The sequence below is a fragment of the Petromyzon marinus genome, chromosome 26 (genome assembly GCF_048934315.1).
Source record: "Petromyzon marinus isolate PM22_M1 ecotype Great Lakes invasive population chromosome 26, UKy_Petmar_22M1.pri1.0, whole genome shotgun sequence".
In the NCBI taxonomy this organism is placed as follows: Eukaryota; Metazoa; Chordata; class Hyperoartia; order Petromyzontiformes; family Petromyzontidae; genus Petromyzon; species Petromyzon marinus.
Window position 1 is genome coordinate 2020688 of NC_133692.1, and position 144179 is coordinate 2164866.

Genomic DNA, 144179 nt, shown 5'->3' on the forward strand with positions numbered 1-144179 from the left:
GGAGGTGTCCATTGTATTGTGAGAGATTAGCATGTCACTGTAAGACGAAGCTGCGGAGATGGCCATTGTATTGTGAGAGATTAGCATGTCAATGTAAGACGAAGCTGCGGAGATGGCCATTGTATTGTGAGAGATTAGCATGTCACTGTAAGACGAAGCTGCGGAGGTGTCCATTGTATTGTGAGAGATTAGCTAGTCAATGTAAGACGAAGCTACAGAGGTGTCCATTGTATTGTGAGAGATTAGCATGTCAATATAAGACGAAGCTACAGAGGTGTCCATTGTATTGTGAGAGATTAGCATGTCAATGTAAGACAAAGCAACGGAGATGGCCATTGTATTGTGAGAGATTAGCATGTCAATGTAAGACGAAGCTGTGGAGGTGGCCATTGTATTGTGAGAGATTAGCATGTCACTGTAAGACGAAACTGCGGAGGTGTCCATTGTATTGTGAGAGATTAGCATGTCAATGTAAGATCGCAGAGCCACCCCCACATCGAGGAAAACGAGCAACATTTAACCTGTTAATGTAAGGGCATTTAACCTGTTAATGTAAAACCGGAGAGTCGAAAATAACTACTAACTACACATCCACTCGAGTCCCCGCTGAACCAGTTTCTCCATCGATATCATCTCAAGGGATTGGTGGGGGAGTGGGGGGGGGTACCCTCCTGGCTGCATGTGAGATGTGGACTGCACTCTGAAAGTGCAGTACAACACCGCATATGCGCCCGACGAGTTCGCCATCAACACCCAGTGCTCGGTGTCGATTTCATGTTCTGCAGATGTTCGCAAATGGAACCTTTTCACGGAGCGACGTCGTTTTATTTTTTAAATCTCGAGTCCTTTCGCCTCGATTCGGAAGCACAGTCAAGCATTTGACCCATATTTTAAGCAGTTTCTACTCGAGTTGTGTGCCCAACAATCTATTTGTGGTGGCAAAACTGTATTTTTTCCTAAATGATTTGATATCAAACTTTGTTACGTATCCGCCTAGACCTCACTTTCCAGGGAGTCGGGAATGCGACTTAATACTGTATTACACTTAATAAACATTAGGTGACACAATGAAGATAAAATGTCATGTGATCATAGCTGTCAACCCATACGGTTTACCCGTATTCTTGTACAGGGAAATTTAGTTTTCAGGTCCATACGGCGTACAGTCGTTTAAATATGGGCAAAACAATGTTGTCTATTTGTTTGTGTTTCTCCCTTGTGGTGGGACTTTGTAGGATGAACGTTGAGATGTATAAGGGGCAAGGGGGGTGACCAATAAGGTCTGAATTGGTCTGTAATAAGGCAGGGCACTGGCAAGGGGTTGGCAGGTTTGGGTGACACACACGAAAACTCGGTCTCAGTTTTCATTTTCATGATTTTCCTCGTTTTTATTACAAACTTTAAAACTGAGAGGGGTGAATCGCATTGTACATCGTTGCAATGGTTTGTGCTCAACTGCATGACGATGATGCTTTTTTTTGTTACTACATTGTGTTTATCGTGTGTAAACACTGATAAAATATTCCGCTTCTATAACTTTATCTTCAATCTGCAACCATTTGTAAGGACCCTGGGGAGAGAAGTGAATTGATCTTAAACCAGAGAACAAGAAAAATAAACAGAACACGTGACAAAAAGTGTCGATCCAAAGGCATGAATGTAATTGTTTCATCGATTAATCAAGACAAAAACAAATCTGTCTACTTCACAGTGAACAGTACTTTAAGAAAGAACTATTGCAAACCAAATGTGATCACACTCATATGAAATGTGCCAATAATAGCCGGCATAGTATAAAATAAACTACGTTTATCTATGATCCCCTTATGAAGAAAAAAATTGTACAACAATTAAATGGACATTTGCTTAACAGCTACATTATAAATTCCAGTTTTGACCGTAAGTTGTATAGCTTTATACAATACTGATTACAAAAAGCCACACTAATTCCATAGCATCAAAAATAAAACAGGTTTTAAAATTGCCTTTTACATGCACGGCTGGCTGCCTGTAGCCCAAGCACTTCGGAGCCATTTCTATTTACGAGTTTGCGTAATTCGGGATCAAACGATAAGGTTAGTTGCACCGATCGGGTTTGTCTACGCACAAATAGATTTTCCACCCAAGGCACAATGCCTTTTCCGTCTTGGTCACTCACAGATTCGTTGTTGTTGTTGTTGTTTTCGTTCGTCGTACTTTTATCAATTTAACATTCCTAAAAGGGAAATTGTCTTTGGAAATTAAACGACGAAAAAAAGCGTGCCATACAAGTCGGACCTTTCGTCCATCAACACACAAACAGCAGGGGGTTTTCTCCTGTTGGTGATATTCGACACATTGCCAGGCCTTGCTTACTTTTGAATTGTTTTCTCAGTCCGGCACTCCGTGGTGCATCACTTGCGTAGCAATGGGCCCAGGGAATCAGCAATGGTGACACGTGTTAGGAGGTTAATTTATTGACGTCACCATGCACAAAAGAGAGAATATTTCTGAATGCTCCACTGAGACATGTCCTTAGCACCCATGAAGCCCCGCGTTATTTCGGAGCACCCTCGATGCTGCAGAAATGAAGAAATCCTTGGGCAGAATCAATACGGCTTATATTCCCCGTCTTGTCAAGGAAATCTGGGTGTGGGGGTCTTTAGGACCATGATTAATTGCTGTAATCTCCCTCCTTTGGATCCACACCTGTGCTCAGTGACGCACGCTTATTGTTTGGCATTCAGCAGGGGTCAGGCTAACGGGGCTGACTTAATGAGGCAGGCCGCACCGGGGAGGGAAAAATCTCCGATCGAAACGAAGGCACAACCTAAACTGATGCTTCACTGCGAAGGGGACAGGCGAGTGCTCAGTATTCAGTCTGCACCGGAGCGAGGCACATCGACGCCCAACTTGGTGATTTCAAACAAACGTGACGCGCCCCAACTTGTGGAGTCGTCCGTGCTGCTTTCTTTGCAAAAGCTGCCACCCGGGAACACATCCTCTCGTCTGTGCCAAGAGCCCAAGAGAGCGCACGCGCGCGCGCAATGCATCCCGTCCAAGAAGAACGGCGCGGTCTTCAGCACTGCTCCTCCTGCATGACCTCGGGCACTCTGTTGAGGTCGATGAAGGCAGTCGGAGCGGATATCCTGCGGCTTTGGGGGTTGGCAGCAGAGGAGGTTGGCAAGGAGATGCCGCAAGCGCCGCCCTCCACAGCGTCCGACAGGGAGATGACCGAGGGCGCCTCCTCCTGCAGCAGGCTCTGCTGCGTCTCGGGGTCACGCACCAACAGCAGCCGCCTCCGGCAGCGGAACTCCAGCACCGTCTTGGTGTACGAGTTGAGGGTGGTCACCGAGGCCGCCATGCAGCACGTGAAGGAGCCCCACGCCAAGCTGTCGAAAGAACGTGAAGGAACGACGCGAATTAGGCTCGCGATGATGATGATGGCGGTGATAATAAGGCAGGCTGGATTATTGTGTGGCGGGATCGTTGGGAGAGGTGCTGACGACTTGGGGGAAGCGTTCGGCCAAGAGTGGATTGACTGTGGCTGATGATGATGATGATACTAAGGCTGTGATTGTTTAGAAAGCTTCTGTTATGTGCTGTTGAAGATCGCTCAACAATTTTGGGTAAAAAGCCGGAATTACTCCACCGTACAAAAGGGTTGTTGTCAAAGTTTTAACCACGCAATTCAAAATAATGTTTATAATTCTTGAATGAAGGATTCTATCCTAAAGTAAACGCTGTTTTTTATGTGGAGAGATAAAAGGAGGTCTGTTTACATGCTGATTTAGAAATACCCTAGAAGTTCACATTGTGGGTACGAACACCACAATTAATCCACGACTGGCCAAATGCTTTCCATACTGCCTTGCCAGTCGTGGGGTTCGATTGCCTGCTTGTCCTTCGCCTTCGCTAAATACAATAGTGACATTTTGCCTTAAAAAGTCATCATATGGTGCTCTACCTTTCTTGGGAAAAAATATATTTTCTACTTATAAAATAACTCCAAATATTATTTCTTGAATGAGATTGAAATTCGTTGCCTTTTTATTTTTTCTTTCATGTCGTCTGCATCATGTCAGATGTGGTGACGACATTGAAACGTACAGCAAACAGTATACCATCGTGTTAAAAAAAATGTCCCAAGAGAAGACAGTGTTACAGAGTTATTTCTTAAAAGTGTATAATAATATAGACCTCACATTAAACACAAAACAATGTAATCACTCACGTTATTTTGGCGAAAATCAGTAACAAAATAAATAAGCAATCTATATGTCCTTCATATGACTATCTCTCCATATATTAAAAAATAAATGACACTTTTCATCAAACACAATGCCTTCTGGGAGTGCCGGACTCTCCTGATGAGACAGTTTACTTGTGTCGAACCAATGCTGTTGAAATTATGCAACTCCCATTTATGAACGTGACCTGACCCACAACCGACCCAAAAACCACATCTCCGGCCCGAGCTGAGACCAACCTGACCCAGTTTAGGACTCTACCCTGAAGCAGTTTGGAACAAACGCGTATTGCCTTGTTAACTGTATTACAGAAACACACTCCCGTAAGATTCAGTGAAACAATCGAAAATATCAAGTGCAGTTACGGATATTTATTGCATTAAACTTTTACCGTTTGCATGATTAAGATTAATCAATTGTTAGTGCAGGTGTAATATGCAGCATAGCATGTCTACTCGAGCTCTGCGATGTATACGCTTGTCATGCAGTTGCCGTAAAGCAGTCACTTAATTTTAAGTTTCCCTTGGAAAGCGCCTTTTCTTACCAGATGGTTGTTACAACAATGAAAGATAGTTGTTACAATAAGTAAAGATGGTTGTTACAATAAGTAAAAGTGACACTGAGTACGTCTGGTGAACGTTGATCCAACACCAATGTCATGGGGGCCTCAAGGGTCAACCCAATCGGCCTTTCCCCACACAGATCTGCCACTGATGTCAGTGTGATACAAGTAAACATGGAAACTTGGTGAATGGGGCATTGCCGTGTTTACATATATGCAGTACTTTTTCCTCTCCAGATTTTTGCCACTAAGTGGCGAGATGTATCATCTGATCCAACTACACATTAGATGAGCCACGGGATGGTTTGTTTTCTTCCTCTGTGGGCATAAAAACAAGAGAAATGTGTCAAAGGAAGGAAGAACAAATTTGACCTCAGGTCTTCGCTCATTTACCAGCTTCACATTCCCTATTGCCGTTCAAAAACTGGAGGAAGAGCCTTTGCTATTGATGCCCCCAGAGTCTGGAATGCTATTGCCAATAAACTGCAACTTGAATCGCTACCAATGAGATCTTCTCTCAAAACTGCTCTAGAGGAGTTGTACACCCCTAGCTGCCACTGCTATTCATTGGCGTAAAATAAAATAAAATGTTTCGCTCCGGATGACGCTGCAAAGTATTATCTGTATTTTGATTTAGCTTGCTGATCTTAAAAGTGCATTGAAAAATGTGATACTCCGACTGATGCCTCTGTTGTTGTGGAGTAACTCATGCAGCCAGCTATGGCTCTAGGATTTGGTGTTACATGTTATTTATGTAGTTTATTGTAAAAATTCGGTCACAGTCCCTGTGATCACTGTTACGTTGCAATTACGGCTTTATTTTTTGGTGATTTGGAAAACGTTTTTTTGGTTTGGACATGTTTGTTTTGTTGTAGTACGGAGTTAGACTGATGGCTTTAATCTAAGTTTTCTTGTGGTTGCTGTTGTTGTTTGTCTTGCATCCCACTGGGATTTTTTCAGGAATATTTTGCTTTTTTTCTTGGATTTTCTATTTGCACAGTCACATAGTCACTTTAAGATGTTTTTCTTGTTCATGTTTTTGTTTTTTTGTTTGTTGTGCTTGCACCCAATTCAAGAGCCGAATAGCTCACAGGGCTATACCCAAATAAATAAACTGAAACTGAAAACTGTACTTTGGCGACAACTCTTACGGATCGTGGCAATGTTTACAAATGATGGGTCAATCTGCTGGAATTAGGAGGTGAGTCATGTTTTTGGTGACTCGAGATAGTTGTAGGCCAGTTGACACTTCAACTTCAGCCCATGTCACCTGTGTTAGAGAGGCTGATTTTGGGTGACAGGTCTGAAGGAATTACATATTTCAAGGTCATTGTGGTATCTACAGTATGTGTGTAGAACTTCTTTCACACCGCACATAGCCAACCGTGCTAATCGGAGGTGCGGTGGAAGGATAACAAACTATGGATCTGTGTGTGAGTCTATGGGTCTCTGTATTAGTCTGTGTATGTATCGTCTTTGGTTCTTTCGGTAAAGTCACGAAGAATGAGAGTCAAATAATAAAATAAAACAATAAAATTCTCACTATGTATGTATGTTGAACTTATTTCGCACCGTATGTAGCCAACTGTGCTAAATCGGAAGTGAGGGACCCGTGTAAGAACGTATTGTATGATAATCCACGGCGAGTTGAATTGCGAAAAGCACGTGACGATTGGGTGCCAGTGCATATGAAGGGAAGACCGGAACGCAAACGGCTATCGACCTTCTTCGTCTTGCTGCTCCATACAGACAATGGTGAGCAGCGTTTGTCAACAAAGAGTAACGCAGGAAGAGTTGAGCCGCTGCATTTAAATTGATAATTTAATCTTCATGGACAACAACAGATTGCATGTATCCCAAAGTAGAGTGCATTGTATCAAAGAAATGAAAACCTGTGAGTTTGTCCATGTAGGTGATGGCCTCTAAGATGATGTGAATGTGACCACAGGTTGGGACTGCCGGTGAGACCAAGCTGGGGATTTAAATACAAAAAGAGCAGGAAAAGAGTTCAACACCCATAGTCGATGAGAGTAAAATGTCAGAATATTATTACGATTCTCGACAATCGGTGAACATCAGCGACCTTTGTTGAAGATAAACTGAGGATGGGGATTAGTTACCATCTCTCATTCACCCATTGGGGTTGCGAATTTCATGTTTTCTGCGACGTTTGAGATCAGAGACCCACCTTTTACCCGTCTGTAGGACCTTTTTGCCAGTGTCAAGATATAACTGCTCTACCCGAGCTATAAGTCTTCTGATGCTTGCATTGTCTTTGTGCTATTGACATTGCCAAAATATCATCGTCGCTCAATCACTTCAAATAAAGACTACGGGTCAGCCTGATGAGCCAAATCACCCAGTAGTCTCTTCCATGTAGCCTAACTCTCACACACACTCACATACACATACGCGCACATGTGCACACAAAAACAAACATGGTTTGTTGTAATATTCTTGGTTCTTTCGGTAAAGTCACATAGAAGGGAAACAATAAAATAATAGAAATATAAAACAATATTATTTTATTGTTTCCCTTCTACGTGACTTTACCGAAAGAACCACGAATATGAATCCCTGCAGTCACGAAAGCTTTAAATCAAAATGTATGGTTTGTTGAACTTTTGAATTTAACACTGGTGGTGAGACAAGGCCATAAAGAACGCTGTCTCTGGCGTAGGCCAATCAGTTGCAAGGACAATGCCATATATTATCAAATCATGTTTGTTTGCATGTTTTGCCACATAAAGTGGTTAATGCACACTTGATGCCTTGCAAAAGGGCATCTATTTTGGTGTTTGAACATCTTGACACCTCCTGTTTATTGCCAGAAATTGTCAAACCTATTCTTATGTTTTCCCTTTGCTTTTCCTGGTATTTAATTTGTATTGGTATAGCTGGTACATCTTATACGTGTTAGGTTTCTGTCCTCTCTATTTATCAAGCAACAAGCACTTCGAAACACTTTGTGAATTGCACTTTTTAGAAATGAATACTGATTGATTCATAGGTTAAGAGGATACTTCGATATTGTGCTGGCAAATTATTCAGTTTTATTTCCACGAGACCAGGTGCATATAAGATTGAGTGCCACTCGGGTGTTATTGGGTGCCTGTTGGTGTGCGTCTTGTGGCATTATCTATGAGAAAAAAATGTTTGCCAGTATCAAGATGATAATGGCATAGTTTACCAAAACTAGAGTTGGAGGCACTTTAACCCTGCTGATGGGGTTCCTTTTTGGGAAGCCAATGGTCTGTTAATATGAGAGGGAATATCGACCGATTGTTTTTATGTACGTTCAACTTCTTTAGCACCGTACGTAGCCTAGTTGGAGGTGTGGGGGAAGGACAACAAACAAAACACAAAGCAGTTCTAATAAAATAGTTTTCATTCTAGATTTCAAAGTGCACAAGTCCAGTGGCTTCCTTATATCAGAAGGAAGAGCGTTCCCGACGGCCGCGGAAGTGCACCTGAAAGCGCGCGATGCAGTGACCGTCTTCGTTCGATGGCTACAGCCAAAAGCACATTAACTGTTGATTTGTTTCATTCGTAATAACTGTTAGTGAGCAGATAAGATGCGCTCAGTGTCACACATAGTGCCACAAACCTGTGGGTTGCAAGCTCCGTGAGCATGAGATAACGTCAATGAGTTTACTCAGCGATTTGCATTTACTATAGAGAGAAATTAGGAGTTGTTCACGTGTGAACTCGAGTTAAAAGCAATTATAACAGGCCATCTTCCTCGCGCCCAACGTACGTGGCGGTCACACACTCGCGAACATCAAGTCGGCATTCATTTCTTGTGAATTATAATTTTTTCTCTCTAAAATGTTACCGTATTTTTAAATAATGTATGCTCTACTGATTTGTACGTACTTTTATTCGTATGAAAAAAAAATACAATTGCAAAACAAATAGTTCCATGAGAGATGGCAGGAGGTATTTCGACTGAGTATGGAGCGACTTGTGTCGGTTTTCACAGCTGTGCTGGATGCAAGATAGCAGCAGCTGGCAACTCAATATCATCTGTGTTCGAGGGGGGGGGGGGGTGGGGGGGGTTGGAGGGGGGTGAAACGTGAGCTCCATCCAGTTACTGCAGAAGCTCCCTGCACGTCGGTCGAAACGTCAGACATCGTGCCTGACAACACGTGGTACAACCCAGAAAGACAGAGAAGAGCTCATTGATATGATACTCTCTACTTTCACTCGTTGGCGTCTACTTTCGAATAAAGGCGCTTGACACGAAGCCTGGAAAGATAGTTGGCACAATCAAGTAAACCAATTTTGGCCACGATTTTTTTATTTTTGTCGTAGAGAATTGGGAAACGTTCCACGATGTGGAATCACACGATCCGCTGATTTCTCCGATGCGAGAACGTACCCAGTCCCACGTCCTGTTTTCGTGGCCCATCGTCCGCACGGTCATGGCGGGCTCGGGGGTCGAGGCGTGGGGCTTGAGTGGGGAGCGCTGAGAGGGGGTGCCGTGCCCCCCGCTGCACGCAAACTCATTTGCATGCTGCCACCCCCTGAATGGTAATTTGGTAGTTTGGCGAAGAAAGTCCTGAGGGTGGAATTTTACGTTTCTGAAGCACCCAAAAAGCACAAATTTATCATAAATGCCGAGGCTGTGTCTGCATTTATTTTCTCAGCCATTGTTTTACATGAACATTGGGAGCAGAGTATGTATCTGCCCGTCTCTTTGGTTACACGCCATGACGCTGAATAAACAGCCATTGTGAGTCTTGGAGAATATGCCATAGGATGGCTTCTACTTAGCTATGTCGGCCTGCATGTAAGACCACAGTATCATATAATGTATAGATACTAATTTTGTTTTAATATTTGCTTTTTGATAAAAATGTGACCAGTTTGGCCAGAATGACTGTCGACATTGTTTGTGAATTAAAGACAAACATAGGTTTTTTTTTTTTTTTACAAATGATAATTACCAGCATAAAGGCAGTTTTCAATTTAATGGTTTAAACAGTAAGATACATTAGGTGACATGAATACGTGGAAAAAGTTCACGGAAGGTTAAATTAAGAAACCCGTGAAGTCAGCCTTTGACCAAAATAAGTGGCACCTCATTATCTGGAGGAAGCTAATCTATACGTGGCAGTGTCTGGTTTTCTTTTTGACATGCATAGAAAATAAAATGGCTATATGGAAAAAGAAAACCCTATCAAAATTCAGACTATGTATTCCATAGAATGCACAGAACACAAATAGTTCTCATTTTACAGATTCCATTCAGGCACCTCAAGTGATCTTAGCCGTGGGCTCGTATCCTGCAGAGCTAGTTCATGGAAGTTGTGAAGATGTGGTCGCCTTTAATGAAAAATAAATTGCACGGGTGGATTCTGTCTAAACAGAATAATGATATGTACAATAAGCAAACAAAAATCTGCTCCCTTGCCAGCTTTTCACAAAGTATTTTTTTTTTATATCCCAGCTAACAGAGCCCCCATTTAAAGTGCTCTGTGGTACTGATGAGAGGTTTTTTTCGTTCTTGAGGTCATGGCAGGGATGCTGTTCTGTCTGCCTCCGTGCATCGACAGAATGCCCCCCACCCCCCCCCCCCCCCCACGTGACTCCTGAGAGTACCTCTGTTGTGTTGATGGAATTGGAGCGCATTTAACGCAACAACAAAAACATCGTGAGATGGCGGCATTTTTGTCACGCTACGATGGGGCATGGTAAAGTTACAGACGAGCTGTGCGCCGTTTAATTAACGTTATGGCGCACGAGCGTGTGTTGTGAGCTGCGCTCGACAGTCTTTGTATCCCCAGCGCTGATGTGTACACATTGCACCGCGTACTTGTTACAGTTGAGTTGAAATGGCCTAGGGGGGCCCAGGTCCGGTTAAGACATCACTCGCCACTGATGCTAGCCGTGGTGGTCTTTACGATAACCTAGACCCTAACCCAGACTAAACGTAACCCAGACGCTAAGCCTCACCCAGACCACAACCCAAACCCCAACGCAAACTACACGTAACCCACGCAATAACCATAACCCACCTCCGAACTCCGATAACTCTGAACCAGACCATTGAAGCTCTGTCGTCCCGACAGTTCTGTTCCTTCACCTGAAGAAGGCTACTTGTGTTGTGGCAGAAACGTCGTGATTTTTGTTGTTTTATTTTTTTTACCTATGACCTACGTGACTTTACCGAATAGAACCAAAGAGTAATTAACGTTCCGTATGTAAATATATATTTTTAAGAAAATCCACATTTTAACAAGTAGTTTTGATAAAATTAATAGTTTTTGTGAAACATTTCCCCATGGAAGAGATTCATATATCTGTGCATAACAATCTACGTAAACTAAAATATCAGAACATACACCAGTTAACGTAACCTCGAGAAGAATATGCTAGTAAATAAAATGTGCAAATACAGTAGAAACCTACTGTTTTTAATCATAACGGGGGAAGTTACCAACATTATGTTGTCAACTGCAGATGTGTTTGTATTGTGTGTGATGTCATGTATGTATGTAGAACTTCTTTCACACCGTACATAGCTAACCGTACTAAACGGAGGTGTGGGGGAAGGACAACAAACTAAACACAAAAAGCAGTTCTGAGGATTTAAAAGTGCATAGCTCTGGTGGCTGCCTAATATCGGAAGGAAGAGCGTTCCAGACGACCGCGTTGATGAATGTGCAGTTTGCCATTTCAGAATATGGTGAGGGCCAGGATTGCTGATAGCCACTGTAAGTGAATTTACGTTAAAGTGGTTTGGTTCGTACCAACAGAATCACCTTCTGAAGAAGGAAGAGGATAGATTTAGCGTGAAATGCAGCGCAACCAGCAAGACGTCTCAAGACGAGAACTTGCTCATGGTGATGGTTTGTTTCGGTGCAAAAGTAGAATCGGATTGGGATTTTACTGGCGTGGAGCAATAGGCAGATTCGGCGAGGAAAATGAAAGAGGAGAAATATTGTTCAACCTTTGCTTGAGCAATAACCCAGTGACAAGAAGCACACTGGCCCAGCAATGAAAAACCTCAGAGGAAATGAACGTGGCCATCACCGGATGGGAAAACAAGATGAGGATGACAACGAGATGGAAATCAAGTGTACCGTCATGTAGATCATTTGCAGCTGATATTGGAGCAGACCATGAACTAGTTTGAGCATCAATGGGACCAACGCTGAGAGCAAATGTAAAAAGCTCCAATATGCAAAGTCCATTATGTGGACCAGATAAAAGAATAAGAAAGCAGGTGGAAGTACAAAGAAAACCGAGATATAAAAAAACAAACATATCACGATAATGTTGCAAAAAGGCAAGGACGTTGAAGAGACATAGAGTGGTCTAAAAGCTGGGATGACAAAGGCAGCTCCACAAATATCGGCATATAAAGAGAAGGTGAAACGATACTGTGTGGATGGATTTAAGATTAATTCCTGAAATTGTGCGACGCCATTGGGAGACATTACTAAAGAAGATGAAACATTTAAAAGCCAAGTAGAAGACAACTGAGCACAACAATTAAGCAAATGGTAAAAGGGAAGAGACGGACATTTCTGATTTATAAAACAGTGCAGAGAAGTGGAAGAGTGTGCAACACACATCTACCCAGAAATCCGATGGCGAAGCGGAAAGTTCCTTTTGAAGACAGTGTCGACGAAGCAATAACACGGAAAAATGCTTGAGGAAAAAGCAGCACAAGATGAAAGGTACAGTGAGGGAAAAAAAGTATTTGATCCCCTGCTCATTTCGTACGGTTGCCCACTGACAAAGAAATTATCAGTCTATAATTTTAACGGTAGGTTTATTTGAACAGTGAGAGACAGAATAACAACAACAAAATCCAGAAAAACGCATGTCAAAAATGTTATAAACTGATTTGCATTTTTATGAGGGAAATAAGTATTTGACTCCCTCTCAATCAGAAAGATTTCTGGCTCCCAGGTGTCTTTTATACAGGTAACGAGCTGAGATTAGGAGCACACTCTTAAAGGGAGTGTTCCTAATTTCAGCTTGTTACCTGTATAAAAGACACCTGTCCACAGAAGCAATCAATCAATCAAATTCCAAACTCTCCACCATGGCCAAGACCAAAGAGCTCTCCAAGGATGTCAGGGACAAGATTTTAGACCTACACAAGGCTGGAATGAGCTACAAGACCATTGCCAAGCAGCTTGGTGAGAAGGTGACAACAGTCGGTGCGATTATTCGCAAATGGAAGAAACACAAAAGAACTGTCAATCTCCCTCGGCCCGGGGCTCCATGCAAGATTTCACCTCGTGGAGTTGCAATGATCATGAGAACAGTGAGGAATCAGCCCAGAACTACACGGGAGGATCTTGTCAATGTTCTCAAGGCAGCTGGGACCATAGTCGCCAAGAAAACAATTGGTAACATACTACGCCGTGAAGGACTGAAATCCTGCAGCGCCCGCAAGGTCCCCCTGCTCAAGAAAGCACATATACATGCCCGTCTGAAGTTTGCCAATGAACATCTGAATGATTCAGAGGATAACTGGATTAAAGTGTTGTGGTCAGATGAGACCAAAATGGAGCTCTTTGCCATCAACTCATCTCGCCGTGTTTGGGGGAGGAGGAATGCTGCCTATGACCCCAAGAACACCATCCCCACCGTCAAACATGGAGGTGGAAACATTATGCTTTGGGGGTGTTTTTCTGCTAAGGGGACAGGACAACTTCACCGCATCAAAGGGACAATAGACGGGGCCATGTACCGTCAAATCTTGGGTGAGAGCCTCCTTCCCTCAGCCAGGGCATTGAAAATGGGTCGTGGATGGGTATTCCAGCATGACAATGACCCAAAACACACGGCCAAGGCAACAAAGGAGTGGCTCAAGAAGAAGCACATTAAGGTCCTGGAGTTGCCTAGCCAGTCTCCAGACCTTAATCCCATAGAAAATCTGTGGAGGGAGCTGAAGGTTCGAGTTGCCAAACGTCAGCCTCGAAACCTTAATGACTTGGAGAAGATCTGCAAAGAGGAGTGGGACAAAATCCCTCCTGAGATGTGTGCAAACCTGGTGGCCAAATACCAGAAACGTCTGACCTCTGTGATTGCCAACAAGGGTTTTTGCCACCAAGTGATAAGTCATGTTTTGCAGAGGGGTCAAATACTTATTTCCCTCATTAAAATGCAAATCAATTTATAACATTTTTGACATGCGTTTTTCTGGATTTTTTTGTTGTTATTCTGTCTCTCACTGTTCAAATAAACCTACCATTAAAATTATAGACTGATCATTTTTTGTCAGTGGGCAAACGTACAAAATCAGTAGGGGATCAAATACTTGTTTCCCTCACTGTATATACAAGACTTTGAAGAGATATCCGGTGCGCAGAACCAAGGAGATGATAGAGTCTGAGAGGAAATTCCCAGAGAGAGAGAGAGAGCACTTTTCCCTATCATGCAAGAAACATAAAAAATGTCTCAAATGAGGGCCTGAAAATAATAAATACGAGTTACAGTATTTACGTTCCAACAAATATCTTAAAAGTATGCAACCTTTTAACTGGATGACTTCATAGGCTTCAAACAGACCTTTTGACAGCATCTGGCAGAAAGGGCTATGGCAGGTTCGGAGAATGAAGGGCAAAGCGGAGAAGTTGATCAGGTTGCGAGGAAGCGTCTCCAGGCGGTCGGTGAGCGCAGTAAGAGTTGACAAAGGAATGAACAGAATAGCTCAGGACAACTGTAGGGGTAGAACCAGTGCCGGATGAAGCTAGTGCGTGGCCTGTAGCATACGTTATAAAGGACCCCTAAATATACAAAAATACAGAATTATTAAAAGACAAATGTTTAACTTGCATAGTAAAGTAATTGTATTTTTTCCTTTGCTATACAGCCAGATAATACGACAAATCGCTAACATTAAACACCCAGTCGTTCATAAAAGTTGAAGGCAATATAGTACTATAGTAATCGAGCAAGTGCAGAATCACCGAACCGGAATTGATAGCTTGAAAGCATTTAGCGTGGAGCCCTTGAAAGTGCGGGGCCCATAGCTACATATGTAGCTACTTTTGCTGTTTAGGATAATCCGGCACTGGGTAGGACAGGGATGCACACGGTCACTGATCTAGATCAACGTCTTGTCAGAAGCTGCAATGACGCTAGCATGGAAACAAGGACGGCCCAGTCATGGTGCGTAGCGAAACGATCGATAACGTTAGATTCGCTGAAGATATTGATGTTTGTAGCTGAGGCAACAGAGGACCTGCAGAGACTAACTGATAAAGAAGCTCAGAGAAAGTAATAGATTTGGATTGTGCATCAACAATGGAAAGACAAAAGTCACGGCGATTGGAAGACAAGAGGCCCAATAAAAAATAAAGGTGGAAGAAAACAAGTTGGAACAAGTGGACAAATACGTGTGCCTCGGAGGCTCAGTGACACCAAACGGAAGCTGTGCAGAAGACATCAAGAGGAGGATTGCATTAGTTGCGACATCCTTTTGAAAGCTCGGCAAAATACGATCACTTTGAGATGTTATTTACACACGAGGAAAAGCCAAGGCGTGTGAAACTACAGTCGTTGCTTCAATACAGACGTATGGCTCTGAATGCTGGAGAATGGGAAACTCCCAAATACCAAAATCAACAACTGCAGAAATGCGCTGGGCAGAGAAGAACAGCGAGGAGTGTCTCGGCTAGAGACACAAAGACGTGAAGCCATGAGAGAACGGCTGGGACAGGATCTGGCACTGGTCAAGAAGATCCAAGAGAGGCGACTCTGGTGGTTTTGGACACGTGGTCGAGAATGGATCCACAAAGAATACCAATCGTGGAATTACACACAAAGACAAAGATCCCCCACATAGCCTGAGCAGACTAGTGGAGCAAGTGCTGTTGGCGAGCAGCACCTATGAAGGCCGGGACGGAATACGAGGGGGTGGGTGGCCAGCACCACGCTTGGCCGCCTTTGTCTCCCCTGCGGAGATGTTTACACACTGTACTAGGTACTCGTTTGAGGCTGAGTCGACCTAGGGGAGGTCCAGAACCGGTTCAGATAATCGTCACTGATGTTGGCTTTGAGCGGGAATCGAACTCGTGTCGCACACAGGCACACGCAACAGGGAATACAGGAACAGCACAGTTCCACTGACTAGTCTGACACAGTGAAACTTTATCCCGAAATTTAAAAAAAAGGCGGCAGTTAAAGTAAGCCGTGAGGCTCCCGCGACACAGGAACAAGGTGGAAAGTTGTCAATCGGCCCCATCGTCTCGGCAAGAAGACAGAAGGGAACTGAAGAGAAAAGAGAGTTTGGTACAAATTGGCATCACATTTTATGAGGCACATATGTTTTGGTGAAAATATTTTTTTTTGGTCTTCTAATATAGTGATTGCCAGTTTCACATTAATAAGGACACGCAAGAGCAAAATTCGAAATCAAATGGACAATGTCAGATTCTGCCGTGGATTTTTGGCAAAATTTCAGCACTGAAACATCACCATGAGGATAAATTAGTGGTTATTTTCTCATATAAATTATATTTATATCCACATAAAAGTATGAGCAACCATTTCTTTGCACAAAATGTATACTTAAGAGTCTGGAACTGAGGCCTGCATATAATTGAGCAGCAATAAACTGACTGTCATCACAAAAAGCGCAGGATTTCAAAATTGCCATTATATTGCACCAAAATAATGTAACAAAAACAAAAAAAAACAAAAAAAAGTTTGTCCCTGGGAAGTAAGTGTTATTTTCTAATTGCTTATGCCTCAAAAGTACAGAAAATTGCTATTATTCCCCATAAATTGTGCTTTCGTGACCAGGACACAAAAGCAAAGTTAATAATCCACATCATTAATAACAGTGTAACAAATGTATTTATTTTGTGTTCCTGGGTAGTGTTATTTCCTAATTGCTTACGCCTCAAAAGTACAAAAAGTGGCTATTATTCCCCACAAACTTTGCTTTTGTGACCAGGACAGTGATATTTTGAAATGTACCTATTTTCAATGAGAAAACGTGGTGCGCATTTGTGTCGTTCCTTCACATAGAGTCCTGGTCACAAAAGCAAAGTTTGTGGGGAATAATATAAATTTTCTGTACTTTTGAGGCGTAAGCAATTAGAAAATAACACTTACTACCCAGGAACAAAAATCGTGTTACATAATTCAGCTATACCAATTATTGCAGTCATTGCGTTCCCATTGAATTCACAAGGAGACGTTTTTGCACACATTTTTTTCTTGTAACTGTTTACCACCGACCAAATATATCCTGCCTATTGAAATAAATGTACAATTTTAATCAAATATTATTGACATATCAAAAAAGGGATATCAAATGACAAACGGGCCTTGTGGATGTTTGCTGATGCAGAATTGACCAGTTGTCTATGAATATTGGCTCCTGGACTTTGCAGTGTCTGTCACGAGGTGGTAAGAGCTTTTGTGTTTAGGCTAATATGTAATATTTCGTTGCAAATACTAACTCTCGGACAGACATTGCCGTAAGTACACGCCGTCGTGAATGCCGGCAAGACAACGCTTTCGCACACTGCAACCTGTGCATATGATCTACTATTGGTATCTGATTAAGTGACAGTTAAGTGGAAACATGTGTGAGGCTCATTATTTTAAGGATAGCAAATCAGATCTTATTAGGCTCACTTTGAGCCCAATGAGGTATCACAATAATTGCTTCGTAAATTATAATACTTTGGCAGAGAACAATACAGCAGACATCTCTCTGTCATGCCGAGTAAATATCCTAGGACGAGACGATTATTAACTCGTTTTCTCCATGCATGATGCAATGTAATGGTACAACTTGAAGCAATGTGTCTCACCAGGAGCCTGCACCCGAACCAATGAATGGCTTCAATTCCTGATGGCTCAGACTGGCCCTGACCAGCAATATCTCCCAACGCCGTGCAGAAAAAAACATATTGATTTCTGTGGCATTGCATAGACTATTTTTAATTTAATATCTACCGCCACTCGAGCAAAATGAATTGTTTGCAGGATAAGAAAACTTAAATTATATGTCTGCCCAGGGAAGGGGAGGAATAATGTGTGTGTGTGTGCATCAGTCTCAGTGGAATTTAATTAGTTTAATGACAGTGGCAATAACACTGGGTTTTAATGTATTCATAGCAAATGCCAAAAAAATCTATTTATCACTAAACACACTCAGAAAAGTGGATCGGCCACTACACGTATGATAATTTTATTTGTGATTGCTTTATTTAAAGGTCTGACAAGGCGATTTTCAATGAAACGTGTCCTGACAAAAGAATAAATGTTCCTCTTTTAATTAAGACGACTTAAATTTGCGAAACCGTCATTTGTACGAACGTGTCATTGTTATAATTAATTGGCGATGCCACACTACCAATAACGTGTAAATATACAACACCTCAAACCACATACACTAATTGCCGCCTAAGATGTTGAAGCACAAGTGTGTTTAATGTGGCTTGCGGTTGAGAAATGTTCAACGGAGATTAGTAGTTCGTGTTGTCCAATTTTGGCCGTGTAAATATCGCTCGAGACGGTTGACAGTAATTCAATCTGATGTCTAATACTCCTCGTGTCCATTACGCAGCAAGACCTCGCCATTTCACTATTTGGCAGTCACTGAATCTACACCGTATCTTTAAAATAAATGGAGTAGATGGTGTACATATTCCAAAGACAAAACAAATGCAATGTAATTCACGTTTAATTACACGGTTTTTTTTTGCAAGGAAATTGCCAAGAATTTATTAAACATGCACCAGACAATCTGTGTTTTGGATCTTCCACCATTAAACAATAATTACGGCAAATATTTGCAGAAATACAAAAGTGAGGTTTTCCTTTTTCACATTTGTTTTTTTTACAAGCGTGTGTTTTAATTAAAGCAGTCAAGAGCCAACAGTCACATTAATTATTCTGGAGACTACTTGTTAAGCTATTGCCAATCCCCTTAGAAGACATGGACTGCGATGACAATGAATACACAGGGATATCATGGCCATTAATTCGATTTTATTTGTACGCTTTTGCTGTGTCCATGGATCTCATCATTTCATAAAGGGCAAAAAACTGACTTTGCTCTTTTATAATTGACTTCCTTTTTTGGGAAATGCACTTGTTATGATATATGTAGCAATGAAACACAAATTAAAAGTATCATAAATGAGAGGCAAATGAATATTCACTAGACAGTTTATGTCAGGCCTGCGCATGAATTGCACACTTTGATAAATGCATTTATAGAACATTAACGGGTTGAGTTGTAATTTAAAACTCAACTTTCACCAGTCAGTAAAATATGACCAAATTATATATATGTCACATCCATAAATGTCGGATGCTGCCACAGTGGTGTAATGGTCAGCAGACTGGAGCTGCAAACCAGAGGTCGCGAGTTTGATCTCCCAGCGGTGCAGTTTAACATACGTTCAGAGAAACATGTAATATTATTGTGTTATTTTATTTTATCAATTTATTATTTTATTCTCATTCTACGTGACTTTACCGAAAGAACCAAAGAAGATGTATTCCATTTCAATACTAAAACACGTTTCATTGAAACCAGCTTCATAAACCTCTTACGTTAATGTGTGTATGTATGCAAAGTGTTCTGTCGTCAAAGATAAAACTGCGTACGAGAAACATTCATTGGTGTACCACTATAAGTTATGAGAGATGTTCGATTTGACACTTTTTTAAAAGTCGCATTCCTATGTATAAATAGTGCATTTGATGCTCAAAAAGGTCAAACAGTGTCCCTACTTGAATGAGCTGTTATAGTTACAGGCATCTCCACTCTTTGGATAACTCTCAGCTATCAACAGAAGAAATTGCCCATCAGATTACCACAGCTGGCCTACCCACAAAGCGGTGCTTACTGCATCAACTTTTGAGAGATGATGTCTCTAAATTGATCCCTGGTCACGATTGTAATTTGGGATTAAGAGCCACGCGCGATAACCCTGGCACCTGGCACCACCGCCTGGGCCAGACAAGAAGACGCACGGCACTGACGTGGCCCTCTGAAGCTGGGACGTGACCGCTCGGCATCACACAACTCGCATCGCAGCACGGCGCGATGCGACGCAAGAGGTGCGCGTTCATGCAAAGCACTTACCAAAACGACCAGCCGTAATCCCAGTGGTGTGGCCTCCAGTCCTCGGGACCCAAACTGGCTGTCACCTGGAACACTGTGGTATACATCATGTGGGCCACCATCCCCAGCAGACCTGAGCAACAACAAAACATTTGTTTTTTTTTAAACGCACAAGCACACGCAATGCCCGCTTGGCAAGTTGCACTACGCCAAAATCCAACTCTGTAATGGAAGAGGTGTGTTTGAATCTTTACTTAAGTGTATTTGAATCTTGACATACGTCTATTTGGTCAATGAATTACAGTAAATCAATGGGTGTTTTTTTTGTCATTGCATGAGTCAAAAATCTGCTGAATTTCCTCGGAGAGTGTTGCTGTTCGTGAAACCCCAATATGACACCAGGATTTACATGTTTGTTTTCATACATTTTGCAACAGCGCAACCGGACTCCGCGAGGTGAGGTCATTGTCTCAAGGGGACTTCCAAGGAGGGCGGAGCAGTGTCAACAGCTCGCGGCCCAGAGGATACACGCGTGATTCATGCCCTGGCGATAGTACAGTGGAAGCAGGCCAAAGGGTTTTCAACAAAGTAAAGGCAACAAAAAAAATTCACCCTACAATGTCTGCAACAATAAATTACTGTTACATGCATGTCATAAAACATTCTGTTAGTTCAGCAGCTGTGTACTTGTGAGTAGCGTATCGCTCTGCTGCACTGCCCTCGTCCTTAACACCTTCACCATCCTTCCCCTTCCTAACCTCGTCAGCCCTCCCTCTCCCTATCATCAACCCTTCCTCAACATCATCCGCCTTCCCCTTCCGAACGTCGCCCTCCCTCTCCCCACCATCACCCTTCCATGCCATCCCTTCCCAACACTCAAACCCCATCCATTTTTACCCATCCACCAATAACTAATGTACAATTTATCATTCTTGTTAAGCACTTTGACAAAAGCGCTCTATAAAACCCTAGATAAGATACGGATATAGATATTTATCATTTACATTCACACCGACACTATCACAAGCGTCTAGTTCCCAAGTATAGGTTTTCATCTACAGACATGCTTCCTGATTTGGCACTTCCTTGTTTAATGCCCAAGAGGCATTCCTTAAAGACTAATTAGAGATGATGCCCAACGCCTTGGCTACTTTACCGGCACGTGATGGCCAATGTTTGTGAACTCGTATGAAACAGAATACTCTTGTGCATGCACATGTACGGCCCTTGCGTCAACCCACTACTGGAGGAGAGCATCCCCATACCATGTGGTGGTGGTGGTGGGGGATATTTAATCAAACTTCACCACGCTGGTCATTGTGGGTAAGGCGAAGGTGGATAGCACAGATATAGTACAAAAGAAAGACGTGGTAAAAAATGTCAAAATGTGTGGCTTGCCCTCTGCTGACAACGTAGCCCCGCGGCAGCCCGTAGCACCTGTTATGCATGGTGGGCACCCATCCAGGTAAGGCCTACTAAGCTACGTAGCTCTTTTTCAGAAGCTACCTGGCTATCACACGATAGCTCAACGAAGTGGCTCATCACGTGCAAATTTATAGCAGCCAAATACCCTAAACGCGTGACGTTGATTCTAAATATGTAGGGAAAAACCCGAGGACCCGGAGAAAAATCCACGCGACCGCGGGGAGAACGTGCAACTCCAAATACGCAGGCGTCAGGGTCGGGATTGAACCCATGATGACCTCCTGTATACCAGGTGAGATAGTTAGCATCTAGCCAACAGGCCCCATCCCGATTCATGCTCGTGCAGCGAGGAACGCCTCGGTGAGTCGCACGATACTTTGAGGAGGGTCCTGCTACGTTTTGTCATGTTTATTTTCGTAATTTCTGTTGAGGAATTTTCAGCTCTGGCCAATGTCAGGAATCAAACCCAGGCCCTTTTTTGCTGTGAGCCACAAGTGTATTATGTTACCACTATACCACCCTGCTTACAAAACAGGGTGATGTGGTCATAGGCTAGGATCAGTTTCCCCGTACAAATGATCAGACTGCTTGCTCGTTTGATATCATCACAACACATAACTAAGGTTAGATTGCAAGCAGTGCACCCTAAAGCCCGAGACAAGCATAGTAATGACGAGGTTACACACAGGGCTTCCATCTGGCAGGGTTGGTTTCGAAATCGCTGGGAATTGTCATCTGTGTGCGGGTGTCAGGAATTGATTTATACTAAAATATGGTACCAGCATCAGTGTTGGACTTCGTTACAGGATACTCCATAGTATGACTGAGAAATAAATGCGGGTTTTGGCTTACAGTGGAAAAGGTGGCAACCCCCATTTACATAGCGCTCCATAATTAAATCATAACATTCAACAATTTTATTAATAATGTGAGTGCGGTGTATATCTTATATGAGAATTGCATATAATATACCAAGCGGAGTACTGACTTTTTAAATCGATGATTTTTTTTTATCTCTTCAACCAATTCAAAAAATAGATTGGATTCACCATGGCTCAAGTATAACGATGTTGATACCTTGTCTGCCGATGGCAGCTGAACAAAGGCGCGATGCTGATATCATCTCAAAGGGCCTCCTCCTGCCTGAAGGAAGGCGGTAAAATGTGAGCAGGAGCGCTAATTAATTAATTGCGCCGGCTCACGGATCGTGTCCAGATGTGACCTTGCCTGGCCCGGGTTAGCAGCACGGAAAGAGAAATGTTGCTTGGGGTTGAAGAAAATCCAATAGGGCTTCGTCTTCAGAGGAGCGTGGAAACTATTGACTGTGTGTGGCGAGCCGCAGAACATTTTCCGGCTTCCTCTCCTTCCCGAAAGCTGTACAGAACATGACGTGTGCGGTGCAAGCTCTGTGCAGAGACTTTTAGACTCGAATTTTACAGTACAAATGACATTTCTGCACACGCCAATTCGTCACTAGTACAGCACACCGGTTGTGTTGGAGAGCCAAGCCACAACATTGTGGCTTGGCTCTGTTTACGTGACAACCCTTACTAGTTGGCTGTGTCGGGTGGTGGTGGGGTTTTAACGACACATTCATATATTTATGCGATCTGACTCAAATAACCTCGATTATGGATGATATTGGTCACGAAAGCTTACGTGTTAAACTATATATTGTACTCTAAACTGCTTTAGGTACCTGTGAAAAAAACAATCTTACCTCAATCAAGGAATAAGAAAAAACACACACGTAACAAACGCGTTTTAAAATGAAGAACATGATCATATTTAACAAGGTCACTAATTTCATTGTCGGCCCAATATAAGGAAATGAGCAATTTTCCTCCCTCCCCATTGCTGTTGGCAATTTATTTATTTTAATGTTTATACCTCTCAAAAGCACGCTTTGCGCAGGATAAGATGGCCCTGCACTGCGAGGAGGAGGAGGAGCCAGTTGATTATTTCTCAAGAATTAAAATCGTCTTTTGGACCCTGGAATAAGAGGAAAGTCCCTCCACCCATTCCCAGCACCCCCCCGCGGACATCCATCACTGTCACAGGCATGCAGAGTCAATACTCGTATTTGCTATGGTTCACTGTGATGAATGGGCCTCCGAGACCTTGGTGGAGACATTCCACTCCTCACTCTGCTCCGTGCAACAGCTTCTATTTGAACTGAAAATTGCATGCCAACTGATTTGTGTTTTGTGACTAAGTGTTGTTCCCCCCCCCCTCCAAACTTTTGGTAGTAAGATTCAACCTACATTGTACAACTGGACAGCATTTGCCTGTTGATCAGTGTTAGTTAATGAACAAAAAAAGGATTTTTGGCACGGAAGGGGTATTTTTTTATCAGCTTCAGCATAATTTTGTTTGACCCTTTTGTGAAATTCGCATCTGCGAAGAATACTATGCCAAAACACAAACGTGTGCTGTGCCAAAAATGCGTTGTATTCGCAGTCTATTTGCATGCAACTATTTATTAAATTGATTAAATAAGCATTTTTAAGAAACAAATATTCATAAAATTAGCCAATCACATTTATAACCAACAAGCGTGGCACGCAATGATGTAGGGGATAGCTGTTGGCATGGTGATCAATGTGACGCTATTATAATGTTCACTCATTGCTGAATCTATTCCTTCTCAACCGCCATTTATATTCAAATGTTTCGTGTAATTTTAAGCATTCAGATGCACTTGAATGAGCTTGTTACTATAAGATTAAAGTTATTCGTAGGTCCATACATATACAATGAGTAGGTGAGTACCACAGAGCACAATATTGCGATCTATCACTATGAACTGGCAAACATTTTTTTAAATTACCGTAATAAGTTACACATTGCACATCTTTAATTTTAATTTAATGAAATGGTCAACACTGAAAGTATAATTTATACAAAAAATATACAAGTTTTTATTAAACGTCTGCATGTTACTCTCCAAGTGCAACATTTGACTTCACATACAATTGCCTACAAAATAGCGCTGTCACCGAATCTATATGAATTTAATGGCATGGTAAGAACCACATCTCGCAATAACGAGCAATATGTTAACTATACGTCGTGAGATAGAATCCAGACTTGGTATAGCTGTGTGCAAAAGCAGGCAGGAGTGCACACCACACATCCGTCTGTTCACAAGTTCAGTTTAATCGTGAGAATTGGTGACATTTGGTATTCGCACCATTCTTATAAAGTGCGAGGATATCATGACGGCACTGTGTTCACCGACAGCCTGCGGTAGTTTCACAGTAGGGGGCGATGCTGTCACGTGTAATCCACGATTGAGTAATTGTGGGTAAATGTTCAAATTTGGAAAATTAGCACCGTGACGCGGGGGAGTCTGTAACGTCCACCGTGAAGCTGACGGCGCGTGGTATTTTATGGTTATTGCACCCAGCAGTGATCTGCAACAAGCGGCGAGGGCGCCACCGCTGGGGCCGTCAATGCCCCAATTTTACTTCAGACATTAGTTACGCACTATCGCTACCAAGTTACTCTTGTGGTGCTTCTAAATCTGTGATGGGTGAAAGAAATGCTTTCGTGTACGATTGGCTGTCAAGAGGTCAGCTGGGTGAGGTCAGAGGTCGGAGCGCTAAGGCCGACACTGTTGACCTTCTGGGTTCAATCCCGGGTTTCAGCCATCCATAATTCACTATGTAACACAATTTTTGTTCCTGGGTACTACGTGTCCTTTTTTAATTGCGTACGCCTAAAAAGTATAGAAAATGGCTATGCCCCACAAGCTTTGTTTTTGTGACCAGGACTTTGCGTGAACGAAAGACACAAGACCACACGTTTTCTCATTGAAAATAGGTAAATTTCAAAATACTAGGAAATACCACTTAATACCCAAGAACAAAAACGTTGTGTACACAGTGAATAAAATTGGTTTCTCACGTGTAAGCGATTTTAAATCAGCATCCCAGTCACCAATGACTGCACACAATAGAATAAAATTGACATGAAATGATTTGTCTTGCAAAATCTGGCCAAATTCCACTAACACAATGCTATATAAACAACGCAACAGTTTTGTTGGGAAAACTGTTACGTTGTTTATATAGCATTGCTTTGGTAAGTTTTAGAGGGGCTTGGTTTGGCCCCGATATTTTTTTATTTAGTACAGATTTATACTTACATTCTTTTATCTGTATTGTATTATGATTGTTATTGGGAGCAAACATCGAAATGGAATTTTTTGCACTTTTTGTACGCAGCATGGACGGGTGGTGCTTTTTCTGTAGGATTGTATTGTTTATGTATGTGATGTTTGGACTTGTGTACAATGAATTTTAGGTGTATCTTGTAATTTTATTGTTTGTTGCGGTTGCACCCAAATCAAGAGCCGAATGGCTCACAGGGTAAATCCTAATAAATGAAACTGAAAACTGAGTTGAACTGTCATGCAACAAACAATATCCCAGTAAGTGGAGAAGTGTGATCCCTACTGTGTCATTTTTTTGTAAGATAATTATTGTGAAAGATGTCTTCTGCAGCCATGACATCGATAGCACGGTTTCAACAAATTGTACAAAAAGAGAATAAATAACACGAAAGAATGATTAGCATTGTTGTGGAGAATATAACATAATAGATAAGCAGGAAATACTTGTCGATCACATATCTGTCTCTCCATGTCCCATCGACCTCATGGCCTCCTGGGAGTGCATCATCTCAGCGGTATAAAATAATTCAAGCAAGCCTGGCGCTGCTGATGAGACGCTATACGTCGAATCCGATCCTGAATTTTATTATATTTTATTTCATTTTTTGGAAAATAATGCACTCCCAGAAGGTTGTGCGGTCGATAGTTTGTGTAAAAAAATACGTTTTTAGGATGGAGAGACAGGTATATGAAGGAGGCAAGTCACCTGCTTATCTTTAACATAATCAAAGCATTGGTATTCAAGGGGCTTGTTAGTGTAAACGTCTCCGTGTCTTTAATGTCCACTTTACAGATAATGGCTCAGTTTGGAAGGAAATCTTGGATGACTATGATGATGAGCTAAAAATCATTGACCCCACGCAAACTGACCGAACGGCGGTGAGCATGCTAACCACGAAGCTATGCAGCCCCCCAAATATATGCAGGCAGATAAAACGCACTCATCCGTGGGCCCAGACTGATTAACCATTCCATTAAGATGCGCAGAGCTTGCTTACAAGCAGGCCCAAGAAGGCGAGCAGTATTTCTTTCCTGTGTGTGGGGGGAGCGTGAGTGTGCATGCACGTGCTCTTGCCCGTGCATGGTGATGTGAATGCTTATCGTGGCGTTTATTTATACAATGGATTGTGTGTGCACGTGCACAATCGCTATGCTGTGTCCCGCACACAGCCTGAATATCACGCGCTTGGATGGTCGCAAAGGCCATAGGGCACATATTAAGAAAGCTCTGATATAAACATGATGTGACGATAAATAGCTGTGTTGCTTCAATCGCTCCTCGACATTTGTTCAGATGCTCTGGTTGTAATACATTTTTACATGAACACAAATTCGATATTACCCAGATGGACTGTGCGGTGAACCTAGGAGTAAAGGACAAACTAAGATTATGCCAACTCGATGTGTTTGTTGTGCGTGTGTCGTTAAGTTATATATCATTGAGGTTGACCCGATGTCGTTACGCAATAATAAATGCCATTTTAATTTAAGGAGAATGCATTTCTCACTTTCACTAATTGAGGTGTCCTGCACCTCATGTTATATTTAGATAAAACCCACATTACAGTAAAATCGCTCTTTGCAGTAAAACGCAATCCAAAAGCCCTTGTCACAAGTTACACTTAAATTAACAGTAGCACAATAGACGTTTCCCGTGATGGTACAGTGAAGTCGACGCACAGGGGGTGCTGAAAATCACAAGTGTAGCCTCTTATCTAGCGCGCATGTCGCCTTGTATAAATAACTCTTGTCGTAAGCTTGTTGAATACACGTCGATTTTTGTATGGGTACAGCTGTAATAGCCTAACATTATCTCAGCCACATGTTAATTTGCCTTAATTCGCCATCTGGAGCTTCTCATTAAATAATTGATTTAAAATTTGTTCAGTCAAAAAAAAACGTCACCATGCAGCAACTCTGAATGAATGACAGGTACTTTGTTGGCAGACATAAACTATCACAATTTGCCATGGATTGGCAATGCATGTATGTTGAACTTCTTTTGCACCGTACGTAGCCAACCATGCTAATCGGAGGTGCAGCAATGAATGTTACCACATTGTCAGTAATTTTAAGAATACTTTAAAATGTCGTAAGAAGCCTTGTAAGTTTGTGGTGCTCGAAGAGGGAGGCAGGGCACATTGTGATCTGATTTTAAGAATTAACACATTACATACATATTTAATATATATATTATATTATTGCGTATTGCAATATATTCCGGTAGCTGAATGCCAATACAGTATATATGGATTCCAGCACAGCTTCAAGGACATAATCATAATTCTTACCGAGTGCTCTGAGAACAGATGCGCTGGCCAAAGAAGGTGGCCGGGCATTGTAGGATAGTTATAAAGCAAGCTTCGCATTAGTCTGATCAGTGCCAATGTATAAACAAGTATTTTGTACAGCAAGAAAGTAACTTGACGATATCTGGTCATTGGTGAGTTGTTTGCTGTATCTTTTCTCCCCCAAGTTAATCCTAATTGTGTCATCAATTTCATGTAACGAGACGAATAATCCGTTCATAAATTTCCGTCAAGCAGTGCTTCACCCTGTGTTCGAAAATGTCCTGTGGAAGGAGATATTACAGAACTACGTTTAACATGTGATCTACTATCGACATGAGAGGGCAACAGTTCTCCACCACGGAGAGTACCACGGTTGTTGCAGGATGATGAAACGGATATATTTAACGACAAGACCTGGAATTTAGCTCGGACACAATTTCACGTGTTTTATTTTTTTCTGTGCAGTCATCGGTGACTCGGCTGAGAGTCACGACACTTGAGAAGCTGATTTAATCGCAAAGTGGCTGCTTGGGATTCGAACCCGGGATGTGTCAGCGATGCCAGCTCAGAGCTGTGTGTCCTCCGAGTCACCGGCCACCTGAGCGGCAATCACTTTATAAGGGAAAGTCATTGCGCAAAAACCCAACAGCAATTATTTATTCATATCCAATGATTAAACATGCGTTTGTTTATTATGCAACAAAATATAGGGCATTATTACAATTATCATTACTATTATTTGTTATTATAAAAAAAAACAATAAATGCAGACACTTTTTATTAATAGCAAGGTTTGGTCCCAAAGTGATATTCCATATTCAATATAGACATATAGACATATTGAATAGGGAATGCGCATGGATATGTCCGTTGGACTAGCTTTGAGGGCTTAAGAGTAATCTTCACCAGCCGGTCCATTAGTTTGTGGAAAAATCTCGTGGGTTTACGTAAATTATAGGGTGTCCATAAATAAATAACTTTAATCACAAACAATGTTGAAGCAGTGCGTTTAAAACGTTGGCAACAATCCCTTACATGCTTAACAAGTTTAGCAGAGAAGTTTGAGTGATCTTCAGCGGCACGTGACAGAAGAAGGATGAGATAAATAGGCTATCATTTCCATACGACTGCGCTTGTATTCGTAAGGCTTTGCCGACCTGATTCTCGATTTGAAGCTTTCGTGACTCTTTGGCTATTTCGGTAAAGTCATGTAGGTAGAAATGTTTATGTTTAGAAATGTATTTATTTATTTATACCTACGTGACTTTACCGAAAGAACCAAAGAGGGTGTATTATACATTCATGGTCACAACGAATATATCTACGGCTAAGTACTGAGCCTGTGATATTCTGAGTATGATTTGAATGGTGCATTCAAGGGATCTGGTTTCGATTATAATGGCGGTGAAAACGACAATGATGATGACAACGAAACAATAAACGCCTCAGATTAATCAAATGATGACACTCATATTTGTGGACATTTTCAGAGGACATTCCAAAACTTCCCAGCCCAAGTGCAATAATTTTTGCTCTGCGCATTTCCCTGTAGCATAATTTGCAAAATATATATATTCACAGTTTAAGAGATGCTGCTCTTATGGAATGGTTCCCGCATTGGACTTAATATCCAGAGTCACCGGTTCTATCTTCTAACTATGGTGAACCCAGCAGCATAGATGGGTCCACCACAGTTAGTCGGCCAGCAGTTTGTGTGTCGTGGGGCAAAGTGTGGGTACACCCACAAACCACCCTCTCAAGGGGCTCTGTGGAGCTCCTTCTAGCGGAGCGCCTTCCACCAGTTGCAGCGTGAGCCATTGCAGCGCTCCACCTTTAACCGTTTTATCTTCCCGGTTTATTGTTTCTCGAGCTTTGCTGTTCCTTAGTTCATTGTTGTAATTTAGTTTTCCCGTAAAACACCCATTGTCTGCGGTGTGTTGTTGTTGTTGCTGTCGTCGGAATACTAAGGAGGACAACAATACGGGAGCCCTAAGATGTCTTGCCATCTTTGCCGTTGACCTTCAGGTTGAACTGTGCCCAGAGGGCTTTATAAAAACTCCCCATGCGCTGGGAAACTACTTTGTAAGAGTGGTGCTCACGCATGTGCCCTGTTTAAATGAGCAAAAACTTCCCCGAGGACCCAGATATCCAATAGTCGTGCGAAATGATTTAAAATGAATAAAAAATTCTACAAATTATATTTTTTTCCCCGTAGCACACGGCTTAAATTTTGAGCTTTAATGCAGTACTCTTGATAACATTATTCTGATTATGATGTATTTTATTTGACAAAGAAAATGCCATCAAGAATCGAAAAAGGAACGTGGTGTTTCGGAAAGGTTGCTGCTTTACGAGATGGCGAGAGATTACGGAAACCTAAAATTACTCAGCGGCATGATGACAAAACTGGCAGGATTTTTATTTTTTTTAGAGCGAGCACCCAAAATCACGGTGAGATTTTGTGCGGTCAACATTTACTTTTACAAATGGGAAAAAAAAATAATTGTGTTTACATGCGTTAAACCTTACATGCGTATGAGCCACATGAGAATACTGGAAATGGTAAGGTGGCATTTCTTCATAGCATATCTTTAATTCTGTTCTGCATTCCTCGATTTTCATGACTATGTTTACGTGAAAAATACTTATTTGTCAACAAATAAACCGACTAAATCCACGCACTTTATAAAGCACTTAGGTGCATTTAGAGTCAATTTACTACTTGTGTTAAATCGTGCACATAATCATTACCGGCATGCTAATTTGTCACAGGAAATGTTTGTGGGGGAACATGAAATAAATGACACACATAAATATTCGACTGCAAAAGCAAAAACAAAGTGGGAGACAAACCGAACGGCAATTGCTTTCCCTTGAGTCGGTCGAGAGAACAGCATTTACCGTGTACGTATTTCACTAAAATTCTTTGAAAAAGCAGTGGCATATATATGTACTATATCTATTTTTAAGAGTTGAAAACAAGTTCTTTTGTGATTAAAATCTCTACTTTTCACATCGTATAGGAATGCGACCTTGCACTGAGTCAAAAGTATAATTTGTAACATTAAGTTTGGTTGCAAAAGAAAAACGTGAAACATGGATTTGCAACAACAACAAAAAAAGTAAGTTCTCCAATCTATTCATTCCGGTGCCATTTTGCAGGCGGAGAGATATTTTTTTTCATAAACTTACCGCCAGTAAAATGTGAGAATTTTCACGCTGTGCCCCGACATACGTGAAAGAATGTAACTACGCACAATGTGACATTGCAGCGGTGCCCTCATTAAATTCATAGCCCAATTCACAGATAAAGTAGTGGGAGTGAGTGTGCGCGTGCCACCATAATAACATGGTTTAATGATATTGCCTACTTTTGTGAGCTGCCCAGGGAAAGATTAGGCGTACGCATTGTACAATGTTCACACATATGATGAAATATATCGGGAAATAATCCTACATTTAACATTGTAATGGCAGTGCTAACACGCCATGTAAATAGCCTAAATTGTTAACATTAAATCAATCCGTTTGTGTTTTAACGCCCAAGGTGTTAATACATTTGCTCTGTCCATTTTCCTGTTTGTCGTTTAAGGGTCACAATAACTTTCGTCAAGATGATCCAATAAAAAATTACTTTTAGCATAAAGTTGACTTATTACCAGGGACTTATTCGACAGATTAAACAGCCAGATTTACCAAAAAAAAAGGTTTCCCAAACGTTTGCAATAAAAACGTTGCACTTAAACAAATAAGGCTTCTCAGCCAAGGCGATTACATCACACGCAATGTGTGCTCCTTGCTTCTCCACGATGACATTGCATGTGACGTCATGTCACGACATCACACGTGATTCAACTTGTGACGTCGTTTCATTGTGCTGCTCGTAACATTTACTCGTAGTCGTCGTCATTATTTATTACTTGATAGCGTGCCTTGTACAAGTTTGAGATAATTATCACTGATGATACGCTTACGAAGACGAGCGCATATTGGGAATGGTTCCAGAGCCGCATGGGTATGCGGCGATTTTTCATTCCTTGTTGAATCTACATTTGTTTTCTAGATTTTGTTGAGCTCCAATGCTTTTCTTTTGCAATGCTATGCCTCAGTATTTATGCAGTTCAGTCTGGGGTCATTTTCAAATGGGCGATTTCGGCAGCGAACAAATACCAAGCGATGCATGGCATCGCTTTTATAATTGTAGCACTCTGGTGAGAAATGCCACGGGGTCATCGGTGTCTACTCTAACCGCGTTTTTGTTGTTGTTGTTGCAACCATTACACGGTGGTGCCAACAGTGGCACGGTGAAATCCGTAGACACAAGCCGAGTGAGAAATGTGTTAAAGACTAAAGCCATATCGGATCACCCGACAGCGACATTACTCAGAAGTAATGTGAGAAATGCGGTTACCGACAATCGGTGTCACGGTGTGATGAATAACGTGCAAATGTTTTTTTTTACAGCAATTTAATTAAAGGTTTGTGTGGTTTGTTGATTTTACAACAACGTTATGACACTGCATTAGCTAAAACACGCTTTCAGATGTCATGTTTCAATTTAACCAAACTATATGTGCTTTTTTTAAACGGTGACAACATATAATCACATTTGAAGCCAACTATCCTGAAAAATGAATCGTGTTTCCAGAGTTTTTAGCTTCGAAATTTTGAGAAGAAAATGCTAAAAAATGTGCATCAGTTTTTTTTTTATCGGACGAAACGTATTATTGTATGAGTGTGTATCACTAAACTAAAGGACAAAATACAAATACAGTGAAACCTTGGATTGCGAGCATAATTCGTTCCAAAGCACTCGTATATCAAAGCGAATTTCCCCATAAGAAATAATGGAAACTCAAGATGATTCGATCCACAACCCAAAAATACTGTAATCATATAAAAAATATTAATACAAAATACCTTTTTATGTTTTTATTATTTAAATTTAATATAAAGTAATCAAATTTATTAATTACATTTAATCGTGGCTGGTGTGAGGGAGACGAGAGAGGAGAGGAGGGTTATTGTCTAGGACGACTTTCACTTGCAGTACAGTTACTGAAGAACAGTCACTACACTTGGACACAAAATAAAACAAATTATTTACGCACACACACGTGGTCACAACACTGTAGTAAACAGTATACACGTGGTCACAACACTATAGTACTGTAGTAACCAGTATACACGTGGTCACAACACTATAGTACTATAGTAAACAGTATACGATCCCACGTGTGTTGACTATACGAGTGAGGCACGCCGACTGAGACCGAGCATGGGAGACGATTACCCACAATCCCGCAGCGAGAGAGAGAGAGAAGAACCATTGTCTCAGTTGTGATCACGTGACGCTCGGCAGACAAAGCGTATTACTGCACGTACTGCTCGTATTTCAAGACATCGCTCGTTGATCAAATTATTATTTATTTTAAAAAATTTGCTCGTCTTGCAAAACACTCGCAGACGAAGTTACTCGCAATCCAAGGTTTCATTGTACATGAAATGAACGTGTTTTATACCAAGAGGTGCCACACGCTGCAATACGGCTCTGAGGCCCACGTAGGTTTGTAGCAGGCAACTGTGTGAGCACCTTGACTGTCCGCCCGTCTACAAACAGAGTGCCCCGGCATTTAAAGGCGTTGACATTGTTGAGCAGTCAGCCCGTTTACCACTTCTTGCAGACGTTCACGGTTCGCGCCCAGCGGACGACCCGGTTAACACCGCGGGTGATTGAATCCAACATACGCAGGCTCGTACTCCACAGTAGCCTTTGCTACTCCTCAACCACCTCTGTGTTTACAATTATAGTTGTTGCCCTACATCGACGGTGATAACAAACGAAGAAGAATCCCGTGATGTTATTCGTTAAAGAGTAGGCCACGTGTGCCATCGTCATGACCCAAATTTGAAAAATTACCAGAAAATGACATTATTGTCAAATATTTAGTGCCTCCACGGAAGAAATGACACGGATACCAAAATGTAAAACATTTACATTCATAGCGTGGCACCCAAGCTATGGAACGCCTTGTCACTTGAAATCAGGCAATCGGAATCGGTAGATATATTGAAAACTGGTTTGCAAGTCCATTTCTTTAAAGTGGCCTTCCCTCTTTAGTTTGGTAGCTTGCCCTGGTTCTGGCTTTGTTTCCTGCGTTTCATGAATTGCGCATTGGGATCCTCGGATGGAATTCGCATTATAAATGAGATGTATGATTTGTAATTGTAGTCAACTATTACTTTCCCGGTTGATTTCAATCCATGCATTAAGATAGTTCTGGGTATTGAAAGCAGTGTGACACCTGGGAGATGCGGATGGCAGGATATGCGTGGACTACTGGACCTCACATTCACCACTCAACCAGTCTGCACTTTGAGGTACACAGCTCATCCGTAATGTATAGGTTGCGTTAAGAAGAGTGGCTTTTAGAACCCTCCTGTGTGACGAGCGTCCCCTCTTTGTGCTGTTGCCATGGTTTAAAAACAGGGGTCGAAATAAACCAAATGGAACTAATGTATCCCACCATTTATACACGCTCAGCTTTATAATGGAAGATAAACATTGTGACAAAAAAAAATAGGGACATTCAATACCATAGAAACTGGATATGAAAATAGATTTTTATAAGCAGAGGTCTTGTATTTATGTCCTGTGATATTTACACTTGCAAACTCCCTTGAGATCAATATCTGGTGTCATTAGACACACAGCAACCTAATTAAGTTAGAAACATTTTCATGGGAGTTTTGAACCTACATCACCGGCGTCAGAGTTCCGATATAAACAAAGCATCCCCACTCTGCAGCGGTGGAAGGAAGGCAAAGGGTAACTTCTGATGCAAGCACGCATGGCGTTATTCCAAGTGGGGCGTGCTTATATGCAGCTTATACTTTGTAGAAAATCGTAAAACTTCGTAAACAAATATACAATGAACTTAAGTTGGAGCGGTGTACCTGACAGGACCGTGAAGACCGCTGCGAAGGCGTTGAGCTTAAGCCCCTCGATGATGTTGGTAGATCGACAGCGTTCCAGGCACATGAGAGCAAATCCCACAGTGAGCAGGATCAGGTACAGCGATTCTGACACCATCGACAGAAGGAGGACTCCTGCAAGACAGATCCCACACGAGTGCAATGCCTCAACCGCCAAGCGTGCAACGCGTGCACGGGGCATGAGGCTCACGCAGTACACTTTGACGTGCCATTCAATTGACAGGAGAATATTAAGCGTATCAATGTCGTGCCCAATAACGGCGTCGTTTTGTTGTGCTCTACATTTGGATCAGATCTCAGGGCGCACGGTCAATTGGCAGAATATGACGGTGCGGACACCTGTGAACACACGCCACGCGGCATACACTCGACAGCACCGCGTAACGTAAAACATCCCATCACAATCGCGTCGCAAGCACAACCTCGAACGGACAAAGGTGCATTTGGTTCCCTGCTGCGTGTTTCGGGTTGTTCCCCGCTCTGGGAGCTGAGCAAGCTGACCGAAGCTCCCCAGCACGTGGAGGGAGGGCTACGTCGGGCGTCGTAGAGGAGGACAGCTCGCGTTGCTACTCGCAATCGCGTCGGAGGGAGAGTGAATAATTAATCAAGATTTTGTTCCAGTGACCTGGCCACTTCGTAGCTGATGCGGTACGCGCACAGTGAGATTTGTTTTGCAAATAATTTGCCGCCAATTTTATGATGATGTCTCAATTGCCACATCAGGAGCTTACGCAAGTGTGTGTGTGTTTTTTTTTTGTTCAAGGATGTAAGCACTTTTTAAAGGGTTGCAGTTTTATGAGAGCACTTGTGTGCAGCAGTCTTGTGCTCGTGGCCGAACACGAATGCCCTGCTGCTAAAAGCTGTGAAGCTATCTCTGAATATGGCGTTTCATTTAATGCTGCAGGCCATTACAAAGCTCTGTACGAGCACAGTTACTGCCAGTTCACATCACAGTCCAGCAAAGCTCGTGCCAAGAAAACAATCCGTAATTTAAAGATGCGGCGACAAGCGCTAAAAACTGTGAATGCACTATAACGGGAACCTTACGTAGCAAGATTCCCAGCGTGAAATCACTTAGGGCGCCCGTGGAATACACATACAGTGTGCTTTAGCTGATGTTTCACGTGACAGCAGTCACAGGGCACAGCACACAAATCCTGTGTTCACGTGCCCCGGCCACATGCACACTCAAGAGGCTTGTTAAACGTATCATAGCAGCGCATGGTCGTCTTTGAAATGCCGTATAATAAAAAAAATACCCACACGCATTAGTACACGAGATTAAAACATTGTTTTCGCCATCATCATCATGATACATAAGCCGTAGTCAATACACCGCTGGATGAAGGACCGCACAAGCTGTCGCCACCTCGCGTGATCCCGCGAGGTGGTGGAATGATCCACCCAGCACTTCCACGCAGACTGATTTCATACATTCCTACTCGATTTTAAATTAGCGCTATGTTACAAAAAGGCGTACGACAATGTTTATCATATATAATTAATGAATGCCGCGGTAATAGTCATAACACATAAATCACACTGCATTTTAAAATTACTCGACAAGATATCGTGGTCTGGTTGATATAAGCTATTTCACCGTATTATAATTTATCACCATTTTCTTTCCTTGCTGCAAATAAATTACAGGTCTCGCTCAAGGCCCTCCGGCTGAAACTATTCATAAATCTCGCCGCATTCAACCTAAAAAGAGACACGTACAGATTTGGTAGGGGGAGCTAAATAATTGCAAAAGACAATATTGAAGTTGATCTGTTAAAGCAAGTTCCGTCTCGCCCTAGGGATGGTTTTTACAACGCAGAACGCGTTGGGGCTGATTTGCCACTGCAGGAGGTTATGTTTTATTTGCTTTGTCTTTCTCAAAAATTAAAACGCTAGGGTAGCAAGTGGACGGATTAGAGGTGTCATGCAGTCGGTGTCGGCAGGTGGGCAAAGTGTTATGATTTTGATGACATACTTTGCACTCGTACGATTTTGGGCCCCTGTTGTTTCTGTGAATTTTAAAATACATTTCACTCATCCGATTTAGCTCTCGTGAGTCTAATTGATTTCATGCGAACGTTGTTGGCTGTCCATTGGCAAAGTTCCGGTCATTACTTTTCATATTTATGGGGGGGGGGGGTGGGGGGCGGGGAGATCCCTTAAAGAAATGTATTTACGTATAAAAAAATATATATAAACAAAGTATATTGACCTGGTGGACTAATGCTGTTTGAGCCTTCCGCATGACAAATGACGTATTATAGTGGTGAGCGCAGCAGGTACACAGTGGGAGGATTAATAACCTCTGTTCCGCTTGGCAAGGTGCGTAATGCTATTCCCTGCAAGGCAAGGGCTGCCATTGCAAGTCTGTTTTTGGTAAAACTGCTGAATGGAGGTCTCCTTTGTCGAAAAAAAATGACCTCTACAAGATTATCACTTCATATTAATGCATTAGAATGCACTTGATCACCTATGTTGTTTATACTCTTTGGTTCTATTGGGTAAAGTCACGTAGGTGAAAATAAAATAGCAAAAAATCACGACGTTTCGGCCACAACACAAGCGGCCTTCATCAGGTGAAGGGACGAGACTATCTGGAGGACAGCGCTGTCCTTCACCTGATGAAGGCCGCTTGTGTTGTGGCCGAAACGTCGTGATTTTTTGTTATTTTATTTTCACCTACGTGACTTTACCCAATAGAACCAAAGAGCATGGATCCTAGCAGTCACGAAAGCTTTAAATCTATGTTGTTTATATTAGGTTTTGCTGTTAAGTTTGCTTATGATTGTATTTGGGTGGTGAAAAATATCATGATAACAGTGAAACTTGGCGTCTGCGTGTCAAATCAAAGGTTAATTAATGAGCAGAAGAATCTATCTTCCACTTGGATGTGGGAAATACCTTAATTTAAAAAGTTATATATTTTACCTTGCAGCATGATCCCGTATGATATACTGTTACTTCTTATGCTGAATCAATAATCTTGCTGCAAAACTAAAAACCGACTGAATGAATGCCACTCTCTGGATCACATCGTTTGCTGTCGGTGTTTATCCTTGGCTATGAGTGGGTGCGTGGACCTTTATAACTGGGCATTGTTGAATTGTGCCAAGATGCCTGTTTTTGCAATTGATGTTTTGGGGTTGTTATTGGTGACTTGGCCCAGGCTGCCACGCTGCTACGTAAAACAACATTTTATTCATCGCTAAAACTTAGTAGGCATTAACACGTGTCAAAGTCCACAATATCAGCCAGAAGTTGTAAAAATCCATTTAGTTTTTGAGGGCGCCTATCATTTATTCTCGCAGACAATCCAAGCCATATAATTTCTTCGGTATGAAAAAAAACGAATGCCTTCAATCGCCAAAATGTTGGAACATGCTTCTGTGAAAGATAGTTTTTAAAAATGTTTATACGGATTGCAGGGATATGTCACACAGAGAGACTGAATTTAAATCGGTTAATACTTCAATGCGCTTTGTAGTGTATATTAAAGGGTCAGTCGAGTCAACCACTAGTCTACAATGGCTGCTTCACATCGTCTGTTCAGTTCAGACTGAGCCCATTTTGCCACAACATCCTGCATGTGAAGATTAATGGTAACTCTGAAAAAACCTTTGGAGATGTTACACAATTAGCTATTCAGTAACCTGCATAAAAAAATGTCGCTCGTTTTCTTGAATTTTTAAATAACTTTAAAGCTATTTTGTGTTAATAAAACAATTGTTAATACCATTCACACGTCAAAGCAAAGAATAATTTAAACGGTGGAAGCGTTAAGGGAAATAATTAAGCCTACCTTTCTCTGATGCTGGAGCCAAATCTATAAAGCTCCGACACTTTTCGCCTGCGGAAGAGAAAATAAAACGTATTTATCAGGAGTCGGGAAGGACAGAGCATCAGGCCAAGTCCATTTCCAATGGAAAAGCTGTCATCACCATCCAGCTGAGAAATCAATCACGAATCGATAAGGTGTAACACCTGCAGCAGCGACTGCAGTGCGGTCAACTGACAAGGCCCACTCTTAGACTCTGACAAAGCGTATACGCAAAGTGAGGTGCATTTGAAAACAAAGTGAGGTGCATTTAAAAACAAAGTGCTTACTTAAAAATCCTGTGCACGCACACATACACGCACACACTTCACATTTACATGGCACAGTCGCATGAAATTGCTTTTTTTAATGATAATATTCACTATTTATAAATAGTCTTATTATTACACCAAAATAAGCCATGGTTAAATTGGTCACCATAGGGAACATTTTCAAGCTGCGCAGAGGTGACGTTGAATATATAAATCGTCGGTTCATAAAATATTTTCCCGAAATTATAACAATACACAGTTGTTAATTTTTGTTTACAAACATCTTGTAAAAGAAAGTTAAATATATTGTATCCGGCGACAATGCTCTTAATGTCCTTTCTTAGCCAAAAGCAACATTCATTCTGTGGATACACAATATGTGACTCTACCACTGTATTTCGTCAAACATGTTTTATGGATAATGCCTTTATTTCTATGCTTGACCTTATTCCCAAAATAGCAATGCATAAATCCATTTCCTACCAATGCTGAGAAATGAATTTGTTTTTCACTTCATTCATCTTTGAAACCCATCATACTGCACCTGACAACATCTTGAGTGATAGTTCATTATACAAGGCAATTACCACACTGAATATGGAAACAGTCACTGCAACTCTGTTATCTGTGTCTTTTTATGTTATAATAAGTCGGTGATAATAAGTACATAGATAATTTACGAAACGGCCTCTCTTTAAAAGGAGAGCCCAAATAATAGATTGTTAAAAAAATATAAATATAGATTTTATTTAATCGTGGACTCCCTTCACTCTGTTGATGAATGACTGCGATGGCATCTTTTTCCGTTTCTATTTCCTGTCGCTTTAATTGAAATCCGCTCTGATGTTGGCGTCAGCCAAATGAGCAGCAGTGTCCCTTCCCACTTTAAAACATGCAAAGGAAATGGCAAAAAGACTGCAGAGCGTTGGAAAGTACAATAACACGCAGTCGGAGACGCGAACACATTCTGATCGTTTTTGTTGTTGATGATCATTATGATTCAGAGCCCTCGGAAATGCTATCTTGCCAAATGCCAATTTCATTGCATTGGAAAGTGTGCAGCAATACCTTTTTGGTTTTCAGGGATATAAGCGGATGGTAATAGGTAGCTTTAACTACCCAACAAGTAGATAGAAGCGTGATAGCGAGAAAAAATGGATTAAAGCTATTCATCAAACTCACTATCATTTTATGAAAAAAGAAACAAGATCACATATCTTTTTAGTTTGAACAATGTTCTGCAGACTTTATCAAAATGGAAATTTCGAAGCAAACTAAATGCATATATTAAAACATCCCACATTAATCATTAAATTATAGAAATATGAGGTGTGCAATGGTGTGTTGTTGTTCATGTCAACAAATCAACTCTTGTATGCACAGAAAGTGAAACACCTGGATTAGCATATCCGCTGAGCGCGGTTGGCTACGTATGGTGCGAAAGAAGTTCAACATACATGTGTAGTGGGTTCACTTAAGAGATACACACATTCAGGAGGCAACACGTTTATTCTACGCCCACAACAGGATAGCTACATAACCGGTAACCACCACGGGATAACTACATAACCGGTAACCACCACGGGGTAACTACATAACCGGTAACCACCACGGGGTAACTATGTAAACGAGTCAGGTCAGTCGGCACACTGCCTGACCCACGATGCCGAGCATGAAGACCGGAGGCCGAGAAGAAGACGCATCAGGGCGGGTTCCATTCCAGCAGACAGCCCCGATGGGACCTCCCTTTATTGCCCCCAAGCGTGGCCTGGCTCTGCCCTCGGACATGCCCCCTTCTGGAACTCCCCAGAAGATTCTGGGCCATACACCACATGTCTCTTCTGTTACCTTTGACCCACATTCTTACCCTGTCCTGTCACGTGCCCTTGCCAGCCAATCGGGCTACTACGTCCTCAAATGCCCCCTACTCTGCCCGCCCCCAGAACCATGCTCCCATATAGACCTCTTTCATGACACCGTGTACTCTGCTGGCAGAGGGCTACAACACACGCAATTCCTCTCTCTGTCAGTAGATGGCGCTAGGCGCCGTACTGACCCAGTATATGTCACTACACGTGCATGGAGAACATATGCGAGACAGCATATTCACTGTTAGGAAAATTAAGTGTGCTTGGGACGAGATGTGTGTCACTTAAAAAGGATGATGGCTGTGGTGATGGAGTGGCAGCCCAGGGAAGGAACATGTGCCCCAACAGGATATCCACTGTGTAGATTGAGTGACGAGATCACCTCGTTTCAGGAGGTAGATGGAGCGTTGCATCACGGGATCTTGAGAGGATTGGCGATGGCTTTGGAAGGCCTTTATCCAACAATGGCCGATGTTGACAATTACATATTACCAAGTGTAAATGTGTTTGTTTCAAGTAATTTAACAGGTCGCATGCAGTAAATACATTACTTTAAAATCCTAGTAATGTTATTGTCTCAAATGTTTTTTAATCACTCTGTGTAGCATCTCATTAGTTTGTGAGACACTGCTATTCTCAGCATGCCTAATGTTCACTCAATGGATCTTGGATATAAACAGACTTGAACCCATTTGCTGAAGTATATATATTTAATGTGATTCCCATTATCTGTAACAGAATCTTCAGCATTCTGTGAATTTCGTTAATAGGCACAATTAAGAATTTTAGCCTACTCTAACTTTCTTACTAATTACCCCATTCCATTAGTGTAGTTGTGTTTCAAGCGATTAATGGGTGTGAACTATTAATGTATGGGTTAGGGGATGATTGAGATTGTTAAACAATAGGCAAATGATTAAATGTTTTAATGTTGAGAAAAATATTTGTCAAATCTCTTGCAATTCTTAATGAAATTAATAGGACTTGTAAAATTACTCCTTTCGGCGAATGCAAAGCAACCGTTGCCAATTGAACAAAATAGTAACTAAGGATTTAAGGCATTCAAATGCAAATCAGAGCAGTTGCAGTGATGTTTTGTTTTTGGTAATTGCAGAGTTAAGGAAGCTGCTGCCATGGTGTGATGAAAAGCGACAGTGGATTTGCAAACCACAGCAAACGACGGTGCACGTTTCTTAACCCCCCCCCAACCCCCACATTTCCCAACAGCCCCTGACCCATGTCTAGCCAGGAGTATGCGTGGGTACACCAGCTTGCTCGGTCGACAGGTCGCGTGTCGCAGGATCAAGTGTCGTTATTCACAGATATTCGAAGAATGTCTGTCCGGCGTGGTGGAAGAGTAGGCCAAAATACCCTCCTTGGGGGGAGGGGGGGGGGGCGCTCTCTGGAACTCCCTCGAGTGGAGGCCCTTCCGCCAACAGTGGCGCGAGTAATTGCAGGGTCGCACCGTTATCGTCGCCGACACTCAAGGTATCTGCACTCCAATTCCCGGCCGTCAACATTTTCTCGTGCTGCCAACAATGACTCTGCCCGGGCTACTTTGTGAAGAGCAAGGTGACATATTTGACATTTTTTTTTTAATAACTAAAAACTCTATTAATGATAAAGAACACCGCCTTCATTATAAGTAGGACAAATACATGTGCATCTAAGCCAGCTTGAATCTGATAATATTTTTAACGCAGTACAATGAATACAAAGTAATTTGGTCGTTGACTAATGACAAATGTTGGATGCTGGTGGCGCTCATATGAAGTGCTTTTTATTGGAGAAAACATTTTGTTCTTTGTACCTAATGATGAATCAACGTTTCTGGAACAACATTTCTACCCACGTGGCACATACTTTTCCGTGCGCAATAATGATGGAGGATTATCAAGACAACGTTTAATGCATTCTGAATAATACATTCGGTCACACACACTCGCCAAACAGCCTTTTCATTTTAATTATTGATGCCGGTGAAAAGTTAACTAAATATTTACACATTTTCAGTAGTTTCCGTGTGAATAAAAGTACACTCCTGTTCACATCCTATACCCTAACAACAACAAAAATTGATGCTCTTCCCAAACTAGAAGCTAGTATAAATGGCAATACCTTGAAACGTTAATCAATGATATCGCAGAAAATCAAGAATGTAACTGATCTCATCAGATCTCAGAAGCTAAGCAGGATGGCACCTACATAGTTCCTGTTGTAGGTGGTCTCCACGCGCATAAGACAAACGTGATTGGTGCTGTGGGCAGTACAGGTCAGTACAGCAACATCCATATTGGTTCTGCACTCGCTGGCCTGTCCCCCCTCAAACCCACACTGACCAGCGTGGTAAAGTCTGATCAAATATTTATCACGGCCAGCAAAGCATCAGGAGGTCCTCAACCCAGCAGTCGAGCGACAACGTGGGCTGACGCACACAAACGTGTGAACATTCAGAATATTACTTGAGTTCAGGTTTTCCTTTTTTTTGCCTCCCTTGTTATCGTGCTTACAAGGCAAACACCATATTACTTGTATCGACAAGCAGACATTGGCCTTTAAAACTAATAATCGTGGAATAACTATAAATGGGGTTGACGAGTAATTTTAGTGTGCACGTCAGCTGAAAGGATATTTTTCAATAATTATTATCAGATTGCTTCATGCTTCTTTATTAAATTAACATTGATTTTGCCAATATTTATTGTACATGGTCTAATTATAGGGGAGTGAAATGATCCTTTAAGACCTCTTAAAGTCCATTATACTTTATGTAATTACAATTGAAGTGGAGATTAATTTTGAAACAACAAAAAATCACTTTCCTCTCTGCCTGAGCAGCAACGCAGGATGCAATTTATTTTGCATGACTTTTCCTTCCATACCTACGGTGGACTAACAGGCCCAAATCCAAGCATGCCCTTGGCTTTCGAGTCGATCAACTCCTCCACAAGATTAACTCCCGCAATGATAAATTAACCCTCGGCTTCCGCCGCGCTCACCAGAATGTAATAAACGAGGGTACAGCACGAAAGCCCGAAGCCATACAAGGCAAGGTTATATGTTTCTGCCGGGGTGTAGACCTCACTCGCAATTCTCAATCAACGTTGTTCACGGACACTGTATGTCATCGCTATGAAATCCATTTTAAAAAATATAAAGAAGGAATTTACAAGGTTTAGTGTATTTTATTTTATGTTTGTTCAGCTATAGGTGTATCTTACACCGATGTACTGGCTATCCTAACAGATGGGAGGGCGGATAACACACATTTCCTGTGCATTTGCAGTATTTTAAAGTAAAAATGTACACTTCAAAGGAAAGTGAATATATGTTTTCACTAACATAGCAATTAGTATTCTACTGAAGCGTTATGAATTTTTTTTCTGAATGTCTTCTCAAAATTTATATTCAGGCTGTGCAGTGTCTATAATCAAATTATAAAAAAAGTACACAAGGGAGGACAGGTTTGTCCCAAGAGAGCATTGCATAGCATGCAGAGACACGTGCTGGAGCTGGCAGCTTTCAATTGAACAATTAGTTTTGCAAATATGTGGGAAGAATTAACTATCCTAGACGCATTCGTGTGGGTATTCAACTGGAAAGAGGAACAATAAGGTACACGTGTCGGTTATCTGAGGAATATATGGTTTTGCTTTGTTACTACAGTGAGGGAAAAAAGTATGTGATCCCCTACTGATTTTGTACGTTTGCCCACTGACAAATAAATGATCAGTCTATAATTTTAATGGTAGGTTTATTTGAACAGTGAGAGACAGAATAACAACAAAATCCAGAAAAACGCATGTCAAAAATGTTATAAATTGATTTGCATTTTAATGAGGGAAATAAGTATTTGACCCATCTGCAAAACATGACTTAGTACTTGGTGGCAAAACCCTTGTTGGCAATCACAGAGGTCAGACGTTTCTTGTAGTTGGCCACCAGGTTTGCACACATCTCAGGAGGGATTTTGTCCCACTCCTCTTTGCAGATCTTCTACAAGTCATTAAGGTTTCGAAGCTGACGTTTGACAACTCGAACCTTCAGCTCCCTCCACAGATTTTCTATGGGATTAAAGTCTGGAGACTGGCTAGGCCACTCCAGGACCTTAATGTGCTTCTTCTTTGTTGCCTTGGCCATGTGTTTTGGGTCATTGTCATGCTGGAATACCCATCCACGACTCATTTTCAATGCTCTGGCTGAGGGAAGGAGGTTCTCACCAAAGATTTGACGGTACATGGCCCCATCCATCGTCCCTTTGATGCGGTGAAGTTGTCCTGTCCCCCTAGCAGAAAAACACCCCCAAAGCATAATGTTTCCTCCTCCATGTTTCACGGTGGGGGTGGTGTTCTTGGGGTCATAGGCAGCATTCCTCCTCCTCCAAACACGGCGAGTTGAGTTGATGCCAAAGAGCTCCATTTTGGTCTCATCTGACCACAACACTTTCACCCAGTTGTCCTCTGAATCATTCAGATGTTCATTGGCAAACTTCAGACGGGCATGTATATGTGCTTTCTTGAGCAGGGGGACCTTGCGGGCCCTGCAGGATTTCAGTCCTTCACGGCATAGTGTGTTACCAATTGTTTTATTGGTGACTATGGTCCCAGCTGCCTTGAGATCATTGACAAGATCCTCCCGTGTAGTTCTGGGCTGATTCTTCACCGTTCTCATGATCATTGCAACTCCACGAGGTGAGATTTTGCATGGAGCCCCAGGCCGAGGGAGATTGACAGTTATTTTGTGTACTCTTTGGTTCTATTGGGTAAAGTCACGTAGGTGAAAATAAAATAACAAAAAATCACGACGTTTCGGCCACAACACAAGCGGCCTTCATCAGGTGAAGGGACGAGACTGTCTGGAGGATAGCGCTGGAGTGGGAGATGAAGGCCGCTTGTGTTGTGGCCGAAACGTCGTGATTTTTTGTTATGTTATTTTCACCTACGTGACTTTACCCAATAGAACCAAAGAGTATGGATCCTAGCAGTCACGAAAGCTTTAAATCTAGAAAAGTTATTTTGTGTTTCTTCCATTTGCGAATAATCGCACCAACTTTTGTCACCTTCTCACCAAGCTGCTTGGCAATGGTTTTGTAGCCCATTCCAGCCTTATGTAGGTCTACAATCTTGTCCCTGACATCCTTGGAGAGCTCTTTGGTCTTGGCCATGGTGGAGAGTTTGGAATCTGATTGATTGATTGCTTCTGTGGACAGGTGTCTTTAATACAGGTAACAAGCTGAGATTAGGAGCACTCCCTTTAAGAATGTGCTCCTAATCTCAGCTCGTTACCTGTATAAAAGACACCTGGGAGCCAGAAATCTTTCTGATTGAGAGGGGGTCAAATACTTATTTCCCTCATAAAAATGCAAATCAATTTATAACGTTTTTGACATGTGTTTTTCTGGATTTTGTTGTTGTTATTCTCTCTCACTGTTCAAATAAACCTACCATTAAAATTATAGCCTGATCATTTCTTTGTCAGTGGGCAAATGTACAAAATCAGCAGGGGATCAAAGACTTTTTTCCCTCACTGTTCATGTCAGAGCACACAGTATGCATTGATTTAAAATGGTCTTCTTTAAACACATCAGTGTATTGTTTCACGATAATGATACTAATCCTTTCATTTATATTAAATGCCTCAGTAATTCAAAGTGCCTTAAATCACGTCTCAAGCAATCACAGGGCACCCGCAGTGGCAGCTGTTTCTGTGTGGCACAAGGTCACTCAGTACCAGCCTACCAGTCGGCATTAGTCTGCTGGTAGGGGTGATAGGCAGATATTTTTTTTACAATTTGGCAAACCTTGAAGGTGATGACGGCACACAATGGCTTATTCGTTTTTAACCCTTTCCTGTTCCATGGTGTCTGCAAGTTGCAGGGTGGGGGTCCCATTCACCACTGAATCTCGGTACACGCAAGCATCTCAGCATTCATTTTATTTAGGTAGGCAAAGCGCCACTGTTTTTATAGACATGGTACTCACCGCAGAGAACTGTAGCGACATGACTGCACTCTGTGATAGATGGTGCCAAACTGGCGTTTTGCACGTTCGCCATCGGAACAGAGTCAGAAGATGACGTCCACGTACGTCCACGTACGTCATCAGAACGGGAAAGGGTTAATGGATTCACCAGGATGTTGAATGTCCATAGTGAAGTACGTGGCGCCTCGTATCCTACGGTTAATACAGCCCCAGGCGTAATCGGGGCAGGCTGCTTGTCAACTTCAGTCTTCCAAAGAGTGTTGAAGCACTCTCTCTCTCTCCTCTATTCCATAGGTACACACCTTCAGGAACACGCTTGGCAGCACTTTTCACAGTAAAACTAATAGCGACACCGAGGCTGTTAAACATCATTACACGGATACAATAAGATGACACGATTAACCTCGTTATTAACCACTCCCCCGTGTGTTGCTACACTGCCAAGGTGACTCTTTGTGCTGTGGTTATTAATCATCATGGTTTATAGAAACACTCAATCCTGTCGGTGTAACTTTCCATACTATTCAATACAATACAGTATTATGAAACCATGCATTAGACCACGATCCATACATCTGGCTATGCTGTATACAAAGGCCATATACAGACCCACACTTTACCCTAGGCTATGTAGCCACGCTTTACCCTACCACGTGCAACCTACCAATGGACTAACTGCTGTGCACCCAGTTGTTTCGCTGGGTGGACAGAGGTAGGGGTATTTGTAGCGCCGGAGATGGGCCACACTTAACTGCAGTGGTCGACAGGGCCCATCATATTTAAGAAACCAGCTAATTGTTTCAACTACGGTGCTGGGAGATAGAATCAAACCAGTAATTTCTGGAATCCAAGTCCAGTGAGGCTCAATCTTTTTTGTAAGCACATAATTTAATAATATTTATGATGTCATCATCACCAATGCCATTGACGAGGTGATCAACGTCACTCATTGTCACCCCTTCCAGCTGGGTGGACACTGAGTCAGAATCTTTATTTCGAGTGGACCAATCCGATGAGCTATGAAGCTATTTTTCACAGATGTCCGGTATGGGCGGGTTAGCAAGTTACAGCAGCAAACAATACAAAAACACTATAGGGGTGCAAAATAGAGAAAAGGGGAAGCAAGTTACGAAATGAAATAACAAGTAACATTTACTACTATAATTAGCCAAGAATGTCTGTGTGTCCCGCGCGTGACGTCACTCCACGTCGACCATCCCCCCTCATTAATAATCATGAGCGGGTGACGTCACTTCACATGGGGTGAGGGGGGCAAGGCGCCTCCTCCCCCATCCTCGGCGTCAACTTACAACTCTCAGTACAAAAGCAGAACCCTGACATCACGCGATCTCCGTAACGCTATTGAGACATAAAAGTAAGAAGGACGTCATGATGAACAAGGGATTATAACCTTTAACAAATTGCACACGAATTAATGCAATGAATATCACGTCGCGGTCTGCTTTTCGCTTGCAAGTTTCAGATTTACTGCAACACACCCGTCCTTGGACGGGCAAAAGGCTAGTCATATATAAGTCTGATTGATCAACTTTGGGCAAGGCAGCAAAAACGACAAGAACAAAACAAAAGATAACACCGCACAACAGTGGTCCCTCAATCATATGGCATATTCACATTGAGCATTTGGTGGCCCGATGCCCCCATTCTGCCCTCTGGCTGTCCGTGAACGAGCAGTGACGCGGCCGAGCTGGAACGAGTCCGGCGTTTGCCACGTAACGATGCTGCGCGTCGTCTGCTTCCAAGTGGACTCGAGAAGATCCCCGTGACATCAGTCACCAGAGGAGAGGGTGGCCGTTGTGTGCAGGCGTCGTGGTCCAAAATGTAGGACATTTCTTTTTTTAAAATTTCCCCGCAAATTACCCCATCGGAATCTACACTGCAATCATCATCCCTCTACTACAAAACACTCGGAAGGGTCCTCCCGATAAAGAGTCATGAAACTCGGTAAGGCTTTTCCTGGGTATACAAGCGTTGTAGTAAGAATATAAATAACCGTGGTTGTAGCAATGGACGAGTTAACTGATCGCTGGTGAGCGAGTGACTGTGGAGGGATTCCGTGAGTGCTGGTTTATTAATCAGCTTCATGCTGAATTATATAAATTGCAGTGACATAGGAGCTGGGTGCGAAAAGGTCCAATTTGTGACCATCTATAGAAGATGACAGTTACAAACACTGCGCTGGCTGTGGGTGGTTAATTGGTCTGGGCAGATATGTTAGGTTCTGATATGCGACATTGTACCGTAATAGAATTCCTTAACCTGAACAGTGGCCAGTCAAGCATGCACCGTGCGTTTTGACATGCCTCACACATCTGGTGTCTACACTGGGAGGATACAATAGCCAGCATTGTGTCTGATGGACAAAGGAAAATGACGCACATGCAGCCAATTGAAGTAATTGTAGCCTGCGTTTGAAATGTTAATTCCAAAAACAATGGTAAATAGTAACCCGTGGAAGTGCCCGTTGCATTGAAAACATATTGTACTTTCTGAAGTTTAGATGCAGAAACATACTTACATTTTTTAAAATATCAGATTTTAACTTTGAAATGTAAACTATGGTGTACGTGTTGTGTATTTATGTTACATGTACATTTGTACTCCACTGCTGAATGAACCCCCCTGAATCGGTAAGTCATAACAATAATAATAATGACTTCAGAGTTTTCAAGGATAAATAAATAATCCTTGAAAACTCTGCTGAATTTGAAGACTTTTTCATGAGGTTCCTGCATTTGCATGTTTGGCCAGCGCCAGTAAAATCGCATGTCGTGAGCTACAGGAGGAAACCAGATAACCTGGAAGAACCCATGTAGAGCAGGGGGGGGGGGTGGTTGAACTTTTGGTGGAATTTACTGCACAAATGACAAATGCACTTGTAAACATGATGTACAATTATATTAAGTCCCTCGGTTAACAGTGACATCGGTTAACGGCTTTTCTGTGAACGGTTCGCCTCCAATAAGACCCCCATGGGTTTCGACAAGCGTTAACATGTTGATGTGACGGTCACGTGTTCGCTTTATGCACGCGGGCGCCAATTTCAGCCAATCCGAGCGCTCGTTAAGCGGAAGGCTGAGCCATGCCCTCAGCCAATCAGCAATGACCATTAATCAGACGTTGAGACCTCGGCTGCCTTTGTTATTAATTATTTTAACATGTAATTCCTATATTCAGTTAACAGTTATTTCGGTTAACAATAGTTGTCGTTGAACGGATTAAAAACGTTACCCGAGGGACTACTGTGTATATATGACTTTAGAGAATAACATTATTCAAATTACTTACACATGGCATATATTTCTAAGTCTCATAAATACATATGTTGAGAAAGCACTGATAGGTGTTACTGTACTGAGTTGATTTAATACGTGTTAGTTTGGCATACTTTTTACATCACATTCCAATGAATGAGGGAAAAGGGTTGATTTACATACATTATGTAAAACGGCAGTTTGAGTTAAGCAATGCGAATCTAATTGGTACATTTCTGAAATCGCAGTTTGGTTTATTAATTTGGTCAACATGGCATTTTCCCATTTGGTAAAATTTAAGATCCCTCTTAAATCTACTGAACCTCAGAATCGTTGTGCTTATTAAAAACAAATGTTGTTCTTCCCCTCCAATTAGCACGGTTGGCTATGTACGGTGCTAAATAAGTTAAACATACACACAAAAATATTAATTAAAAAAAAATCAAACAATAGCTGTCATCAGGAATTAAATTTAAATGTGTCATGTCTCCAAGTGTTCATGCTTCTCTTGGTTCTGATGACATCCTTATTGTGCTGGGGTATCATTTAACCAGTCTTGCACAACATGTTCCATTAATCTCTCTCCCATATTTGCACTGCTCACGCTGTTCATTCACAGTGTGAATTTGAAAAAAAAACATAATCACGCACGTACCATAAAATAACCAATTTACACTCGAAATCACATGAACGATTAAGAAACTGCGATTTTAGAAATATGAAAATAACGTTAATGCCAATGCGTCTGTTTCACTGAATACATCCAGCAAGCTCTTAAACTGGAGAGAACATATCGGCCGTGACTTGAACACAGCCATAAAATAAAAAAGTCATACCGCTGTAGTTTGCACATCTCGTCCCAAGACGAGATGTGCAAACTCTCAAGAATGCCAGTACAAAATTAGCCAATTATAACGTGACCGTCCCAGGCAATGCAATTGAGAGTGCGTGCAGATAATTATGGGCGTCCCTTGTTGGGCTGATGCTGCCAATTTTACTGATTTTCACATAACGGTCAGCTGATCTACGAAGTGGTTGCTCCATAGGCAGGTAAGCCAGTCAGCCACGGCACAGTAAAATCCACGTGACACTTGCAATAATTGTCTTTTTTTGGGCCATTTGGACAATGCTATTTTTTTAAACCAAGGCAGCCTGTTTTGTGCAAAAAAAGTATTAAAATGTTCCAGCCACTTTTAATCTTCTTTTTCTTGCCCCATACATTTTGATTGGACCTTCTTAAAATGTGACGTTGTAAGAAGATTACATTTTCACAAGTTTTGTTTTATATAATGGTATCTACCTTTTTTCTCGCTGTCCAATTTTCACATTGTATAGCGTGTTCAGCCTTCAATCTCATACAGGCCCATTACAATACTTGAGTTGTCCGCTCTTCATATATTTAGCATGGCTCTTTATATTCCTCCATATAGAAATCATGAGAAAAGTTACAGTCAGCAGCAGGGAATGATAGCTCTGATATGATTGCATAATGTTAACAGCTGAAGTTACTCAGGCATGCGGCAGGTCTGACAAAAGCACACCAACAGCCATGAGGTGGAGGTTTTCAGATGCAGCAAAGTTCATCCACAAGCCTAGATTGTGCTATTCCCTCATTCTTGAGCCTCAAATGTTTTAAATGTCTTCGCTTGGTTCATGTTGATGTGAAGAAACAACTATAGTTTTTATATTCTTGGTTCTTTCGGTAAAGTCACGTAGAAGGGAAACAATAAAATAATAAAAATATAAAACAATACAATTCTCACGACGTTTCGACTGCAACACAAGAAGCAATCATCATCAGGTGTGAAAACCACAGCAAGAAAATTTGAAAAAAGTGGCTTTCTTGCTGTGATTTTCACACCTGATGATGATTGCTCGTGTTGCAGTCGAAACGTCGTGAGAATCTATTTTTTATATTTTTATTATGTTATTGTTTCCCTTCTACGTGACTTTACCGAAAGAACAAAGAATATGAATCCCTGCAGTCACGAAAGCTTTAAATGAAAAACTATAGTTTAACAATGAGGTGGTTGGGCCATGTAATTTGTCGAGTCTGTCGCTGCGATGCCCTCCTTCGTATTTTGTGAATCGGGTGCTGATGCGTGACGTGTTCCGTAGCTTCTGTTCTGAGTGACCACAAGTTTCACGCTGGAGAGTTCGTTTACCGTTTGTGCATCAAGTCTCTGCACCTGCTGCTATGGCGTGTGCGGTGAATGCGGTTCAGGGTTGCCCGTAAAGACTTACAGGTGGTTGAAGGTAGGAATCTTCTGAGTGTGGTTTTCACCCACCATAAAACGTTGAGATAACTTAAAAATGATCCCTTCCTCCTGCAGCATAAGTTTGATGTGCTCCCATCTGGTTCTAACCGTTGATGTTTATCAAAGGCTCACACGGTATATCAAGTCTCACATTATAATTGTCTGTACCTTGTGTTTTCAGATGAGTTCATGTCACACAGTATAAGGTGGCAGGAGTGAATTGATGGTGCAGTGGTTAGCACACTGCACTGTAAGCTGGTGACAGATAATGAATTCAGATTATGCTAAGTATAAAGCAAAGTTATTCAAACAATATTAGGTACGTAATTGTAAACAGATTTGTATCGTTTTCTTATTTGTTTCATTGATTCACGCAGGATGTCTACGTACCTTAAACCATTTTAGAGTGCAATACAATGCATTGCACAATACAATGTATTGCACCGAGGGAGGAGTGGTGACGCAGTGGTTAGCACACTTCTGCCCGTGAACCTAGCAACTTGAGTTCCATTCTCAGCAGTGGCGAACGTCGGTGAGCAAGGGCTACCTGGACTGGCTCTATTGCCCCAACTCGTCGTAGAAAGCTCACAACTGATGCAGTGTTTGTAGACCTTGATTAAGCAAATGCTGTAAATGGTATTTTTAAATATAAATTGTTATGAGTCAGCAAATTTCCATGTGCATTTCAAGCAAGGGAACAACAGCGGCCCAGTTGCACAATTGGTTGTTTTATTTTTATAATGGGTTGCTATATTTGCAACTTTCTAAATTCGCACTGAATTGTTAATTTTAAGAGGAAAGCTTTGGCATCTAGGTGTTAAAGGGGCAAATTGGGGGGGGGGGGAGGCGGTGAAAACATCTAGAAGATAACGTAAAAAGAGGCTTACGGAGCTTCGCACACAACGTTTAGATTACCACTGCTCACGCTAAAGCTTTCAAATTGTTTGACGTATGTAGGCACGTTGAGCTTCTTCCGCAGTGTACGTAGCCAACCGTGCTAATCGTAATTGAGGGGTAAGGACAACAAGACTGAACAGTACAAGGAGTTCATGTATTTTTTTCAATCAAACTATTCAAATGTAATTGCCGTCTGACAGCGTTAGTACCCAAATATGTGGTAAGTAGAGTGCTGAGGTCGACGAATCACTCCTCAGAGTGCTTTGAGTGTTATATGTGGTGGTCACAAAGACATTATTACTCGAAATATGAATTATTACAGCCAAATCTAAGTTCAGAAATATGAATACTTGATGTATAAAATGGAGAGTGTCAATTTAGAATCAATTGTCCTGTTGCAATACGCAATGAATGGTTGGCACAATGGACAAACAAAACAGAGGCCACTGGGCAGTTAAAATTGCCTACAGTTTCGCCAATCCCACCTCGCCTCTGTTCACTCCGCGGTATAAATGGGAATATACCACAGTTAGGCAATCGGTAGGTCACATGTGGTGGGGTAAAGTGTGGGCACTTGCAACCTCTTCCAACACGTCTGAACAGCGTGGTGATGAGTGGCCCAACTGCCAACCCTCTCTCGGGGCTTTCTCAAGCGGCCTGTAGTGGAGGCTCTTCTGGCATCATGAGCATGAAATTGCAAGGGCTGCACCCATGCGGTACTTTAACTTAGCGTCGCGCTGTTAGTTAGATGTGTCAAAGAATTAAGATGTTAAAGTTTGACTGTAATTTGCTTGCTCCTCTGCCTTTTTGACCATAACATTATCTAATTTAAGTTCTAACCAAGATATTAAAAAATGTCTATTTTGAAGATACATTTTAGAGACGAATTTATGTCACGGCGTTAACTCCAGTTCTGTTGGTACGAAAACTAAACGTGAGATATATATACTAACCATGACCTCTTGGGGTGAATAAATAAACCTGGTCACCCAGGTGTGAAAGGGCTCTCATAGGCAGTAAGTTAAAAGTCTGAGCTTGATCACAGAAGATTGGACGAAAAAAGACTCGTCCTAAATTGGTTTTTCCACTTGATTTGGTGTGCTCTGGTTGAGAAAGAGAGACTGAAGAAAGTGATGAAGCTAAACACTTGCTTAGTTCTGTTGCAGGGCAGCTACCACCTTCCTTCCTGCAAAGGAGCTGGTAAGAAGGTTAATTGACTGAGACACAGGGACACGTCTTGGAGTGTCCCAGGCAAGTGACTGGTTGTGGCAACTCGGGCGTATTTCTGCCATAGCAGCAGAGGCATTCCCCTGGAATGCAAGAGCTCTGACCATTTAATTGACTCTGATTGTGCATCAGCATTCATTGTTAGTCTGATAGATACTGTGTGTGGATAGACACGTTTGATAACTAATTAATGTGCGGTGTATTCGAATGACAATTGGACATGATAATAGGCCTTTGGTGATTAGTTTGTTTTGATACCTATGGTAGTGTGATGCCCAAGGGGCGATGATTTCAATTAACAGGAATTTAACAAATCGCCATGGCTTTTTTCTAGCAGCTAATCCTACTCTCTGCTGAGGCTTAGGGGATATGTATCAACAAAAGCAAGCAGGTTATATATTTTTAACAAGTGTGCTAGATATTTTAGTCAATATGTGTTAATAGTCTATGGACAACACAAGGAGAGAAACACAGATTCCAAACAACTAATTTTAGCAACCGTTTTAAACGTTAAAAAAACAACGTTACATTTATGAAAATAACGTGATAGGTGAAAACAAGTATTACTGCGTGGGGAAAATGAAATATATTACTGATACTCAAAAGACTTTGCCAAAGCATTTTCTACCAAGTTTCCTTAAGGGTCCCCACATATATGTGAATAAAGAGCAGCAGACATGTAGTTTTGTCATTCTGTTTTATGAAGATGTAGGCTCATTTAAATATCTCAGGATGGACTCAAGTAGCAGAGTGCATCGTGAACACTATTTCTGGATTCCGAGTGGCGTGTAAATACGCTATGGGCCTGGATGGTGTCTCATTCTAGCCTGTCAAGTGCAAAATTAATGGATCCAAATCTCTCCAAATCCCTCGTGCTTTGGCGTGCGCGGTCAGGTGTCAGCGCTATCTCAGGAGACATGCTGTGAGTGAGAGATTCACATGGCACACTTAACTCGCCCCCACTCCACTGCCTGCCACCTCCACCGGTGGTTCAGTTCTTGCTTTGTGCCTTTCAGGGCTTTTAATCACCACGGAGCTCTCAATCGGGCCCTTGCTGCCGTATGGGTAATACAATTACAACGTTCGTCTGTCCGAGACGAAACGCGCAATCGATGTCTTGGAACAACAGACTGCATCCATAATAGAGGTGTTGTTTTTTTTAGGGTTAGATCCCATAAATATAAATGTCTCGTTGCAACCCGCCACCACCCGACACAGCCAACTAGTAAGGGTTGTCACGTAAACAGAACGTGGCCAATTCGTCACTAGTGCAGCACACCGGTGTGTTGGAGAGCCAAGCCACAATATTTACAAACCGAGTACGACGTTTCGCCAGTAGTTACAACTTATTTAATAGTTACAACTTACTTACTAGTTGGCTGTGGCCTGGTTGTGGCGGGTTTTAACGACACATTTATATATTTACGCGATTTAACCCAAAAACCTCTATTACGGATGATATTGGTCACGAGAGCCTCCGTGTTAAACTGGCACTGTGTCTGATAATCTCGCTCTGCTGTATGTAAACTGTACACACGTGGGCGACAGAGCAACGCACATTCACGTGGATTACACATGATTGGGAGCACTTTGCAACTAGGTTAGCATAACGCCGAATTTGCATATTAAAAGTACACATCAATTAGCATCGTGCGTCATGCTGACACTCGGTGTGCACATGTTTGTAGCGTGCTGCGATGTCCACTGTGAATCAGCATGCAGGACCATGCGCAGAGGCAAGGTTTCATCCATTATCTCATTACGTGGCTGTATAATCCTATACGGTTATTTATATGCTCAGTGGCAGGTGTGCACATTAATCTGACGGAACAAGAAGAACAGGCGCGTAGGTGGGCAGGCAGGCTCCACTGAATAGGATTGGATGAGGGTCGCCATTGAGCATGCTAACCATTAACGGTAATGATGAATCCATATTCGCCGGCCCGGCCCTGCAGGGCAATCAGCCTCAGTGCTCCTCGTTCTTTTACCCTTAAATGATATTCCATGGATTCAGGGGGGGTTTCTTTTTTGTCCGAAACTCCGCGCGGAGCAGAATGCAGCGACTTGCAGGGGTCATCCTCAATGCGCTGACGATTGAACTGCGGAAAGATAAGCAATTCGCTAGTTTGGTTTCTCGCATAGTTGGGCGAAAGAAAAAAACAAGTCAACGCCGAGATTGTCAAGTGGCTGTTCCCCGGCCATGCATCAATCGCGTCGGAGAGCGAGTGGGAAAGTGCCACCCCCCCCACCCCCCCTGCTGCTGCTGCTGCGATCTCGGATAAAAAAAGATCACTGGAAGGATTTCGTGGGAGAATTCCCGCGAACAATCTCTCGCACAACCGCTCTCGTACAGAGGGGACGGACTGGATTCATTGTCTCTCGACGTGATGCCGATAGCGCAGTTGGCATACATTGCGGTGGGGCGCGGGGAATACAAAGGGAATGATCTATTTAAAAAGAAAACCATCAAAAACATCAGCTGGACGATCCAGATGTGTGTTTGCCTCGGAGAGAGCTCAATTGCTCGGGCTGCTCGTTCAAAGCTATCTGGCTATTTTTTTTTAATTCTGCACATTACCCGCTGCCTCTTACAAGTCAAAGCCCCCGTTGTTGGAATCCCACTGCTTGAGCGATCTCTGCACTAGCTGTGGGGTGTGTGTCCGCCGTGACTGTGTGTGTGTCGGTGTGTGCCGGTGTGTGCCAACTGCGTTAGTGTAGCGGTTAGCGCCCTACGCTACGACCCTGGTTCGTATCCTGCTCCGATTCCTGCTGACGGCCAACACCAGTGACGATTAGCTAAACCGGTCCTGGGCCTCCCCTAGATCGACTCAGCCTCAAATGAGTACCTGGTGCGGTGAGTAAAAATATCGCCACTAGGGAGACAAAGGCGGCCGGGCGTGGTGCTGGCCACCCACCCCCTCGTATGCCGTGCCGGCCTTCATAGGTGCTCGCTAACAGCACTTGCCCCTACAGTCTGTTAAGGCTATATGGGGGATCTTTGTCTTTATTTTCTTGCCAACCCGCACAACCCACAGCACGGCACCGATCGCTGGTTGAGTTGTGTTACTGTGGGTATACAAGCAATTGTGTTTCTGTGGGTATACAAGCAATTGTGTTACTGTGGGTATACAAGCAATTGTGTTACTGTGGGTATACAAGCAATTGTGTTATTGTGGGTATACAAGCAAATTTGTTACTGTGGGTATACAAGCAATTGTGTTACTGTGGGTATACAAGCAATTGTGTTACTGTGGGTATACAAGCAATTGTGTTACTGTGGGTATACAAGCAATTGTGTTACTGTGGGTATACAAGCAATTGTGTTACTGTGGGTATACAAGCAATTGTGTTACTGTGGGTATACAAGCAATTGTGTTACTGTGGGTATACAAGCAATTGTGTTACTGTGGGTATACAAGCAATTGTGTTACTGTGGGTATACAAGCAATTGTGTTACTGTGCGTATACAAGCAATTGTGTTACTGTGGGTATACAAGCAATTGTGTTACTGTGGGTATACAAGCAATTGTGTTACTGTGGGTATACAAGCAATTGTGTTACTGTGGGTATACAAGCAAATTTGTTACTGTGGGTATACAAGCAATTGTGTTACTGTCGGTATACAAGCAATTGTGTTACTGTGGGTATACAAGCAAATTTGTTACTGTGGGTATACAAGCAATTGTGTTACTGTGGGTATACAAGCAATTGTGTTACTGTGGGTATACAAGCAATTGTGTTACTGTGGGTATACAAGCAAATGTGTGTTACTGTGGGTATACAAGCAAATGTGTGTTACTGTGGGTATACAAGCAATTGTGTTACTGTGGGTATACAAGCAATTGTGTTACTGTGGGTATACAAGCAATTGTGTTACTGTGGGTATACAAGCAATTGTGTTACTGTGGGTATACAAGCAATTGTGTCACTGTGGGTATACAAGCAATTGTGTTACTGTGGGTATACAAGCAATTGTGTTACTGTGGTTATACAAGCAATTGTGTTACTGTGGGTATACAGTCAAATTTGTTACTGTGGGTATACAAGCAATTGTGTTACTGTGGGTATACAAGCAATTGTGTTACTGTGGGTATACAAGCAATTGTGTTACTGTGGGTATACAAGCAAATGTGTGTTACGGTGGGTATACAAGCAAATGTGTGTTACTGTGGGTATACAAGCAATTGTGTTACTGTGGGTATACAAGCAATTGTGTTACTGTGGGTATACAAGCAATTGTGTTACTGTGGGTATACAAGCAATTGTGTTACTGTGGGTATACAAGCAAATTTGTGTTACTGTGGGTATACGAGCAAATGTGTGTTACTGTGGGTATACAAGCAATTGTGTTACTGTGGGTATACAAGCAATTGTGTTACAGTGGGTATACAAGCAATTGTGTTACTGTGGGTATACAAGCAATTGTGTTACTGTGGGTATACAAGCAATTGTGTTACTGTGGGTATACAAGCAATTGTGTTACTGTGGGTATACAAGCAATTGTGTTACTGTGGGTATACAAGCAATTGTGTTACTGTGGGTATACAAGCAATTGTGTTACTGTGGGTATACAAGCAATTGTGTTACTGTGGGTATACAAGCAATTGTGTTACTGTGGGTATACAAGCAATTGTGTTATTGTGGGTATACAAGCAATTGTGTTACTGTGGGTATACAAGCAATTGTGTTACTGTGGGTATACAAGCAATTGTGTTACTGTGGGTATACAAGCAATTGTGTTACTGTGGGTATACAAGCAATTGTGTTACTGTGGGTATACAAGCAATTGTGTTACTGTGGGTATACAAGCAAATTTGTGTTACTGTGGGTATACAAGCAATTGTGTTACTGTGGGTATACAAGCAATTGTGTTACTGTGGGTATACAAGCAAATTTGTGTTACTGTGGGTATACAAGCAATTGTGTTACTGTGGGTATACAAGCAACTGTGTTACTGTGGGTAAACAAGCAAATGTGTGTTACAGTGGGTATACAAGCAATTGTGTTACTGTGGGTATACAAGCAATTGTGTTACTGTGGGTATACAAGCAATTGTGTTACTGTGGGTATACAAGCAATTGTGTTACTGTGGGTATACAAGCAAATTTGTGTCACTGTGGGTATACAAGCAATTGTGTTACTGTGGGTATACAAGCAATTGTGTTACTGTGGGTAGACAAGCAAATTTGTGTTACTGTGAGCATACAAGCAAATTTGTGTTACTGTGGGTATACAAGCAAATTTGTGTCACTGTGGGTATACAAGCAAATTTGTGTCACTGTGAGTATACAAGCAATTGTGTTACTGTGGGTATGCAAGCAATTGTGTTACTGTGGGTATACAAGCAAATGTGTGTTACTGTGGGTATACAAGAAATTGTCTTACTGTGGGTATACAAGCAAATGTGTGTTACAGTGGGTATACAAGCAATTGTGTTACTGTGGGTATACAAGCAATTGTGTCACTGTGGGTATACAAGCAATTGTGTTACTGTGGGTATACAAGCAATTGTGTTACTGTGGGTATACAAGCAAATTTGTGTTACGTGAGTATACAAGCAATTGTGTTACTGTGGGTATACAAGCAATTGTGTTACTGTGGGTATACAAGCAAATGTGTGTTACTGTGGGTATACAAGTAATTGTGTTACTGTGGGTATACAAGCAATTGTGTTACTGTGGGTATACAAGCAAATGTGTGTTACAGTGGGTATACAAGCAATTGTGCTACTGTGGGTATACAAGCAATTGTGTTACTGTGGGTATACAAGCAATTGTGTTACTGTGGGTATACAAGCAATTGTGTTACTGTGGGTATACAAGCAAATTTGTGTCACTGTGGGTATACAAGCAATTGTGTTACTGTGGGTATACAAGTAATTGTGTTACTGTGGGTATACAAGCAAATGTGTGTTACAGTGTGTATACAAGCAATTGTGTTACTGTGGGTATACACGCAATTGTGTTACTGTGGGTATACACGCAATTGTGTTACTGTGGGTATACAAGCAATTGTGTTACTGTGGGTATACAAGCAAATGTGTGTTACTGTGGGTATACAAGTAATTGTGTTACTGTGGGTATACAAGCAATTGTGTTACTGTGGGTATACAAGCAAATGTGTGGTACAGTGGGTATACAAGCAATTGTGTTACTGTGGGTATACAAGCAATTGTGTTACTGTGGGTATACAAGCAATTGTGTTACTGTGGGTATACAAGCAATTGTGTTACTGTGGGTATACAAGCAAATTTGTGTCACTGTGGGTATACAAGCAATTGTGTTACTGTGGGTATACAAGCAATTGTGTTACTGTGGGTATACAAGCAATTGTGTTACTGTGGGTATACAAGCAATTGTGTTACTGTGGGTATACAAGCAAATTTGTGTCACTGTGGGTATACAAGCAATTGTGTTACTGTGGGTATACAAGCAATTGTGTTACTGTGGGTATATAAGCAAATGTGTGTTACAGTGTGTATACAAGCAATTGTGTTACTGTGGGTATACACGCAATTGTGTTACTGTGGGTATACAAGCAATTGTGTTACTGTGGGTATACAAGCAATTGTGTTACTGTGGGTATACAAGCAAATTTGTGTCACTGTGGGTATACAAGCAAATTTGTGTTACTGTGGGTATACAAGCAATTGTGTTACTGTGGGTATACAAGCAAATGTGTGTTACTGTGGGTATACAAGCAATTGTGTTACTGTGGGTATACAAGCAATTGTGTTACTGTGGGTATACAAGCAAATGTGTGTTACTGTGGGTATACAAGCAATTGTCTTACTGTGGGTATACAAGCAAATTTGTGTCACTGTGGGTATACAAGCAATTGTGTTACTCTGGGTATACAAGCAATTGTGTTACTGTGGGTATACAAGCAATTGTGTGTTACAGTGGGTATACAAGCAATTGTGTTACTGTGGGTATACAATCAGTTGTGTTACTGTGGGTATACAAGCAATTGTGTTACTGTGGGTATACAAGCAAATTTGTGTTACTGTGGGTATACAAGCAATTGTGTTACTGTGGGTATACAAACAATTGTGTTACTGTGGGTATACAAGCAAATTTGTGTCACTGTGGGTATACAAGCAGATTTGTGTTACTGTGGGTATACAAGCAATTTTGTGTTACTGTGGGTATACAAGCAATTGTGTTACTGTGGGTATACAAGCAATTGTGTTACTGTGGGTATACAAGCAAATTTGTGTTACTGTGGGTATACAAGCAAATTTGTGTTACTGTGGGTATACAAGCAATTTTGTGGTACTGTGGGTATACAAGCAATTTTGTGGTACTGTGGGTATACAAGCAATTGTGTCTTACTGTGGGTATAAAAGCAATTGTGGTACTGTGGGTATACAAGCAAATTTGTGTTACTGTGGGTATACAAGCAAATTTGTGTTACTGTGGGTATACAAGCAAATTTGTGTCACTGTGGGTATACAAGCAATTGTGTGTTACTGTGGGTATACAAGCAATTGTGTTACTGTGGGTATACAAGCAAATTTGTGTTACTGTGGGTATACAAGCAAATTTGTGTTACTGTGGGTATACAAGCAAATTTGTGTCACTGTGGGTATACAAGCAATTGTGTGTTACTGTGGGTATACACGCAATTGTGTTACTGTGGGTATACAAGCAAATTTGTGTTACTGTGGGTATACAAGCAATTGTGTTACTGTGGGTATACAAGCAATTGTGTTACTGTGGGTATGCAAGCAATTGTGTGTTACTGTGAGTATACAAGCAAATTTGTGTTACTGTGGGTATACAAGCAATTGTGTTACTGTGGGTATACAAGCAAATGTGTGTTACTGTGGGTATACAAGCAAAGAGGAGTGTCGGTTTCCTGAGCCATTCCATACTTGACAACTGCAGTACTTAACATATGACGATTCAATAATTGAGCTGAAAGAAAAAACCTGCGTTCATTCCTAAGTGGGATCTGTTGGTTTTTCTTAGAGACAGAGAACACACCCGAATGCATGCAACTTTTCTTTAATTCGAAAAAAAGTATCACGTCATACATCACAAACCTTTATACTGCGACCTGAAGAAATATCACTCCAAATGAGTTGCAATTTTCAGCTCAAACTGGATTTCATGCCAGATTAAATTATGCACGACTAGGTTGGCTTTCGAAAATAACTAAATGGTACTCATTTTCAGTCATCATATTTTAATAATAAAAAAAACATTCCGTCTTTGTCTTCATACCCTATTATTTCACAACCTGAGATCAATGATGCATCGTTCAAACAGTTGATAGCCTTTGTTAGGGTGTGTGAATTATCCAAGAAGCAACCTAACCATCATGACGCTGGCCTAGTTTAAAACGCTGCCAATACAAAATGATAGGTCTTGGTTGTGAAATACACTTTGGTAGTACGTCATTAATGTATGTTTCACCTACTTCTTTACTCCAATATAAGTGATTGAATGTGCTTACTTTGGGAGTTGTATAAGTGGCCATATACAAAATATTATTACTTTATTTGCCGCTTTTCTCTCTTTTAAACTTTGCAATGGTGAAAATATGGTGTCTTTGGTAAAGGTCGGCTTGTAAAGTCATATCATTATAAATACCCTATACGTGCAGTACTTTATTAAAATGCATGTATTTATATTTTCCCTACACGCATAATTACACTGTACAATCGAATGATGTTTTGTATTATAATGTAAAGGTACGGCCCTGCAATTGTTTGCTAATGCCACTGCTGGCTGAACAGCCTCCTTTCGAGATAACCTCTATAGGTTATTATAGTCGCTTTGTGTATGTGGGCCAGACGTCTTGAAAGAGCTGGCAGTCCCAGCATGTTACCAGACAACACGTTACCTGCCAATAATTACAATATGCAGATAATGAGAAAAACCATCACAACATAAACAACTCATTAAATATAAACACACAAATTTGTGCATCGCATGTATAGAGCCTTTCCACCTTACACAAGCCACCAGCTCCAAAAAACTGCATCAGCACGAATGATTAGCCACACATTGCAGTTCATTGGAGCTGATGGTCTGCATAAGTCTTTTGTACATGTATTGCACCTCATTGTGTGTCGTTAAGTCAACCTGCCACTGAACTCTTATGTACTAATTTATTCTGCTGGGTAGACAGAGGACATGGGGGGGGGAGGAGAGATTTAAAAAATAATGTGTCCAGAGTTTCAACTGCCGCACCGGGAGATCGAACCAACGAGTTCTGGATTGCAAGTCCAGCAAGCGGTTACACCAAAGTAGAAGCCTTCACATATTTACCTTCCGTAACCGCACTGGAAAAGCATTTACAATGAGATGGTTCAGGAACATAGCTGAATATGTAAAGTAATTAGTTCTTCCTCCTGCTGGGTTTTTCTCTTTTTACAAATCATCCACTAATAGTGCTTTATTTTGGCAAGCAACACAACATTATGTTTCCAGATTGTGGACGACATGAAAAGCAAATAACAATATCCTGCTGGCCTTGGTGAAAAGGGTCCTGTTCCTTGAGTTGTCTGTCAATGCCACTGCACAGATGAGAGGGACGGGGGGTTGATTTAATGCCTTGACTGGTCAAATGAGTGTGTCAGTTCCTTTCTGTAGGTGATTCAATGTCTTTTCTCTTCCCCTACTCACATGGAATCTTTACACAAAGCCTACCGGCTGGCAAGAAGCCAGAGCATATTTAGTGCACAACACATTCACCCCCCCGTTTCTCCCTCGGTCTTCTCTCTGTCTATTTCCCGTCCCGCTGTCATCAGCTGCTACAGCAGCACCGTCAGCTTAACACGTAGCAGACTTTCGCGACCAATATCATCCACAATAGAGGTTGTTTTGGGTTAGATCGCGCAAATATATAAATGTGTCGTTAAAACCCCTCCACCACCCGACACAGCCAAGTAGTCAGGGTTGTCCTACATGAACAGAAAGTGGCCAATTCGTCACTCGTACAGCACTAGCCGGTGTGTTGGAGAGCCAAGTCACAACATTTACAATCTTGAGTACGACGTTTCGCTAGTAATTACAACTAGCTTCGTCAGGTGACAGCCGACTACTCCGTCAGTCGAGTCACCCCCGTGCCGAGCGCATCCCTGTCCCAGAAACGAAAATTGTAATCACAAGGCGTGATCGTAAAGCATTTGAATTAAACATACGGAGATGGGCGCAGCATGAGCCCACTTTAATGAATCTATATATAACGCGGCAGCAATTGGGGAATTCTCATTTATCACAGTTTTAAGATTGAACATTTTAAACCACCGTATTTATTCTTGATTTGAAGCTTTCGTGACTGCAGGAACCCATACTCTTTGGTTCTTTCGGTAAAGTCACGTAGGTATAAAATAAAATAAATCACGACGTTTCGATCGCAACACAAGCGGTCGTCCTCAGGCGGAAATTTTTTTTATAATAATCCAGCAGTGCAACTGCTGAACCGGCGAGAGCTGTTACAACAAGGTTATAGCTTATAAGTCGTGCTGAAAGATAAATCCATCCTCCTTGTTGCTTGGAAATAAAGTGTACCCCCCCCCCATCCGCTTCCATCTTAATGATAGCGTTCATAAATCGTATGGAATTAAGGCAGTATTGTTTGTAATGCATTTACCTAGCTGGTAATGTCGAAAGTGCCCTGAAGCATCCGACTGGAATGATTCCGTGGTGGTTCCTACGACCTGCGTTCAAATGCGTCTGGTTTTTTTCCCTCTCCTTTCAAACCGTAATGATGATGATGATTGTTATAGTAGTTTTAGGTCGGCCATTGCTGTGGTACATTTGTAAAGGCATAATGGCCCCGGTAATGCTTTGAAGTGCTGGTCGTTGTGAAAAATACGTTGGGAGGTGTCCCATCACGTGCGTTTTCGTACGCACGAGTGCGTGTAGTAATTAATCTATACTACAGTGTATTTATATGTACACACGGAGGACACGAACAACACTCACTGTGACAATCGATTCCTCTCCGGGGCATCTGCATTGTTCCTCCTATTTCTGAGGGAAGATTTAAAATGTTGCCGTTGTTTTGGTAGATCAACGGTCAACCGTGAAGCAAAAACGCACACTGTTCATAGACAACCTGCATATGCACCACAGTGGCGTGGTGCCTCGTTGCCTTGTGCAAATGTTAATCTTCAAGAGCTCGTTCCCATCCGGAATGCGCAAAGATACGCGCAGAATCAAATGTTGCCATGACATTTGCATGAACGGATCCTTGTTTACAAACACTTGTTCACTTCTCTTCGTGCTCAAATGTGAGCGTTGCATGCCCCTCATTTCCGGTGGGACTCTTGGGCGAGTGGTGGCGTTGCCAAGTGGCAGTGGTTGGTAAACAACGCATCCACAGGATGACAAGACGCTCACATATATGCATTCAGCGGCATCAACATTCTCTTTGGTTCTTTCGGTAAAGTCACGTGGTAGGTATAAAAATTTAAAATAAATTAAATCACGACGTTTCAGGCGCAACACAAGCGTCCGTCATCAGGTGGGACAACCACATCACGAGGCTATATAGGTAAGAGAAGGGGGTGGGGGGGGTGGTGATTTTACTGAAAGAACCAAAGAGTATGGATACCTGCAGTCACAAAACTTCAAATCTGGGCATCGACATTGCTTTGTTTCACCTGACGCAAAAAAACCTAGGAACCAGGGTGGCGTATGTGAACGCGCTCGGACAATAAGTCCTCTTGGTTAACATGTACAAAATAGTTGTGTTAAGTGTTTAAATGGTAACCAGCTGATTAAGCTGAGAGGAAAACAATATCCAGTAGATGCAAATTAAAAAAAAACACATACATAGGCATAATGGCTGGAGTGATGGTGAAGTGTCGGCAACTAGCCCAGTGACCTGGACAGACGCAGAGGTGATGATAATGAATGCAGTCCGCGAGAGCACACAAACACGGTACAGTGAAACAAACGCATCAGGGCACATTTGAATTATGAATTCCTAACGGTGCTTATGTTGCTTTATCTGTGACATATTTTGAGACTGCGTAATGGCAGAATTTTTTTTGTCGAATACCAGAAAGGTAAAGGCGCAGTCCTTCAAGTGCTCGCCATTCCACTGCTGGTGGAAGGGCATCCACTTGAGGGAGATGTAGAGTGCCCCACGAGAGGGTATTTGGCCTACTTTTCCACACTGGCCTCATGTCTTTGAAGGAGTGGAAGTACCCACGCTTCATATTGAAAGGTAATACAGCTATCGGATGCTATTAGCATGAATAACGCGATATAAAATGAAAGTATTATTATAAATACCTTGATCCAGCAGTGGATTGACAAAGGGTGGTACTTATTTCATTATTAAAATGTTTCTTATGCCTATTTTTTTACGATAAATGTAACTATAAAAGCACTGAAGTGCTTGACAATTATGCTTTGTTAACGTTTACTAAAGTAAAAAAATAACTATGCCACAGAGTAATTAAATGCTGTTTTCTTGCGTGGGAAAATGTAATAAAATTGGCCGCTGCTGCAATTGTAAAACAACACGCAGATTTCTTAACATAAATCAAATTATTGTTATAAATGCTCCCAGCAAATAAAATAAGTGCATTGCAATTCTCGTACAAATAAATCAAAGGGCATAACGTGAATTACCCTGCATTCACGACACAGCATATATATGTTTTATTGCAATTACAATCACAACTGCTCACATGCTTATAATATAATAATACAATCTTGCTTGCTACCTTTGGTTTATATAAAAAATTCATTAATATGAATTGCATTCGACAGTCTGCAACTTTATTCAAGTACGTAATTATTTATCCAAAAGCAAATTGGTTATTCAGATTTGTGTTATCTATAGTCGCTAGGCACTAACTGAGCTGAGTTCCAACATGTGAACAAATTCAGTTTCATGGCCATATCCTTTCCACTGCAATTCTTTTCATGTTATGTTAAAAAAATGTAAAGTGAGTACACTATGACTGACGTGATTTTCTCCCTAATTTAGCTCGGTGGGCCTCCAGCAGAGACTCCATTTCCCCACCCGTTGCAAATATACGCAACTTGCGCTCATGTGCTTGCGAGCAGAAGTGCGATCAGGTGCCTCCGAGTGAGGATGCTCAAAGCATTGCTCTTGTCACATAAATCGCGTGCGCCTTGTGGAGAAAGAAAAAAAAATCCCAACGGCCGGAGCGTCTCGTACGCTCAAACATGGCACACAGAGGCAGGGCAGCACGGTGCATCCACATGTGTAATTTGCCACCGCCGAAGGATTAATGCCGAGGATCCTGGCCATCTATCAAATATTAAGTCAATTTCTTATTTCGGGTTAAAAGCCCCATGTCCTTGACCCTCCTCGCCGACGTAAACATTCGTTTGACATACGCAGGGAGTGGGGGCCGGCTTGTGTCCACCCGCCACTCTCGCCGCCCCAAAACACGTGACCCACCAAATGCCATCGTGGCCGCGTCTCAAGTCTTCCAACAATTTATGCACTTGAGAAGCCGAATTTGAGTCCGCTATGGGATAACTTTGAAGATGACCCCTTCCCCGTAGCATTGTGGTTTGAAGGTCAAACGCCTCTGTTTATAGCCAACCCCCCCTGTGGGTTACACGACCTGAAAGTTAAAAAGGCCACTGCAAGGGATTTGACTCCTCCACACTCTGTGCGTGAAGCCTCTCTGTTCACAGCAGTGACGCACAACAATAAATGTCTCAGTTGTCCGCAATGTTAAAATGCCCTCTCCCACAGTGCCACCGGCATCCCCTTTATCTAGGAATAAGCAACTGCAGACTCTTGAGTGGCTCTGTGCTATCGCCCGGTGGCTATAATGTATTGGACAGTGAGCATATTGCTGGGGGGTGGGGGGGGGGGTTCCGTTAACCATCGTCAATACTGCCCTCTGTGAAAGCCTGCGCTCGTTGACTGGAGTGCGTGGTTTGGAAAGTTCAGTTGTGAAAGGTTGCGTGGAACAAGCCCCCCCACCCCCTTTGCTTTGTGAAATTATGTTCTCACACGCGCACCAATACATGAGCAAGCATTGGACTATTCTCATAGCTCGTGGGCTATGATTTAAAAAAAATGCTCAATTTCATGCAGACATCCTTTGATCTTCCTTTTTTACTGTATAATTTATTTTTTCTCCCCCAGCTAATGTTGAGATCGAGAACACTTAAATCGCTGCCCAAGTAAAAATATAAATATTCGTGTGGTGAGCCACAACTCGAAAGACGGCAGAATGTGCACATAGGACGTAATATGTGTACGTAGGGCAGATATTGAAGGTGCATCAGAATCAAAATGATTAAATGTAGGCGCAGACAAGAGCAGGTTGGAGTGCTTTAGAATCCCTGAATTTGAAAATAAAATGAAACGTGCGAATGTGCCGAAAGAACAAAGGTATTAATCTGTGTGTAGTGCCTTTCATGAAATATGGCCCAGAAAGAAATACGTTAACAAAAAAATGTGGAACAAAACCAAAAATGTATCATGCTCTAGATCGCATTGAGAGGCATGAACAGGAACACGTGATATAACATCATTCACATGGTTAAAAATAGTAAGATGGCTTCGGCACAACACATCGCTAAAAAGTTTGAAGAATGATGGTAAAAAGTCATGATGGAGTGGCAGCCAAGGAATGGAACGCGTTTGAGAGGATGTCCAAGAATGGGAGATGGAGTAATGAAATCGGCCCGTGTGCAGGGTGTTAGATGGATTACTGCATTACAGGATCGTGAAATATGGAGGAGGTTTGGGGAGGCCTTCATCCAGCAGTGGATTGACTCTGGCTGATGATGAGATTGGTGCATATTTCAACAACCCTACCAACAAATTCCAGTAAAACCCCCCAAAAGGTACAAGTTGTTTTCAAGGAGGTCCTATCCTGACCTCTTGTGGAGAATTGTAACATTATGGGGACATTGCCATCACAAAATGTGCAAACTAAATTTTATTACATTTTCGCAAAAAAGTATTGGAAGGTCCTGTTAATAAAAAAGAAACGCGCAACTGTGGTGGGCTGGTCCCGGGGTTCGGCCTGGTGAACTTTCAACTTAAGAAAGGCGATGTTGCCCACTGCCCATCAGATTTTCACGAAAGTAAAAAAAAGTGGTACGTCAATGTAAATACTCAAAATGTGCCTACATGTTTTTTTTAAAACAACGAGTTATACTACTGAGTTCATTGTGTAGCTAGCTAAATTCTTAAATGTGTACAGTAATGTGATTGTCATTTTATCATCATCTGGAATTAACTTCCAGACTTGAAAAATAACTGCACGGTTATCATTCCTCCATGCACCGCAAATGTTGGAATGGATTCAGGATTGCCCTCCTAATCCACACATCCGATTAACATGGCTGGCTACGTACGGTGCGAAATAAATTCAACACGCATACAAACACTCCACCAAATTACTATTTGTGATGTCATACTTTTATTTGAATCCAGAGTTCGCAAATTCGATGTCCCCGTGCTACAGTTGAAACAATGGACACGTTTCTTAAAAAACTCAGTAGTTTGTTGTTGTAGGTTAAAGTGTGGGTAACTCCAGCCTCTTTCAAGATATCTTGCCAGCGTGGAAGAGTAGGCCAATTCCTCTCCAGAGCCTCCCCCTACTTCAGGTCCTTCCACCAGCAGTGCCATGAGCCAACAACTGCAGGACTTTTAACTTTAACAAAAATATACGTATGTGTATCAAGACAGAACGTTCTCTCCATATTGACTACAACCTTACGTAGGAAATGATTCCAGTAATGAGGTGGGGGGGGGAATACCGCAGGCCGTTTAAATAGGCAGATATTCTTGAGAAACGCCTTCTCTATGCCGAGGTTGTTAGCGTTTCCTCGCAGAGCCGGGCTTTGTGTGGCTTCTCCAGATGCCTGCTTATTGCAACTTGTTCCTCCTACCTCACGGTAACTTCTTTTCCCTTCCCTCGGATGAAAGATCACCGCTGTGGGACTCATTTATTTCCGATCCTATCAAGCAAGCTGTGCAATGGTGTGGGGTACAAAGCAAGTGACTTGTTTTCTTGATCTCTCCTACTGGGCCTGCCTAGAACCCGAGTGTTTTGTACCTTGAACTTCTTTCACATTCTACGTTGCCAACCGTGGCAATCGTACCAGTCATACAATAGCACACATTCTAACTCACCGATTTGACATCCCAGTTTCTTATTTTGCATAACAATGCAGTATAATGCGTTTTGCATTCGCAACTCCTGCTAACACAATGGGGCACTATTAAAGCATTGTGTTTATGCATGACATGGACAGAGCCCACCAATTATAAAAGACACTCGGTGAAGTACACATAGATGCTGCAGTAGATAAGTAATTTTGTAGGACTCTTTATGCGCGGGCGCATTAAAACTCCTGCAATTATAACAGCATGCAATCAACAACAAAAAAACGATGTGATCTCCGCTGCATGGTCAGCACTTAAAGAAGCGTTGCATCTTTAAACAAAAGGTATTTTACAGCGGGTTTTTTTCATTGACGCGCATTCATGGTGGCCACAGAAGACTAATCCGTGACTTCCATCAGAAAAAGGTATTCTTGTCACACAATAGGGGTAATAAAGTGCATTGACTTGGGCCAAATTTAAACATTTAACTGAAGGTTACAAAGCTCATTTTCTCAGTCTCGCGGTCACGTGCCAGATCACATAATGCCAGGGTACATTTTGATTTTTCTAATTTTATTACACAAAAAAGTGCAGATGTGTGCGGCTGATCCTCGGTGTATTAAAAGGGCATAAAATAGATGAATGGAGGCGCGGCAGAACGTGACCAAACTTACAACAATCCAGGGAATAAATTAGGGTTCAATAATGGCTTAAAGAACTTCAATTGGACGACATAAAAGGCACATCAGAGAAATGTTGAAAGTTGTTGCATGCATGAACTGACGTTGCCCATGTCGCTCAACCTTACGTGTACAATTATTCATTTATGCCTTGCACTGATTGTTGTCAAAACACTGCGCGCTATCAAGCATTCGCGACTGTAATTTGCAAGGTGGGGGGGGGGGGGGAATCCCCTTCAGACGAGTTATTAAATGAGATCTGCCAGCTCTGTTCGCAGTGGCTGTTATGCGTGTGGAGGCACATGTGAAAATGGCCATTGTGTGGATCTATAGGAAACAAGGGTGAAAAAAAGGTTTTAAATGCATTGATTTCTTGTCTGATATCATCTGCGATTCTGACAAGATAAAATCAATCCAAATACCAATTGTCATTCCATCTGAAAATAGCGGGGTTTTTTTGGTGGTGCCAGGGTAGGCTGTGTTTGTTGTACCGCGGTCTGTGGATTGCCTAAGAAATCATTATTAATGCATAAAAGAAAAGCCTGGTTGTGGCTATAACTTTACTTTCTTATATTACGTTGATAAATGCAGAAATGAATGGGTATATACACACACAATTTCAATAACAGCGAGACAATGTGTGTAAAACACTTCTTATGGATAGAACACAATTTTATTTTATATAAAAAACCCAATGGAATGTAAATATCACGAAGCTTTTCACTCATAAATATAACATGTTGTTTACCACAAGTCTGTTAGTACAGTATTGACTAACGGCCAAATGCAATGTCGGCAAATAAATATTAAGCACTGCAATCCCTACATGGCTCCACAACTCTTCAATTACCACGAGCTAAGCAATCGGTCCACGTTTTAGGTCCACATTTTACACTCGAACCGAGTAGAGTTTATCGCACTGCGTGTCGCGTTTGGGCCCACTCAGAGAACGGCGATTCCGTGGTGAGAGATGGGCAGGATGTGTATAATCAAAATGCCAGATATATTAATAAAAGTGGAACGGCGCCGGTTAGTGTCCAGGGTCCCTTACCACAGATTAGTCGCCGAGACGCACCAAATTTCTTCCCTCTCTCGGTCAAAATGTTCATCAGTGTCACAAATAGGCCAATGGAGAAACATGTAATAGGCCCCAGGTGGCCTATTGCTTCTACATTTCACGGTGTCCAGAATCAATAGACCTTCAACAGGGGTATGGATGCGTACACTCGCTCAATTTTATGTTCCCGTGTTCAACAATTCCTACGATTATATAGCCTATAATATGGGGTGTGATTCGTGTACGCTAATGTGCTGGCGTTTCGGCAATGTAACACATGCCAGGTGAAATGAATGGGTTTTGCAAAAAAAACATGTTGGCATTGGTTTGTAAATAATGTTTGGTGGTTTAAGTTTATTCTCATTTGTTACACGGATTTGAGGTCAACGTGCTTGCTTGATCCAGTGAGAAACCCCAGATGTCATCGGTACTCAACCAATGCATAACTATGTTTAGCTACAGTTATACATTGTAGACACAAGTATGACGCCTTGTTTTAATCAAATCTGGAGTTACAACTCAAGCAAAACCAAACCCCTCTCTCAAAATATCAAAACATCATGGATGACGATGGTGATTACGTGAAATGTTGATATCCAGTCAAGACATTTAGGACATGCGGTAGTGAATTTCAGAGGTTTTTTTCCCAGACAATGAGAACGGTGGACAGCCGTTAGAGACGATCACAGCGATAATGCGTAGAAATAAACATGTGTCAGCAGAGTTTCGCAATCTGTAGGTCGATTGATTTCACTCACGGGGCAAGGGGTGAGGCTACAACTCTGCATTGCTTTGAGTCGCGCGCCTCTCATGGAGTGTGACGCTAAAGCCCATAAAAAAAGGTCACGCCCACTACCGTTTGCAAATAAAAGTTGGAGTAATATTGTCAATGACACCTGACTGCTGACGAGAGCCTAAATGTCGAAACCGGCTCATTCTTTAAACTGCTGCTGAATGAACGTTGGTTTCAAAATCTAATAGATGAACTGGAAGAAAAAAACCGGTCCATAAAGCTATGAACATATTATTCACGCATTATAAATAACGTACAATTGGAGCTTGGTAGATAAAGCCATACACCCGCAACCCTGGTAGATGGTGTGAAGATTGTATTTCACGGGTTTCACCCCAATAACCCTCCGTGCACATGGCGCCTGCGACACACCTATAGCGAGCGTCTCGGCTATGATTGTTTCCAATGATTCTGTTACGCGCTGCTGTTGCAAACCACTCGAGATTTTCGGCATAATAAAGCACCTTCAAAATGTAAAGGACATGCTTCAATCCAGCAGTAGATTTTATACGTGGAATTTATTGCTGATATTGAAGTGGCGCAGTTCAAAAGCAATGTCTATCATTCTTCTTTAATAATGGATCACACCTTGATGGACTCGCTGAATTTGTTTTGTGTGTGGAAATCTAGTTACGTATTTACGTGTTATTTCATTCGAAACAGAAGTTCATCTTGCGAACGTAAACATAATCACACAGGAGTACGAATGTTTCCAGCTCATTTGTTAATCCGCTGCCGCATAAAATCCTGCCCACGCTATTTCGGTCATGGTTTTTTTTTCACCATACTTCACCAAATCGATCACTACGGTTTAGTGGTGACATAGCCCTGGGACTCGTTCTGACATTAACGCGCCAATGACGTTAGCTCTGGCTGGCAATTGAACTCCACCACGGTTGCCAAACGCATCGTAACGGTTGCGCTAACTGCTGTGCCACAACTCCAACCCTCTTGAGAGCATAACCCAGATGTGTGGTGATACTGCTGGCGATGCTGCGTATATTTACAGCGCTCAGATGTGTTTATGGATTGTACCACGTGTTGTTGTTTGGCATTAGTGTCTAATTGTGTAATTCTCTGAAGAACTCAATGGAAAAGCTGAGCGATTTGAGCTAACCGTCTGACATCAGGAATAATTTTTAAAAAACTAAAGCTAACAGCACGTGGAGCGAAACGTCAGACATCAACATCATGAACGTAACAACGCAAACACACATCGGAGGGCTGCATATTCCTACGTGTGTGTGTACCGTGATAATGTGATGAGGGGAGCGGTGGCGCTGTGGTTAGCACGCTGCGCTAAGACCCCGGCGACCCGAGATCGATTCCCGCTCACAGTCAACACCGGTGACGATTATCTGCACCTCAGCTAGGTCGATTCAGCCTCAAATGAGTACCTGGGGAGACAAAGGGGGCCAGGCGTGGTGCTGGCCACCCACCCCCTCGTGTGCCGTGCCGGCCCTCATAGGGGCTCGCTAACAGCCATTTGCCCCAACAGTCTGCCCAAAATGCTAAATGGGGGGGGGGGGGGGGGTGATGGGAGGCTCATTGTCTTTATATATCGCGACAAAAGGACGAGAGAGAAACTCGTGCCACCGTGCGGTGTTGCGTGCCCGCAGCTCACCCGTGCCGGTGATGTTCTGCTCGCACGAGTACCAGAGTCCGGTGTGGAAGTAGCGCAGCACGAACTTGTCATCCCCGGTCTCCCAGCTGTACACGGCTCCGCCGCCGCTGCGGCTCCCATCAGCAGCGACACCGCCGCTGCTGTTCGCCCGCAGGCAGGCCGCCGCCGCCGTCTGCGGGCCGGGCCGCGTCTTGGGACCGCACGGCGGCTTGGGCACCCTCTGCGTGCCCTCGCACCAGTAGGTGGTCACGAAGGCCGTAGAGGAGAACAGCAACGCAACGAAGTTGAGGAACACGGCGAGAGATGCGCGAAAGTGGCTCCTGGCGTTCATGCTGGCGGCGCGGGACTGCTGCGACCTGCTGCTGCTGCTCCTCCTCTTGATTGTCTCGCCGCTGTTGCTGCCAGCATCGTTGAGCGAGATGTTGCAGCAGCGGCGGCGGCGACAACATCACCACCGACTGTTGCGCGCGTGCGGTTCCGCTTCAGCGGGGCATCAGTGTGCGGCGCGCGTCGCTGGCCACTTCGAGTTGCGTTACATCCTCGCTCGCTCGCTCGATCTCTGCGGCGCGCGGCCAGATAGCCAAGCGTTAGCAGCAGCGGCCGGCCATCAACGCGCCAGCCAGAGACGCGCGAGATTCTTTATTTTTGTTATATCTCTCTCTCTCCTTCGTCTGCGTTGATCGTGGCTCTTCTCTCTGCTATTCGCGAGCGACTCTGCCGAGTGTGTACGCGCGCGCGCGTCTGCGTAACTCACGGATGAGAGCTCAGTGCGATCCAAGTGCGTTTGTAGCCCGTTCTCAGCAATCGTTATGGACAGCGGCTCTTTTTTTGTGTGTTATTGCTCCACGCTTATTTTTTTGAGCGAGTCTTCTCCGCGTGCGCGCGTGCGTCTGTGTGTGCGTCCACGCGAGTCTTCTCAGTGCTACCTTTGCGAGCGTGATCGCAGCTGACCAGCTAGGCCAGCTCTGCTGATGTAAATAGCACGTTGTCAGAAAACGTTGGGACGGATCTCCGGAGGGGGAGTGAAGCTGGAGAGGAATATGGATGGTGTGTTAGCGCGCGCGTGTGTGAGCGCGCGCGCGTGTGACTGTGTGTGTGACTGTGTGTGTGTGACTGGGCATTGTGGGGGAGGGTTGGGGATCGGTGAGATCACGGCGTGGGAGGAGACTGGAGTCCGTTCGAGCTGTGGAGGACGTGGGGCTGGGGTCCACGAGAGAGACCCAGGAAAGTGGGATGGAGGGAGGTTGTACGTGTGTGTGTACGTGTGTGTACGTGTGGGGAGCGGTAGCGTAACGGTTAGCGCGCCGCGCTATGAACCCGGCGAGTTCACGGCCAACACCAGTGACAATTATCTGAACAGGTCCTGTGCCTCCCCTAGGTCGATTCAGCCTAAAATAAGAACCTGGTGCGGTGTGTAAAAATTACCACTCGGGAGACAAAGGCGGCCGGGCGTGGTGCTGGCCGCTCACCCCTCGGTGTGCCGTTCTGGGCTTCATAGGTGCTACTCGCTAACAGCACTTGTCCCAACAGTCTGCTAAGGGCTATGGGTGGAGGGGGGGGGGTTGTCTTTGTACGTGTGTGCGAGTGTGAAATCGTGTTGCGGAGGGCGAGAATGTTGGCCTCATAACGCGCGCGAGACGTGGGTGCTAAAATATTCATTCGCATTTAGTACGTGGGCTGTATGGTCGACTGGCAAGACAAGTGGAATCATTGCGGGCACAATGGTTGAGGAAAGACGACGACAAAAACGTGCACGAAGCATCGAGTTGTAAAAAAAAAGGAATGTTTAGTGCGCGCGGATTGCGTGTAACCCAGATAGTGTTGGGAATACACAGCGACCCGGCATACACACACGCGCGTGCGTACGTACGGACAACCGAAACGACTGCGAAATAATGAAGTCTAACTGTGTAACCTATATGACATAAAAACTGAATTTTAATTGCAAAACACCAGACGAAGCTTGAGGCGATGTCCTCGCTGCATACCAATGTGGGTGATGACTTATGTGTGAGTGAAATTTATTAAACCGGGTTAAAGAGGGTGGATAAATGATTCAGACAGCTACGGGGTGTATTCGTAATTGTTCAACAACAACAGCAAACATTTATGTTAATACAACGGAGCAAAGAATGGTACTAGATATTCATAATAAATAGGGTTTTTTTTGGGTTAGATCGTATAAGTATAAATGTGTCGTTAACCCGCCACCACCCGACACAGCCAATTAGTAAGGTTTGTCACGTAAACAAAACGTGGCCAATTACTTACTACTTCAGCCCACCACCGGTTTGTTAGAGAGTAATTCTACAACATTTACAATTCTAGTGCTTTGACATTTCGCTGGTAATCACATCCAGCATCATCGGGCAATTTTGCCAGAATTATGAAGATTGGTCGTAGATCGTTCGTAGATGGTATCATTGTCGTCGTCCATGATCAATCCACCGCTGGATTGGAACCCCCCCCCCTCCCCAAGCCTTCATCCTTTCTCAGGAATTTGCGTGTAATAGCCCACACGGGCAGGTTCCATCACTCCATCTCCTCGATGGACATGAATCTTGGATGCATTCCATCCATGCCTTGGCTGCCACTCCGCCTTGCCTCTTAACTCTGGGACCTCTTCCATTCTGACGGCCGTGTAGTGCCCAAGCAGGCTTTTATTAACGGTTGAAACTAAGTCGTGGACCTAAAGAGATGATTCAACATTGATATTTATGTGTGTGTGTATAGTACAACGGGGACTGCAATATGCAGAAACAGCACAGGCACTGCGGCAGCCTACTGTCTAATATAAAAATCCAACACATTGATAACTCGAGCCTGTCACTACAGACGACGCAGTCGACGACATCACGCACAAGGAAATCCTCTTGACTCCAGGCTAAATATGCTAACGCGGCGTTTGTAATGTGAAAATAATTTGCCACGCGGAGTTCTTCAGGAATACTAAATCATCATGACAACGTGTACGCACAGATAATCCGCGGTATATGTAATGTATTTGGCTACTCTACAAAGTTATCATAATAGTGCGCTATTGAGTATTCCCGATTAAGCATATTTTGCTGAGCGCACTGCACTGTGAACTATATTATTGTAACGTTCTGATCCGCCCCAACTGGACATCTGGTGAAAAAGAGCTTTATAGCTCGTCGGATACCTCCAGTATAAATATATATATTCCTCGTTCGTTCGTTCGTTTATCAGTCCGCTTGTTCTGGTGAGGGTCGCGGCGGCAGCAGCGTGTTGAGTAGTGGCGATCCACACCTCGCTTTCTCTGGCGACAGACTCCAGCACTACTATACACTACTATACAATACACTATACTCTACACTCTACACTACACTATACACTACTATACACTACACTATACACTACTATACACTACACTACTATACACTAGACTATACACTACACTATACACTACTATACACTATACTATACACTATTATACACTACACTATACACTACTATACACTACACTATATACTACTATACACTACTATACACTATACTATACACTATTATACACTACACTATACACTACTATACACTATACTATACACTATTATACACTACACTATACACTACTATACACTACACTATACACTACACTATACACTACTATACACTATACTATACACTATTATACACTACACTATACACTACTATACAGTACTACACTTAACACTACTAACCTATACACTACACTACTATAAATTACACTACTATACACTACACTATATACTACTATACACTACACTATACACTACTATAGAGTACTACACTTAACATTACTAGACTATACACTACTATACACGACACTACTATACACTATACTATACACTACTTTACACTACACTATACACTACTATAGAGTACTACACTTAACATTACTAGACTATACACTACTATACACGACACTACTATACACTACACTATACACTACTACACAGTACTACACTTAACACTACTAAACTGTACACTACTATGCACTGCACTATATACAACAATACACTATACACTACTATAGAGTACTACACTTAACATTACTAGACTATACACTACTATACACGACACTACTATACACTACACTATACACTACTACACAGTACTACACTTAACACTACTAAACTGTACACTACTATACTCTACACTACTATGCACTGCACTATATACAACAATACACTATACACTACTACTACACTATGCACTACACTATACACTACTATACACTACTACACTATACACTACACTATACACTACACTATATACTACTATACACAGCCGAGCGACATCATCCCACCAGCAGCGTGTCCTGGGCCGGCGCCGGGGTCTTCAGCCAGTCACATGAGTTAGATTCCGGCCACGGCTAACCTCAGTGGTAAATAATATCGGAAATGGTGCTGCCCCCCCCCATCCCCGACCAACTCGCACTTGCCAGCGTGGTGAAGTATGGTTAACCCCCCCCGCCCGCCATGACCTTAGTGTCAAGGCGGCGTCTTCATCCACCAATGGACGGTCGTCGCGTTTTGCCTTTAGTGTTTAAAAAAATAAATAACAATTTGACCGTTGAACACGTAGGCTTTCGCGACCGATAGCCATGTTTTTTTCGTAAATATAGAAATGTGTCGTTAAACCCGCCACCACCCGACACAGCCAATTAGTGAGGTTTGTGACGTAAACAGAACATGCCATTTGGTACAGAATATGCCAATTCGTACATAATTGGCATATTCTGTTTACGTGACAAACCTTACTAATTGTTTGTGTCGGGTGGTGTGTGGTTTAACGGCACATTTATTTTTACGCGATCTAACCCAAAAAAAACCCCCTATATTATGAAAAAATTGGACCATTGTTCTTCACAGTGAAGATTGTTCAAGTTTGAACAAGAAGGTTAACATCCCAATCGGCTTATGTATTTAAAGCACTACGATCGCATCAATTTGACAACAGCTCACGCACGCGGCTAGCAGAAAGAAAAATAAAGGCCACTTGACGTATTAACGTGGGAGTCACGTTGTCTGTGACGGCATCGCCGCACCATTCGTGTTTAAAAATAGAAGCCGGGGATGAAAGTCTGAATGAATACTTGAGTTAATTGCGAATGTGCGTACCGTGGGCACACACGCGGCCCTAATGAACGCGGACATTGACAACGGAAGAGAAATAAAAACCGGCATAGTCGGGGCTTGGCACGCGGTGAGCGAGGTGGGAGTCGCGGGCAGCATTCATGCGCTTTACTCGGAGTAAGTCGTGCGATTGAAATCCCCGAGGACAGTGACGGACATTGGGAAAATACAAACATTGTGCGCGTTGGAGTTGAAGGGAAGAATGCAGCAGTGCACCACACACACACAAAAAAAAGCATATTTCATTTACTTGCAGTGAATTTTCCGCTTTAAATTGATGATGCATACGGGCGGTCGTAGTAGTAGACTGTAACTGCTTGTAAACAACAAAGTGGAATGCCACAATGTTACGATGAGAATTATGATCGAGACTTTGCAAAAGTCAGATAAAGCACACATGGTAGTTTACAGGCCTATAGATTACACACCACTTTTCACGTCTACAGTATGTTATCGCTGCCCTAGTGTGTGCCGTGTAATGCAATGACAACGCTATGTAGATGTATATGGCTTTAAGAAAAGTAAGTTTGGGCATGACACATGGTTACAAGGGATGATGGTCGATTGTCAAATACGATGACAGTCACAGCCAAGTCGTGTGTGTCTGTTGAATTTCTTTCACGCCGTACGTATCCAACCGTGCCAATCGGAGGTGCGGGGGAAGGACAGCAAACTAAACACAAAAAGCAGTTCTAGAGAAATTCGTTTTCAAAAGTGCTGATGTATAGAGAGTATTGCACACGTAGTGTAGGGAGAAAGGGAGAGATAAAGACAGCAACAGCCATATGGAGAGGGGAAATTTAGTCTTGGGGGCCGTCCATAAATGACGTCACGCGATTTTGGACGATTTTTTTACCCCCTCGTCACACGACGTCACAAAAAGTCAGACCCCCCCCCCTCAAATATGACGTCACAAAGCTCTGCCCCCCCCCAAAAAAAACAAACAAACATGCTTCAAATCGCTTTAAACTATTGCCATTGTGCGTATTTAATGTGGCGCTGCACTCTGATGCTGTAGGAGAAAATATGCATTAAAAAGTCTATTTAATTAACTAGAACGTGTTGTCTCTATATTTATTTAAAGGTGCGCATTTTGATGTGACGTCACATTTATCACCCCCCCCCCCCCTAGGTGCGTGACGTCATTTATGGACGGCCCCTTGAGAGTGGACTTGAACGGGGGTTCAGAGAGTCGAAAATTCGAATGGCTGGGACGATGATTCAGTTTCCAGATTTAGTATGTAGCCCTACCGACCTGTGTGCTGCAGGCTGTAACGCAGAATGTGATGCCATAACAAGTTTTCGTGTAGGTTACGTGGCGCCGCACGCCGAAAGAATGGATGGCTATAAACACAAACACGGACCGTGTTTGGATGGATGCTCAATAAGAGTCGATATTGTTTTTTGTCGCGCTTATTAAAGCAACTTCTCATTCAAACTTTAATCATCAACGCCGTCCTCGTCAGCCGTGGTCAAACAAACGCAGGGTGAAGGCGCGCCATATCAATGGCGATGTTTTGTTTTTTTCTCATATTTATCCTGAGCCCAACGTTATTAAAGTTTAAAGTGCAATATGCAACGAGACCGTGAGGATCGGGCCGGGGGGGGGAGCGGTGGTGCAGCGGTTAGCGCTATGAACCTGGCGACCCGAGTTAAATTTCCGCTCACGGCCAACAACAATGACGATTATCTGAACCGGTCATGGGCCTCCCCTAGGTCGACGCAGCCTCAAATGAGTACCTGGTGCGGTGTGTAGTAAACATCACCACTGGGGAGACAAAGGCGGCCGGGCGTGGTGGTGGCCACCCACCCCCTCGTGTGCCGTGCCGGCCTTCATAGGTGCTGCTAACAGCACTTGCCCCTACAGCCTGTTACAGGCTACACGGGGGATCTTTGTCTTTGGGGTGCACGACTGAAGCGGATCGCAAGAGCCTCAGACGGGGGGATCTCAGCCTTTAAGTAGCAGCCAACTCACAGTAACATTGCAGGTTGATTAAGGGAAAATAATGTCACAGGAGCAAAGCAAATTCGCGGCGTTTCAGCCAAGTGACAATCTTTATAGAAATATTGACGTTGACAGTCTTACGCATTGTTGGCGGGTGACGTTCGGCGGTGGGTGATGTGCCTCGTCTCCTCACCACACCGTGTCTATCCTCACCACACCGTGTCTATCTCCCCTCACCACACCGTGTCTATCTCTCCTCACCGTGTCTATCTCTCCTCACCACACCGTGTCTATCTCTCCTCACCACACTGTGTGTATCTCCCCTCACCACACCGTGTCTATCTCTCCTCACCGTGTCTATCTCTCCTTACCACACCGTGTCTATCTCTCCTCACCACACCGTGTCTATCTCACCACACCGTGTCTATCTCTCCTCACCGTGTCTATCTCTCCTCACCTCACCGTGTCTATCTCTCCTCACCTCACCGTGTCTATCTCTCCTCACCACACCGTGTCTATCTCTCCTCACCACACCGTGTCTATCTCTCCTCACCTCACCGTGTCTATCTCTCCTCACCGTGTCTATCTCTCCTCACCACACCGTGTCTATCTCTCCTCACCACACCGTGTCTATCTCTCCTCACCTCACCGTGTCTATCTCTCCTCACCGTGTCTATCTCTCCACACCACACCGTGTCTATCCTCACCAGACCGTGTCTATCTCTCCTCACCACACCGTGTCTATCTCTCCTCACCACACCGTGTCTATCTCTCCTCACCACACTGTGTGTATCTCCCCTCACCACACCGTGTCTATCTCTCCTCACCGTGTCTATCTCTCCTCACCACACCGTGTCTATCTCTCCTTACCACACCGTGTCTATCTCTCCTCACCACACCGTGTCTATCTCTCCTCACCACACCGTGTCTATCTCACCACACCGTGTCTATCCTCACCACACCTTGTCTATCTCTCCTTACCACACCGTGTCTATCTCTCCTCACCACACCGTGTCTATCTCTCCTTACCACACCGTGTCTATCTCTCCTCACCACACCGTGTCTATCTCTCCTTACCACACCGTGTCTATCTCTCCTCACCACACCGTGTCTATCTCACCACACCGTGTCTATCTCTCCTCACCGTGTCTATCTCTCCTCACCACACCGTGTCTATCTCTCCTCACCACACCGTGTCTATCTCTCCTCACCACACCGTGTCTATCTCTCCTCACCTCACCGTGTCTATCTCTCCTCACCGTGTCTATCTCTCCACACCACACCGTGTCTATCCTCACCAGACCGTGTCTATCTCTCCTCACCACACCGTGTCTATCTCTCCTCACCACACCGTGTCTATCTCTCCTCACCACACCGTGTCTCTCCTCACCACGCCGTGTCTATCTCTCCTCACCTCACCGTGTCTATCTCTCCTCACCACACCGTGTCTATCTCACCACACCGTGTCTATCTCTCCTCACCGTGTCTATCTCTCCTCACCACACCGTGTCTATCTCTCCTCACCACACCGTGTCTATCTCTCCTCACCACACCGTGTCTATCTCTCCTCACCACACCATGTCTATCTCACCACACCGTGTCTATCTCTCCTCACCGTGTCTATCTCTCCTCACCACACCGTGTCTATCTCTCCTCACCGTGTCTATCTCTCCTCACCACACCGTGTCTATCTCTCCTCACCACACCGTGTCTATCTCTCCTCACCACACCGTGTCTATCTCTCCTCACCACACCGTGTCTATCTCTCCTCACCACACCGTGTCTATCTCTCCTCACCTCACCGTGTCTATCTCTCCTCACCTCACCGTGTCTATCTCTCCTCACCACACCGTGTCTATCTCTCCTCACCACACCGTGTCTATCTCTCCTCACCTCACCGTGTCTATCTCTCCTCACCTCACCGTGTCTATCTCTCCTCACCACACCGTGTCTATCTCTCCTCACCACACCATGTCTATCTCACCACACCGTGTGTATCTCTCCTCACCGTGTCTATCTCTCCACACCACACCGTGTCTATCTCTCCTCACCACACCGTGTCTATCTCACCACACCGTGTCTATCTCTCCTCACCGTGTCTATCTCTCCTCACCATACCGTGTCTATCTCTCCTCACCGTGTCTATCTCTCCTCACCACACCGTGTCTATCTCTCCTCACCGTGTCTATCTCTCCTCACCGTGTCTATCTCTCCTCACCACACCGTGTCTATCTCTCCTCACCACACCGTGTCTATCTCTCCTCACCACACCGTGTCTATCTCTCCTCACCTCACCGTGTCTATCCTCACCACACCGTGTCTATCTCTCCACACCGTGTCTATCTCCCCTCACCACACCGTGTCTATCTCTCCTCACCGTGTCTATCTCTCCTCACCGTGTCTATCTCTCCTCACCACACCGTGGTGGTTATCGCGATGCGCTACGACCTCAGTTCGATTCCCGCTCACGGCCAACAACAGTGACAATTATCTGAACCGGTCTTGGGCCTCCCCTAGGTCTACTCAGCCTCAAATACGTACCTGGTGCTGTGTTTAAGCATAGCTACTGGGGATACAAAGGCAGTCTGATGAACTGTACTATGTTGAACTTCTTTCGTATGGCAACGTAGTCAATCGGAGATGCGTGGGGAAGGACCACAAACTAAACACAAACACGAAGCAGCTGTAAACAAACGTGTTTTCAATACAGATTTTAAAGTGCATAGCTCCAGTGGCTTCCTAATGAGAGTTGACGCGCGTGGTTTTGACCGCTGGCTAAGGATAAATGGGAATGTTGGCTGGACACATGGTCACTGCCCAGATTCTCAACAACTGTGCTGGTGATTTATTTTGTGCGTGAATTGTGTTATTTCACGTCAAACTAGGAGCCACTTCCAACAGAATGGGCCCTTGCCTATAACTATCTGGCAGTTCACCAGCACGTACGGTGCGAAAGAAGTTCAACATACGTGTCCAGAAACTGGTTCAAACGAGCCTGACAGCTGATGAGGCACTGAACGATGCAGCGTTTGCTTGAGTCGAACCAGTGGTGCTGTAAGTACTCGCAGGAGGACGTGCGGCTGATGGGATGTGTAAAATAACCATAACGGTATTCTTCACGTGGAAGGACAGACGTGTCGGACTGTGTTGTCTGCTTATTTTGGAGCAGATGTTGGTCTAGGTGCAGGCATCCATCCAACACAACACAACAACGACTAAGACAAACACATTACAAACACAATAACACAAATACAACAATACAATTAGAAAAAAAAACACACACGTGCCGTAAATTAAAATAAGAAAACCAAAACAACATAAATTACCTTATAGCATTACAGTTCCGTCATGCAGTCGTGTGCACAGGCTCGTGTGGATTATTTAACTTGTTATTATAGTATTTGTTTACTCAGGGAAGCCTCTGCTACCTTTCAGTGTAAACAGAAAACATTTATGTCACTAATAATACTACTCAAAAGAGGATAACATAACATACATGAAGTGTTTTTTGTATTGCTTGTACACCACTATCAACTCAGGGAATCATCACAATTGTGTTTGTTTAATTACAGCAGTGTGACATGGAGATATGATCAAACTAAGCAAAAAACGTAACTATTTGTATTTTTCTTCTCAGGTTCTTTCGGTAAAGTCACGTAGAATGAGAAAATAATAATAAATTAATAAAATAAAATAACACACTAAAATTCTCACGACGTTTCGGCCACAACACAAGTGGCCTTCATCAGGTGAAGGGACGAGACTGTCTGGAGGACAGCGGCCACAACTTGTGTTGTGGCCGAAACGTCGTGATAATTTTATTGTATTATTTTATTTTATTAATTTATTATTGTATTCTCATTCTACGTGATTTTACCGAAAGAACCAGAGAAGATGAATCCTTGCAGTCACGAAAGCTTTAAATCGAAATGTATTTTATCAGGTAGGACCCACTGAGCTATGTAGTTCTTTTGCAGAAGCGACCTGGCCACAAATGATGGCTCACCAAAGTGGCTCATAACGTGGGCATTTATAGCAGCCAAATAGTCTAAACGCACGTGTTTCTAAATGTGGAGGGCAAAAACCGGAGGACCCGGAGAAAAATCCACGCGACCACGAGGAGAACATGCAAACTCCAAATATTCAGTAAGCGTCAGGATTAGGATGGAACCCACGACCTGCTGTATACCAGGCGAGGTAGTTAACATCTCGCAACTGCTGGTGCCTGCAGGCTGGTGGGCAGTCTAAGCACGGCGAATGGGGAGCAGTGAGACATTGAACCCTTCTGAAAGAATCAAACGCAGCACGTCTTTTTCACGCAAGAAGGCCCATTGCCCGAAACATCGCCTGTTATATTTGTTTCCTCTCGAGGCACTGCTATTGACGAATGTGTTGAGATATGTTGTTTGTGCTTGCGCGCCACTGCCAATGCAGTGTCACCAAAGAAATTGGTTGAATCTCTGAGATAAATGCATCTGGATGTGACAGTGATATTTTGAAATGTAACTATTTTCAATGAGAAAATGTGTGCATTTATATCATTCCTTCACATCAAGTTCTGGGGAATAATGACCATTTTGTTTGTGGGAAATAATAGCCATTTTATATACTTTTTAGGCATAAGCAATTTAAAAAGAACACTTAGTGCCGAGGAACAAAAATTGTGTTGCATCGTGAATTATACCCCCACCCCTCCCCATTCCCTCGATTATTTTCCGCCGTCAACACGGAGAACTCCTCTCATTGACTCCCAAACTCTTACTCAGCTCCAACAGAACCCACCCCTACCACAACAACAACTGCCTTTCGCCACTAAGTGGCGGTGACGTCATCACGGCGCTTGTGCCAGGCTACGTGCACTTTGAGGCGACGCTAAGCATCCAAGGCCCGCTTGCAGGTCACGGAACAGACCCAGGTGTCATGGGTTGACCGACTGAGATGATTGACATCTTCACGAACCTCCTCCACAGAGGCCGATCCTGGCACAGCTGGTACCAATCATCGGAAAGTCCAATCATCCCCGCATCCTTCTATACCACATCAGTCTCTCTCTGCTCTAGCTCGTGCCGCGCCCGTTTATCCCTCTTTATACGGCCGAACAGAAGCTGTTTGGGCATGCGGTGGCTAGGCATGCGGGCTAACCACCCGGGGCACCACTCCTTTCATCTGCATCTTATTTGCTTCTGTTGCATCCCCCAGTCTCGTCTCCCACCTCCCCCCACAAGGGAGTTCCATTGGCCCCAAGATCTCCATGCACATTTCTCACCTTCTGGGTGTTTGTTTTTGCAGTTGTGCTGTATTTTCGGGTTGCACCCAGCGTGGTTTGGGCAATCCTGTCCGACGGTTCGCTCCACGTCGCAAGTTCAGTTCCCGAAGAATCTCGCAGAAACACGTTGAGCAAAAAGAAAAAACCGTCTAGGCATCAGTGCGCAACAACACGCGCCCACAACCTGAAGGACACGGCAGGGATTGTCTTCTTTTCACCCACCCACACGCACGCTCGCTCGCTCGCTCGCACGGGGTGGAAGTGTGATGAGCACAGGGGGCAGGGGGGACGTGCGCAGAGGTGATAATAGCACGAGCAGCAGCAGCAGCAGCATCACAACCTCTGCGGAGTCCCCCTCTTGCAATAACTCCAGAGCTGCTGGAATTTAGGTGACGCGGGGAGAGGCAGCCAGCCAGCTTGTAATTAAGTTCGATCAATCGCCGACGTTTCCTCAGTACAATGCAATCTCAGAGTGGCCTTTTAAGGGATTAATTTATTATTATTTGAGTAAAGGGTTCGTGTCTTGTAGTGCTAAATTGACAGCAAGCATCTCGTGTCCAGCATCACTCGTAATGATGCTTCACGGCCTTGTTAAGGCGAAACCATAGCCGCGGTTGTCTCATTGCAGATAAAAAAAAAACTATTATACTCCCCTGTATCATTAGAATGCAGTCATGCGTTTTGGTCAATGACCAAAATACTAGCATATTTTTTTTACATCGATTTAAAATGTGATTCCTTATCTGACTTTTCTTTAATATGTATTTTGTTGATTCATTAATCTCAACGTGGTTAAACATTATTTTAAAAACAGTATATATTAAAAACAATTCATTTAGACCTCAGTTTGGGGCTGGCTAGGATGACTGCATCAATTTCCCAAAAAATCAATTGCCTTTTCATGGTCAACAAAGGCCCGTTACAATGATAATCCATATTCATTTGTCTTCAGAATCTGCTTCATAATACGTACGTGATCTATGGTAGAGAAGCCTTCCCTCAACCCAGCTCGATCATGTGGTTGGTTGGTCTGCAGATTTAAATGATCTTCCCAACGGAAATGAACGACATGACATTTTGTTGAACCTTAACAAGGCTGTAAAATTGATGCTTCAGATAAACATAAGCAAAAATTTAAAACAATGTCACGGCCAGCAAATTCACAAAATAATTGAAGACATCTATTGGAGGGACACAAGTTGAAAACACATCAGAGTAAGTGCACTAGGAGAGTAAGTAGAGACGAACTTGATACATAATAGTGGAACAAATAGACATATTATAAACTAGCCGAGAACCCGTTGTTCTGCAAGGCAAAATAAGACAGCTATCATTGTCGGACTTTTTTACAATCCAGTACTCGGAGCACTTAAAATGTTTCTGCTTTTTTACTTCATAAAATGCCAAGATAATACGTATCGTAATGTGTGTTTTTTAATTTGTTTTAAGATTGAATACTATGCTGGTGTTTAATAGGAGCACAAATTGTAAAGTTGAAGCAATTTTAAAACGAACCGAGTGGTCAGGCATTCTTTGTTCGTTCCTCAAACCTCGTCGGTGTCGCTATCCGTTGTACGTCTTCTGAACGTCATCCACCGTTTTAATGCGCTATTTATTTTGTTGCAGGGAAAATCCCGTGTAGCAAGTTTCCCGGTTAGTATTTTTGTTTGTTTGTGGCAATAGCCCGTGGTCACTAGCAGTCGACTTATTGTCGGGCTGGTGAGGAACCCATGCAATTCAAGTGGCTACCAAACAAACTCGGGGCCGAGACTATTTATTATAATAATAATAGTATGAGAGATTTTCCCAAACCACAATGTGCACACAACAACAAAAGTTGCATACACACTCACATACATCGCATTGCATCGTGCATTAAAACGTAGGGGTTTTTTTGTTCAACAACAAAGGAAAATAATGCAACAAACTTAACAAATGCAATTTTAAAAAAAACAGCAGCGCTGGGCGCTTATCAGTACCCTCGCCCTGGGCTAGGAGTGAAAGCGAAAGCCGCAGAGCGAGAGAGAGCAGTCGGTGCAATCGCTGCACCGGTGAGGGGATGGTGCCCATGTGGAAGTCAATCCCCCCATGGCACGAGATATATACGTGCCGTGTCAATTTATGCGCGGTCACGGGGTGGCGGCGGCGGGGTGATGAACGCGGCGTCTCTGCGCTCGTCACAAGGCCTCGGGCAACAGCTTCGCTTTGTATGTCAGGGCCGCCTACTGGCTGCACAGCCTCTACATCTCCCACTCGGCTGCATTTGTGTGCCCTGGCATATTTAGCCGGGTAATGAGATGATGGCAAGATGTGTGTCGGTGATTGTCACAGCAACTCGTTTTCCTCTCTCCCACCTAACTTTTGATGGACGTGTGTTTGTTGCTGGGGGTTTTTTGGTTAATAAATATGCAACCGCGCTCACATTCACCACACAATGTTCTTGACCGCTGCAATATAATAGGTGGCTGGTGCAAGCTTGCAAGCTTTACGAGCGTTTGATAATGCTGGTAAAAATGTTGCAGTGGTTGAACGAGAGACAATTTCGTGCAGAGGTTACTGGTGTATGGCTCTGAATCATTAGACACGGAATGCCACACGCTCCCATCAAGTTCCAAATGTTCAATGACATACGGCGAACATAAACAACTCTATCCACAATGCTGACTCGTTTATAACGTTCCCTATTTCAGCTGCATAATGTGTTTTAACGGCTACAGGGCATGCAAGCGTGACACAGTATACATTCTCGACAACTGCACATATGCAAGAATGGTATATGCAATGCCAGGCGTGGCCTTACCTATAGCATTATAGTGCCGAGGTAAAACGTCTGATTCACCACGTAAATATGCTTTTGCCTCTTTATCTTTACGTAATAATCCATAGTCCACCTCTGTGAATATAGTAATGCATGTTGTACTGAAGTGGTTTTTTGTGGCTTTATAACAGAAATATTTTTTTTCCGCAAACATTTTAGTCAGAGTGGAGATGCATCTGTTGTGCGATTGTCAGCACACCTGGACTTGCAATTTAAAGATTGACGGTCCGATCTCCAGGAGCGGCAGTAGAATCAGTGGTGCAGATGTCTTACTTAAATAGGTACACGCCACAATGTGTCTGTCGGCAGGTCGCGTGTGTTGTGGGGTAAAGTGTGGGTACTCCCACCTCCTCCAACCACCTGCGGAAGAACGGCAGCCAAAGTCTTGACAAACAACAACAACAACAACTTTCTCGGCAAAAATCTTGTCAGCTCACACCTGGCCCATCTCACACAGCAGCTGCTTATCGCCCCTCTGCATATCGCGCCAAGCACCAGAGCGGGCGTCCCTCGAGTGAGGGTCCAAATGCATCCAACCAACGATTTGCCATCACAGGGACGACCCCTGCTGAGCAATATCGCTCTGCCGAAGCGTGTCGTTGTGAAGCGGTGTAGAAGGTCCGCGTGGAAGCAGGCGCTTTCACCCCACACTTCACACCCCACACACACGTGGACATTGCTGACACCACCGCGACGCCTCCACGTGGTCCGGACGTGGCACACCGAGACTGGCCGCGTGGATTGTGAGCAATGGTCCACGCAAGACATCAAGAACCACTCCCTCAGCCCTTTCGTCTCCCTGGCTGTCGGACACCCGCGGCTCGAGTCATGCCCCCCCCCCCCCCCCCCCTGCACAAAACAGGCTCCGTTCCGGCGAGGGTCCGTGTGCTGCCGATCTCCAACATCGACACGAGGGGGGGCGGGGGGGGGGGCAACGTGACACCACCACGACGCACACTGTGGATGTGCTGCTCAGCGACAGACGGGGATTCAAAAAGAGTCGACGAGTGGCCTCCCTCACCGGACTCTACGCGGGGGGGGGGGGGGAGACTCGGGGGTCTCCTGCACGCTGCTGCTGCTGCTGATAACGAAGCAGCAGCAACAGCTGCTGCTGGTTAGGCAAGGCGAGCACACAACAACAACAACAATGACCTCTTCCAAGACATCTGACCAGCGGGGAACAGTCTGACAACGTCTCCTCGCGAGTTCCTTCCAGTTGGGGCCCTTCCACTGACAGTGGTGTGGGAAAACAATGTTACGTTTCAGAAGTGGAAACCAGGATGTGATACGCATTGACATATTTGCATGTCATGGATAATGCACTGGATTTGGATATTGTCCTGGACTGTGCTCTATTGAAGAGGGACATTTTAACTTCATGTATATATATTTTGTTATCCCTGCAAGGCATTAAGGAATATTTAGTACATGTTCACTGTGAGGCTCAGTAATTCATCCCATTAAAGGTCTTTGTAAACAGGGGCCTTTTGGATAATTCGACAGACAATGGAGTACAGGGACATTTGTAAAGATAGCTCATGTGCTAAAAATAATAAGCACATTCAATTATACATCTCTTGAACCACCCAAAAAATGTTATTTAATACACACAAATCGCACTTAAACTACAGAGAATTTAAATGGCATTTCACAACCCAAAAAAACAGAAACGCACTGACTGTTTCTGTTTTTGAAAAATTTGCTTGGTCGTGGATATGCACGCACACACCGGTTGTAGTCGAAATGGAAGCATGGGATAGGCGAGATAGCGCGTGCATTATCAAGATATCTCTGGAGTGTTATACAGCCATGAGAGTCGACTAATTACCACTCTTATTCAATCTATAATTCTACGATGCAATGCACGATTCAGTAATTAATCCATTACCCATTCCAGACATATATGTTTGTTGTTATTGTTGCTACTACTGGAGAGAGTAATTATTTTCACAATTTCACCTCGCTGAAAGTTTTGAGCCAGAATCATTTTTTTATGTTTGAGCGTTTGCAGCTTTAAGTGTATTGAGGTCCAGTAAGGGTCACGGGATATGAAGGAATTGTGGGGGGGGGGGGGAATGGCTTATCCTCAAATGCGTATCTATCCTATCTCCAAGTTTGAGTCTTATAACTTTAGCGATTGGCAATATCTTTGAAGTTATATTTGTTGGTGTGAGAGAAAGCAGGGAAGGTGTGATGGCAAAAATAAAATAATAATGCTAGCTATATACAGAGTCTAGGACTTGGCTACAAATATGAAATAAATCAATAAAACCCACAAAGTAATCGTAATAAAAGTAGCTTTTAGGTTTTTGTTCTTCTTTAAAAAACACAACATGCGATTTAAAGTATCACTTTTAAATACTGATCAGTCTCAACCGTCCTCCTCGAGGCAATCTCGCCGAGAGGCAGATGCAAGATCATTTTTGGGTTTTGTTTTTGTTTAATCTCGCAGACAGAGCCGGAGGAGAGGGGATGGGAGGAGCAGGGCTTTAGACGCGATGGAGACACCCGGGCAGGAGGATAGCGAGCCGACTGCATCATGTGCAGCGCCACAATGCATCAACCATAACGCAGAGTGACTGAAACATGGGGCAATGTTCCTGTTGCCACTCCGCCGCCCTCCTCCGATAAATCCTCACCAAATTTTCCCAACGCCGACTTTAATTCTTAAGAAGTGTGCAGGGGAGTGGGGTGGGTGGGGGGTGTGCTGAGGCTATGAAGTTATCATGAAGAACCGTCATGCTAATTGTATTAATTTCTGATTCTTTCAAACTAAGGGCATTACGATGATGATGTCAGTATTTCACCCTCAATCATTATTGCTATGGACTGATATCATGAATTGTTTATACTGTATTGGCTCATTCACTTCTCATTGCTGAGAGATTCATATTGTGCATTGATGACATTCTCATGTATCATTTTAATTTATTTAAGGGGCACGGGTGGAAGGGGGAGAGTGGTGTCACAGTGGTTAGCACGCTGAACTATGCACCTGGTGGCCTGGCGTTGATTCATAGCCATGGCTGACATAAGCGGCGAGTGATATCTGGACCGGTTCTGGCTGTCCTCTTGACAACCTAACGAGTGTGGTGAAGTTTGGGTCAAACATTCACCCAAAGCTTTCGTGGCTGCAGGAATGTATACTCTTTCGGTAAAATATTTTGACTTTACCGACAGACCCCAACAGTATGGTCAGACAATCACAATGACCAAAAGAGTGTGGGGAGGCCGCCATCCTGCAGTGAATTGGCAAAGGGGCTGTACATTAATTATATTCCCAATGGGATTCTGTAGTACATTTATAGTATCCTCACGTTATCATTTTATTGCTCCGAAAGTCTCTATAAAGTGAATTGACGATAGTCTAAAATTCTATTCTATCTACTGCGTGAAGGAGATATGTTGTCTGCCTCTCTATTTCGTTATTTATATTCTCCTCAACTTGTGCAACAACAATAATGATAATTTGATGTTATAGAAAAAAATATATACATACTTTGGTTCAATTCTTTACCCATGCACATTACAGGAAATGTGTTTTAAGAGTCTGCAAAGGAATGTAAGTTATTCAGTATATATATATTTTTTTAGGGATTACATTAATTTCTGGCAAGCGTTGTTTTCCTTGGGGCAATGAACAACAAAAAACAACAATACTCAAAAGCAGCGATTCAAAACATTTCCATGAGTCAAAAGCTTAATTTGCTCTATTTGTTCACATCACAATGCTTATTAACAGCGACATGGGAAATTCCCCGACCTTATGTACACTTTTGTTTTACAATGAAGTGGAAGAGTATTCATGAGGGAAAAAAAAACGCTTCCGTGTGAGCCTTGCACTTAAACATCGGGGGCTGTACTCACGTGAAAAGGTTTCACTTAAAGTGTTGTTACATGTCATACATCGATCAATGTTTAATTGCTACACGAAAAGTCCCGTGTAGCGAGTTGCCCAGTGAGTTTTCGAGGGAGATCCGCGGTGCACCAGCACAGAACAAGAAGAGCTTCGGAGTGATCCGCACAGAAGAACAACGGAACGGAACACTTCAGAGGTGCAGGCAAAAGAAAAGTGCTTGAAGAACGAAAATAAACAATATTAACAAAATAAACAATAATAACAAAATAAACAATTTTGATTTAAAGCTTTCGTGACTGCAGGGATTCATATTCTTGGTTCGTGAGAATTTTATTGTTTTATATTTTTATTGTTTTATTGTTTCCCTTCTACGTGACTTTACCGAAAGAACCAAGAATATGAATCCCTGCAGTCACGAAAGCTTTAAATCAAAATTTAAACTGAGGGCACCTCAATGGGCTCCCCCCTATCTCCGGTTGTAGCCAACATTTTCATGGAGAAATTTGAGACTGATGCCATCCAGACTGCCACTCTGCGCCCAACCTTATGGAAGAGGTACGTGGATGACACTTTTGTCATCTGGCCACATGGCCGGCCTGCTCTAGACCAATTCTTCGACCACATCAATTCCATACACTCAGCCACCAGATTTACCATGGAGGTCGAAAAAGATGGCAAGCTACCTTTTTTGGATGTCCTAATAAAAAAGAGACCTGATGGTTCAATGAGCCACTCTGTCTACAGGAAAGCTACCCATACGGATGCTTACCTGAAACCGGATTCCCACCACCATCCATCCCAGAAGAATCCCCTCATCAAGACTCTGCACCATAGAGCCCAATGCATATTCGACCAGGAACACATAGCCAGTGAACTCAAGCACGTACACCAAGCTCTTAAGGCTAATGGTTATTCCGACTACACAATCCGCAAAGCTATCACTCCAACCATGAAGAAGGACCCTCTTGAGGAGCCTTTCAAAACCATCACTTTACCCTACATTTCGGGGATCACAAAAAAGATCTCCAAAATCTTGAATAAACACAAGATCCAGGTCCGATTCAACACATTACATAGAATCCGTGATCTGGTTCCGTCTGTAAAAGATGTGATTCCGAACATACAGTACCCTGGCGTCTACAAACTAAGTTGCCTCTGTTGTAGTAGTTACATTGGAGAAACCAAACGACATGTCTCGGACCGCATTCGTGAACACAAAGCAGACCTGAAACACGGTAGGACCAACACCTCGGCCGTGGCAGATCACTGTTATAATTCAGTAGGCTCACATGACATTGACTTCTCCAAGACAGAGGTTCTTTGCAAGCCGTCTGGCTACCATGAGAGATTCGTTCATGAGGCTATCCACATATACAAACACAGAGACAATTTCAACCGAGAAGATGGATTCTGGCTTAGCAATCATTGGAAGGATTTGATAAACCATTTCGGGTCTTAATTTATTAATCACGCTTAAGGTGGCTTTCAGACCGCATCCATTATTTGTTCGTCTCCCCCCTCCTCTTTTCCGAACATAGATGGACTCGTCCATCTGAACAAACTGTCAATCGCTATCCGTGGTGCTAACGCTAAAAAAACGCCACTTTTTTTCAAATGTTCTTGTTGTGGTTTTTCACACCTGATGATGATTGCTTGTGTTACAGTCGAAACGTCGTGAGAATTTGTATTGTTTTATATTTGTATTATTGTATTGTTTCCCTTCTACGCGACTTTACCGAAAGAACCAAGAATATAAAAATAAACAATATTAACAAAATAAACAATATTAACAAAATAAACAATATTAACAATATAAACAATATGAACAAAATAAACAACATTAACAAAACAAACAACATTAACAGACATTCCACTATGAGGAGTAATTCGTCCTCTACAGTCCTCTACTTAACAAATATTTGGGCACTAACGCTATCAGATAACAATTACTTTTGAATAGTTTGATTTTTTTAATGGTTGTTCCGTCTAATTTGTTGTCCTTCCCCCGCACCTCCGATTCGCATAGTTGGCTACGTACGGTGCGAAAGAAGTTCAACACACACCTATGTAAACATACATGTACACCCAAGAACCGGATATAATGAAATATTAAATACCGTTTCCAATGTTTCTGCTTCATGGTCTATGAATGATTAACCAAATACACGCTAAAGAAAACACGTGATTTTATTTTAAAGGTTATAAAACTACACTTCTTTGTGTGTGTATACTGCATCCCCAAATATAATACATATTTCAGCACGCGTGGCTATTCCTCTCGTATTGCACGTGCAATTGTAAATTGTTGTGCTTCTGCAACCATGAACATGGCAATTTATGCAGACTCATCAACAATTGTTAATTTGCACACTCAAGTACCGAGAAATATATTCATTGGTGCGCATGGATATGATTTAATTTATGGAAGCACATGGACATTGTACAGTTAGGAAACGGAGCGGTAAGATGTTTATCATCATCATCAGCCATGATCAATCCACTGCTGGATGATGGCTTCCCCAAGCCGTTACCTGCCCCCATGATTCCATGATGCAACAAATCCGCCCGGAAAAACACCCATCCGATTTCATCACTCCATCTCCCCTGAGCGTCGGGCCTTTTGGACGCTTTCGATTCCTTGGCTGCCACTCCGTTCTCACCCTATGACCATGCTTCATAATCCCTTCTCGTGACGTGTCCCGGCCCAAGGACGCTTACAAAATAGGGTGTCTCTCCGTCTCTTTGTGTCTCTCTGTCTTTGTGTGTCCCCGTGTCCGTCTCGGCGTGTGTCCACGTCTGTGCGTGCGTCTCTCCGTGTTGCTATCGTGGAGGATACAGCACCACCCACGTCTTTGAAGCACAACGTGTGTGAACTTGCGCTCAAATGCAAGCACTTTACGCTTCAAACACGTTATGCTTTGAGCAGTCCTATTAGCCGAAAGATTGTCGCAGATAAAAGGAGTTGCACGGGCAACTTCATCCTATATCCCGAGGGTTACCTGTGGATAAGAGCAATACAAATCTTGAATAACCCTGGGGATAATTTGGAACCACAAAATTCATCCTCCACATCACCGTGGACAACATGGCTTGTGTAAATTACGAATACTAATAATTAACAAATATCCCAAGCGTTATTCACAAAGTAAAAGCTGCAACACACTACACTGTGGCTAACAAAAGGTATAATTGCTGCCATATTATGCAACGCATCAAGAGGATGATGTGGGAGTTTCTAAACTTTATATTGAAATGCAATTAAAATGTGAGATATTGCATACGTAACTTTTATCATTCGTGGTGTCTATGCACCTGTTGACGTTGACATTAGATGGAACATTACATTGTAAATCTCTTCTTGTTGGCCTCAATTGGATATGACAGTAATGACCTGCAGACAAAGGCGCCACATACACGGAATTTTCGAGTGAGCGACCCTTTATCAGCATTCCAGAGATGCCTTCTTCCTAGATTCAGGTAATTGGCTTGCCACTATGGGTTGTTTAAAAACGTCCGTAAAGTCCTCATTGTTATAATGGCTTCTGCTGTTTAGATGTGGGTATGCAGTATAGTATTAATAATATATACGTAACGTATACTTTCGGAGTATCACCGGCCATGGTCAATCCACTGCTGGATGAAAGGCTCCCCAAACCACTGCCACCTCCCACGATTGCGCGACATAACAAACAACAGTCATAACAATGGACATCAAACATGCGCTACTTTGTTATACGTTTAACGCTGCTTAATTTGGAAGGATATTGACAAATATGACCAGTGGAGTAGCAGAAATCACCGTATTAATGGAATTATGGTCGTTTAATTGGCACTCACTCCCAGGGCTTTGCGCTGGGAGTTTCCTAGAAACCCCGTCAAGCGCTCCGTGGTGACAGTTCGGCTTTGTAGATCACCATCTGGGCTTCTTTCGCAGTTTTTTTTCTCAATTAAACACAATAGGCCAGACGCAGATGGATATGAAAGAAAAAAAAATCCCAGCAGAGTGTGTTCAGAAATGATATCAGTGCCATCACCGGAATGACAATGCCGCGTGAGCATCACGCGGAGTGCTCACATGGGCGTGTAAGAAAGGCCGGCTCGCGTTCGATCGAACGTCGCCTTACACTTTGCACTTCGATCTGAGAGCTGTCACCCACTGGATCTAAGAGAACACAACTCGCATCTATCAACCAGAATTGAGCTCGTGAAATTTATGTATATATATTCGCTGCGAGCAAGAGAACAATACCTTTTTTTTGCACATGCTACAATAACGTATCTGAATTTTTCATTACTCATGTGGCTGCGAAGTAATAGCTGAAGAGCAATATAATAACTATGCAAATTGTGACCGGATTGGCATCTGCTTGAAATTTAACCATTACCATTTCTATTTTGTGCGTAACAAAGAGGAAAGCCGTGGTGTATTTTTTCTTTCAGGCAAAGTGTGGCCAGCGGAAATTTGGTAACTTTGGCAGCTAATTACTTTATATATATGTGTATGTATATATGCTTGTGAGAAACTTTCCACCTCTTGGCGACTGAGGCAGCTGCAAGCTTGGTAAATATTAGCTGAGTCCGTGGAGCGCGCTTATATTATCGTCACTGCCAATATCGTGTGGTTAGGAAGTTTCCGCTTGTTGGTGGTGTTGCTTGTTTGCGTTGCAGTTTAGGGTTTATTTCCTTCCAATTCTTGGTGAATGTATCTGAATAATACATTGGCCTCGGTGTGCATTAACAATGCTTACCATACGACAATAAGATAGGCAAGCACACAAGTGGGTGAACAATATCATTAATATTCTTGGTGGTGTTTTGAAATGTTAAATATTATTCATTCACTCTTTACGTCATCACATCAATCTAAAATACTTGTACACAACGAATCACAACAGCCAACAGATCCAGATACCAGTTTTATAACCTCTCTATTTCCAAAAAAAAACAACCACTTTTCATACTGTCTTGATATTTACACACACAATATTGCTAAACCAAGAACAAATAACTGGCCTGGTAAAACGGCCTGGTAGGTAGGTGCTGATCGTCCAGTTGGCATCACCTTTATATCCATGCTGCCATAAGGTCATCCAAGTGGTCGTTACGGTGACCCTGAGGTTAACACCCATCAAACAGGCTGTGTATTGATGCCACAAACGGCTCGAGTAATACAGAATAACCCTTTCGTGTCTTCCAGAGAATGGTGCGCTACCGGTGAACACCTTATGAGGGAGGTGTCATTGTGTCTTGAGCTCCGAAGAATCGTAGCGGAACAACTGCTGTTCAATGAATGGGTCACTGGACATACGGTCTACATAACTACAGTACATGTGACGCAAAAGGTAAAAAAGGTTCCTATAGCAGAGAAATCTCATGCCAGGATAAGATATATAACCACACTGCTCTGAGTAATAAAACATTTACGTCCTTGGAAAGGTAACTCGCGTTAAATTTCACTCCTGCATTACGCATCCTCCGAACGAAGGGAAGACTTTGTCATCCGCAGATGCAAACTCTGCGTGAGGTTGGCATGTTATTATGGCTTCTTTTTAAAAAAGCACGGAGGGTTAATATAAATTGTACATTCTGCTTGTTGTTATTCAATACGTATACCAATTTACGTGATAAACGTGTTGTTATATATTGGTATCAATGTGAGATAGTCGTATGTTATCTTTTAAATATACAATATAAATTGCAGTCTGTAGCTGCACCGTATACTATAATTTTGTGTCGTTCCTTGACTGAAATATATATAAAATGGAGCACATCTGTCATTTCACCAGGCATGCTGCAAGACTTTTGATCACTTCATATCCTGATATAAATATTTAAAATATTGTCACAGCCCGCAAATTCCAGATATATATCTATCTCTCGAAGAACGTGTTCATACATTTCTTCTCCAAAACAAAGTCACGGAGTTTGACTACTCGGGAACTTTCTTTACAGGTTCCATCCCCATCCTGGCAGAGTGAGGATGGTTTAGTTTTATTTGTATGTGAATTGGGTGATTTGTTGACCGTTCTTCTACTTTGCACGACGATCACGTCTTTGTACTGTTCATTGGTGTAACGTGCTTACTCGTCCTGAGTGGACATTTGTGGAAAAGAGCTTTATAGCTCATCGGATTCCTCCTGCAGTATAAATAAATATTACGATTCTGGTTATATATATATCTCTCTGACAAGAAAAAGGCATTAAGCCGTCATAAAATGTCCATGACAGTTGTCTATGCCAGTTGCCTATTGTTGTACCTCCAAGACCTCAAACCGCTACAACATATTTCGTTCCAATTCAGTGCACACATTGAATATCACACAACTGGAGAACACGTTCGAGAGTGATTACCTGTGGCAGGTGTGGACGGCAGACTGGCATCACAGTAATAACATTAAGAAAAGGATCGGAGCATTTGTAAAACAAAACAAAAACTGAGCTTAATAACTTCAAACAACATACCAGTGCAACAACAAAAAACGGCGTAAGCATTATTCTGTTTCATTGGATAAAATGTTGCTCAGAAACGTGGGCAGTGACAAAGAGAATGGGACAAAGGTGGAAATTTATAAAAGCGAGCATGGAGGTATGCATGCTTTGGATTGCACTGAAAGGCAGTAAGAGGAACAAATGGATCACAGAACACATGCGAGTTGGAAACATGGTATTTTGTATTGTTGTATATATATTTTGTTATTTTATTGTTTCCCTTCAACGTCACTTTACCGAAAGAGCTAAGAATATGGTATTCACTGTCACGCAATGGACTGGCACCTGAATACGTCTCACAGGCTTTTAAGGTTTGAACCCAGTAGATGCCTCAGCTCCTCGAGCACTGGTCTCTGGGTCTTTGCTGAAGGCCAGGACGAACACTTATGGGGAGACAGACTTTAGCCTCTACGGCTCTCGCCTTTGGAACGGCCTGCCGGAGGATCTGAGGGCATTAGAATCCGTAAATGTTTTTAGACGGTATCTTAAAATGTACCTTTTTAGATTGTTTTTTTTTATTTATTAGGATGCCGTAATTGTGTGCTCATTATGCTTTTTAATTACACTTTTAGTTAATTATGTTACGTCTATTTTAACGTATTAATGTTATTGTTGTTTAAATTGCGTCAGTCGCTTTTAATTTGTCTTGTGAGGCACTGTGCATTACATTTTATGCACGAATTGTGCCATAAAAATAAAGTTGCATTCTATTTAATTTTGTTCATAAAGCGTGTAGGGCTTGGACAGGTTGGTGGGTCGATGTTAACAACGGAGTGGGAGCCAAAGGAGAGAACACGCCTTAGAGGACACATCCACAGTGGGGACGGAGTCGTGAAATCAGCTGCTCTGTAGCGGGCGAGATGGACAGTTGCATCGCTAGACCGCAATAGATGACGATAGCCTGGGGAGACCTTCAGACAGGAGGAGAGAAGCCGTGGCCGATGCTTATAATGATTTCGGTTTAAGAGAATAATTGTGTTCCGTGCCGAAACAACATGTCAATGCTCTTCTCTTTAAAAGGGGAACCATGCTGGTTTAGACCCTGTTGGAGGATGCCCCTCTTTTTGCAAAATGTCCCCCAGAGCAATTCCTTGCATGTGGATCGGAGCTCTGGCAATGGCGAAATATTTTGGAGGCCACATTTTTCTCCTTCCAACACCCCGCCCCCCCCCCCCCCCCCCCCGCATAGCCTTAGCTGTGACCACGTGCCTATGAAGGCCGGAGACGGCAACACGAGGGGGTGGGTGGCCAGCACCACGCCCGGCCGCCTGCCTTTATCTCCCCAGTGGCGATGTTTATACACCGCACCGGTTACTCATTTGAGGCTGAGTCGACCTAAGGGAGGCCAAGGACCGGTTCAGATATAATCGTCACCGGTGTTGGCCGTGATCGAGAATCGAACTCGGGTCGCCGGAGGTCCGGCAGCGCAGTGCGCTGACCGCTACACTGCCGGCTTCCCTTCCCACCACCGCACAAACACCGCACACGTGCAACAAATGGAATGGCCTTTTCACAATTGAAATCTCGCTTATTCCATTTTCACCTTACTTTCAGCAAACGTCTCAGCGGAGCGCCCAAGCGCTCTTGTCAAGCGACTCTGACAGCTGCCAACGGAGCCACATGGTCACATAAACAAAGAGTAAAGTCGCCGAACACACGGGGCATCAGCAGCCGCAGCCCCAAAACTTCACAGCAGCCTATTAACCGTAACATTCAACAGACAAAATAACAGCAACACACGCTGAAGAAGAAGAACCCCACTGCGCACCCGCAATGGAACGCACTGAAATGGTTCATGAAAGACAGGCTAAATACTAAAAGGCAAGTCACTTTCTACAGCAGGCTAGGAAACCGTTGAAGTGCTTGTCCTAGTTCAAGGGGTCCTATATAGACGAGGCACTATCGTTGTGTACGAGTGTGCACGTATATCGCATGTGTCACGAAATTACAAGGTCATTAGTTTTAAAGGAAACATTGTGCAGAAATCCTGCCACGCGTTTCCTTGGAAATAAAAACGGCACCACTTGGATTTTGAAACGTGATTTTAACATTTTATTTTCATTGAATGTTCAGGAAACATAAACAAATACGCGAATTTAGTTTGCCCTTCTGCTAAGAGACAGCATGCAGATATTTTATTTCCGACGTAGAATTTGCAACGACAAAAGTTTCAAGGAAAATCGATGGGTTTTTTCTTGCATGGCTAGTTGAGCATTTCGCATGAGGGTGGCCGATGTCAATAAAGGTGACTGCAAATTTGACAATTCTGAAGAATGAAGTTATAAATGCACAACACATCAACTGCTTCACAGCAAGACGCAGACCTCTTTATGTGCTGCTATGGTTGACTGTGCTTCCCACTTGGGGCAGCTTCAATGCGGCACAGCAGTGCCACATGTTGAGTCACACCACGAACATTTGAATGGCCTGGGGACAATCACGCTATACACCGCATCGCATGAAAGGAAAACTAAATAAATGGTGTCAAATTGTCTCGTCCATTATTTGTCACGTGACTCTTTCTTCTTCCCATTCCAAACGGTTGTCTTATTGCCGGGCCCGAAAGTTGTTCAAGCAAAGCTCATACAACACAAGGAAGAAAAATCGTGCGTGTGCATGGATTATGGTAACTCTTTCCACCACGAATTTGTTCTTGGGAGTTATGTAACTCGCTGGGATCCCTCGACGTCGAGTACGATGATCATTCATGGCCAGCGATGATGGTCAGAGTTTGTGGATAAGCAGGTAGGGCCAATCCTGAAACCACGACACATCTTGCTACATGCTTAGTCCGTGGAGGTCGCCATGCGCTTGAGCACATTGACGTGAGGACACCGTCGGTGCGCGCCAGTTTCCACACGAAGCTTAAGTGCAGGGCCTGGATCCAATGGTGTGGTGATGGACGTGTTCCACTCCGGGCGTCCAAGAAGCAGCACGTCCCTAAGCCACGACGAGACATGGTCTCAGAGAACGGCCCTGCCAAGGAGGCCGTAGGCCGGAGGCCTCCTTGGCAGGGCCTTTGCATCCATTGCATCCATTGGCCTGAATTTCAATGGCTCGATTCCCGAATAGGAACACAACTTTATGCTTAAGTTTCGTCCACATTGGGTAACCTCTGCGGGAGTTATCATGCCCCCGTTAAAGACAGATGGATGCACAGAGCAAAGGCATACATTCTTTCTACCTTAATTAGAAAGCGTTAGACAAATAACTCCAATTGTCAATATGAGTTGTCATCTTATTCCTGTATGTATATCAATAGAATGTGTATTTTAACACGTGCTCATTTTGTGTATGTAAATTAAAACATTATTGATCGACCGATCTATTTTATTGCACCAGGTGAGATCCCGTTGATATGACAAGTCTTGTTTTAAGAGTGGCCTGCAAAGGACACTTATTGTTCGTATATTTCCGTTAGTCTCCATTAACTATTTGTAAAACTAAATTAAAATTACTAATACTCTTTGGTTCTATTGGGTAAAGTCACGTAGGTGAAAATAAAATAACAATATTGACCCATCGCTTTCCACGAGGAGCACCTGAAACATCGCCATGTGAAACAGGCACGTGTGTGCAGAATGCCTCGAAGGTAATTGCACGTCTATTGACTTTGTACACCCATGGTCTGTGCTCCAATGTTGCAGATTACTACATTTCAGCAATACATCAAAACAGTCCTGATCAATTCCTTGTTGGGGCACATCATACACTATCAATGAAAACATTGCAAGGTGCAGCAGCGTAGCATACTCTCTCTCTCTGAAGAAATTACATCCTGGAGAAGACAGATTTAATATTTGTGACAAATTTAAAATGGTGTGGGTGTTATAGATGACTTGCATTTTCATTGTGAAGACATATTGCTGAAGGAAAAAAAAAGATGTGAGATTGGAAACACTTTGAGGGAAAGGCTGAGCAGAAACAGCCTGTTTGGCATCTGGTGATCTAAGTTTTGTATCATCTAAACAAACGAAAATGCGTACCTAATTAACACAACATTTTAAATATTTTTTTTGTGTCTACTGCAATAACGGTGTGCCATATTGAAGCATAAGTTTCAGAAGATTTTTTTAAAATATTATTTTCAATTATTATCAGTAATTGCCTAGGGTAGCAGGTTATGCAAAAAACATATGAAGAGGCTAATGCGAATGTAATAACCAAAAGGACCCACACTCTATGTTGTTAACTTTTAAAATGTTCCGTGTGCGTCTTCAAAATGTGTATGAGGTACAACACCGGCTTGAGTGGCTTAATAGTTTATAATACCCTTGCTTGCACGGCCAAGACAACTCTTTTGCTGAGTGTTCCTGTGTGTCTGTATACATCGATAAACCTCACTATGTTTCTTTCATACAATATTTAATAAGTGGCAATAACAGCCACTTGTGTCAGGACAAACTATGCCAACTTAAAGTGTCGGGAAAATAAAAACATCTTCCTTTATCATTGTGTACATTTTAGAATCGAAAATGAGATCAATAAATGATGGGTAGCAAGGTTGAATTAACTGTTGTCTCCTCAAAATTATATTGTAGTACACCACGGTTGATCGGGAGGTCGTGTGTGTAGTGTGGTAATGTGTGGGTCCACCGACTTCATCCAAGATATTTGTCTGGGGTGGAAGCGTAGGCCTAAAATATCCTCTAGAAGGGCTCTCTACTGGACATCTGTGAAAACAAGCTTCATAGCTCATCGGATTCCTCCAGCATAAAAACATAATCTGATTCTGAGATCTCCTGCTGTTGGAGGCCGTTTTACCAGCGGTGGCATAAGCAAAACATTGCAGGGCTGAGCCTTCGCCTTTTCTATTTTTACGTATGAGACGTGATTATCATTATTATGTTGTAACATTATGAATGGCAACAACAAGCATGCTGTAGCGATGCCCGATGATTTACCCAAGAGAGCATCACAAAATCTGAAGATTTTTTTTTTCAGGGAGGAACCTGCATTGGAACATTTGGCCAAGGTCATTCGTGATTGTGTACAGCTTGTGAAGAGAAACCGATATCAAATGCCGTGATCACTTGTCGATGGATGCATAATTTCTCATGCGAAGTGAATGGACCTCGATCCCTTGCCTAGATACATCTTTTTAGCTTGACTTAGAGTTGAATTGTACAATGCTGAAGGTCATATAATTCACTGGAGACAATATGCTTGATATGAGTCATCACTTATTGGCTTTGTTGTTGTGTGTTGTAAACTCCATCTCTGGACCTCCCTCCACAATATTTGGCACTAGACACTGTCGCGCAGACAATTTGAAAATGGAATACTGTCTGCCCTGGCAATTAAGTGGACAATTCCTATTTGTATGGCGTAGAGAACAACCATTCTACTTGAAGGGTAAACTCTTTACTGCTGAACGTTCTTATTTTCAACACAAAAGAGTTTCATATAAAAAAAAGCTTTCAAAGAGTTCAAGCCATGTCAGAATTCGCACCTCTAACGACACAATTGATCTACACAGTTTGTCAATCCACTGCTGGATGAATGCTCATGGGAGGGGCGGGGGGATGGTGGAGTTGACCATACTTCACGATGATCAGTGCAGCTCAGCTATTACTCGCCACTCTTGCCAGCCATTCCCGAGAATCGGAAGCCAAGGCAACTGCAGTGCATTAACCAATGCGCCACCACTCCTCTCCGCGGAAAGTGTAGACAATGTTGTTCAAGAGGAGGCACGGAGCAAAGAATGCATTCATTTTAAAGACTATAACATTCTTGGCTACCACCACAACTCTGACTTGTCTGTTTTTATTGTAGTAAGTCTTACAAATTGCGTATGCTGGCCCACACCACCCACTTGCTTGTCAGCTTTTAATAATTACTCAACACAATTGTAATGCCTTCAAAAACAGTGTTCTCAGTTTACAGATGTAAACCCTCCACAGATTTGGCTCACTTTACGACGTACTGTATACCACAAACTGCTTCCTCGTTAAAGTTTTAAAAATGTATGTTTTGTTACATATTCTGTAATATAGTGACTCTCACGTAGAATGATCACGTGACGATATTGTGGCCTGCTTCATGATTCAGCGATAACGCATTTGATTCCATGTGCATGCTTTCATGATTGTTTTTCACTCCCGACGACGTCCATTCATCGGTTCTGAAAGTGCGATGTGGATATTCCGCAGAAATAAATACAACTTGTTCTTAAAGATTGTAAGGCGGAATCATCATCATGATCATCGACGCTGCTCTATCCACTGCTAGATGAAGGCCTCTCCGAGCCACCGTCGTTCCTCACCACCTTGCGGTGTTTCGATCCCGCCGCGTTGCGCCGCGGATTACGGGAGCGGTCGTGAACCGCCAATGATCCGCGAGCTACGGGGGATATGCGAGTGAATGGAGTTCTACAGTAGTGCAATATAATTTCGAGATGGTGGGGGAATGCGCAGACTTTCGTCCAGCAGTGGATTGACTGTGGTTGATAATGACGAATAATTATGACGTCAATCTAAAAAACACACACTACATTGTGAAATACATGGCCGATTTTTTTTTTACAAGCAATAGGTTTCATTTGTAAGTACACCTGTTTTACTTGACATGCCTGACCTACACTTGAATTCATAGCCCTTTGGTTCACGACCCCCTAATGAACCACATACCAAGCGGAAACAACCATTCTAGTGTCTGCTAATCGCATTGTAGCCATACCCAGTGGGTGTTCGGTACCATAGTTCTTAGCCTTACACACTGTATTTGACTAGAACCTCAGCTTCATGGTGAATAGCTTAACACATGGCTTTTTTCTAGCCAGTATTATGATTCGTTCGGGTGAAGCCACGTAAATAATCGTCGCGTGTACGTACATTAAACACGCCGCGTATTATTAGTTTGGCTCGCTTGGTCAGTTGAACGAACCAATTCTCACAACCAAATGTAGCAATTAGATTTACCTTCGGCTGTGAGAATTGTTCTTAAATCGCACACGCGTTTTTGGCTACACGACTATGTGATCTGAATAAAAAAATAAACTACGAAACAGTTTTAACAGAGAGAATTATAAATATTATAATAACAATAATAATAATATGACTTGGCCGGTTGGTGCAGCTGTAGAATTGCTGGCTCACAATGAGACGGTTGTAAGTTTAAATTTCAAGCAGGGTCAACTCGGCGCTTTGTCCCTTCACATCATCATCATCATGACGATCCATGGGCAGATAGCCCCGTAGGTGTCCACTGCACATTTCGTCACTTGTTTCCACTTTACTCTCTGGCTTGTAGTGCCAATACGCTCAAGTCGTGCTGCACAATCTTCTGCTGGCACCGATCTCTTATGCCGTCATCAAGCCATTGTGAGGTCTTCGTCACTTTCCAGTCCCTTCAATGATAATTAATTCTTATAACAAGTATGGGGACTAGTTTTTGGTGGAGTAAAAGTTCGTGGAATGTCTCGTATGGATAGACTTTCCCCCCACTGTACGAATGTGGAATTTCCACCACTGGCTCAGAGCTATTCACGGAGAATGGGTCCCCATCTCATGCTCAATTTAGCCAGAAAGTTAGGTGACTTTAGTTGTTTATCCAGAATTTGACAATCTGCTTTATCTTCGAGTGTGGCCTCATCTGATATCAGAACAATGACATTCAGTGTTGGATTGGCACAGCACAAGACCACCAGGTTGTCGAAGGCCCTGTGTTGGTTGTTCTTTATCTGGGCCCGAACTAAAACAAATCCGGGTACCTGTCAATGGGCAATGCACCACAGGGGAGGCTGACTCTTACATTAGAACTGTCTGCTGCAAACATGAAATGTCCCTCGGGTCTCTTTGATAAAGGACATGGTCATTAACATTGGTGTTCTGGCTATAACCCACCACGAGTCAATAAAATCTTTAGCTTGGCAAAACATCCCTCCCTGGTTAATTCTCAGAAATCAAGTCTCCCCGGAGTGTGCTTGGACATCTCTTTAAACAAGATGCATGGTCCACAGTCAAACTATTCGGCACAAACAGCATCAGTGCAATTGAATGAACAAAAAATTAAATGATTAGCGACTACTCACTGTGATCGTGGGTGGTCAATTTTATTAAAATCCTGGGCACCTCGTGGCAAATGAGGTCTGGCGCAATTCATTTTTATCTCTAAATTCTTTGCCACTCTGCCCGCGAGCTGCGGAGCTGAAGCCTCGATTGAAACTGCGATGCAGTTTTTAATGAAGATTCTAGGTTTATTCGTGGACATTCTTGATTGGTGACATCGGCAAACTTACCTCGCATGGGATTCAACAGAACGAATCGAGTAATAATTCTCTCCTTCGGACGACATGCATGGCAGTCTGATATATATATACACGAGTGCCATGATGTGGCCCATGGAGGACATTTCTCCTTGACAGTTGAATCGACAGTAAAACAACATTTTCCCAACTGATTTTCCTCGGCTCAATTCACCCATTTTTTATCTATTTACCTACCTCCACCAGGACAATGGTTTATATAAGCTTACCAATAAGTTCAAATACAAATTTGCCTATGTATGTTGAACTTATTTCGCACCCTATGCAGCCAGCCATGTTAACGGAGGTGTGGGGGAAGGACAACAAACTAAACAAAAAATAAGTTCAAGATCAAATTTCACTGGTAAAGGATGTCATCATCAACATCACCCATGGTCAACCACTGTTGGATGAAGTCCTTCTCAAGTTACCACCACCTCTTCTGATCTCTGTGATGTTAACTACCTCGCCTGGTATGCAGGGGGTCGTGGGTTCGATCCCGACCCTGACGCCTGCTTGTATATTTGAAATTTGCGTGTCACTCTCTCTCCCCGTGGTCGCGTGGATTTTGTCTCCGGGTCCTCTGGGTTTTCCCTCCAGATTTAGAAACATGTGTTTAGAGTATGCAGCTGCTATGCATTTCTGCATGATAATACGCTACTTTGTTAAGCTATCATTTGTGATAGCCAGGTCCCCTCTAAAAAAGAGCTCGAAAGATTAGTGGGCCTTACCAGGTAAAATAAAAGCAGTTTAGTTTAAATATTAAATAGTATGAATCCACCTAGCACCCGCACCTGTGCCGGATTATCCTAGCAGCAAAAGTAGCTATGTATGTAGCTACGGGCCCCGCAGTTTCAAGGGCCCTGCGCTAAATGCTTTTAAGCTATCAATTCAGGTCCACTGATTCCGCTCTTGCTCTATTCCTATAGTACTATACTGCCTTCACATTTTATGAACGACTGGGTGTTTAAGGTTAGCGATTTGTCGTATTATCTGGCTGTATAGCATATGAAAAAATAAAATTACTTTACGATGCAAGTAAAAACTTTGTGATTTAATATATAACGTTTTTTTTTTATTTAGGGCCCCTTTATAACATCATGCTACAGGCCCCGCACTCGCTTCATCCGGCACTGACCCGCACACAAACTGATTTCATCAAACCACTCTCCTTCGTGAACGTCCTGTCTGACCCGTTCCTTTCCTTGGCTGCCAACTTCGTGATTATTCTCGACCAAGGGACAACGTCCTTTCTCATGGCACGTGCTACCCAGGCCCACTTTACGGTGGCGAGATGTCTACTCCCCAGCTTGGGGTTGATCCCGACCCTGACGCCTGCTGCTGTATACTTGGAGTTTGCACGTTTCTCTCTCCCCGTGGTCGCGTGGATTCTTCTCCAGGTCCTCCGGTTTTTTTCCTCCACATTTAGAATCAGCACTATATTTGCAATATATTTCCACGTGACAAGCCACTTCGTTGCGCTATCATTTGTGGCCATGTCACTTCTGAAAAAGAGCTACATAGCTTCGTGGGGCTTACCTGGTAAGCTACAAAAAAACAGTTATTTTATTCATAGTTTCTCAAGTGTCAGCAGAATGCCCTCTGCTAGAGAGAGCTCTAAAGAGCCCTCTCCAGATGGTACGGTGGCCGACTCTTCCACGCTGGACAGATTTCTTCGTCGAGGTGGAAAGAGTCCGACTTTACCCCGCCACAATGGACCTGCCGATTGTCACATGGCTCAGTGGGCCTTACCTGGTCAAACAAAAAATAGTTTAGTTTATCGTTTAGCTTACTTTTCTTAGCCGTCGGAATGATGTAGACGGCTTGTGTATGGTCTCTAATCCGTGTGTTTCTCAATTCTGGTAGAGGATGTAGATTTGTAATTAAACCGTCATTTAAAGAATCCAGCAGAATTAAGCAAAATGTAAACGCACGTTTAAGAAAAAGGGGCGTTAATATATCTTGGCATATTATTATATACGCGGGCATATACTCAAATTATGAAATATGAGTCCACAATTTTTACTGCTTACATTGCCAAAGAGCGAGAGAGAAATGATTAGCCCAATTGACTAAATGCTCAGCATGCAAAAACCTTGTGTAAGTAACGAAAAATGCATTGTCCGTGCAGTAATTAATGATGTCTAATCTAAAACACATTAATCTGACTTAGTTTTTTTTCTCATTATACAAGCATAAATGCATATTATGATCTATTGATGTATGGTCCATTTATTATACACTGAGAATTAATTTTAGTTTTCAGTTTAACAGTGATGATAATCAAGTTGTAAGGTGCAAAAAATACACATTCAATCATATCAATTCCAAGATTTTGGTGTTGTTACTAAGTGATTGTAATTGAACTCACCTTGGTAACAAAGCTTGCAATGTTGACCATGTTTATGAATCTTTCTGCTTCGCATAATTACGTTTATGCGTGGCAAACTTTTTTTTGTTTGAAATATAAATTGTAATCAATGAAAAGGCATTTCATAATCACTCATAACTAATTTGGAATTTTGATATTTTGTGCCTAATTTTTGTTATTTTGTTATTACAAATAAACGAGGAAGAAACCCCATGCATATGCGTGGATTCAGTACGGATTTCCAACATTCGTTTGTCCTCGTGATGATGAAATTATCGAAAAATCATAATAATGCTACGTTACAAACCGCACAACTAGGTAACGTCACAAAGCACTTGACGAGTGACGTCACGTATTAATAAACATAATAATAATAAACATCGTAATTATAAAATCATAATAAAAAACATAATCATAATAAACAGCGCACTAATAAACATTGTAATAATAGAAAAACTATAATTAACATCATAATAATAATAAACAGCGCTATAAAAACATCATAATAATAAACATCGTCATAAACAATAATAAACATAGTAATAATAAAATAATAAAAAAACATAATAAACATTGTAATGATAAAATCGTAATAAAAATATCATAATAATAAACATCGCCAAAAAATCATCATAATAAGCATCGTAAAACAAAATACACACAGTCGCTCAACAAATATATAAGAGCAACACAACGTTTTGTTCATATTTGATATTTCTCATGAGAGCTCGTGTTGTCATCGTACCCCCCCGTTACAGACAGAGCCTGTGCATTAACCTTTTCAACTTTAGTTGTAAAGCCTTAAAAAGTGGGGAACGTACCCATACAGGATATGGTGTATTCTTGAATTGCTAGATGGAAAATAGCTTAAAAATAGCTTAAAGGACGCGACCTGGCTTGACTTTCTTCATTCCAACGCTATCTTCGTGACAGCACGGTCCCTTCACCTGATGAAGGCCACTTGTGTTGTGGCCGAAACGTCGTGATTTTTGTTGTTTTATTTTTTACCTACGTGACTTTACCGAATAGAACCAAAGAGTATGGGGGGGGGGGGGGGGGTGGTGGTTTGTAGTCATGTTGTGTTTTGTTTCATGATTCATAATTGATGCGTTGGGCCAGATCACGTGAATGAGATGTGTCCTAAACCCTCCTCCACCCGAAACACCCAATGAATGAAGCCCGACTGCCCCGTTGACGATGCTATTGGTCAGTGTGAGCGACACGTGGCACCCCCATGAACGCGTTGTGCTCACGTGACGACTTCACTCATTGGCTCTGACGAGCGGAGGACGGTTTTCTTTCTGCGTTCTGAGCCCAAAAAATGTTAAATAAATTATATGATTTTGATTTAAAGCTTTCGTGACTGCAGGGATTCATATTCTTGGTTCTTTCGGTAAAGTCACGTAGAAGGGAAACAATAAAATGATTTTAAAAAATAACCGCCAATTTTTTCAAAATTTCTTGTTGTGGTTTTCACACCTGATGATGATTGCTTGTGTTGCGGTCGAAACGTCGTGAGAATTTGACTGTTTTATATTTTTATTATTTTGTTGTTTCCCTTCTACGTGACTTTACCGAAAGAACCAAGAATATAAACTATATGATCATAATATTGACTCGCGAAAGCCTGCGTGTTAAAATGTTATATCATTTGAGTGGCTTTCAAGAGATATAATAGATATAAGGCGTCGATATGTAAGAGTGAATCGGTGTCATTTCTATTATCCGTTCGGAAATAGTGTGGGGAAGTAGTGAATTTTGTGTAGAGTAAATTTTTATGTCTATTATTATGATTAAATTACGAGTACGTATACAATTAATTTGCATGCCCTAGCAAAACATCTACCCTTTGTTTAGCTGTTGAATATCACTGAGCATGGAGCACGTGTCATTTCTCTGAGCTTATCGTAGAGAAAGTTTTTTTTTCTTAAAATAATATAATTCTGGCATTAACATGCCATCCGTTAAAAAGATATACAGTAAATTATGCAGACATTTTTTTCAATAGTTTCAAATAACTTTTCAAGTGATTATGGAGTACATAATGTCACTCTCCATATGTATTCAGGGTTCCGAGTATATTTGTATATTCTCAAATTAAACTTTGTACATGATTGCCAGTTCTTCTGAGGCTTTCCATTGTCGCCATTGGTTATGAGGTCCCCTAAGCAAACCATCCATTTTTATTTTTCAATCCTTGACAACTACTCCCAGTACACTTAAAATGCGCGCGGATGTTCGTGCCAGGAAATAATGCACGTTGTTGATTTAATTCTACAGATCATTCCTTTCATTTTACAAATTGTGCTTTGTGTCTGATCTTAGCTTGCCCAGAGCAAAAGATTGTGGCTGCAAAAAATATGAAATGGTCCATCTGCCTTTATTGGACTGCCATGGCTTTCCATACAGATCATGCGGCTGAACCGTGCCAAAGAATGTCCCACTGGGAAGGAAAGGCAAACTATGATTGACATGCATACACAGCTTGGCCATCTGGCTTACACACAGGTGATGATTCAGTGTTGTTTTTTTTCTACATTTAGGAGGCACCAGGGGGATGGGCAATGGTTGTTTATTTGTTTTATTCATTCTTAATTTTAAATAGTACGATTTCCACATACTCTCGTGCGTCTGCAGTGTAATATACAGCGTATTAATAAACACAAATGAATAGTTGGTCAATTGATAATGTTTTCGAAAATAATGTTTGTTCTCTTTGCATTCGCTTGCCAATTGCCGAAAACAATTTGTGGATAGCTCCACCTCAAGGGGCCGTGCAGACTTGGTGATGCCAAGTTTTTATTCTAAACATGAGACTCAAATTAATTAAAATGTAGTGCCTCTCATGAGACAAACAATCTAATTATGCACTATTTATCAATCTTCATGTCTTTAACGGTATTTTGCGCTTATTATCCAAATGTGTTATGGCTAAATAAATAAATATTCCCTGATTAAACCTCACAAGATTAAAATAAAACCGTGCCAATGATTATTGCGATTACATTGATATTATACGGAGGTATAACGTGATTTTTTTATAACTATACATTTTGATTATACCTCTACGGCGATCCTGACCCAAAGGAACCAATTATGAATGATAACATTGCTTGTGAAAGCCCACGAATAAAGTTAATAACGGTTACTGCCAATTAAACACACGGTCAACGTTTTGATATATTTTACAGAGCAATCAACGACAGCGATAGATTTTTACAAAAAAAAATTCAAATAAAAAAAATACGAATCGGTGTTGGAGAGTTTTGCAAAAAATAAAAAGGGGGCGGGGGGGGGGTCTAATTTATGTTGAGTCACGTGTCTGTGAAAATGAGGATAGTGTCTCATGAACTTGTGACTCACACGGCCTTGGGGACCCCTTTACCTTGCAGTCGATAGCAGAGAGCCTTGGTGGGACATGATGATGGATGAACTCATTGCACAGGGCGCACAGAGGCAGTGCATTATGGCCCCTGTGTCCGCTGTGACTGATCATAGGGCCTACAGGTTGCTCTGCCCAGCACTAGTTCAATAACCGCCTCTAGATACATTCACTTATGGGAATTTACTGCCGAATGTATTTATAAAAAAATTTGTGTGTGTGCAAATCGCCGTCTTTTTTCCATCTTGCGAAATAATGTGTGAGTAAAGCAAAAACGCCCTCCTGTATATTTTATATTTACCAACCGACTTCAAAACGAAAAAAAAAACAGAAAGTTGTACGTGACCCCTTAAAATTGGTACTTTGCTGCCACGGTTCCAATGGTTAGCACACTGGATTCGCAATCCAGAGGCAGCTGCTTCGAGCTCCCAGCACAACAATTGAAATAAAGGCAAGGGTTTATTTTATTTTTAAACCCCTCCGCCTCTGCCCACCCAGCAGTAGGAATGGTGACACCGCAGTCGATGGGGCAGGTCGTGTGTGATCGGATAAAGTGTGGGCACTCTCAGCTCTTTCCCCTCATCTCCGATTAGCGCGACTGGTTAAGTGCGGTGCGAAAGAAGGTCAACGTACATACGATATGTCTGACCAGCGTGGAAGAGCAGGCCTAAAAATATTTTTTATGAGCTCTCTAGAGCTCCCTCTTGTGGTGTCCCTTCCACCAGCAGTGGCATGAGCAAGACATTGCAGTCCTGCACCTTTACCACCATCACCTTAATACTGCTGCCATTCACTTCAGCTCTGTTTTATATCTTCCCTTTGCTCGTTAAATAGTGGCCTAGCATCAATGCTGTTCGTCGAGAGGCGGGTGATGCCCTCTCTAACAACACTCAGGGGTACAGGATACTTAATTTGAAAGACAAAATGCATTGCATGCTTCCACGGGTATGTATTCGTTGTTATCAAAATCCTTACAAGTTGGGCACTATTTACACATTAGCTTGTCCTCCTTTTAGATTTTGTTCCATTTCCGTCGTTAAAGTGCGTGTTTCTTATCCATATTTCATAGCGGGTAATACACGTTCGTGGTAAAAAAACAAATACTTATGACGACAATCTCAAGTTGAAGAGTGTGAATAATCTCATGCATATGCATGATTTTGTTCATTGTTTCATGCTGTGAAGAGAAGTAATAACGTCTTCACGTGTGACACATGGAATTGTCGCCTCTTCATTTGACAGATAGTTTGAATCCCGCACCAAAAAAAAATGTTTTGTATGATCTGTTAACTTATTTTGATGTGGAGATCTGTATAAAGTGCTCCTCTATTATGTATCACGGTTCTATCGTTCCCTAAGGGCGACCATTTGGGAATTATGAATCATCAACCTCCTGTTTGCTGGTTTCACACGGTGATTGCTCACCGTGACGTTTTCAACATCGCTTGCATTGTTTTCCTTGATTTACATCTCATTATTTTCCCAATAATTTTCCAGAATGTTGTGTTGTTCACTCTTTCATTTCGCAATTTTTTTAAAAAAATGTACTCTTTCTCAACGTGTTTTTTGTGGTTTCTGATAAAGTTGATGCACCGAAAACACATTTATATTCACTTTCACTCAGAGTGGTGGATTATTCATCTGCTTGTTACCCATAATCTTCCACAGGGCACATCAAACATTTGCCGCAAATTGTACGACAATTGAATTTTCAATTTATCAGGCATTTGCCTCAGCAGCACGGGTGAAATCAAAGTATATATTATATTCAATTCTGATGAACAACACAATTGCATTTATTTGGTGGGGACAATTTTTCTCCTTGTTATGAGGCAGTAGTCTACTTTATTTTGATTCTCACACTTCATTAGATCGAATTATTAGACAAAAGGTATGCCTACCACAAAATATCCAACGGAACTTCAGCTGAGAGAAAAGGCGCGTCGTATCCCGCCACACACGTGTTCGAATTCAGCCGGAGAAAGAGTTTACACGGCGCGTGGCAGTGCGGCTCTGCGAGGCTCACGAGAAGAGATTTTTGCAAGAATACCCGGATTGATGGGAAGTAAAAGAAGGCCACTGGGCCGTGGGATGGGGCGCCGACTCTGTACAGACGAAGGTTTCTGGCAAAAGATCTACGGGGGAGGGGGTGGTGGGGGGGGCGAGAGAGCGGACGGAGGCAGAGCGTCACGTGAACAAATGTACTCCACAATTAATGTCCCACGTCTGTGCTGCTCCATAAGCAGTCGGGGGTATGCTCAAGCGTGGTACACTCGCGTCGGGTGGAGGTGAGAGCCTTCTTCGCTTTCTCACCTGTCGATCCTCCGCTACGCCGAGACGTAGCGTCGATTATTCCCTTGCGGGTTCTGCGCACGTCTTTGTGACGACTCCAACGGGGAGTTGCAAGGGTGAGCTCGTGGAGATATCCGCACGGCTGGAATATGGCCCCGTTGGTGTCCGCACGAGTCAGTGGCTGTGTATTCAAACTCGACGAAAACTTCTTCTCTCTCGCGACCCGATCATCTGCGACGCAGATTATTTGCATGGGCTGGAGGGTCTGGAAAAAAAACTCTTCTGGTCCGTGCCCGAATTCTTCCTATTATCCGTGATTATCCACACTTAATCCCATTCTGCATTGTGGAACTGCTTCCAATGACCCGCAGTTAATTTTTTTTAGGGGAGGAGGGTGCGGTATAAGTGGCGTTAATCGCCAAATTCATCCTACTATTCGGTCGGTTTTTTCACGAATGTGTCAAGTAAATGCTTTACATTTGTATATGGTTAATTAGGTTAATGCTTGAGTTTTTTTATATCTCTATCTTGCGTCACTTCACTAGAGGTGAAACGATTAGTGGGACGCACTTTTATCCCGGAGAGCCGAGTGAAAGCCAGCTGTGGCTCGCCAGTATCGAAGAGTCGGCCAGAATACCCAAAAGAGGTGTCCTCCAGAGCTTTCTCAAGCAGAGTCACTTCCTGCAGCGGTGGTGGGAGCGATAAATTGTCGGGCTGACACCTTTATCGAGTCAACAAACTTGGTGGCAAAAGGAGCTGTAAGAATGCAGGCTTAGATCCCATTGAGAATCGCTTCGGAAAATAATATTCACTCAAGGAGGCAGTCCTGTCTTGAAGTTTGGGGTGAGTTGGTTGAGCCAGCTTTTAAACAGGGAAGAGCCACAAGGACCAGCTCAATCAATACAACACTCAGACGGCCGGGGGGAAATTAATTTGAAAATACAGAGAATACTAAAGAGCTGCAGAAACCTGCTCAGACGTGGGGAGTGTGAGACCATCCAGAGATTTTTAAAGAAGGCAGCTGACAAGTGCTGGAGGAAGAATAAGAAGAAGAAGATAAGCCAAGTTGTACAGGACTGGAACAAGGCCATTGTCAACACGATTTATGAGGGGAGTGCGATAACAGAGTGTGGTAACTGTGCAGACAAAGTATAATGCAATCATTAATGCACCACAGTTTGCTTCACCACGTTAACAAAACAAAAAACAGAGGCACGTTTTAATGTATCAGTCCCTTTGGGACCGATGTTTTTTTTCGGCAGCATTTGTTTAAGCAGGAAAACTCTGGAATTGTCTTACACTTTTTTAGTCTCATTAGTAGAGAGTTAGTTGTCTGTTGGGAAAAAAAAATCAGAGATGCAAGTGCCCACACTTTACCCCATCGCATGCGACCTTCCGATCGACCGTGGTGTATCCATTCATGCGGCTGGGTTGTAGAGAGGCGCTGGGATTAAGAATCTTGGCCCCAATCTTTCGACTGCCGTGTTGTGAGAGAGAGAACGAACTGAAATATCGGCCTCTGGATCGCAAGCGCCGTCACGCTCCCCAGTAGAGCGGGTTCGTGAAATAACATACTTTCCCAACAAATATTTTCAACCACAGATATCCATGAGAATGCTGCACAGCCAACTACTGCTCCGGTTTCCTCTCCACGAGTAAACACTTATTAATTATCTGATGATGCCTTAATATATAGAGGACCTCAGAGATCGGGTAATTGTTTGTGGTGGGCGCGCAGCTTGGCTCCCTTCTGGCTTTTCTGCGGTTCCTCGTGCCTTTAAGTCGTTCTCTCTCCACGACAGTGAAGGAATACTGTGCGACACGTTACAAGTTGAAATTATTATGATTATGATTATTAATAATAAGTAATTGTGAGGTGCAGCACCATGGATGGCAATGCTAGGAATATCCTCTTAATCTTGATTTCTGCAAATGTTCACTGGTCTGATATACAGTTGTGAGCATTATTGTTATTGTTGGACAGTCAGAATTCAGCACAGAGCGGCCAACACCTCCCATATCGATGCACTGTTTTTGGCTATAAAATAATGTCTGCATTCGTGCGATATTCAATTGCACAAAATATGTTTGGGTCAGAAATAAAAGTGTAGTGTGCAATTGACTGAAGTGAAATTAAATGACCCCTAAATGAATAGCGAGCAATTGAAAAATGTCTTAAGCCAAATGATTTAGTGTCATATAAATTCCTTTGCGATTCTGAGCAATTTAACTCAATTGGCTTTTAGTTAAGAAAATGCGGATAGATTACAACCTATTGAACTGTCAGGAAGAAAGATGGCCTAGAGGGCACAACCTAGGACTTGAGAAATTGGCTCCTTCCACATTTCCTTCGTCTCATCCAGGTTCTGCAGAGGGATCTAAGAAGTGCGGTCTGACCTATACAAATGTATACAAATTAAAACAGGCAAAACATAAATAACAAATGCTCTGGATAAATGTCAAATTCTGGCCCTCGTAGAAGATGAACAGGGAGTGGCATTTGCATCGGGCCACAACACATTACAGCTGGAAGCGTGACGATTGAATGCATCCATAATGCAGTAACAACTGCTTGAAATAAACTACGCATACCCCTGATGATATAATGCGTGAAACAATGCATCGCGGTACGGTTAGTCAATCAACTGAGATGCTGCCATGGCGTGATCGCTAGCGCGCTGGACTTCCAATACAGAGGTCGCCGGGTTCATTCCGATCTTCAAGCGGAACAGTTGAATCGGTGGTGCAAATTCCTTGGATGCCACTGCCTCTGTCTGCCCAGCAGCATAAATGGGCAACGCCACAATTAGTTTGTCGTTAGTTTGAGTAAAGTGTGGGTGCTCCCACCTCGTCCAATATGTCTGGCCAAGCGTGGAAGAGTTAGGCCAACATTTTATAGAAGTGTTCCGCTCGAGCTCCATCTAGTGGAGGCCCTTATGTGCCCGCAGTGGCAATAGCGAGAAATTGCGGGGCTGCACCCTTTACCTTCACCCGTTTCATTAAGCAATTAGCTCGTGGTCATAATTTTAAAGTAAACATTTTTTTAAGGTGGTTTCCACTGCAACACATTATCTATAACCTAAATAAACACACGTTCTATTTAATTATTTATTTTGCTTTTGCTTTCGGCCGAGCTGCGGCGCATGTATGCTGGCCCGAATCCCTCAGCTTGAAGGGTATCACACCGCAGCATGCGATCTCTGGTTCTCAAAACTGGACGTGACCCTGCGAAAGTGTCAATGGTGCTGACCTCTACATTCAGACCTCGTTAGTGTAAAAAACAACCAGAGGGAGCGCTGATCAAAATGCGTACGGGCACTTTTGCGCATCACGAACATGAATTTTGACAATGGGCAACATTGATTTTGTTTTCTCTGCGCCCGTCTCATGAGCTGTCTCGAGTATCACTTACTCTGCATCCATTATAATAATTTAAGAAGCAATTATTAGTGTAATGAGTTCATTTAACACACATTTAGTGCATGGGCAGTTACATGCTTAGTTTGGAGTGAAGTGTGGCATGGTTAAGCATTACCGTGCTAAACTGAGCATTGCTCCTTGATTATGCAAACAGATTGCGCTTACCATGTGCTTTTTCACAGAGAAATGCCGCCTTTAAATCAGTGTAGGTGAAAATGCGATAGGGTTGCCTTGACCACTGCTTAATGGCACAGAAACATTACATAATGGATCCATTCACGTCATGCACATTGGCTTGCAGCTGCAATAAAAAGAGATTTATAAGGCAAAAATATATATTTTTAAGAAACCATAGATTTTTCGAAATAAAAAAATCTACGTTTTTGTGTACATAGTCATTTTAGTTGTGAGTAGTTTCTTGAGTCACGTGGCAAATTGTATACACATGCATATTCCTCCAAGCCACCTGTATTTAGTGTGTTTTTTTTACGTCTGCTGGTTTAAATAGCTTCTTTTATGCCGTGCTGAAACAGTACCTATAACATTACAGCGGAAGTTTCCTCTGATGCTTCAATGATGGGGGGGGGGGGTGGAGGAAAAATCTGAATTTCCATTGCCATTGAGCTCATGGAAAACGTATTTCCCAGAGGCATTAATGACAGCATTTAATTCATGGAGCCTCCTTGACAGCCCTCAATTCACAAAGGGCTGAAATCCTGGTGGAAAAAATTCACTGCTCAAACCCCTTTGGGTGCTAGATATGAAATTCAAGTGAGGAATAGCATTTTTTTTATAGCATTGAATATTCAAAATGGATTTACAATTTATCGAGTTATATTCTTAGCTCTTTCGGTAAAGTCACGTTGAAGGGAAACAATAAAATAATAAAATATATATAAAACAATAAAAATTCTCACGACGTTTCGACCATAACACAAACGGTCGTCATCAGGTGTGTCAGTTTATGTATATTTTATTATTTTATTGTTTCCCTTCAACGTGACTTTACCGAAAGAGCTAAAAATATAACTCGATAAATTGTAAATCCATCATCATCATCAGGTGTGTCAAACTGACACACCTGATGACGACCGTTTGTGTCAAACTGACACACCTGATGACGACCGTTTGTGTTATGGTCGAAACGTCGTGAGAATGTTTATTGTTTTATATATATTTTATTGTTTCCCTTCAACGTGACTTTACCGAAAGAGCTAAGAATATGAATTACTGCAGTCACGAAAGCTTTAAATCAAAATGTATCGAGTTATGTGAATCGTCAACAATTGTTGCGGAGTCTTTTTATTGTCTGAGATAAATTGTGGAACGTATCTATTGCTTTGCTCATATTTATCTTGAGCCTACATTTGCAACCTTCTTTACTACGTTCTTCAATAATTTCCCGCAGTTAATTTCCATTGTGAAATTATTGTACACTGTATGTTTATGCCTTTGAAAACACCTCCGAATGTCGCTGTGAGTCACTTTGATGACAGCATCTCTCCGTGTTTGACCTCCCTTCTAATATGGACTTGGTTACTTTCTCGGTGTAGCGAATTCTCTTTTGAGAATGATTTCGATGATTTATAATTATGTTTCATTAAGGTATTGGTTTATGAGAGCTGGATTGCTGCATTCATTTCCACTTAATTAAATACATTTTCATAGTCCACAAAGAATGGGTGTAACAATATAGGGTATTCAAAAGTATTTTTGAAAATCCATTGCCATCGAGCAGCAGAGAGATCATGTCTAATTATGGAGATGGTTTTCTGGCAATTCGGAATTCAAGACTAAGAAATTTGTATTCGACGACAGCGCTGAATACAAAAAATGTGACTGATGTGGCTAATTGAAGCCAACCATACAACGTAGCCAATGATAAAAAATAGCCACCCAGAACAGGTGCGATCTTGGAAGCTAAGCAGGGTTAGAGAGAGCGACTGGACACTAATCAGGTTGGTGACCCCTAGACACAACCAAGCTGTTATAGGGCTGCGGAGCTTTGTGTTGGCCAGCACCGGACACCACAGCAACATTAATTGTTATACTGTACATCTATGTTGCCCATCTGCACTGACCAGCATGGTGAAGTACGGTCAAATAACCCCATTTGACCTCATGGCATGGGGAGACCCGCATCCTGCAGTGTGTTTACGAAAAAAGAGCGCACGTGTACATATACAACGTAGTCCAAAGTTGTAACATTTACTAAACGAGTCTAGAGCTTGCAGAATTCGGCACGCATAACTCGTGACGGTTTAGAGGTAGGGTACATTGTTGCTAATTTGGACTTCAAAAACGAAATGCCAAAGCCGTAATGACCTACAGACCTATGTGCACATAAAATAGCTACAATTCCATTTAGACGTGTCAATAAAACCAAAAACATTTGACTTTCTTGCAAATGTAGTGTGCTTAAATTGAAAATAATTGTCTTTCAGTGGCTCAAGATCGTCCAAGTGTAAAGCAGTCTAATTAGTCAACTATATCATGTTATACGCAGCAGTGGCTGTTGAACGTGATTACAATTTGTGCATACACAGCAGTATATTTTCTAATAGTGGTTCCGTTTAATTTATCGCTGTGTAATGAATACTAAGCATGTACTCAGCCTTTGAACAGACTAATCATGTGTACATGCCATTCTTCTGTGTAGAGTCACTTTATTCTGTTTTGGGTTGTACATCATTGGCTGCTCATGCATCGTTGTACTTTGCTTTTTACCGGCATCGATTGCTTCGCCTGAATTTTGTGAATGTGGCAAGCAGGGCCATGGATTAATTCCACAGCGGAATGAGATGGAGAATTTGTGGCAGTAAATCTGCCGTAATCCAGATCGATATCAAGGTTGGAAATGTCAGGAAGGAAGGGTGACAGCCATCTGGCCTGAAATGCCGAGATGAGAGCTTGGAATGAAACTGCAAACAAATGATCAATAAGGGTGTTTTACAGTTGGACTTTGGGCAGTATATCTAAGAGTTAGGTGCAGAATAGCATGAATGCAATAGATATTTTTTGACAGATTTAGACATATACGGTATAGATCAAATATCGTGTCTGCCTTCAACAGTGTGATCTCAAAAGTGATGAAATATAATACACAAAGATATAATGAAAATGGGAGTGTGAACGCAATTCGCCGCATGCGGGATATATACCGTAATGCTACGAAAGCCACCGTGCTACGGAGTGATGATCAGCTTCTAGCAAGGTCGTGGTATTTATCTGCGGTTAGGTCAGCCAGAGAGCAAGTGTACACACATTCCTTGTCCACACCCACAGTCGTGTAAAAGAATTGGGGTCCGTCCGTTTGGCATCAGAGATCCGTGCGGGCTTTGTAGTCGTGCCCCTGCACTTTATTTGTTTTACTATTGCAGGAAATGCTGAGCACGGGCCCTGAGGCCAAAATCACCAAGTGACGAGCAACTAACAGCACTATTTAAGGCGTAACAGATTCGAGTGAATGCTTTATGAGTGCATTGTGAAATTCATGCTGTGGAAATTGCTCAATGGTGGCCAATTACATTCGATCAGAAACCTAATTTTATAATTGAATCATTCTCCAATAATAATGCCCTTAAGACCATTGCTATCATCAGCCATTATCTATCAACTGCTGGATAAAGGCCTCCCCAAAGTCGTAGCCATTTTTCACAGACTTGCGATAAAACAAACCATTTAGCTCCTCCTTTGCGAGCTGATTTATAACCCCGCCCCCAACTTCACCCACGTGTTTCACTTGCGTATCGTGGCGCAGAACTCTTGAGTCTCTCCAACGTGTTCCCTGGGTGACGACAGTGAGTTGAAAAAAAACATTCTGAAAAGCCGTCAAATTCAGAAGGGAGTGGGCATTATTCGTCTAAAAATATGACCAATGTTGCCTTTCATCACGATGTCAATGATACCTTTTGTGTATTCTAATAACTGCAATTATGTTCAAAATAATGAAATGGGGGGGGGGGGGGGCTCTATACTTCAACATCGTGTTCAATTTGTAAGTCTTCTGCCGTGGCTTGAATATAATGGAAAGAAGGGGGGAGGAGGGTAATTCCTGGCCATGGCCGAGATGAGTGACAAGTGACCATCCGGCACTGGTAGGCATGGTAAAGTGTGGTTACAACAAAACATCGCCAGCATGGCATGATATGGGGAGGCCTTTATCCAGCCATGAACAAGTAAACTGATTGAATTAATTCTATAAAATTTAATGGAAATGCTAAAAAATACAACCATACGGTGTCGTTTTGAATCAAGGTTATGTATGACTTTGTTGTGCGTGTGTGTGTGTGCGATCTCAATAAAGCACTGTACTGGTTTTCTTTCTTAGCGGCATGCTTATAAAGACGCATAGATTTGCATCGGGAGCTACGGATGAAATGCGCCTTACAAATTTAAATTATCATAAGCTCACGTGTTTAGAATGAATGATAGAAACCTCCCATTGCATCGAGCAGAATAGACATTAAGTTGAGTAATAATTTGTTTTCATAGAACGGTGAAGTAGGATAATAATAACAGTGAGTTATTCTTATTTCTCAAATAAATATTTTGGGGTGTTAAAAGTTTACGCTTTTATTTGTCAATCCAAATACATATACAATATGAAAATGTTGCATGTAAATATTTAACCAAACACTATTAAATGCAGGAACATATTATGCTAAATTGTAACGTTAGTTTAACATGCAGTGATATACTTTACCATTGTTGAATAATGTATGATTTTCAATTTTGCCTAAAATATTGGTTGTGCTATGTTCAAATATGCCTTTAGCATGTGAAGCCATGGTAGGTAATTGGAAAAAGAGTTTTCCTATCAAAGGCTGTTGTTGGATATGAAAAAAGGCAATTTGGTGTGCATGATTTTTAATTTCAAGGACAAGTGAGAATCCTGATGCAGTGTTAAGACTTTGCTGTGGCATTCAGAACTGACAATTGGCTGCTTGGGTAATCTGCTGATACGGAAGAAATTCTGAACAAGAATCACACGTGCGAAGATTTTTAAAAGTTAGCATCACACGGCAAGTCCGATGAACGTAGCCACTATATTTTGGCCATCATTTCATTCCTTTGCCGGTGCAATGACTGCAGATTTTTTTAACTCGCCATAAAATCAGCCCCATTCTTCATTTTTTTCAATGTTTGCGAGTATGACTCCACGCTAACGACGCAGCCATTACTAGCGCCGCACAATCCCTGCCACCACAATTGCCCATGTAGCCCATGGACCCAGACGAAGTACTTTACTCATTGGTATTGCCTGCGATTACACAATTTGAGGTTTAGCAGCATTTATACATTCCCAGTAAGAGGGTACTATGCAGCAACATGAATGAATAACTATATTATCACTCAGTGAGTACACTTTTATTAGCCATATGCAAAAACTGTTAGTCTATATACAAAAAAGGGAAATTTGTGAATATGTGTGTCTGTTCGTAATGTTTAGCATACTTCCCGACATGCAACAAACTTGAAATTTGGTATGCTAAACATACTTCCAGACTGTACACAGTGCAAAAAGTATAAAAATAGACTTTTGTATTTGGGGGGGAGGTAATGATGGATATATTTTGCACGGCAAGCGAGCGGTGACGTCACATCTGTGATGTCACCCACATGCCGCAGCGTCACGCAGTCTGCCTGCTGACGTCACGCCCCCCCCACCGCGTAGGCCGTCTATTAATCCAAGACAAGAATCCAAGTTTTGATTTAAAGCTTTCGTGACTGCAGTAATTCATATTCTTAGTTTTTTCGGTAAAGTCACGTTGAAGAGAAACAACAAAATAACAAAATATATTATTGTTTTATATATATTTTGTTATTTTGTTGTTTCTCTTCAACGTGACTTTACCGAAAAAACTAAGAATAAGAATCCAAGTCTCGGGCGAAGCCGGGCAGTAAAGCTCGTGTGAAATATTTGCCACCCCTCGTGGTACCCAATTCTGTTCTGGCCTTAGAACTTACAGTGAGAGTGGTGGAGGGAAGCGGTGTTAACAATGGGGGGGGGACAGTAATGGCGGTGTTGACAATGGGGGGGGGGGGACAGTAATGGCGGTGTTGACAATGGGGGGGGGGGGGGGGACAGTAATGGCGGTGTTAACAATGGCGTGAACGTTTGTGATCGACATTGTAAACTTTGAGTCGCGTCAATGACTCTCAGCTGCCGGGGGAGGGACGGGTGTGGAGACCAAGTCCGCCATGATTCATGTCCGTGCTTCCATTCCATAGATTTTTGTTGTTGTTGTCGTTGAGCAATTTCCAAACAAAATTAAGAGCAGCACTTTTTTTTATTTTTGTGCTCTATATGTGGCATTGAAGTGGAATTTTCCACCAAGGCTGAAACTAAATACATCAGGCCGAGCGTATCTCGTTCTTTTAACTCGCGAAGCCTTTACGCTCACTTTGTCAATTAGCTATGTGGTTCTTGCTTTCGATGAGGCTTTTAGGGTTTCCGGAATGATTTGTAATCAAACCAGAGTATAAGTCAGATTTGGACCTTTTCCGGAACTGATATGATTTAAATGCGACTCTTCCAGATCTGGGAGTGGATTTCAACATCGCTTTTCACACCATTCCATCCACAAACTCATCGGGGCTCTCACCTTCATGTCCATTTGAAGAAAATATCAACATATGGCACAATATAAATTATATTATGTCAGGTAAAAAAACGAACGTTGTGCTGTTTTGGAGCAATGTGGGTAAACAAGTAAGTATGTATCGCTCCACATATAAAATATATATTTAATCATCCAATGACCATTTTGGATAAATATTCCTTAACAGAAATGGTGTCAAGAGCCTTCCTTCTGATGCTCAATGCTTCGTCAGGCACCGTTATGCTGCCAAGTGTTACAGGAAGTAGCCATCGCCTTAAGCTATGAGGCCTAAGGGTGTGCATTTTTTTAATTCCAAATTAAAATCCATGATGTGCTGTTGCAGGAACATTATGGGTAACATTACGTCAAGGGAGTCGCCCTGATCGTTCATCATTGTCACTTATCAAACATAGCAGTGCTTGGCAAGGCTATCAAGATATGTATCGTGATGGGTTGATAATTTAGCCAAAGATAAAATGATCCCAAGCAGGTTTAATTTGCCTTTAATATTTTTCAGAGAACTGCTTTAACCCCAAAAGCAATCTAGGCGTTAGCGTGTCGTTAGCTGAATATATATTTTATAATTTGAACGTCTCACAGTAATTTGTACAAAAAAAATGTGAAAAGGGTTCATTAATCTTTTTTGTTTCAATTACTTGCAGGTTCAATTATTTTATTAGTGTGAATTTCTCCAACATGTATTTCCTGTATGGAAGTCGAAATGTATGTACGTGTGTTGAACTTCTTTCGCACCACACGTTGCCAAACGGTGCTAATCGGAGGTGCTAGTGCTGGATAGTAAGTGTGCATTTCAGACACAATGCACAGCACGTTTTACTGTTGCTCGCTAAGGCGATAACGTTCATATATTTTCAAATGCAGTAGTTTGCAAGGCATATAACCAGAAGTAGAAAAAACTGTTGAGTCACTGCTATTCGTGATCATCAAGGACACAGTGGAACGGTGCAAGATTATCCCCCCAGGTGTTTCCCCAACATATCCCATTACCGTAGCTTGATTACACCAATTGCATTTAACTCTGTCCGGTTGACTGGGAAAATACATATGGCTGCTCTTAATTGGCACGCTCAATTATGCTATAAATATTATTATTAACATGATTTGTTCATTCGTTATACTCGTGAGGATGATCATGATGAATATTACCATACAGTAACTTTTTATTTGAGTTAAAGTTTAAATGATTCAAGCCGTAATTACAGCCATGCCTGTACTCTTAATTAATAATTAATAAATACAAGTAACACCGTACTATCAATTAAACAATGCATTGTAATTTTCAGCCATTGAAAATCCACTGCCGGATGAAGACCTCCCCACACATTGTGGGTTAACAGCACAGTGCGATAAATCCCTGCACCACCAACTCCTCCTGGACGTGCTAACAGAGCTCTATGCTGCCCTAATACATTCTATTCTTGCAGCATTGCAACTAACGGATGTAACCTTCGGTCACAGCATGACCCATTATGCCCATTGATACGTGCTTCGCGAGATTGGTGTATAACACTGTCCTTAGCAACCGCTTTCCAATTACCTGAGTCACGCATGTGCACACGAAGGTCCTTCATAACATGGGTTCTTTTGGGCTACATCGCGTGAGTATACAACACGTGTCGTTAACCCCGCCACCACCCGACACAGCCAATCAGTAAGGTTTGTCACATAAACAACACGTGCCAATTCGTTAGTAGTACACCACACCGGTTGTGCGTTGGAGAATAAAATCCACAACATTTACAATTCTGAGTACGACGTTTCGCCAGTCATTGCAACAACCAGCTCACGTGTTAAACCAACGCAGGCCCTTCAGAACGTGGGTGCAGCAGCTCCCCGCGACAAACTCGGCCCTTTCGTCGACAAGCTTTGCCTGCGTGGTCGGGAGAAACAAAATACAACCAAGGGCCGAATCACTTCTCCAGACGCAGGGGTCGTGGCCAGACAATGTTGACCCGAGTGTTGTGCCAGCAGATGAGTCATTGAAATCCCACGGGGATGACGACGATACAATTCATATGGATTGAATGATCTACAACAACGAAGTTCGCACCTCCGTATGATGTGGAGTTAAGGGGGGGGGGGGGGGGCTTAATCATAGCAAAGGGAGGAATTACATTGAAATACCACAAGCTCCATAATCATAGCAAAGGGAGGAATTACATTGATGCCATTTCATTTTGCTTCCACGTGTGCAGCTGGACGTTTGACGGACGGGAGAAGGATGCGTTTAAGCGGGGTCACAAAGGTCACACTGCATCAAATAAGACGCGAGTTAGAGAGCACGTACTCGCTTGATCCCGTAGTCGAGGATTTACTAACAAACGGTAAATACCATAAGGAGATATCGCCAATTATTAGAAACATGCATGTCGTAGTTGTGTGTGTCGTGTCTGTTTTTTTATCCTGTGCTTCTCGATTTGCAGAAATATATCAATATAACGCGCGTGTCGCAACAAAACACACACATTTCGGTGTATATGTACAATTTCGTGCACACAAATGTAATTGATGTCTTTAAATGTTGATCGTTGCAGTCCATCTCTGTCACCATCATTGTCATTGTTATGAATCATGACGTTTATTGCTATGAAGGGAAACATACAACCAGATGCTGGCGAGCCTCAACGGATGCAAAATATTTTTTTAAATAGCCATTGCAAACGTTTTTGGCATTTACATATACGGTACATCTATTTGAGAACTGTATTTGAGAACAGGCCTTGAAGAAAAATATTTCATAAATTTTTTGTAAATAAAAAAAGTGCACATTTATAATAAATGTAGATTTATATAATAAACTAAATATAATGACATTCATATTTGTATACGGTAATTCATGATCCCTAAAATACCTACTCTGCAGCCTCCAATGTATCCGAGTCATTATGCACAGTAGTATAGCATTTCCAATGCTTGTTTTAAACTATTTGTTAGAATGGGAGGCAGAGCGCTAAACCAAAAAAAGCAAAAAAAAACTTGTGAATAATGTTCGTGGAGCTTGTGGTATTTCATTTTAAGTGTACACAAATCACGTAGGCAAAAGATTTGCTGGTCTTCTTGCCTTGATAAATCTGTCATAATGGCCAGTACTCTTGCTGCAATCGAGATTAAATCTGAGAAGGGTTCCTGGCTGCAGCCAATACTTTGATTGACCCCGTAAGGCCAAGGCTATGGCGCTTACGCCGCTCCATGTGCTTTTTGAGTCCTGGGGTGGTCAAAATTGCATTACTTTTAAATTACAGCATATTGATTATAGCACAACTAAATGATGGGATTTGGGACACAGATTTCACCTTGCGTTCAGTGGGATGTGACGGAACCCCACAAAGATTCTCCAGAAACGGTATTCTCGATGTCCTGTGTGTACACAATAAGCGGTCACTATAATGGGATTTCCTTCAAAGTAAACCTGATTTACTACGTAAGGCGAAATGCAAAAAAATCCTTGTTATATTTTATATACACTTGCATATTTTTGTCACATATTAACGTCACAATTATATGGTGATAACTTTTTTTTTATATTCTGACTGTAGAACAGTTGTGCACGTTTCTATTAATATCTCAATTCCGGCTGTGATCAACAACATATGACTTAAGTAACTTTTGTTGGAATACTGTTGCGTGCAAATTGCATATAAAATATAAACCGTGCCTCAAACCTCTAGACTGTTCTCTACTTGCATGTATCCTTTGGAGAGTGATTTAACCGATCCCTTTTTGCTGACGGCATGTTACCTCGTCTCTGACACCACACCGCTGCAGGAATCAGCAGGTCAAGCTGTTGGAGAAGGCCGTAAATTTGGCATTTGTCCCCACGAAAAATGTGTGTGTGGAGGCAAACCCGGTGATAGCGAGCCTTAAAACGAGATCACCTGCATTAAGTTATCGTCTTTAACACGAGGCGAATGTGCATTATGGACTGCACAAAGGAAATGTGATATACCACAACAACAGCAGCAGCAGCAAGAGAGATGCATGATTCACACAGGGAAATGCCCTTAGAAAGATGGGGGAGGGAGAGACTGGATTGCGAGAGCCCAGAAATTGGGCAGAAATTTGGGTGGATGTGAACAAATTGTGAACTCGTTTAGCACGAGCCGCCGCAGTGAACTGTGCCGTTGTCCTGGTGTTTGGATTGCACGATGGTGACTTGATCAAGTGCTTTTGAAACTTGTGGGGGGATATCTCTTGGGAAGAGAAAAACACCGAGATCCACAAACAAAGAATGACATTCACCTATAAGGCCCATGGGTCTCCATGTGTGTCTTCAATTCACAAAGCTGTCAGTGTCCATTAATAATCATTACTTTAAATCGTACGTTCGGGAATCACTGCGAGTTAATCTATAACACTGCCCTGTGCTACTTAAAAACGATTTTATTAGTGGCACGATTATTGCGGACATTGTTTTGGTTGTTAACTCAAAGCCAGCACTGAGTAACAGAATACATTTTACGTGGTTGCGAGGTTTCCCGGAATCCACCATGTGAGCTGCATAACGTCCCTGAGCAGCGGTGGCCCCTGGTGTTGCTTGCGCTGCTCGCAGTGAATAAATAATAACACTTCTCGGTATGTTTTAGACATTAAATGTTATCGAAGGCTCGGTCGGTAATTTTGGGCTACTTTGTTTGTGGCTCACTAAAGTGGTTAATTTATCTAATATGCATGATTCATCCCGACAATATGTGTGCGTGTATATATTTGAGTCCATCAAATGTCTTTCAAAAAAAATTCCATAATTCTAAGTCCCTAGGTTGCAATATATTCATAAGTACTTTCCAGCATCTCTCAGGCATCGATAAATATATTAGTCTGTTTGCCTTTTCCGAGCAGAATTCGTTATTGTATTGTGTACTACTTAAGAAGATCATTTATATCGAGGTGCAATAACCCCCATCTGAATTGTGCACAACTTTTTTTTCCATGCAAGACAATTGCACAAAAAAAATGGAAGAAAAAAACACCCATAGGTCACCAGAGGACATTGATATGAAGAGATAAGTCTATAGTCTCACGGCTCGGATTCTAAAGTGACCAAGACAACAACACACATCCACTATTTCATTTCCCTGTGGCAAACATTGCCAACGAAACATTCCACTTGAGTGAGCAAGAAAGTCGAGCGTTATTGTGCAATTGCAAAATTATGAACGGAAGCGTCTGGATGATAAAGAGATTCGTTGTATAGCCAAAAAAACCTGCTTCTCATTGATTGCGCACGAATGTAAAGAATCAGATGACAGCCAAAAGGAGGTCTTACTGTATGCACACGTTTTTTTTACCGAGTGGATATGTTGCCATGCTGTCCACGTGTTTGTTGAGATTTCAACTATGTTATATACAGGGTGCTTTAAAAAAAATGTCAACACTTATATGGGACTATAGTTTTTTTTATAGAAAAAGAACGGATAATACACTGTAACGAGATAACAAATGTCATGTTAATAGCTTCAAAAAGTCAAAGAGCTCCCACTTGTTCGCCATCGTTGTCAACACATGGCCTGGAATCTTCTCCAGGTGGGCTCCAGAGCCCGGAGGCAGCAGCACATGCCACGTGGTGTTGTTGCAAATTCTCAGAAGTGTTAAAAAAACATTTTAAGAACCCTGCATAATAGTAGTTATTATACTCAATATTGTGGGGGCATTGTTACACACATGGGTTGGGTGAGAGATTCTCCACGAAACAGGGCAAATGCTTTGACAGCCAAAGAGTTCTGAAAATGTGAATGTTGTTTTCCTGGTTGAGGTTAGGAGGCAGTAGTGATTGTTGATGTTATTCGTTGTCCCATGCCTATTGAAGCATTTTGGGGAGTAGTGGAGCAATAGTTACTGAACTAAATATCTGGTCACCTGAACCAGTCCTGAACCTACCAGCACCCCCACAATGCTCAAATAATCCCCAGGAGGATAAAGCTTGGGGAGCCTTTCAACCACCAGCGGTTTGACAAAGGGCTCTAACTTATTATATATTTGTTACCATAAGGGATAGCACATTTTCACAGTGGATACATACCATGTAGCTTCTTCCCTTGGTACTAGTTCCCTCAACCAAGGGATAGAACAGGAACAAATCACGGGCATTCATCCTGAAGCCTCTTGAGCTCACAGAGATCGTCCAATACACCTGCTCAAGGTGAGCCTGCCTGACACACAATGGCAGATATAGACGACCCAACCTCGACCAGAAACAACGGGATGAGGAGAAGTCAGTGGGGTAGATGGGACAGAGAAGGGTCCTAGTGGAGTTCAACTGCAGATGTGGCAAAAGAGCCACCTGCCATCAAAGCTGGCCTAATGGGCTGAAGGGAAAGGCCAATGAAAATCATGAATCTTGGATTTGTCAAGAGATTAGGCAGCCGACCCCATGCAATAATAGGACTTTTGGCATACGGGAAGAACACATGAGGAATTACCCAATCTGAACCAAAGATGGGCAATTTTGTTAGCGACATCATCCAATGACTGATTTCACTCTGCAATGGCGTATGTGCTCTGACCAGAAGACTTCACAAATACAGTGCGTGCCTTATTATTTGGAATCCAACCATTTCCCAAAGAAACACAATATGTATTTTGTCTCCATTAAAAAATAATATTTTGCAATTAATAATATTGTGATGTTACCGTGTCCCCCGGTGAAACTAAAATCAAGTAAAATGTAAATTCCAAATGAAATACGTAACACAATTTCATGAAATGGACTCAAATTAAACCATGGGGGAGGTTTGTTTATGATTAGTGACATTTAGTTGTGAGTGCTTAAATGATCAATTAATGTAAACTGTTTTACAGATTACACAGCACTGTAATATATATACCATATATATACCATACCATGACCGCATGCACGGTGAGCGCATTGGACTTCGCAATCCAGAGGTCGACCTCCCGGCACGGCAGGGAAAATAATCGCGAAGCTTTTTTAAATTCCCCCGCCTCTGTCCCACCCAGCCGTGGTTTCCACACAATGGGTGCGCCAAAGCCGGTGAGATAAGCGTCGGCTTGAGTACAGGCAGGGTAAAGAGTGCCGGTTACTCGCACCGCTTCCGAAACAACCTCACCCAACCGGTGTGAAAGAGTCGAACCCAAAAATGCACTGGATGGAATTTCTCACCGCGTGAGCCCCGTCTAGCGGAGGGCCCTCTCCGGCCAGCAGTGGCACGAGTGAGCAGTAGCGGGGTTGTGCCACCTTTTACCGCGCGTAATGGCCAAGAGTAACATGATGGCGACGATCGTTGCTTTGCGCACGCTCATAGAATGCAAAAGGGCCGTGCACGTAAGGGTAGCACGCGCGGACGCTTCGTGTCTTGCGCGAATTAAATTTCGTGTTGTCTCGGGCAAGAATAAAATAATGGCGCGGTGTTTAATTGCTCATCGCAATCGGTAACAATGGTCACTTTCCGCAGGACGCCCGTAACATGGCCAAGCCATTATAATACAAGGGCGCTCGCTGCAAGGCAGGGTAACGTGGTCATCCAATTGCTCACATTGGAAGGCTATACCGTGCTGTATTTAACCCCATCCTGCGTGAAGTTTTACAAGCAAAACAAAACGTTTCTTGGGGGAGGGAGATTTAATGGTATTTTGGCAGTGCTACGAATGTGTTGAAATGTTTTCAAGTAATTTCAGAGCAGTCATATCAATCACAGCACACTGTTAAATGGTGCGTGAAAGGGTTAACGATTGAATATGCGCTGCATTCACGATTCAGCAAATGGCCTTGTAGCATGCCCCGTGCTGGTTTAACCCAAGGCACCCTTTACTATTCACTTTTTTTTAAATGTCAGTGGTTGCCCATGAAATTGACTGAGGGGCAATGCTCAAACTCGTCAACAACTCTGCTTTAAAAGAATATGTATAATCCGCGACTTTTTAGGAAATGGTCCTCATCATGCGCTATGAAGGTGGGTCATTACCCGAAACGTCGCCGGTTATATATTTGTTCTCTTAAGACCACAGTGTTGTTGACGAGTGTTGTTTTTTTCTTCTTCTTTGGTTATTTCGGTAAAGTCACGTGGAATGAGAATAAAATAATAAAATAAAACAATAAAATTCTCACAACGTTTCGGCCACAACACAAGTGGCCTTCTTCAGGTGAAAGGAACAGACCTGTCGGGACGACAGAGCTTCAATGAACGTTAAGATTCGTAGCGTCTTTTAAGCTGGTTGAGAGAAGTGAGGCACCTTGACAAAGGGGTTTACATATCAAACAGGAGAATTTAGCATTGAAACAGTTGAGGGATTTGCTTGTGACTGGTCACAGAAATAGCTGTGTTAAAGTGTTGTTGTTGTTGTTTATTCTTGTGAGCGCCACTGCCAACGCAGCAGCAGCAGCGTCACCAAACAGTCGGTTCCATTTTCCATGATGAGGGCTGCCCGCGTCCCTGGGGGAATGTTGACCCCACCATCTCAATCGTCGATGTCCCAGTTGGACCTCAAACGCCGCAAAAGACGAGAAGCGAGACATTGAGTGGCGTACGACAGCACCGCCAGAATCAGGCGCTGCGCGTGTATCTCTCTCTCTACGATGACCACCGTTCGCCCATAGATGGCGGCAAGATGAATTTTAATGATTCACCTTATTTTGCATGCACTCAAGAAGTCTACTCTGAACCCAATGATGAAAACTCAACGCATTTGGCCAAATACCCTGCCTTAAAAGGAAAAACATATATTTAATAGGCGATGTTTTGAGCAATTGACCTTCACGTACATCTTGCTAAAGTCTTAAAGGCCTAATCTGTTATTCTGGCGTTTCTTGTTTTCCATTTTCACGTTTTTCAGTGATAAATTGCGTTTTTTCACACACTCTTAGGGGGCGTAACCCCGTGTTATTTTAACAGAGAAAGTGTAATTTAGAAGAAAGAGGCATCCTATAAAGAGAGATGAAAAACTAAGCTTGAGTTTGTGCAGGCTACAAATAAAATGCTTGGAAAGCATACAAAATAATACTGCAACTCTCTTAGCGTGCTGGATGAGTTTGTGATTCTCGTGCAAGTGTGCATGTTGTGCGCAGTGGGGAGCGGTTAGTGTAGCAGTTAGCGCGCTGCGATACGAACCCGGCAACCCGGGTTCGATTCCCGCTCACGGCCACCACAACACGAGTGACGATTATCTGAAAAGGTCAAGGGCCTCCTCCCCTAGGTCGACTCAGCCTCAAACGAGTACCTGGTGCTATGTATAAACATCGCCACTAGGGAGACTAAGGCGGTCGGTCGAGATGCTGGCCACCCACCCCCTCGTGTGCCGTACCGGCCTTCATAGGTGCTCGCAAACAGCACTTGCCCCAACAGTCTGTTAAGGCTATACTAAAGCTATAGGGGGGGGGGATCTCTGTCTTTGTGCAGTAATGAGAGGGTATGCCTACCTAGGGTTGTGGGTTCTCTCAATTGTTACAATGACAAATGCTGGTTCGTTGGTAGCACACATTCGTGAAACTCCCTCCCAACCCATGGGCTATGAGGGCACCATTCCCTGCCTTGCCAGCGTACGATGGCAGTACGGCCAGTGGATTGGTTTTTATTATTATTATTACACGCTTTTATTTAACTCACTCTGTTCTTGTTGTCGTATCCTCAAATCTTGCAACTCAATTTTAACCCACTTCCCAAGATGCTATCGACTGCAAATTTGCTATACTTATGTGATACTGATGACAATACTATATTATATCATTAAAAATAAAAAAATAAAACCTTTAAACCATCTTTAGTATATATTATGTTTCAGCTTGGGTCTAATTGTCCACGCTCAACTAGCGTTGGCTGTAAATCACCATGGCCCCTTACGTTGTGGCAAGCTTTGCGGCCACTTCCTGGAGTCGTGGACTTTTGCCATTACGTGTACGGTACATTTCATTAAAGCGAGTTTAAAAAAAAAGTATTTTAAAATATTACTTATTTTCTATCTGTACAGGGATCGGGTGTTATTCCCCCCCCCCCCCAACCGTCCCTCATATGTTCGAGCTTTCTCCAGGCACTCTATTTTCCACTCACACGTATGAACGACCATTGCTGGAGCTGGTCGAGCATCCCAATGTAGGACCACAGAGCTTGGAAACATTGCTGGTGCTGATTTTCTTTTTGGCTAGCTTCCCGCTTGGCTGTGATTTCCCGCACCCCTGTGCAAATTCCGTGCGCGTTATCATTTCTGCAACTCTTTAAGATGCAATTTGCGTGAATGACGCCAAAGGCAATGCTTACATTTTACAGCATGAAATAAGTGCAGTTAATGTACAAACTTCGCACGTGAAGGACTCACAAGTGACACAATCACATGTATCCCTCTATTTAAGGAACGAAACAGGAGGATTTCTCCACAAATTTGGTTGCCGCCTGATGAAGCTAGTTGTAATTACTGGCGAAACGTCGTACTCAGATTGTAAATGTTGTGGATTTGCTCTCCAACACACCGGTGTGCTGTACTAGTGTAGTGTCAACGATTCAGAGACAGAGTTTCTAGGAGGCACTTTCTTTCTTAACAACCTTCACAGTCTCGTCCACACACTCTCCACAGCAGCTCAGCCAAGCCTGTACACAACACGAGCCGTCTAACACTGACGACGCCGACTGAGATAGGCAACCACTCTCCTTCGTAGCGCAACATCTAGCGGAGACGTTCAGCGACGACGGCGGTGAGTCCGCTCCCAGAACCAGCAGCCTCGAGCCCCCCCGCTCTCAGCTCCCTTTTATGCTCCCAGCGCGGCCTGGCCCTGCCCTGACCGCGCCTCCCTTCTCGAACCTGCCAGCAGGTTCCAGGGGCCTCTAGACGGGGTCCTCCGTGGCCCTTGCCCCAGTTCCTCCGCTCTGCCAACACGTGCACCGTGCTCGCCCTCACGGGCGTGTGCGCTGTCTGTCCACCGCAACTGCTGCCGCTGTCCACCAGCCGGCGCTATGACACTACACTAGTAACGAATTGTCACGTTCTGTTTACGTGACAAACCTTACTCATTGGCTGTGCCGGGTGGCGGCGGGTTTAACGACGCATTTATATTTACGCGATCTAACAAAAAAAAATAACCTGTATTATGGATGATGTACACATGTTTCTACTGGGCCGTGACTCGTGGGGAGGGAGTCTGCCACAGATGTTGACGGTTACCAATTGAAGGCAATCCGGTGCTGGCACCTAGCCCAGGTGACCGGTTATTGGCTTGTTCAACAAGCCTCGAACTTTGGAGTGCATTCCATGCAAACCACTTAGTGATGCTTAACAGGTTTGCGACGATCAATTGCTCGGATTCCATTACACTGATAAACTTCGACGTGGTCAACAAGAGCAGCAGGAACAATGCAATAGCTGTCTCTTTCCGTTACACCGATTCCTTGCTGCCTCGCTAGCATAATGTAAACGCATACCTTTACATGTGATAGTAGAAGGCGCCTTACAAATACATTTTAATTGTTACCCAAGAGCATTTTGAAAAGTACCGGATTTTTTTTCTTGTGTATATGTAAACAATCTATGCATATGTTCAACAGCAACAATAACACAACGGTGAACAGGACCGGCGTATACATTTACAAATGACGATTCGCCCTGGTGAGGTTCGAACCCTTGCAAGTGATCCACGGAAATAGGAGCAGAGAGCAGGGAGGGAAGGGGGAGGAAGCAGAATAGGAGGGCTCGGGAAGAGAGAATGGAAAGTAGCAAAGAGGACGGCATGGGCTGAGCTCCACGTGTGGGAGAGAGTCAAGTGAAGAAACGAATTCATGAAGTGGGACCAATGTAAACGTACCCCTACAAATATGCTCTCGTAATCTGAATATGACGATGATGATGCTTTGTTTTTTTTCTCAATGCTGTTTAACTGCATGCCTTGGAGCACAGGGTGCATAATTAGAAGATATGCCTCCGAGCCGTGTGCTCGCTGCATGACGTCTTTCTCTCCTGTGAGTTTGTTGCATTGCAGCCTGCACACAAATCTTCATGGCAGTGAGATTACATCCTGGAGCACGTGATCATTCTGAACAGCTCCCAATTCCGAATAGAGCATAGGCAAATCGAGTAACACGATCAGGATGCAGTAAAATGTTACCGCATCTTAATATGGTGCCCACTGAATAAACTCTCCACGGCGCTCATACAGATGGAACAGATGGAGTCCAAATTTTCCTGTGCGAGCCACGTATGGCACCTTGAAGACTTCCGTAGCATTTGTGTGATGCGCCAAAGCCTCGCCTCCATCACGACGTTGGTGTCACAGGCGCCTGCACAACCATCGACCGACCGAGGAGGCGACGTTTATAGGGCCCCGGCACACTTCTTCATAGCAGAGATGATGGAGTGCAAAAAATAAAGACGCATTTATTTTAAACGTAAGGGTTTCACGGCCAATGTCATGATTCGTAATTAATTGCTTTTGGGTTGGATCGTTAACTGGAACCCTCCACCAGGCAGAGCCAATCAAAGCTAGTTGTCACGTGGGCAAATGTGACAATTGATTTGGTATTATCAGCAAAACTGGAATGTTGTAAAGCAAACAAAATTTGACAAGTTATACATGTCAACATGTTGTCGGGTGATGGAGGTTCAAAGTTAAAACCTGACATCTAACCCAAAATAAACAATTTACCAATCAGAGAGCTCCATTACTAAAGTTCACATGAACAAAAATGCATTGCTGAATGTATCGCAAAATGTTCCGTGCGGTTGTTATTTGAATTCGATTACAAATGCACTCTACATTTTTATTCATTAACAGGAGGCCATGCGCCCCTGAGCTTCTGAGATAACGGGGTTGAAATGAATTATTCTGGTGAGTGGGTGACACGCTCAGGGTGCGTGGTAGCGAGTCGTGAACAGGCAGGGTGAGGACGGGGGGTGTGAGGGCAGATGGATTGGTCACCCAGGACTGCCTTTCACAAAGAATGGGATGCTTCTGCTGAGAGGCAACGGCGCTGTGGCCTTATTGAGACGCACTTGTTATCCACGCTGTGCTGCAATACGTATGGGACAAATTGGTCATTGCCACATTCACTCTCCCTGCGGAAGCTTCCGCACCGCTCATTGTGCACCTCATGTGGCCGCTAAATTAGGAGACGTGCGCGCGTAGCCGGTTGCATGCCACCCTCGTGGGCTTTGTGTCGAGCGCCTGCTCAGCGGCGCACTAAGGCACGCGGACTTCGCGCGTTGTTCAGCAGCATTCAAAACAAATCATCAACAGCAGCAGCGGCTGCGTCATTGTCATTTTCATCATCATCATCAATGTCGTCATTCAAAAGCATCTTCATTCATTCATCATCTTCGTTAATCGGCATCATCAGCGTCTTCATCTGTCATCGTCGTCTTCAACTCGAATGTATCACTATCACTATCATCATTTGTATGACCAACATACTCATCGTCATAAGCCGGGTGAGCATCGCAATGATCATCGTGGACATCACCAAAGCAACGCTCCACCTTTGGGTGAGCATCGCAATGATCATCGTGGACATCACCAAAGCAGCGCTCCACCTTTGGGTGAGCATCGCAATGATCATCGTGGACATCACCAAAGCAGCGCTCCACCTTTGGGTGAGCATCGCAATGATCATCGTGGACATCACCAAAGCAGCGCTCCACCTTTGGGTGAGCATCGCAATGATCATCGTGGACATCACCAAAGCAGCGCTCCACCTTTGGGTGAGCATCGCAATTATCATCGTGGACATCACCAAAGCAGCGCTCCACCTTTGGGTGAGCATCGCAATTATCATCGTGGACATCACCAAAGCAGCGCTCCACCTTTGGGTGAGCATCGCAATGATCATCGTGGACATCACCAAAGCAGCGCTCCACCTTTGGGTGAGCATCGCAATGATCATCGTGGACATCACCAAAGCAGCGCTCCACCTTTGGGTGAGCATCGCAATTATCATCGTGGACATCACCAAAGCAGCGCTCCACCTTTGGGTGAGCATCGCAATTATCATCGTGGACATCACCAAAGCAGCGCTCCACCTTTGGGTGAGCATCGCAATGATCATCGTGGACATCACCAAAGCAGCGCTCCACCTTTGGGTGAGCATCGCAATGATCATCGTGGACATCACCAAAGCAGCGCTCCACCTTTGGGTGAGCATCGCAATGATCATCGTGGACATCACCAAAGCAGCGCTCCACCTTTGGGTGAGCATCGCAATGATCATCGTGGACATCACCAAAGCAGCGCTCCACCTTTGGGTGAGCATCGCAATGATCATCGTGGACATCACCAAAGCAGCGCTCCACCTTTGGGTGAGCATCGCAATGATCATCGTGGACATCACCAAAGCAGCGCTCCACCTTTGGGTGAGCATCGCAATGATCATCGTGGACATCACCAAAGCAGCGCTCCACCTTTGGGTGAGCATCGCAATGATCATCGTGGACATCACCAAAGCAGCGCTCCACCTTTGGGTGAGCATCGCAATGATCATCGTGGACATCACCAAAGCAGCGCTCCACCTTTGGGTGAGCATCGCAATGATCATCGTGGACATCACCAAAGCAGCGCTCCACCTTTGGGTGAGCATCGCAATTATCATCGTGGACATCACCAAAGCAGCGCTCCACCTTTGGGTGAGCATCGCAATTATCATCGTGGACATCACCAAAGCAGCGCTCCACCTTTGGGTGAGCATCGCAATGATCATCGTGGACATCACCAAAGCAGCGCTCCACCTTTGGGTGAGCATCGCAATGATCATCGTGGACATCACCAAAGCAGCGCTCCACCTTTGGGTGAGCATCGCAATGATCATCGTGGACATCACCAAAGCAGCGCTCCACCTTTGGGTGAGCATCGCAATGATCATCGTGGACATCACCAAAGCAGCGCTCCACCTTTGGGTGAGCATCGCAATGATCATCGTGGACATCACCAAAGCAGCGCTCCACCTTTGGGTGAGCATCGCAATGATCATCGTGGACATCACCAAAGCAGCGCTCCACCTTTGGGTGAGCATCGCAATGATCATCGTGGACATCACCAAAGCAGCGCTCCACCTTTGGGTGAGCATCGCAATGATCATCGTGGACATCACCAAAGCAGCGCTCCACCTTTGGGTGAGCATCGTAATGATCATCGTGGACATCACCAAAGCAGCGCTCCACCTTTGGGTGAGCATCGCAATGATCATCGTGGACATCACCAAAGCAGCGCTCCACCTTTGGGTGAGCATCGCAATGATCATCGTGGACATCACCAAAGCAGCGCTCCACCTTTGGGTGAGCATCGCAATGATCATCGTGGACATCACCAAAGCAGCGCTCCACCTTTGGGTGAGCATCGCAATGATCATCGTGGACATCACCAAAGCAGCGCTCCACCTTTGGGTGAGCATCGCAATGATCATCGTGGACATCACCAAAGCAGCGCTCCACCTTTGGGTGAGCATCGCAATGATCATCGTGGACATCACCAAAGCAGCGCTCCACCTTTGGGTGAGCATCGCAATGATCATCGTGGACATCACCAAAGCAGCGCTCCACCTTTGGGTGAGCATCGCAATGATCATCGTGGACATCACCAAAGCAGCGCTCCACCTTTGGGTGAGCATCGCAATGATCATCGTGGACATCACCAAAGCAGCGCTCCACCTTTGGGTGAGCATCGCAATGATCATCGTGGACATCACCAAAGCAGCGCTCCACCTTTGGGTGAGCATCGCAATGATCATCGTGGACATCACCAAAGCAGCGCTCCACCTTTGGGTGAGCATCGCAATGATCATCGTGGACATCACCAAAGCAGCGCTCCACCTTTGGGTGAGCATCGCAATGATCATCGTGGACATCACCAAAGCAGCGCTCCACCTTTGGGTGAGCATCGCAATGATCATCGTGGACATCACCAAAGCAGCGCTCCACCTTTGGGTGAGCATCGCAATGATCATCGTGGACATCACCAAAGCAGCGCTCCACCTTTGGGTGAGCATCGCAATTATCATCGTGGACATCACCAAAGCAGCGCTCCACCTTTGGGTGAGCATCGCAATTATTATCGTGGACATCACCAAAGCAGCGCTCCACCTTTGGGTGAGCATCGCAATTATCATCGTGGACATCACCAAAGCAGCGCTCCACCTTTGGGTGGGCATCGCAATTATCATCGTGGACATCACCAAAGCAGCGCTCCACCTTTGGGTGAGCATCGCAATTATCATCGTGGACATCACCAAAGCAGCGCTCCACCTTTGGGTGGGCATCGCAATTCGGGACCGTGGCACAGCGGGGAGCCACGCTCGCACGCATCCAGGCGGCGTGCTTCATTGCAAGGCCCGCGGGCCACTGACGCCCCTGGTGGCCTACAGTGCGGGCCCTGGCAATACACACAGAGTGACAACACCCCCCACCCATCACCATCATCATCGTGCTGCTGTCAAACCCCCATAATGGTGTCAAATGTGTGGCGGCCCCTCACACTGATGATGTCTTATGCCCCCCCCCCCCCCCCCCCACTGAAAATGAGTGAAGGACGATGCATTAGAGCGCGTTTGTGTGAAGTAGTTGTGGACTGATTGGTCGGCTCCGTCCAACCAACGGGGCTGGCAAAGCTGATGTCAGCACACACAGACTCGAATTTCCTCTGCACCCCAACCCTCCCGCTCCGGAAAAATGATTGACTGCAAGATTTTGGAGCAACACCAATCCCACTCGAAGTGTCGGGTATAAAAAATATAACACTGGCCTATAAATTTGGCGCAATAGCTTTCTACGGTATTTCTGGCCAACATTGGAGTTCGGAAAAAAGCATGAAAACATGACACGCATCGTGCGTGTGGAGTCTGAATAGAATCGACATCTCTGGGGTGCAACAAGCCAGGACATGTCGTGAAAATAATTTCTCACAATACCGGAAGAGGGGAGAAAATATTAAATTCACCTTGCAGTCCACCAATATTGGCGGAAGCCAGCCTCTGCTGATGAGGCACTGCATTTTAAATCAATCCAAAGTTCGCTCGTGTTGACCCAATATTGCTGAAATTCTGCCACTCCTAGAAGGCTAATATGATGTGTAAAAACACTTCAAATGTTACGTTGCGAGAAAGATGTGTGAGCAATGCTTATTTTTTTCCATAAAAATGTTAGTTTGACACCGTAGGCTTTCGCGACCAATATTATTCATAGCAAATCAGTAAGTATCACACAAACAAAACGTGCCAATCCACAACATTTACAATTGTTGCCACAATTCTGGCAAAATTGTCCAATGATGCTGGATGTAATTACCAGCGAAACGTCCCAGTACATGGCAACGCTTACTAATTGGCTGTGTCGGGTGGTGGCAGGTTAACGACACATACTTACGCGATCTAACCCAAATAAACCACCTTCTTTATGAACGTAACAATGTATTGTATGAATGGGGGTATTGTAACATTACGCAACTGACAACAAACAAAAAAGCCCAGCAATTTAACGTCTCAAGAAGACACAAAGATTTATCAGGACACCTATACCTCAAAAAGTGCACGATCCTGGGAAAACCCAGGACAGGTGGCAGCCCTTGAATCCAGGATCCGGAGCCAGAATCCTGGGTGAGGGGGGCTGGCATCGAATTGAACAACACAGCTGGGCCAAAGCCTGGAGAACTAATGAATGAACCCTTGAGTCCAGGATCCGGAGCCAGAATCCTGGGTGAGGGGGGCTGGCATCGAATTGAACAACACAGCTGGGTCAAAGCCTGGAGAACTAATGAATGAAATAATAAATGAAACTGAACTAGACACGGGTTGTGGGGAGCAGAATGTGGTTCTTTTCCACCCTGAAGGGAATGCTGTACATCTCG

At 43.0% G+C, this 144179-nt stretch overlaps 1 protein-coding gene and 1 long non-coding RNA gene across 3 annotated transcripts; one reads left to right on the forward strand and one right to left on the reverse strand.

Moving 5' to 3' along the window:
• Positions 1-1361: 1361 nt before the first annotated feature.
• Positions 1362-75674, reverse strand: LOC116946135 (germ cell-specific gene 1-like protein). 2 transcript variants are annotated; one of them, XM_032961024.2, is made up of 5 exons: positions 74571-75674; positions 38544-38591; positions 34703-34855; positions 19874-19985; positions 1362-3371 (listed from the first exon to the last, which is right to left on the reverse strand). In XM_032961024.2, exons 1-5 carry the CDS (start codon positions 74899-74901, stop codon positions 3059-3061), a joined length of 957 nt encoding a protein of 318 aa, XP_032816915.1. In that variant the 5' UTR covers positions 74902-75674; the 3' UTR covers positions 1362-3058. The 2 variants fall into 2 exon arrangements, with proteins under 2 accessions (XP_032816915.1, XP_032816916.1); XM_032961025.2 differs by lacking the exon at positions 38544-38591.
• Positions 51969-102578, forward strand: LOC116946136 (uncharacterized). The gene is made up of 3 exons (XR_004403442.2): positions 51969-52210; positions 98794-98938; positions 101640-102578. It is a non-coding gene; the product is annotated as an uncharacterized LOC116946136 (long non-coding RNA).
• The last annotated feature ends 41601 nt before the right edge of the window (positions 102579-144179 follow it).

What these genes read in the sequence shown, in the direction of transcription:
- LOC116946135 (XM_032961024.2), bottom strand. Translation starts at nt 74,901, where the DNA reads ATGAACGCCAGGAGCCACTTTCGCGCATCTCTCGCCGTGTTCCTCAAC. An exon ending in GCAGAACATCACCGGCACGG is followed by an intron (nt 38,592 to 74,570) that starts GTGAGCTGCGGG and finishes TCTCTTCCGCAG; the next exon opens with GCGAAAAGTGTCGGAGCTTT. An exon ending in GGTCTTCACGGTCCTGTCAG is followed by an intron (nt 19,986 to 34,702) that starts GTACACCGCTCC and finishes GTTGTTGCTCAG; the next exon opens with GTCTGCTGGGGATGGTGGCC.